This window comes from Lycium ferocissimum, chromosome 3 (genome assembly GCF_029784015.1).
Source record: "Lycium ferocissimum isolate CSIRO_LF1 chromosome 3, AGI_CSIRO_Lferr_CH_V1, whole genome shotgun sequence".
Lineage (NCBI taxonomy): Eukaryota > Viridiplantae > Streptophyta > Magnoliopsida > Solanales > Solanaceae > Lycium > Lycium ferocissimum.
Window position 1 is genome coordinate 9,302,096 of NC_081344.1, and position 144,179 is coordinate 9,446,274.

The following is a 144,179-nucleotide window of genomic DNA, read 5'->3' on the forward strand; positions in this document are numbered from 1 at the left end:
CTAAACTGCCAGGCAAATATTGCAGGTTGCTTATCACACTCCACCTAGATTCTCTATGGATGTGATTTCAAAGATTCGTGAAGGAGCGTCATTACTATTTCAGCGACTTGGCTTGCGTGATTTTGCTAGAATTGATGGTTGGGTTTTGCCACCTTCTACAAAAGCTTCCTCTTCTGCAGGAAACAAATTTGGAAGGACTGATTCTGGCACAGTAATATTCACTGATATCAACTTGGTGAGATAGCTGACTGACTCTTCATGTATTTTCTCATCAGTATTTTTGCTTGAACTGTATTGTACATTCTTCTCCCCAGATCAGTGGAATGGAGCAAACAAGTTTCTTATTTCAGCAAGCATCAAAGGTACTCCTGATACTGGTCCTTGGTTTATTGCAGAATAACACTAAGTCCATTCGGCAGGAATTGTGTGTGGTCAAAATCATAGCTCGAACAAAAAGATAGTAATGTTTAGTTATTAGGTGTCATCTGGAACAAATCTCTACGATGGAAGTTCTGATTTGTGAACAATTTCCTGTCCTTCCTCCCTGATCAGACATGCAAACACTTAAAAGTACCCTTAAAAAAAAGCGTGTGATGTAGCATTCCATGCATAAGAGAATTGGTGGATTTATACGGTCAATTTGAGTAACTCGATATTTACCAATATCGCAACTTCTAATGGAGATATTTTACATGTGTATTCTATAAATTAGCTAGTTCCACTCTTCAATCTGATGGATTTCTGCACCTTTCCATGTCAGGTTGGATTTTCACATACAAATATTCTCCGGACCATCATCCAACATGCTTGCTTGCGGTTTCCAGCTCTTCTTTCACATAATATTATATCAAGTCCGTCGAGAAGGAGATCAAAATCTTCATCAGTAACGGAAGCATTTGTTAAACAATGTAAGAAAGTGTACGTCATCTTTGGTGGTGACACCTCTGAACGCCAAGTATCTCTTATGAGCGGAACCAATGTTTGGCTGAATCTAAGAGCATCTGATGATGTAAGTTTTCATGTATACCAGGCTAATGAATTTTCTATTCTGAACGTAAATATTGTGACTCAGGCACTGATTCCTTTCTTGTTTTGATTTTGATTTTGGTAATCTATAAAAGACAATTATTGACTTTGGGAATGAAATGGATCTAAATAGTGTGGAATGGATGTAGACGATTCATACAGCCGACCCCAACTGGTTTTGGGATTAAGGCATATTTAATATATACTTTAATCCGGTAACCTTTTCTACTACCCCACCCTCCAAAACTTCCCTCTTTTGAAGGGAAATTTGTGGTTTCCCACTTTTCTCTTTTAGTGACTAAAGTCTCCAACCATTCTGGCAGATTTACAACTAGAGCAACCCTCACTTGTTGCCTCAGGGACTGATTCTTCAATTTGTCTAGTATTATTGATTGCTGAATGGCTCATTTTATGGAGGCAAATGACATTACCAGAAGCCTTGGAAATTATCGTATTTCAAGTGATGAGTTATGAGTTGATCATTTCCATTAGTCCTCATTCATGGCTTCCTTTAGTAAATTTAGGTCAGTCCTCTTGCTCCAGTGTTGAATGTTCCCATCTTGATTTAATTTGTAGACTTGGGGTAAACTAAATGCTAGAAATTTGCATTCAACATCATGCCCGAATGTGATTATGTCTTACAGCACTCAAAACCGTCTTTACATTGGATGGTTTGGTGTTCTGATGATCCCTGCCTTTTTCAAGCAGTGTTCAATCGATTATGTATTAAAATTATTCAATTTTGGTCTCTGAGGTTTTCGACAAAACAGATGTGTCTAAGGCACTTCGTTTCTTTTCATCGAAGTCATTTCTTGTTTTTGGGTCCACAGCTAGTGCGTTATGCAGGCATGGGAAAGTACATATTCTTAGTTATTAGTTCAGGTATATGTGTCAGCAGATAGTGACATAACAATCAGTTTAATTATAAAATTCTGTTAATGTTTCATCTGTCCGTGGTTCTTGTCTATGGCGGAACTTTAATCTGTTCCTTTCAGAGGTAATCCACATGTTAAGTTGGTTGCCATCATTTTATACATGGTAGTATATCAATGATCAGATGTGTCAAGTTAGAAGGAATTGATGGAGAAGATCTCTTGCCTTCAGTAACAGTTCTTACAAGAATACAACTTCCTAGGTTTCTTGTTCGTCAAATGTTGCTTTCTGTCATTTCTCTTGCATTTTAGATTTTGATCTTTCTTCAGACGGTCACAAATCAATATTATGATGCTGCAATTTTGCTGTCTGCAGCTTGAAGTGACACCATGCTTGCTTGCACCTGCAACGAGTTATTCTGATGTTTCAGACCTTGCTAAGCATGAAGTAGATGAGAAGTCTAAGACAGTATGGACATTGCCGTAAGTGTATTGCTACTGCAGTAGACTACAAGTAGACTGTGTATCTTATGGCCTACTTTACTCATCCGTTTTACTTTTCTGGTCGCAACTGCAAGCTAAACTTCTTTTAACTAGAAAATCCAACTTAGTTCGTGCTATGGCCATTTAATAGCCCTTCTGTCCTTCTGTACACATTTCAAAGCACTTCTATAATTCTTAAGTGTGTGTTTCTCAAAATAGAGCGCCGTAGCTCTATGCGATATTCGTCGCACACAAGGAAAGAACACCCTGGCATATGAGAAGTATACAATTAGAAAGAAGCTCTACAAAAGTATTGCTTTCTGCAGAAAAATCCACCCCTCTATATAAGTTGGGGTACTTTGAGTGTTCTGCAAATTCTATGAAAGCGCTTGATATTATGAATTTGAAAGAAGAAAATCCGTGTCCATCTAAACCTGTTCTATCCTGTCTTTCCAAATTGTCCTCATCACTGCATGAGGAATGATTCTTGGTTTTTCTTCTAGCTTGATGCCATTTCATCAGTTTCTTGGCATTACCCAGCTAAATCCTTCTTATGTTTGCATCACATACTAAAGTTCTGCAACTTGAAACAGGCCATCCACTTCTTCTGCTGCGTATTTACACATGAAACACTAGCTGTATGGAAATGATTCCTTATTCTTACATTTCTGCATAATAATTACTCTCCATGCTGCAACCAAACCAAAAAGAGTAAATTATGGTTCCAGTTTGGGATTTTATGGCACCCAGATAGCCCCACCTGAAGTTCCTTCCTCTTTTGAGAAATAAATCATAATGTTCTTGACGGAGAATTTCCATTATATTTATCTTCTTTAGATGCTTCTTCCCGCGTACACTGTTGAAGCTTGTCAGATTTAGTCCATGAGCTACAAACAAGGGGATAAGCATAATTAGACATGAAAGTATTGCTTCATCTGCAGATTAATGAGTCTTGCTGTAGCTTAAACTGGAGGAAATATTTGAGATAGTTTGGATGTGAAGTTGTCATCCTCCTAGTCGGTCATCCTCCTAGTCGTGAATATTATCTTCGTGCATGTCAAACCCCTTTTCTTGGTGTACAGTTATTCCCTTTTGCTGAGACATACAACGGAAGAAGTCCTTGATGCGTGTATAGAGGCAATTGAACCGAATCGGGCAGCTTTGACATCTCACTTGCGGAACCAGGTTATGGATGATCTCACGAGAGGTCTGAAAAAGGACAGTTGGTTCAATGGGTTTGATATATCCGACGAATTACCGAAGAAATTTTCCCTGGACCAGTGGGTCAAGCTAGCTAAGGAATCTCAGGCGACTGTTTTCATTGCAGGTCAGCAGATGTATACATGATTATACCTTTTCGGCAACTTTTAAAACCGCCTTAGTATGTGCTATTTCTTTTACATATTTATTTTTGCTTCAGTAATCTGCTACAAAGTAAGTAGATAAAATAAAGTGGCGTATAAATTCAGCTATATATTTATCCTCGTGAAAAAATAGTAGTTTATTTTCCATTCATTAACACTATCAACTTTCGTTAGTTGTTATCATTTAATTTCTGAAAGAACGATGACAATAGTGTTCCTATTGCCATTGACAGTGCATGGAGGCATTGGAGAAGATGGCACACTTCAATCTTTGCTAGAGGCTGAAGGGGTTCCCTATACAGGTCTGTATTGAATGATACATTTGAAAGAAAGGAGTGCAAGCTAACTAATAATCACTAAACTGTAGATGCTTTCTTTCCCTTCTTATAATGAAAGGTCCTGGCGTCATGGCTTCAAAAACATGTATGGACAAAGTTGCAACCTCTCTTGCTCTACAACATGTGAGTTGAATAATCAATGTTCACATTTTAACCGAGAAAGAATCCTTTCTTTCTTCACCCCTTGTATTATTCCCAGTGTGAATGGAATCAAACATCAGTCAATCTATTGTGATTAGAAGAGTTCAGTAATGTTGCATTTAGCTGCAAAACAAGCATGTCATTGGCCACAGTCAATATAAATTTAAGCACAGCACATCTTATGCATAGACACATCAATAATACTCTCCCTTTTATTACTCTGAACAAGTATTTCAATTACGTTTTTCTTGAGCTGAAGGTCTATCGGAAATAGATTCTCTACCCCACAAAGGTGGGGATAATGTCTGCATACATCCCACCCTCCCCAGCCCCCACTTGTGGGATCACACTGGGTATGTTGTTGTTGCACAAGTATTTCAATTTAGCTATTATTGAGCCGTGAGTCTTTCGGAAACAGCCGTCCTACCTTGGTAGGAGTAAGGTCTCACGACACTTACCTTCCCTGCGTACTTCACGTTGTGGGATTTCACTGGGTGGTTGTTGTTGTTGTTGTATTATTTCTAAAGATGAACATTGCTGTTCTTATAAAAGTTTGTTTTGGTTATGACGTAGTTAAAGCAATTGAACTTACATGAGAGCACTTCAGCCTCAACCATGTATTGATTAGTTTAGAAAGATTCAGAGACTGGTGCTTAGACAACGGCCAAAAACCTGGACTATGATGATTTTTGTTTAATTCATGGATCATTGACTTGAGTTGCTCCTCATTCTCAGTATGTCCTGTATTTTAGTGAAATAATGAGCTTCTATAATTGAGATATGCCCAACTGAACTATTGTAAAGTAGTAAATAAATGCCAGTTTACCACTATTAGATCCCAACTGCAACATACATAAAAAAGTTACCCGCACTTCATGGGGCAGTTGTAACCAAGACTTTTAAACCAAGGGCCTAGCCACTTTGGCTACGGTTCATGCTTAAGTTATTTCTAATTAATTTGAAACTTCTTTTTTATTGGCATCTGCAAGTTACCAATGTAGTCAACAAACTGATTTTGCATGAACACCTAAGAATGTGTATCCCTTGACAAGCATAGAAACTTTCTCTGACAGCTGACAGATTTTGGAGTCCTTACAATAAATAAAGATGTGAGGACGAAAGAGGATCTGCTGAAAATGTCCATATCTGATCTCTGGCATGATTTGAAGTCAAAACTTTACTCTGACACTTTATGTGTTAAACCAGCTAGAGATGGTTGCTCAACTGGTGTGGCCAGATTGTGGTAGGCTTTTGTTCTTCTTCAATTCTGTTCTACTTAGACAATATTGGATGCAAATCTAAGAAAATGCTTCTTATTAACTTGACACTCTGCATTATGCAGCTGCGAGGGGGACCTTGCCTTCTATGTAAATGCACTGCAGGACTGCCTACCTCGTATTCCTCCTAACAGCCTGTCAAAGGTATATGTAGACTTATCTGTTATTGCTGCTCATCTGCAAAGCTTTTCCTCCAAACTCATGGGCAGTATTTTATTTTATCCAAAGCATAGTAATCATAGTCCGTTTGTTGATCAGTGTGTTCAATTGGACCGTGCTTGCTTTCATTATTTTGTAGCTGTTAGCCCACATGCCATGTGCTTTTCCCTTTATTCTGCAACATTTGTTATATTAGTTCTTTCCCGATATATCATATCAGCAGCTGTAAGTATCATAAAAAGAGAACATGCTTAAGAGATTGGTATCGAGGTCGGTAAACAAAAAATGTAGTCAGTATAAGCCTGTAGTAGCAACATTAAACATACTTACATGGCTCCACAAAAAATTAATATCTTCACGTATTGTGTAAGGATGTAGACGGTTTGCCATTTCAGACATTTAGAATAACATCGGATACAAGCTGAACCACCTTTTAGAGGCACAAACATAAGATAAAGTTATCCAAGCAGTATGCTGCCGTGATTATAAATTCTACTCTTGCCAAGCCGAAGGAAGGCACGAAGTTTAACTCTATCCATCAAGACTATGAAGACAAGAAGATGGGTTTCGTGCCTAGCGGAGTATGTTACATGTTGGAAATAAACCATGTCATCCTGGTATTTGCAGGATCAAAATCACAAGGTTTTTGCTTATTAAAATGGATTGCAACTTTTGACCATAAGTATGAGATACTCAAAAAGTAGATTATAGACAACTTTGAGCAGTTACATGCTTGTTGCCCAATGTATGATGAGATTTTAGATTTGACACATATTCATGGCTCTAAATTTTCTACTGTCATCTAGGAGACTCAAAATAGCACAAAAGTTTCTTAATCAAGTTATCAAGAAATTAGTCCTCGCGGCTTTAGCTGCCAATTTTGTTACCATATTTGTGTCTTTTTGTTTTCCAGTTGTTTTGCGAACTTCTCCTACTACCGGTTATTCTACTCTCGTGACAGATCTTTATTGCTTGATTGGCTCTATTTTTTCCATCTTGATGTAATTTATTTCTCAGTCAATTACCAACCCGTAAACCTTTAGCTTTGAATACCGAATAGTGTGATTCTCAGGATCCCCTAAGACTAAATTGTATCATATGCTTTTCTTGGTATTTTATGCAGGCACATGGAATGATTGAGATGCCAAACCCTCCCCCGGAGCTCTTAATATTCGAACCTTTTGTTGAGACTGATGAGATAGTTGTTGCATCCAAATCCAGAAATGAGAATGCACACAATTTGCTCTGGAAAGGGGACAGTAGATGGGTAGAGGTCACCGTTGGTGTTATAGGAAAACGTGGATCTATGCGTTCATTGACCCCTAGTGTAACCGTGAAAGAATCTGGAGATATATTATCACTGGAGGAGAAATTCCAAGGTATCTCTTCATTGATAAGACATTTTGCAGTGTAGTACATTCTACCGCTTCTAGTGAGTTGGACTTTCTCATTACCCCGTTTATGCTTGTTGCGATATGTAACCACAGTTCTATGCTTGTATTAAAGATAAAAGAAAAGACAAGCAGGTAAATGGTTTTGTCCCTATCATCTAGTTATATCGTTTACATAGCCATAGGTTCATTGACTAGAGCTTATTGATTTTAGTTGAAACCATTAAATAATAAGCTTTTTGGGGGGATACCATGGATTCTTTCCTGTCAAATGATGACTAAGACATTACATGGTTCTGCCTGTATAAGTTTTAGGGCACACCTTGTACCTTATCAAATTGATGTGTCTGCAGGTGGAACCGGCATCAATCTGACTCCACCACCACCATCTATTATGAGGTTTGTCATGAAGATTCATCTTGTGGAAACTGTATATTGGGTATTATGACCAGATTTATGTAAATATACATTTCTACATATAAGTAGTTCTTTTCTACGTATAAGTAGTTCTTTACCAAGCCAGGAATTTTTCTTTACAAAGTGTGCTTTTCTGTGTCTCAAAATTACCTACACATTTCTCACAATTACTTTTATTTCTTTTCCTTCTCAATTAGTAGTGCGGCCTTGGAAAGGTGTAAAAAGCACATTGAACTTATTGCAAACACTCTACAATTAGAAGGATTTTCACGTATAGATGCATTTGTTCATGCTGACACTGGTGAGGTATGTTATTTCTGAGATTCTTTCAATTGATTGAACAGTGATGGAAGTGAATTTAATACTTTGTGATGTCATTAAGGAATCGTGTCTTTTCCAGCAAGTTGCAGTTTGTTATGTGCCTCTCAAGATAATTGTGACATACGTGTTATTTTAATTCTAAAAAACCATGGTGTGAAGAGTTTGCTATGTGGATAGAAGGCTGTAGTATACTACTCAACATTTCAAAGTAATCATCATGTTTGTAGGTCTCTTTTCTCTATACCTGTAGAAAGTTAGAAACAATTTGTTTTGCTCCCAATAATTTGATACAAGATTAATATTAGTGGTGAATACCCTGTCCAATTTGCTCGTTTGAGGTTGAATTGGGGCCAAGCTAACCATTTTAATTGTTGAGTTGATTCAGTTTTGAGTAGATATCAAAACTTAATAAAAGGATTTCTGCGAACTGCAACACTTAACATGCCCTATAATTGGTAGAATCTTTTTTTTTTTTTTTTTTTTTGCTGCAAATCAAACTAAAAGTGAAATTAGGAAAGGGGTATGCAGATACAATTTGTAGATGTACTATTAGATCTAACTGGAGGTGTTGTTGCTTTGCGGTTATAGGTGCTGATTATAGAAGTGAATACAGTTCCTGGAATGACTCCTTCCACTGTCTTGATACATCAGGTGATATATCTGCTGCTTCTTTAATGACCACATACTTTTGCAAATCTGAACCAATTTTACTCTATTTTTAACTATCAACGAACAGACCATATAGTATTTTGAAAGAAATGCAAGTTCGCTATGGAAGAGATGGTGAAACCCCTAAATCTGCTGAGAAATAAATATGTTAAAGCTTTAACAATTGTTATTATCGTGTTTGTTGTATTTAGGCACTTTCAGAGCAACCTCCTCTGTATCCACAACAGTTCTTCCGCACATTGCTTGATCTGGCATCAGAGAGATCCATGTGAATACTATTTTGTCACAAAAGTTCAGGTGTGCATGGCTTCATTTCCATCTTTCTATCTGTTTTGCATCGATCCACTTCTTTCCCATGCTCTGGAAGTATGTCAATTCAAGGCTGTTTGCAAAGTGTAGTGGAGGAGAATCTTTCCAGGATTTGGTTGTCTTCCAAGTTGTACATGTTGAACTACACCAGATGCAGATTGCCCCTCTTGTGCTTCTGATTATCTGATGGTTGTTTTCTGTTTCCACTGTGATCTTAACTTTTTCCGTGTAATATTTGTTTCATCTCAATGCATCTCCCCAGATAAATGGGACATAATATGTCAAATATGAAACTGAAAAGGGGATCATGTTTGATTCAGGAAGCTTTCTAGCACCTACGAATGATTTGTTTTAAGTTATGCCTTAAGGAAAAGTTTCACATTATGGGCATACTTTTAGTTATGTCTTTCAAAGCATACTTTTTAGTTAAGCATGATAACTAAAAGTTTACCTTGAAAAGTTAAAAAAAATAAAATATATATATATATATATATATATATAAAGTCCGCCTTCGGCAGACTTTTAGTTAAACACATCTAAAAGTCCGCCCTTCGCGACTTTTAGTTAAACACAACTAAAAGTACGGATGTAAGATAACAAAATTTAAACTTTGCCTTATAAGGCAAACTTTTAGTTATGTCTTAAGGAAAACTTATGCCTTATGGGGCATATTTGTAGTTATGTTTTATGGGGCACACTTTTAGTTAAGGCATTACTAAAAGTTTACCTTGAAAAGGTAAAAAAATATATGTATATATGCTTCAAGGGAAAGTCTGCCCCCTCTGCCGGAGGGGGCATAGCGAAATTTAAACTCTACTTTGCAAAAAAATTTTAAATTTTTGACTGAGCGGGGGTTCGAACCTGGAACCTATGGAATTTAGCCGAAGGACAAAATTTAAAGATTTCAAATACGGCGAAAATTTAAAAAATAATTTAAAAAGAAGGGCGAATTGCCCTTGTTTATTAGCACCTTTTTCGGTGCTTTCTTTTGTTTTTCTCGTTGGTCCATGTAGTACTCTGGTTTCACTTTCTCCACTATAAAAATATTCGATCCGTGTATTGCTAGCTGCAGCCGGCTGAGCTCATAAGACAGTCTTAAAATAACAGTTTTACAAAATATTGACCTCTCCACCATATGAAATACTATCTTACAACTTTTATGTTGAAAAAAGGGACAAGCAGCAACGTCATTGCTGACTTCAAACACAGATTAAATCGGAAAACAGTCACAGATTAACGTCTTTATCAAATTCCAATCTTGTTTTATTAGGGAAATTCTTATGCGAATTTGGACCAACGCAACATATCATCAAATGAATGCTAGACTCGTAAGTCGTAATATTTGAATTGTTCAAAGAGTCAAAGACAAACAAAAATCTCTCCTGGTCAAAAGACAGACACAAAATGTTGATTTAATTACTCGCCCCTCGTATCCAAGGAGAAAGAAACAGTCGCTCATTTGGACATAAGCAAATTAAAATAGCAGCCAATGAAATCGCAAAGCTTTGGTTCCAAGACTTGGTAACCTTGTCCCATGGATTGGACTAAAGTATACTTTTTGGTTTCTACTCGGTGTTGGACTAAATTCGAATTCACATCGAAAAGCCTCACATTAGAGATCAATAAAGCATTTACATCATACCTACGACCAACTCGAGACTCTAACAACAAAAGTTATATTTCCATCAAAATCTCCCTTTATTATTTTAAAGTAAATCACTAAATTCTACAACAGGGTATTGCTAAATGATCAAACTTTAGCGTCTAAGAATTAAGTGATACGACATAAAATGTTTATTTGTGTAACTTTTGGTCCGTAGTAAATTTGACATGATAAACATAATAAACTAATAAACAAAGTCAGTACTTATATACTGCTAAACTTTTAACTGATGTATGGTTTGAAAAAATTTACGAGTGTATATTTCAAATTCTTTTTTGTTTTGCTCCAAAGTTGCACTCCTATCAGGCACAATAAATGGCTCATTCATATTGTAAACATCGCCGATGACTTTTTTTTTTTTTTGTAAGTTGATTTACGAGTGCATATTTTAAATTCATATTGTAAGTTGAATTTGCTACCCGGTGACTCTTTTTTATTTTATTTTTTATTTTTTTGGGCTACTCAATTGAAAGACGATAATTATAATAAATGCATCTCTATTTTAGTGTTCAATTAAATAAATACCCTATAGCTGTCTTGGAGATCTCTAAACTACGTGACTTCATCTATATAGCTAGGTGGTTGGTATAAGATAATATGCTTTGTTTACACACCTAAATATATAAGAAAGTATTTAACATATAACCTACTAAATCTTTAACTATTTTAAAAACCGATCTACTTATCCCTCTTCAATCTGGTACCAGATTACTTTAGTTTCATGATATATATGCGCATACATAGGGAAAATTATTTATTTTGTGTATACGGTAAAAATCTTTCTCAAGAGTTGGGTGAGTTAGGTAGCGATACGTAGCAAGGATGGCCAGTCAGCGGTGACTCAACCATGATGACACCGGATACAAACCTGTGGCCGGATAAGAAGCAATTCAAGATGTGACCGTTATAGAAACGTTACAGAAGATTCCAAGATTCCTCCAGCCTTTATTGCCTTTTAACTATCTTTTATTGCAACATTAATATTGGTAATTAAGGGGGCATAATTTGTGGATCATGCACCCCGTAGCTCTATTATAAGTAGAGGTTCAGAAATCATACAGTAATATAACATATTTACTTTGTTCTTATATTCTTTGTTCTTTACGGATTCGAAGTGTTTTGCGCGATGTTATACCAACTAGTAGTCATCCTCACTTAAAACCTTGCAGTTTACTTCCTCTCCTGGTCAAAAGACAGATACAAAATGTTGATTTAATTACTCGCCCCTCGTATCCAAGGAGAAAGAAAGGTCAAAAGTCAAAACCTAATCTCGGAACAGTCGCTTATTTGGACATAAGCAAATTAAAATAGCAGCCAATGAAATCGCAAAGCTTTGGTTCCAAGACTTGGTAACCTTGTCCCATGGATTGGACTAAAGTATACTTTTTGGTTTCTACTCGTTGTTGGACTAAATTCGAATTCACATCGAAAAGTCTCACATTAGAGATCAACAAAGACGACATCATACCCATGACTCGAACTCGAGACCTCTAATTGAACAAAAGTTATATTTCCATCAAAATCTCCCTTTATTATTTTAAAGTAAATCACTAAATTCTACAACAGGGTATTGCTAAATGATCAAACTTTAGCGTCTAAGAATTAAGTGATACGACATAAAATGTTTATTTGTGCTCTTATTGTAAAATGCCTCCAAAAGTCGCTCTTTATGCTCCTGTTTAGTTTTCATTTTAAAAGCAGAAATTCATTGTATTCACCAAGTAATTATATTATCTTCCCAACAGTAATTATACATGCAGAAAAAAATTCACGTCCTACAATTTCTTCAAGCAAGTTGGAGGAGGAAAAAGGAAGAAACTACATCAACCTGATGAATGTGCTAAGCTCTTGTTAAGTTAGGAATCAAATTTTACCAAACACCCAAAAAAAAAAAAAAAAAAAAATTACATTACAAACCAACACAATTTCTTGAGGTAGTAACTCCACCATCCACAACAAGATTATGACCACTTACATATCTTGATTCATCACTTGCTAAATATAGAGCAGCCTCAGCAATATCTTTAGCCCTTAAAGTTGCCCCTTTTAAATCTCCCAAACCTCTTACAAACTCTTCAATTTTCTCCACTTCTTTTTCACTAGGCAATCCAAAATTCATTTCCCCTTCTTCATCCCCATCACAATGGTTCCATGCATTAACCAACATTGATGTAGCCACACCAAATGGCGATATACAATTAACCCGAATCCCATAACGCCCCAACTCGCACGCTACATTCTTTGTTAGCCCTACAATTGCGTGCTTGGAAGCCGTGTATGCGTGTGGCCCGAGGCCGCCCATGACCCCGGCCACACTAGACGTTGAAATGATGCACCCATGACCTTGTGGGATCATTACCCGAGCCGCGTGTTTCATTCCCAAAGCGGCTCCTCGTACATTAACAGACATGACACGATCGAATTCATCAGGGTCGAAATTAATTATGCTTTTTTTCTGGCTTGATTGACTCCCTAGGACTCCAGCATTGTTGAACAAGATGTCGAGGTGTCCGTATTTGGAAATTGTTGAGTCAATTAAGTTTTTGATATCTTCTTCCGATGTAACATCACAATGAACGTAAGTGACTGATGAGGGAGACAGCATATTTGCTAATGTGTTGCCAAGAATGTCTTCAACGTCTGCTATTACAACTTTGGCTCCGTGTCTTGCGAAGAGTCGCACGGTTGCCTCTCCAATCCCTCTAGCTCCACCTGTTACAATCGCGACCTTTCCTTCTAACCTGTACAAATTACATAAGAAAGGTCACTGTCAGAGGCGGCTCAATAGAATTAGTGATTTGAGACCAAATTTTATAAGAGGCTTAATACTTATTCTAAAATTCATATATTAACTAGGCAAAGAACTTAATTTCTGATCTATAGACTGATCAAACCAGACAAGAAGAACAATTGATTTTGGAACGAGTTTAAATTAGAGAGTTAAATAGTCAAATTAAGGAATAAAGATAATGCATATATATATACACATAGGAGGAAAATAACAAAATTGAGAGTTGAGGTAAATGTGCTAACTAATGAGGTGAACGCAATTTTCATTTGGATACAATATGACATATTTACTCTTCTCCTACAACTATGTAATATTTTGTTTATCATTTTATAGTTATGAAACTTTCCCAAAACTTATCATGTAGACATAGTATATGATTGCTCACTAATATGATGAATAACCTCGATTAAATCCGAACATAAATAATAATTTCGGGGTCTTAATTTTTGGGGGCGTAAGAGTAATGGTTTTATTTTCTACTCTTTATTAGATTTTTTTAGAAGAATAAGAGAAATGAATCTTTTTTAGAAGTCTTGAATAGAGTTTAATTTAGAATAGAAAAAAGAAATACTGACTTAGATGTGAAGGAAATTTGGCAGAGAAATATGTAATTGATGAACAATGTGCCAATATCATGGATAGTATAGTAGTATAATGGAGTAATTGATTTTCTAATGTTCGCATTTTTGAACGGCTGTTTAATTTGAACGTCTCTTTTTACTTTTTACACTTCACTTAATAAATTTGTCGGCAACTTCGCTGGTTCTTGATTGCAGAGAATGTACGTGGACTTATAATATCTAAAGCATGCTGGAAAAGGTATAAAATTGTTTACAGCTTTATTCTCCTTAGGAAAAAGTTTTTCTTTTCCTTTTCTTTTTTCTTTTCAACTCAAAGAACTATAACAATTTATATGGAAAACATGGGTTTTGCATAGCTTAGGACTTAGGAGGTGTTTGGACATGAATTGAGTGATATTTGAAAAAATACAGTATTCGAAGCTGAAGTACTGAAAATGACATTTGGAAGATGAAGTCATGTTTGGACACGTATTTCACTTAAAAAATTAAAGTTTTGTGAGTGAAATTTTTTTTTACTTGAAAAACTCTATGTTCAAAATTTAACCAAAAACCACCATTATGTGTAACCAAACATTATCTTGGAAATATTCTTTGAAAAAAAAAATCATGTCCAAACTAACCAAAAACTACTCCAATGTGTAATTCATATTTTTTGAGGACAATAGTTTGTTTTGGCATCCCCACCCTCTTATGCTTTATTTCAACTTTGCAAAAACTATTTGGGAAAATTAGTTCCAGTATGTTTAATGAACCTTAATAGTTTTGAAACAAAAAAGAAACTAAGAAAAGAAGAAAATATAAGGTTTTTATAGCTTGTCATGCAAATGCATGCATAGATATTGAAAGCAACACCCCCCCCCCCCCCCCAACACACCAAACAAAAAAAAACAAAAAAAAAAAAAAAAGAGATTTATATTACCTTCTAGTAAAGCTTGGAGAATTAATTTCCTTCCCAATTGAATGAACTCTTGAAAATGTTTTTTCAGGCATCACTTGAGCAGGCATTGTTATACAACTAGAAACTAAGAAGGACAAGGAAGAAAAAGAATGTACAAAGTGTAAGAGAAATAGAGAATAATAATAATAAGGTTGGTGGATTATGCTTTAGAGAAAATGGGAATTTATAGTGGATTTATTGTGGGTGTGGGTGTGTTGGGCGGGGAGGTGTGGGATTCTATACGTGAGGGCGACTTAATTTCTTGGCAATTTCCCTCAAAAACCTTAACCAATGTATATGTTTGTCCCTCACTACTAAAATTAACACAGCTGTACGCTTTTCACTTTCCACCTTGTCCATGTGGTCATATTTTTATTGGAGTATTTTTCTTTGGGAAAATTTCAAAAATATACATCCCAAGATACAATATTACGCCACATAACAAAATATACAATATTATATCGGGGAAAAATATTATATGTAATGTATTAACTTTATATAAAAGTGTGTATATATATATATATATATATATATATATATATATATATATTAGTAAAAGATGTTTATACACAAATATAAATTAAATCGGATAACAAACTCAAAACATAGGCGCGTAAATATTTTCTCCAAATAGACATAGAGCTTAATCTTTTCCTTCTTATTTGTAAAAACTACTTCCCTTCTTATTTGTAAAACTACGCACCAATTTCAAGGACACCATTTCATTTCACGTAGAAATTTATACTCCTATATAAACCTTTTTGAAAAGTTTAAGTTGATCTATTCAAGTTGCTATCTAGTCAAGTTAATATATAACATTATGTAACTTTTGGTCCGTAGTAAATTTGACATGATAAACATAATAAACTAATAAACAAAGTCAGTACTTATATACTGTAACTGATGTATGGTTTGAAAAAATTTACGAGTATATATTTCAAATTCTTTTTTGTTTTGCTCCAAAGTTGTACTCCTATCAGGCACAATAAAGGGCTCATTCATATTGTAAACATCGCCGATGACTCTTTTTTTTTTTTTTTTTTTTTTTTTGTAAGTTGATTTACGAGTGCATATTTTAAATTCATATTGTAAGTTGAATTTGCTACCCGGTGACTCTTTTTTATTTTTTTTTATTTGTTTGGGCTACTCAATTGAAAGACGATAATTATAATAAATGCATCTCTATTTTAGTGTTCAATTAAATAAATACCCTATAGCTGTCTTGGAGATCTCTAAACTACGTGACTTCATCTATATAGCTAGGTGGTTGGTATAAGATAATATGCTTTGTTTACACACCTAAATATATAAGAAAGTATTTAACATATAACCTACTAAATCTTTAACTATTTTAAAAACCGATCTACTTATCCCTCTTCAATCTGGTACCAGATTACTTTAGTCTCATGATGTATATGCGCATACATAGGGAAAATTATTTATTTTGTGTATACGTTAAAAACCGCTCTCAAGAGTTGGGTGAGTTAGGTAGCGATACGTAGCAAGGATGGCCAGTCAGCGGTGACTCAACCATGATGACACCGGATACAAACCTGTAGCCGGATAAGAAGCAATTCAAGATGTGACCGTTATAGAAACGTTACAAAAGACTCCAAGATTCCTCCAGCCTTTATTAGCTTTTATTAGGCTTTATTGCCTTTTAATTATCTTTTATTGCAACATTAATATTGGTAATTAAGGGGGCATAATTTGTGGATCATGCACCCCGTAGCTCTAATATAAGTAGAGGTTCAGAAATCATACAGTAATACAACATATTTACTTTGTTCTCTATATTCTTTTGTTCCGGATTCGAAGTGTTCTTAAAGGCAGAGTGTTCAACTAGAGTCATCCTCACTGAGAGATGCCTCCGGGTTCCAAAGGCCCGGGCTTATTATATTACATTTTCTTGCTTTTATATTTACTTGATTTCATTACTAATTGCTATTATTTTCAACTTATAACAAATCAACTCACGTATCCTTTAAACCACTAACAAATTCAACTGTACCTTTTTTGGGGTAAACAGTTTGGCGCCCATCGTGGGGCTAAGGATAATTGCGATATTGTTTTGTTGCTCTAATCACCTTACTAATCACCCGTAAATTCTTGAAATCAGGTAATTTGGAATTATGGAAAACATTGGAGATCAAACCAACACTGCTAACAAAGAGTTGTTGAACAATACAACTGCTCAAGTGGTTGATCCGGCTACAGGAGAAATTCGGGCAAGAAATGAATCTATGATTTCACCTCGAGCGTCTAAGCACATCGGCATGATTTGACCTCACATGATGATGATGACACTGAAGGCGAAATAAGGGTCGTCGGGTCAGATTTGACGAAAATCTTGGACTGGTTGCAAAAACAACAGAAGGCAATTGCGGATCTACAAAAGAAAAGTGGAACCGGTGCAGGCTTGGCTAATGGTAACACAGCAATCAGGATCGAGGATCAAGGATAAGGTAGCGGAAGTGGTTCCGGTAATAATGAAGCATCGCAAATCATGAAGTATCTTCAAACTTTATCCAGTTTGTTGGAAAAAAAATGAAAAGGAATTAACCAGCCGATTGGATCGCAACGAGAAAGAATTGAAGGCAATCTATACTCGGATAGACCAGATCCCGGGGGCTCTATCGGTGTTAAAGGGACCGAGCTCAAAATGATACGTCCAGATGTTGTTCCCACCAAGTGCAGCGTTGTAACACCCCGTACCATTAACTCGGACCTTGAGCATGATCCTAGACCAAAAGAAACCAAAAGAAAACATGAGCCTAGACTAAGCATCACCGCGAATCGCATGTGCTACATGCGAGTCGCAAGTGGTGTCGCATCCGCCGACAGAGAGGTGCCAAGGAAGATGTAAGTCGTGCACCACACGCGACACCATGTGCGATTCGCATGTTACACACACGCGAGTCGCATATGTCATCGCATCCGTGACAAAGAGAGGTACCAAAGAATGACGTGAAGGTATGCAAAGACTGCGACGGTTCGGTGCAACATGCGACTCGCATGTTGCACACATGCGACACCATGTGCGAATCGCACATGGTGCACGGGTATTTGTGTCCGAAAGTTTTCCTCGTTTTTGGACACCCTATAAATAGGTTTTCTAGGGTCCGGGACTCATTATTCAGCTAAATCATTGGTATTCCATGGAGCACATGCAAGTGTTGATTAAACATCTCCTAGGGATTTCTTACTTTTGGTATCTCCTCCACCCAACTTTTGGTAAACCCTAACTAAAACCGTTCAAGATTCAAGAATCAAGAATTGGGGGGAATACTTAAACTCGTGTCTCTAATTCAAGTGTTGAAGCAATTAAGGTATGTAGAACTTCCATCCACATGGGAATCTCTACGTTCTTCCCCATGCTCCGTTTCTTGATATTCATGAAGCACAAACCCTAGGGCATTAAACCCAACATATTGGTAGCCCATATTTATGTATTTATGTATATGGATTTTGTATCTATATTCGTTATTGTATTCCTAATCTTCCATTACGGTTATTAGGAACCCTAGCTTAATCCACGAATCATGAATTCTTCCTCATGCATTCTCATTATGTTCATAGGAAAGTTTATGATTTTATGTAGCAAGTTGCAAGCATGTTTTCAAGTCAAATTTTATATCTATATATTTATGAACTATTGTTTCTACTCACGAATCAAGAACATGTTTACAAGATTATGACAAGTTATCTCATGAAACCATATTGCAAGTTATTTCGTGAAATCATGATTACAAGTTATTACAAGCTCTTTCACGAAAATCATGGGCTTCTTAGCCAACTATATCATGTTCATGTTTTTGGGATTGCTTAGTTAACCGAGAAGGCTCAGATAGCCTGAAACTACGTTGCCACCGTAGGATAAGGGTTGTCACAAGCAGGCAACACCTTCATTATGCGCTTTGGATCCTTACATGCTTATTTTCACGTAAATCTCATATCCCCGGCAAGGTGTGAGTGTTCTCCCGGTAGGGCGCAAGTACCCGCATCATGTTGTCGGTTACACTATAGCATTTCCCCACGTTACAAGAAGTTTTATATTCATGTATTTTCATTGAACCATCGTTTTCGACTTTACTCACGTTTCATGCTCATGTCCAAGTTACATTCGCTTCCGTTCATGTTCTATACCTATGTATGCCATGCTCTTCATTTCAAAGCAAGTTTTACATACTAGTACTATTCACCATGTACTAACGTCCCTTTTGCCCGGGCCCGCACTTCACGGTGCGTATACCGACTTTCGTGAGCATACGCGCGCCGCGCAGGGATCACCTCGCATCAGCTTATTGGTGAGCCCCACTCCTCTCGGGTTCCATACGGAGTCTATATATATTTAGTATGCGTTTCTATGGTAGTCCGTGGCCATGTCCCGGTAGTGAGTATTCGTACATGTTTTAGAGGTTTCATAGATAGATGTTAGTTTACGCAGTCGTGGTACATCCATGTTACAGACTATTATGTTTTCTTAATGTTTCATGCTATGAGATAATTTCAAGACTTTATTCCGCAAATTATATTTTCATGATTTATTTAAATTGCGTCACATAGATATGTTGTTTGATGCCCATGTTGACAAGCAAGCCACGAGGTTCGCTCGGGACACACGCAAGCAAGGCCCGAGTGCCGTGTTACGCCTGTGCCATGGTTCGGGGCGTGACAAAGCTTGGTATCGTAGCCTAGGTTCAAGAGTCTTTAGGGAGTCTATGAAACCGTGTTCAAATGGGGTCACTTTTATGTGTGAGGCCCCATACATATAAACAACACCACCAAGGCATCCAGGATTGTCTCACTTCTTTCATATTTTAGATCGTGCGCTAGAGCATTACTTTTAGGATATCCTTCTAATTCGTGCGTGTACGTATTTTCGTAAAATGCCTTACAAGAGAACGTACAAGAAAAGGAACACACCACCACTGCCCAAAGGGCGAAGCGCGGGAAGAACTCGCGAAGAGACCGTTCCGACTCGACGCAGCCCCAACCGCTCTACGCGCTTACCCCTCCTACCGATACGGATGGAGATGTTAGGAATGCTATCAACATGCTCACACAACCGGGTAGCCTCAAAGCCCAACGTCAGAATCCGGTCAAGTTCGAGGCATAATGGAGAGTCTTCAGACTAAGGATTTCCTCGTAATGAATCCTGGAGTCTTCACGGGGACAAAGAAAGACGAAGACCCTCGGGACTACATAGATGCTCTTCGGAAGATCTTCGGTAATTATGGCGTCACGGCGAAACCGAAGACGCCTACTTTCGAGCTCATGGGCCGCAGAGCATTGCTAACACACAGTACGAATCTTGGGAATTATCCCGAGGTGAGGGTGCACCGATGCTACATGGGATGAGTTTGCAAGTGCATTCGGACCACTTCATGCCAAGAAGGTCGGGGAAGCTAAGGTTGAGCAATTTCGAAGCTCAAACGGAACGACCAAGGATCGGTTGGGGACTACTATTTGGAGTTTGTCGATCGTGCCAAGCATGCTTCAGACATGGTACCGTATACGAGGGCGAGAGTGAGAAGGTTTGTTGGAGGACTTGATTCTCATTTGTGTGATGGGGCCAACATTGTCGTACGTAATCTGGGGGAATGACCATCTCCAAGACGGTTGCTTTCGTACAGGCAACGAGACGAGGCTAAGCGAGTGAGGAAGCCTTGCAGAAAGAGAAAGACAAGGAGTTCAACAAGAGGGTCAAGTCTCATTTGGACGCTTCACGGGAATGAAATTCTTTAACAATGTCGCCAGGACCCGCTCCGTCCACGCCAGTGCTCCGCCTTTCCAAGTTCGGGAGAGATAACCGTCGCGGCGGGGTCAGCCGTCGGAGTCTCGGCCTCGGTGCCGGTGTGACTCCGCAGTAACTTCACCAATCCGATTTGTGCTAGTGGGGAGGAGCATCCGGGAAAGTGCCGTCAGATCAAATATTTGCTATGGGCGTGGTCGGCACCGGCCATATTCGCCGAGATTGCCCTTCGGCCGACAGTATTGGGGCACGAGGTAATCGGACCCTGGCCGATAAATTCGTCGGTTCCTCGTAATAATCAAACTCAGCAGACGTGCGCCGGTTAGATCCGCAAGAACGCGAGCGGTGGCCCAAACCGTTTGTATGCTTTGATCGGGCGTCGTGATACCGATGCTCGTACCGATGCGTCATCGTGTCATGCTCACCGTTTTCGCTCGATGTCTATGCTCTCATGGACCCCGGATCCACCCTATCCTATGTCACCCCTTATGTTGCTAGAAAATTTGGTATTGAACCCGAAAAGCTAAAAGAACCTTTTGAAGTGTCAACTCCACTGCGAGCCCGTCATAGCCCGACGTGTCTATAAGGGTTGTCCGCTAGAGTCTATCATCATGTGATTCCAGCCGACTTATGTGAGTTGGAAATGGTAGATTTTGATGTAATCATGGGCATGGATCGGTTATATTCATGTTATGCGTCGCTGATCGTAGAACTAAAATCAGTAAATTTCAAGTTTCCTAACGAGCGATCTTAGAGTGGAAGGGTAATTCAAGAAGCCCTAAGGGTAGGTTTATCTCTTACCTCAAGGCAAGAAAAATGGTGTCTCAAGGGTTATATCTATCATCTCGTTCGGTTAGGGATTCAAATTTTCTTCCCGTGCCCCAACTCTTCACTGGGCCTCGTTGTTAATGAGTTTCCGTGTCTTTCCCGAGGATCTTCCTAATCCCTCCCGATAGGAAATTGATTTCGCAATTGACCTACTCCCCGGTACGAAACCTATATCTATTCCACCTTATAGGATGGCTCCCACTAATTACGAGAGCTTAAGGCTCAACTCAAAGATCTTCTAGACAAGGTTTTATCGACCATTGTGTCTCTCCAATGGGTGCCCTCTCTTTTGCGCAAGAAAGATGGTTCTTTGCGTATGTGCATTGACTATCGCCACTCAATAAAGTCACAATCAAGAATAAATACCCTCTTCCACGAATAGATGACTTATTTGATCACCTTGTGGTGCCCAATGTTACTCCAAGATAGATCTCCGGTCGTTACCATCGCCTTAAGGTTAAGGAACGAGATATTCCTAAGACGGCTTTTAGAACCAGATATGGTCATTTCGAATTTCGTGTCATGTCCTTCGGGTTTGACCAATGCCAAAGATTTATGGACCTCATGAATAGAGTCTTCAAGCCATACCCTCGACCTCTTTGTCATTGTCTTCATAGATTGATATCCTCATTTACTCCCGTAGTGAGGGCCGAGCACGCGAACACCTTCGTATAGTCCTTCGATTCTCAAGGACCGCAAGTTGTATGCAAAATTCTCTAAGTGTGAATTTTGGCTCAAGTCAATAGCCTTCCTAGGTCGTGTGATTTACGGTGAGGGTGTTCGGGTTGACTCTCGAAGATCGAGGCCGTTAAGAATTGGCCTAGACCCACATCAGTTTCAGATATCCGCAGTTTCTTGGGTCTAGCAGGCTATTACCGACGTTTCGTCGAGGGGTTTTCATCTATTTCAGCACCATTGACCAAGTTGATGAAGAAGGAAGTTAAATTTCAGTGGTCAGATGCCTGTGAGCGCAGTTTCGAGGAATTGAAAACGAGATTAACCTCTGCGCCAGTTTTGACTCTACCAGAGGGAACCGAAGGGTTCGTAGTATATTATTGATGCTTCAGGAGTTGGTCTCGGATGTGTTTTAATGCAACATGGTAAGGTTGTAGCTTATGCATCTCGTCAACTCAAGGTTCACGAAAAGAATTATCCGACTCATGACCTAGAGTTGGCAGCTGTTGTTTTTGCACTTAAGATATGGCGTCATTATTTGTATGGAGTGCATGTTGATATTTTCACAGATCATAAAAGCCTCAGCAAAGATATCTTCAAGCAAAGGGAGCCGAATCTTAGGCAAAGGAGATGGCTCGAATTGCTTAAGGACTACGACGTGGATATTCTTTACCATCCGGGAAAGCAAATGTTGTAGCCGATGCTCTTAGGTCGGCGTTCCATGGGAAGTATAGCCCACGTGGACGTAGATAAGAGAGTTATGACAAAGGAAGTTCATCGTTTAGCCAATCTTGGAGTTCGACTTTTGGACTCCGAGGATGGTGGTGTGGTTGTTCAGAATAGAGCTCTTTCCTCTTTAGTTGTTGAAGTCAAGGGAGAAATCCTAATGATCCCTACTTGCTACAACGGGAAAGAAGCGGATTCACAAGCACAAGACGACGGCTTTTGAACAAGGGGGAGATGATGGTACCCCGAGGTACCGAGGTAGTGTGTGTTCCGATGTAGATGGGCTCGGTAGAGAGAATCATGTCGAAGCTCACAACCCGTGTATTCCATTCACCCGTGTTCTACTAAGATGTATCATGATCTTAAGGAGATTTATTGGTGGAATGATATGAAGAAGAATGTAGCAGACTTTGTAGCTAAGTGTCCGAATTGTCAGCAAGTGAAAGCTGAACACCAGAGGCCTGGTGGCTTGGCTCAGAATATCGATATTCCGGTCTGGAAATGGGAAATGATCAATATGGACTTCGTGTCAGGTTTACCTCGTTCAGCTAGGAGACACGACTCTATTTGGGTGATCGTTGACAGGCTTACTAAGTCAGCACACTTTTTGCCAGTCAAGACCACAGATTCAGCAGAAGATTATGCCAAGCTGTATGTTAAGGAGATTGTCAGATTGCATGGGACACCAGTGTCCATCATTTCGGATCGTGGTGCTCAGTTTACAGCGAATTTCTGGAAATCCTTTCAGAAAGGATTGGGTACCAAGGTGAACCTTAGCACAGCTTTTCATCCGCAAACAGATGGGCAGGCAGAGCGTACAATTCAGACTCTGGAGGACATGCTGAGGGCATGCGTCTTGGATTTCAAAGGTAATTGGGATGACCACCTGCCTCTCATCGAGTTTTCGTATAATAACAGCTATCATGCTAGTATTGGGATGGCACCGTTTGAAGCTCTGTATGGGCGAAGGTGTAGATCACCAATTGGTTGGTTCGAAGTTGGTGAAGTGCAGTTGCTAGGACCAGATTTGGTTTATCAGGCTATGGAGAAGGTCAAGTTAATTCAGGAGCGTTTGAAAACGGCTCAGAGTCGCCAGAAGTCTTACACAGATGTGAGGCGAAGGGACTTAGAATTTTCAGTTGATGATTGGGTGTTCCTAAAAGTCTCACCCATGAAGGGTGTTATGAGATTTGGCAAGAAAGGCAAACTCGGTCCCGATATATTGGACCTTACTGCACTCGCGAAGGGTTGGTCTAGTAGCTTATGAATTGGAGTTGCCACAAGATTTGATTGCCGTACATCCCGTATTCCATGTGTCCATGTTAAGGAATGTGTAGGGGACCCGTCGTTAGTTGTTCCCGTTGATACCATATCGCTAAAGATGGTTTGACTTACGAGGAGATTCCCGTAGCCATTTTGATCGTCGATTCGCAAGTTGAGAACCAAAGAAGTAGCCTCGCCGAAAGTCTTTGTGAGGAATCGGAGAAGGTTGAGGAAGACACATGGGAAGCCGAGGAGGGTATGAAATCCAAGTACCCATTCTTGTTTGATCAACGGGATAACCTTCAAGGTAACTTTCCATAGCCCATGTCATATCACGTCTCATGTTTCACGCTCATGTCATGTACCCGACGCTTATGTTTCATGTCTCATTCCTCAGTATTCACGTTTTCATGTAATCACATCATGTCATGTCTCATGTTTCATGTTATGTTTTCTTCACATCCGTGTATTCAAGCCATGCCCGCCCATGTCCCCGACCATGACCCATCATTCGAGGACGAATGATCCGGGGGGGAGATATTGTAACACCCCTCGTACCATTAACTCTGGACCTCGAGCATGATCCTAGACCAAAAGAAACCAAAAGAAAACATGAGCCTAGACTAAGGCAGACCGCGAATCGCATGTGCTACAAGCGAGTCGGTGTGGTGTCGCATCCGCCGTGTGCAGAGAGGTGCCAAGGAAGATGTAGCTTTGCGCACCACATGCGACACCATGCGCGATTCGCATGTTACACACGCGAGTCGCATATGTCATCGCATCCGTGACAGAGAGGTACCAAAGAATGACGTGAAGGTATGCAAAGACTCGCGACGGTTCTCGTGCAACATGCGACTCGCATGTGGCACACGCGACACCATGTGCGAATCGCACATGGTGCACGGGGTATTTGTGTCCGAAAGTAAACCTCGTTTTTGGACACCCTATAAATAGGTTTTCTAGGTCTCGGGACTCATTATTCAGCCAGTTTAAATCATTGGTATTCCTCGCGAGCACATTGCAAGTTGATTAAACATCTCCTAGGGATTTCTTACTTTTGGTATCTCCTCCACCCAACATTTTTGGTAAACCCTAACTAAAACCGTTCAAGATTCAAGAATCAAGAATTTGGGGGAATACTTGTAAACTCGTGTCTCTAATTCAAGTGTGTGTGCAATTAAGGTATGTAGAACTTCCATCCACATAATCTCTACGTTCTTCCCCATGCTCCGTTTCTTGATATTCATGAAGCACAAACCCTAGGGCATTAAACCCAACATATTGGTAGCCCATATATTTATGTATTTATGTATATGGATTTTGTATCTATATTCGTTATTGTATTCCTAATCTTCCATTACGGTTATTAGGAACCCTAGCTTAATCCACGAATCATGAATTCTTCCTCATGCATTCTCATTATGTTCATAGGAAAGTTTATGATTTTATGTAGCAAGTTGCAAGCATGTTTTCAAGTCAAATTTTATATCTATATATTTATGAACTATTGTTTCTACTCACGAATCAAGAACATGTTTACAAGATTATGACAAGTTATCTCATGAAACCATATTGCAAGTTATTTCGTGAAATCAGCGATTACAAGTTATTACAAGCTCTTTCACGAAAAATCATGGGCTTCTTAGCCAACTATATCATGTTCATGTTTTTGGGATTGCTTAGTTAACCGAGAAGGCTCGTATAGCCCGAAACTACGTTGCCACCGTAGGATAAGGGTTGTTGAAATTAGGCAACACCTTCATTAATGATGGATCCTTACATGCTTATTTTCACGTAAATCTCATATCCCCCGGCAAGGTGTGAGTGTTCTCCCGGTAGGGCGCAAGTACCGCATCATGTTGTCGGTTACACTATAGCATTTCCCCACGTTACAAGAAGTTTTATATTCATGTATTTTCATTGAATTACTGTTTTCAGACTTTACTCACGTTTCATGCTCATGTCCAAGTTACATTCAGTTTCCGTTCATGTTCTATACCTATGTATGCCATGCTCTTCATTTATGACAAGTTTTACATACTAGTACTATTCACCATGTACTAACGTCCCTTGCCCTGGGCCCGCACTTCATATTGGATACCGACTTTTGAGCATACGCCCGCGCAAAGAGATCACCCCGCTTTCCTTGGCGAGCCCCACTCCTCCCGGGTTCAACACGGAGTCTATATATATTTAGTATCTACTATGGTAGTCCAGGGCCATGTCCCGGTAGTGAGTATTCGTACATGTTTTAGAGGTTTCATAGATAGATGTTAGTTTGAAATATTGGTACATCCATGATTACTACTATGTTTTCTTAATGTTTCATGCTATGAGATAATTTCAAGACTTTATTCCGCAAATTATATTTTCATGATTTATTTAAATTGCGTCACATAGATATGTTGTTTGATGCCCATGTTGACAAGCAAGCCATGAGGTTCGCTCGGACACATGCAAGCAAGGCCCGAGTGCCGTGTTACGCCCAGGCCATGGTTCGGGGCGTGACAAGCGTCCAAATTGATCCCCAAGAGGTTTAAAAGGCCGGATCTACCCAAATATGATGGAACCACGGATCCCCAGGAGCATGTGACATCGTACACTTACGCTGTGAAAGGCAACGACATGCAACCAGATGAAATTGAATCTGTTCTACTTAAAAAGTTCTTTGAAATATTGTCCAAATAGTTACCCTGTGCACACCCGAAGGGTAGCGGTTGCGGGTTCCCATGTCATCAAAATATTGTCCAAATAGGCAATGACTTGGTATCATTTACTTCTTGAACATTCTATTAACTCTTTTAAAAACTTTACGGTGTTATGCTATTATCAAGGCACACGCCGGGAGAAAAAAAGGCCAAAGAAGAAATTCGATATCTTCAAAATAACTCTAGAAAACATAGCATTTAGTGATTTTCTAAGGTTTCAAACTCTTACTCTTAAGTGGGCCGTGTGAATTACCGCACTAAATTTTTTTTTCCATTTGCATGATCACTTTATAATATAATTATAAACTTGAACTAATAAACCGTATTAATTTAATTTACATCGGCGGCGACAACCAGCTACAAAGCATCGTTCGTACATATCTTGTCTACGAGCCTCTAGACAATATACATATAGCATCAAAATGGGCTAAGTGCTACCGTGCCCAAATATATACACAAAAGTAATACCAACAAGCAAAGTGGCTCGGAACAACCGGAGCACCTCGACGAACCGCCGGCGGAGCTTCTAAAGACCGGATCCGTCTATCTCGCTTACCTCGCGCGGCATAAAACGCAGCGTCCGCAAGAAGGGACGCGCACAAATAATGTACCGAGTACGTAAGACATGAAGCAAATATGCGTAGAGAACGTAGAACAAGGACAATAACATGAAAGAATAGCATATTATAGGGTAGAAAGATAACCGTACATGTAAATGCCTTCGGCGATACTATGCATCCTAGTGCTGCGGAACGTGCAGCCCGATCCATACATCTATTATATTGCTGCGGAACGTGCAGCCCGATCCATGCATCTATTATATTGCTGCGGAACGTGCAGCCCGATCCATATGCATTATGCTTTGCTTCCTTTGAAAATATCTCCTTTGATATATACATATATATATATATATATATATATATATAATAGAGCATACCATATCGCCGAGGCGTCGGCTCCGATCCATTTGACCATACATCCCGCGTCCGGGCATCCCGCGTCCGGGACGAAATCATGTATCATACTCCAACTGATCAGGTGGCTGTGCGCCTATAGCGCCTTCCCTTTATTCCCATCTTCCCCATATACATATACTTATACATACAATACATAGACAACATGGACTAGTATTATAAGGCGAGACTACCAATAAAACGTGGCATTAAAATAAAGCGTAGCATATGATCATAGGCTTCATATAATATTTCCTTTAGAATCTTTTAGAAAGTAGAGCCACAATAAGAAGTAAGATTGAATTCATGAACCAACTGGACACTTTCATACTCATATTGAGCTCTTAACTTGGAACTCTTAGTCGTGGACTCATTCTTATTACACTCGTCATCAACGTATCTTCTTCATAAATTTCACCGTTATTGGCATCATAGAAAGGTTCTCTTTAAAATAATTACAACACCTATCATTTGGTAAGCGGGACGATAAGGAAGAATCCGGGAATAGTGGACCCACCTCGGTCAAGTGAGGCGGCATATACAATTTACATATAATACACTCCGTGGCATTACTTGTGAGGGTTTTAGAGTAATCGGGTCCTATTCGTGCAAGTTCTAGGTGTTTAGACCATCCTTTCACTATTCATAAGCTTTTGGTTCAATTCTACTGAAGGAATCGTGGCCAATTTCCAACGTGGATTTCTAGAGTTAGGGAGATTCCCGCGGCGCGTAGCCAAGCCTATACGTCTAAGATATGCCAAGGAAAGGAGAGGGAAGTCTTACGTACCTTTTCCGCTTCTTTCACGCCTCCAAATCTCCGCTCCAAATTCGCCAAAATCTACAATTTGGTCACATTTACCAAGTGTCAATTTAGGCATCTAGAAGTTGAAATTCAAAGTAGCCATTTGTCTACCGAAATTTCGGCGCAGTACTTCCCCTGTAAATACACCCTCCCACCAAGTTCAACTTGGTCAATTTCAATCAACAACAACCCCGGGAATTCGACCCGGCCAAACTAGCAACACAATATCAACAACCATGCTACAATTTCAATGATCAACCCAAGGTACATACTAACAATTTAATCGATATACTACTTCCTTCAAGACTTTCCAACTCCAATAAAAACATTAACAACATTGTAATTCATATACCAACAACACCATACTAACAACATTATGTTGAATTTTACATAAACTTTTAAAACAAGTCTCCAACTACTACCATTTCACTAAAGTCATCCCACCTTCATTTCCAACATAGTATCCACAACAACAACAACCAAACACTAGATAAAATAACTAAAACATGATCCCTACGCACATATATATACATGCACGGCCAACTACTACTTTTGCATGACCACAACCAACACAACTTCACTTCTTAACTATTAAATCCTTACTTTACATTATAGAGCTTACCATAACAATAATTACAATGTTAAGTAAAATTAATTCACCACACTCTTCCATAATCCATGCCATTCGGCCAACACACCCCACATGTATATTTTTCATAAAATTCCATAGCTTCTACACTTAACAACAACAACCAACACACAACACAACACATACAACACATGCACACACACACGGTTTACCCTTGTAGTCACGGCACACACCATGGTTTTACTCCTCCAAGAATTTCATCCACTTTTTACACACTACACATGCAAAATCGTCCATAACATACAAGAAAGAATCAAACCTTACCTTTTCTTCAATTCTTCACTTAGCTAAGATTTGCAACTTTGCTAGAACATGGATTCTTCTTGCTCCAAAGACCACTCCACCTCGTTAGGGACCCTTGAATTGGTAGGAAATGATTTTTCTCTTTTTTTTTTTTGTAACTTTCTTGGAATTTTTCTACTTGGCCGAATGGCCTTTGAAATTTTCTCCTTCTTTTCTCCTTCTTCCTCTTCTTGAAATTTCTAGAGAATTTTGATGAATATAAGATGACTTTCCACATAAATACATACAAGTCTTCCACCAAATTTTTCCCATATTTATAAATAGGTCCTTCCACATAAAAATATGGCTACATGATCCCTTTCTTTCCTTTCTTGAAATTTCTAGAGAATTGACCAAATTAGATGACTTATTTGTCATCCTTGCCCCTTATTTCTTCACATGGCCAATATGGCCCCTTTGGAACTTTCATGAACTCTTCTGTAAAATTCCCGTTTTGCCCCTCGACTTTTCTTAATATTACCATTTTACCCCTAGCCTTCCACATTATTTCCACGACCCCTTTTGCGACTTTCTCTTTTTGCCCTTAACCTTTCACAATATTTCCATACTAATAATAGTCATAAATAATATTCAAAACCAACTTGTACGTTAAAATAATTTTGGAACCCAGTCTTGTCCTTAACTTCTCACCACTTTCTCGCAATATCCGAACGTATGAAATACGGGCTATAACATCCTCCCCCCCTTTGGAACATTCGTCCTCGAATGTCCGACTGACCTCATAGTGTATTATGATATTTCAGGGAGGTCTCCTTCATAGATACCTCACATGTCGCTTAACATCTCCCTTTTGGAGACTTAGGTTGCCCTTTTTCTGTCGTAGGTCAACTGAATTAGCTCCGAACACTGGCCCTGCATTAATAAGTCTCTTTGTGGGGGTTTGAATCACCATAGTCCATCTTGAATCTAGCATGTCCTCCCCCCCTTTATTAAGAGGGTCTATGCACGCCTATGCCCTTGAAATAACCATCGCTTTCCGCGATCTTCCATATATCGCGGTACTATTTCTGGAACCTTACAGCCACGAATGATAGGTTACAACCATATATATACTACTGTTTTACTTGCAACACCTCCAACCGTCAGTCATACTGACTTTAATTCCAAAGCTCTGTCATACTTTCTTCCCTTCTGCCAGTCTAGTCCGTCTCAGCCTACGCGGCCTCTATCAGGTTTCTAACCATCCCACGTATCCTAATTTCACTCGGTTGCTTTAACATCACATCTGTCTCTTACATTTACACTTCCAAAATTTTCAGCGTACTTCCCAGGGGGTCACCCATCCTGAGATTGCTCTCACCCTAGCACGCTTAACCTCGAAACTTTAGTGCATTTAGGCATTCTAACGTTAGTATTTTCGCCTCCATTTCCCGGGCTATCTTTATCACATAATCTGGGGCGTATTGGTGTCTTGACAATTTCCGGAATGCCCTCGTAACGCGTCTTTCTCTTGTAATTACTATTTTAGCCTTCACGACTACCTATAGCCATCTTTTTCCTATGTATACGGTACTCCTCATCCTGAATCTTCAAATTTCCCCCTATATTTAGTAATGCAAGGAGTGGGATATAATATAATAACATCTAGGGCAATTTAACACATTCATATAATAATAAAATGCCGATAATGTACCTGTGGCGGCGTCTGGGGAGGGTTCAGGATCCTGCCGTCCTGTCAACGCGTATATACGGTGGGGAGGACCGGGTAACTGGACGCCCCTCCCCTACCTCGGCCACGGCCCGCTGGGGCCTGGGAAGTCTGCTCAGGCGGGTGCACGGTCGATGACGAACCAATTGCCGAACCGGCAGGCTGGGCTCTTCCTCCCTCGTTCTTCACGGCAATCACGCATCCTATGGCCAACCCGCCCGCAAGTATAACATGCACCTGTGCCTGCGCGACACTCTCCAGAGTGTGGCCTACCACACCGAGAACACCGTGGTGGGGGTAGCATTGTACTGCTAGACTCAGCGCCATATTGGAACCCTGAAGCTCTATCAGCAAACCGAGGAGGTGCACTGGCCGCTGATTGGCCTGAATATCTAGATTGCTCCTGTGCCTGGCCCCCTCTGTATTCGCTCCTAGCCCCGAAAGATCTACCTCTTTTCCTGGAACCCCTATCTGGATAACGTTCCCCTCTCTGTAAGTGATACTGTTCCTCCAGGGTTTGGGCGTGGGCCTGGATACGGGTAATAGTCATCCCACCCTGGAGTGAAGCCGTCAAGCACTCCTTAACCAAATGTGGCCCCAACCCACTTACAAATCGGTGCACGTGATCTCCCATATCAGCTACCATGGCGGGGCATACCGGCTAGCGAGTTAAAGCGAAGGCCGTATTCCCCGACGCTCATATTTCCCTCGCTTAAGATTCAAGAACATATCCGCGCGAGCTCGTCGAACCTCCGGCGGTAAGAAATGTCGCGTAAATGCCTCCGTGAACTCCTGCCAAACCGGGGGAGGGGCATTTGCTCCCCTCGAAGCTACCCAGCTATTATACCACAGAACTGCCACATCCCGCAGCCTGTATGACGCCAATTCCACTGACTCCGTATCCGAAGCATGTATGATCCTCAGTGTCCTCCACATCTCATCTATGAAATTTTGCGGGTCTTCCTCTGGTTTCGATCCATAAAACTCCGGAGGTTTTAGGGCAATAAAATCACGGGCCCTAGCACTCACCGCCCTATCTCCCTGATCTGCATCTTGCCGCTGAGTCTGTGCGGCAACTAGCTGGGTCAGTAACTGGATGGCCTCTGCCATCTGCTGGCCCGGAGCTGCTGGCGGTGGAACTGGTGGTGCTGGGGCTGGAGCTGGCACTCCTCTCTGTTCTGCTGATACGGGGGGAGCATGGGAAGTCTGGGGAGGAGTCTCGTTATGAGACTCGCCTTCTTCTACTTCCACTGGCGGCTCCCGTTCAATTCTTTTTCCAGCCGCCGTCTTGCCCTTCTGGGCTGCTGTAGCTTTCCTCTTTACCGGCATTACTGAAACCATAGCACAGAATTAGAAAAGAATATGGGAACCTGGTAACATAGCTTTATCGCACGATCTAGGATACAAAGAAGGTCAGATTTCCTAAATGCCCTGCAGCCTCCCGTTTATAAGTGTGGCGCGCTACACACCCATAAACAGGACTCTACTGGACACGGCTCGTAGACAAACCCCTAGGACCGCCTGCTCTGATACCACTTCTGTCACGACCCAACTAGGGGCCGCGACGGGCACCCGACACTCGTACCGAGCACCCCTTGCCTCGTTTCAAACTCTTACTCTTAAGTGGGCCGTGTGAATTACCGCACTAAATTTTTTTTTTCCATTTGCATGATCACTTTATAATATAATTATAAACTTGAACTAATAAACTGTATTAATTTAATTTACATCGGCGGCGACAACCAGCTACAAAGCATCTGTTCGTACATATCTTGTCTACGAGCCCCTAGACAATATACATATAGCATCAAAATGGGCTAAGTGCTACTGTGCCCAAATATATACACAAAAGTAATACCAACAAGCAGTGGCTCCGGAACAACTGGAGCACCCTCGACGAACCGCTGGTGGAGCTTCTAAAGACCAGACCCGTCTATCTGCTTACCTGCGCGGCATAAAACGCAGCGTCCGCAAGAAGGGACGTCAGTACAAATAATGTACCGAGTACGTAAGACATGAAGCAAATATGCAGAGAACGTAGAACAAGGACAATAACATGAAAGAATAGCATATTATAGGGTAGAAAGATAACCTGTACATGTAAATGCCCTTCGGCAGATACTATGCATGCCTAGTGCTGCGGAACGTGCAGCCCGATCCATACATCTATTATATTGCTGCGGAACGTGCAGCCCGATCCATGCATCTATTATATTGCTGCGGAACGTGCAGCCCGATCCATATGCATTATGCTTTGCTTCCTTTGAAAATATCTCCTTTAATATATACATATATATATATACATATAATAGAGCATACCATATCGCCGAGGCGTCGGCTCCGATCCATTTGACCATACATCCCGCGTCCGGGACGAAATCATGTATCATACTCCAACTAATCAGGTCGCTGTGCGCCTATAGCGCCTTCCCTTTATTCCCATCTTCCCCATATACATATACTTATACATACAATACATAGACAACATGGACTAGTATTATAAGGCGAGACTACCAATAAAACGTGGCATTAAAATAAAGCGTAGCATATGATCATAGGCTTCATATAATATTTCCTTTAGAATCTTTTAGAAAGTAGAGCCACAATAAGAAGTAAGATTGAATTCATGAACCAACTGGACACTTTCATACTCATATTGAGCTCTTAACTTGGAACTCTTAGTCGTGGACTCATTCTTATTACACTCGTCATCAACGTATCTTCTTCATAAATTTCACCGTTATTGGCATCATAGAAAGGTTCTCTTTAAAATAATTACAACACCTATCATTTGGTAAGCGGGACGATAAGGAAGAATCCGGGAATAGTGGACCCACCTCGGTCAAGTGAGGCGGCATATACAATTTACATATAATACACTCCGTGGCATTACTTGTGAGGGTTTTAGAGTAATCGGGTCCTATTCGTGCAAGTTCTAGGTGTTTAGACCATCCTTTCACTATTCATAAGCTTTTGGTTCAATTCTACTGAAGGAATCGTGGCCAATTTCCAACGTGGATTTCTAGAGTTAGGGAGATCCCCGCGGCGCGTAGCCAAGCCTATACATCTAAGATATGCCAAAGAAAGGAGAGGGAAGTCTTACGTACCTTTTCCGCTTCTTTCACGCCTCCAAATCTCCGCTCCAAATTCGCCAAAATCTACAATTTGGTCACATTTACCAAGTGTCAATTTAGGCATCTAGAAGTTGAAATTCAAAGTAGCCATTTGTCTACCGAAATTTCGGCAGTACTTCCCCTGTAAATACACCCTCCCACCAAGTTCAACTTGGCCAATTTCAATCAACAACAACCCCGGGAATTCGACCCGGCCAAACTAGCAACACAATATCAACAACCATGCTACAATTTCAATGATCAACCCAAGGTACATACTAATAATTTAATCGATATACTACTTCCTTCAAGACTTTCCAACTCTAATAAAACATTAACAACATTGTAATTCATATACCAACAACACCATACTAACAACATTATGTTGAATTTTACATAAACTTTTAAAACAAGTCTCCAACTACTACCATTTCACTAAAGTCATCCCACCTTCATTTCCAACATAGTATCCACAACAACAACAACCAAACACTAGATAAAATAACTAAAACATGATCCCTACGCATATATATATACATGCACGGCCAACTACTACTTTTGCATGACCACAACCAACACAACTTCACTTCTTAACTATTAAATCCTTACTTTACATTATAGAGCTTACCATAACAATAATTACAATGTTAAGTAAAATTAATTCACCACACTCTTCCATAATCCATGCCATTCGGCCAACACACCCCACATGTATATTTTTCATAAAATTCCATAGCTTCTACACTTAACAACAACAACCAACACACAACACAACACATACAACACATACACACACACACACGGTTTGCCCTTGTAGTCACGGCCACACACACACATGGTTTTTCCTCACATGAATTTCATCCCTTTTTCATACACCACACATGCACAACATCCATAACATATAAGAAAGAGGATGAACCTTACCTTTTTTACTTGAATTCTTCACTTGGCTACAATTGAAAACTTGCCAAGAACATGTTGTTTTCCTTGCTCCAAAGGACCTTCCACTATGTTAAGAACTTCTAAGGAATTGATTTTTGAAAAATTTCTTTGAGAACTTTTTTTTTTTTTTTCTACTTGGCCGAATGGCCATGGTTCTTTCTCCTCCTTTCTCTTGTTCCTTGGCTCTTGAAATTTCTAGAGAATAATATGAGATAAGATGACTTAGTCATCTTTTTAAATTAATGAATTAAGCCCCCCCCCCCCCCCCCCACATGGGCTTGGCCCATGCCATGGCCGGTTGGGCTCTCTCTCTCCCCCTTTTAAAAAAAAAATTCCAAGCCCACTTATTATCTTTGTTTTGCAATTCATGAAAAAGAAAATTAATTCTTTCCAATTTCCAAATTTACCCTTCACCTTCCTCCATATTTCCACTTCAAGATTTTCATGAGCGACTTGTATGCCAAACAAAATAAAAATATGACCTCGCTTATTATCTTCCCGCAAGTACCTTGAATTATCCGAACGCACAAAATTGCGGGATATAACAGAACCATACCCGTCAAGACCACGGACTGACAGGAGACAGGAGCGTTTTTGAAGCGAGTCGCCAGAAAACAACTCAGATGAAGAACAATAATGTCTATGAACATTGGGGACTGTTACATCAAAGTAGAGGGAACCATAACAATAAGTACCGGAAGCATTTGAAGATGGCTTCGGAACGGAGTTAAAGGAAGGCACTATGCCCGAATCCTCATACTTCATGCTCAAGAAAAGATGCCAGAGATAGCCCGAACTGGCTACAAAATAAAGATTGGAACTGCCAGATTAGTCCCGAGGAAAAAAAATATAATTAAGATCCAGCTAGACCCAATAGATGTCAGCACGGCAGCAATTCTCTTGCAATGTATTTTTGTTCATATCCTGTAAACTGTCGTCTATGCAAAGTTGTAAACACTTGTGTACGTTCAAGGAATGGAATGAAGCAAAACTTGCACCTTCTAAACATTCTTGTATATGTCCGAATGAACAAAATTATTCTTAAAATTGCTTACAATTAGAAGCAAATAAGGATTACGAATCCGAACAATTATGCCCAGATGAACAGGCAGAGACGTCGTCTTCATAAGCACCATAAACATAGGAGGGCCCTCTCTTATAAAGCCATCCAACTAAAAGGCCGGATGCTTTGCTTCCCGGTCATGAAGTTAACCAGAGTAAGATATTCCTGGACATCACAATAGCCAGAAATTGAATTTTCCTAGTCATAAACATCCCCGGTCTATGAGGTTGTGAGGTTATAAAAATTTCGAGTACAACTAAAAACCCAAAGAGTTAGAACTCAAAGAAAAGTTTCGAGTACAACTAAAAACCCAAGATTAAAAAATCAAAGAAAAGTTTATGGTACAACTTAAAACCCTAGAGTCAAAATTTAAAGAACTAAAAGTTTTTGGGAAAACTAAAAACCCAAGAGTCAAAATTTTAAAACTAAATTTTTTTGGAAAAACTAAAAACCCAAGAGTCAAAATTCCACAATTAAAAGTTTTGAGTGAACACTAAAAACCTGAGATCAAGCTTTCTATAGTAGTGGTGCTTTTTCAGCACCAACCAGCTGTTGACGGTAGAGAAACTAATGGTGGAGTTGTCATCTAAATCCCTAAGTCCTGCACTTTTTTCCCCTTCGCCCAGTTTTTGTTCCAATTGGATTTTTCCGGTAAGGTTTTTAATGAGGCAGTCGTGAGGGTGATTACATGACTTTCCGGAAAGAAAGGAAAAATCTTCCACTTCTCGGTCACATCTTAGTGAGTAACCGGAAAGCGGGGGGCCTAACTGTATATGATAAAAACCGGTCTCAAGAGTTGGGCAAGTTAGGAAGAGACACATAACAAGGATGGCTAGTCAGCGGTGACTCAACCATGATGACACCAGATACAAACCTGTGGCCAGATAAGAAACAATTCAAGATGTGACCGTTATAGAAACGTTACAGAAGACTCCAAGATTCCTCTAGCCTTTATTAGCTTTTATTAGGCTTTATTACCTTTTAATTACCTTTTATTGCAACATTAATGTTGGTAATTAAGGGGGCATAATTGTGGATCATGCACCCCATAGCTCTAGTATAAGTGGAGGTTCTCATTTTATTATAAGACATTAGAAATCATATAGTAATACAACAAGCTTAATTTGTTCTCTATATTCTTTTGTTCCGGTTTCGAAGTGTTCTTAAAGGCAGAGTGTTCAACCGGAGTCGTCCTCGCTGAGAGATTCATCCGGGTTCCAAAGGCCCAGGTTATTTTATTATATTCTTGTTTTATATTTACTTGATCTCATTACTAGCTAGTAGCTATTATTTTTACTTACTTATAACAAATCAATTCACATATCTTTTAAACCACTAATAAATTTAACTGTACCTTCGAGCAAAACGGAAAGCTTCTCTTGGATCAGTTTTGCCCTTTTTTTCTTTCTTGATGTTAAAAAACAGATTAGTCTTTCTTCAAGTTCTCATATGTTTTGGTCTAGTGATCATTTGAGTCTCGAAGGAACCTTTTTTTTATTATTTTTTTTTTACCTAAGTATTCTTAATTATTCTTTGTCAGACTTTATACGTATCAGATGGAAGTTGGCTTTTAATTAGTTCAAGGTCCACATACCGTCAATTAGCTACGAACTACTATTATATATTTTGTACAGCAATTAATATTAGTCAAATTTGCAAGATCCATCCAGCTAGACCTATAAGAAAACCTAGAGGAAAGTGAATCCAGGAAGCTAGGAGTTGAATTAAATATTTGATTGGTTATGCGCTGTTGATCTGATCCTTACACAACTCTATACTGCTACTCCCTCAATCCCAATTTATATGATGCAATTTTATTGGACGCAAAATTTAAGAATTGAAGGAAGATATTTTAATTTTGTAATCCAAAACAAGATAAAGATGTTTGTGTGATTATAGATCATCTTTTAAGCATAAACGGTAAAGTTTAAAGTTAAATTATTGCTAAATAAGAAAGTGTATCATTCTTTTTGGACTGACTAAAAAGAAAAATGTGTCATTTAAATTGGAGTATAATATATGTGCATATATAAAGTAACATAACGAAACCATAAATTAAGTGTCAATGACGATTATCGTTTGCTGTGCCAGCAAAATGTACAAGCTGGATTCTGCATATCTCTATGAATTTCTAGGGATTTTGGTAAGATCCTGTCCTAATGAGAAACAATGTAAGGTATCTCACATCTCTGTTCATAGTAGGATATGGTCAAATCCTCCAATACGAATTAATTATCCAAGAAATATCCAATTAAAATTAAGAAAGCAAAATAATATTGCAGAATGGCTTGTCAGAAGTTCATGCTATCATGTGCCTTTGAAATTTCAACTAGGAACATGATGTCCATTTATTTCTTCTTAATTTAAAACTACAATTTGGCTTCTAATTAATTATAAGTCCTATCATCAACTTCTATTTTTGAGACGGATATAATATTTAAAAAGGACCGGGAGAGTACAACGATATATGAGTCAATAGTAATCCGAATAAAAGAAGTTCCTAAGTTGTGGGTTCCCAATGGAGGAATTACGAAAAATACAAGTATGATTAAACAGAGGGTTGGTAGGGTTAAGTACTTATTAATCCTTGTTGGGAGGGCCATTATTTAGCTTTACTTAAATTCCTTTGGTATATAAACAAGACATAAGATATTGTGTATATATATCCTGAATGTACTGATTAAAGGATCTCATGGAGATGGATACCAATATTTCTTCTCAGTTCAAAATTGATATACTACTAATCATTTCTTAGTGACATATGAAGTTGTATCAGTCAAAGCCATTAGCTGTATTACATTTTGTCGTTCACCTAATTGTCCGTTTACCTAGGTTATGATCGATTACATTTATTACTACTAGTCCCCCATTTGCATTATTCTAGCTGTAAATTCAAATTTCTTGAGATTTAACCTGTCTCCCAGATAAAAGTATCCATATGGATCCAATCTAGTAAATCTCGCTAGAACCCTGTATATGGAGTGAAAAAAGGTTCATTAAATAAATTTAAATTATAGATTTCGAGCCTAGTAAATGAAAGTTGACATTTTTCTTGGTTCTTTTTAATTATACATAGAGAGCTTGTCTATTTGTTGTTAGACAACGATTTTCCTTAGCTCACGGCTCATGTCACTTGCTGATCACTTACGATTTTCCTCGATTGGTTTGAAGTTTTTTTTTTTTTTTTTAATTTTTTTAAAATATAATAATGTTGAGAGTTCATGAAGGCTAAACAATATATTACACTCAGCCAGCAAAGCCCCCTAATACGAACGAGAATGAACGAACTCAGTGTAGCGCAATCGAGTCAAAAATAAGAAATTGGATCAGAGCAATAGTGAGATATTGAAGGGGAAGGGGAACGGAGGAGAGAATTATAAGGTGGAGAATTGAATCTTCAACAACAAAGTGAAAAAAATTATATAGTCAACTAACTAAGCTACTAAGATTCTTTGTCTCTAGAATTACTTATATATGCATCACACGACATTACTTATGGAGTAATTACTTATGTTTTCATTTGTGAGTAAATAAAGTGGCGCGTAACCACATACGTATACAATAAATAAAATTCGCCAATTCAATGGAGTTACTTCGTGAAAGTACGTATTCTTTGACTATTGTATAAAGTTATGGAGATGTACTGCATGATACATGTGATGTTATACAGTACAAAGTGTCGTGCTTGCTGGCCATCACTGTAGATTTTTCCGCCTCTTTATTTTGTTTAAAATTAATGTGGGAATATGTTAATTAGGAAATAGCAGAATCTTACCTTTTTCCTTTTTAGACAGAGAAGACCTCAACAACTAAGTGAAATTAATTCTTAATAAAAATCCGATCTTATAGCTTTTAGAATTAAGTCGGCAAAATATTTCGTTTCACTAATAATAATCTAGATGGTATTAGCGAAAATTTTGCATATCATGAGAAATTATTCCTTTTTGCTTTCTGAGATATGATTTCATATTTAACAGAAAAAGGAGAAAGAGGAGAAAAAAAGTTATTAGAAGGCTTTAGATTTTAAATTAGCATTATTTGTCAATGTATGGTTGTGTAGGGTGGACTTTGACTATATATTATATATAATGACTCTGATCACTATGACTGTAAAGTATATATATGCTCCTCTAAGTTCAGTAATAGAAGTTTATTATACTAAAAAAGGGAATTGAGGAATTCATTCTTTTTATTTTTTATTCACTTTCTTCTGCTTCTTCTTTTTTTAAAAAATATTTTTATATAGAATAGTTGATGGCTGTTTGTCAACTTTATCCTAATTAGTGTGATACATTTTCCTCTTTAGTTTGTCATAAAAAGAATGATATATTTTTATATAAAAATAATTTGACTTTAAACTTCTCATTTTATTAATTACCTTTAATAACATGATTTCTAGCCATATATGTATATGTATGACTTGTTTTAGACCACAAGTTTTAAAAGATTTTTTTTTTCTTGAACTTCGTGGCCAGTCAAAATGCATACATTACATAAATTGAAATAGGAAGAGTATTAAAATAGAAGAATTAAATTAAATTGACGGTTTATATTTCAAAGGCAATGAAATAAAGATATAAAGGGTCAATATCGACCGTACAATATTGAAGTGATTGATTTTTAAACCAGGTCGAGTGTATAAAGTAATAAAGATAAAGAGATAATACATGTATTGTGTATCAAGAATTATGAGTGCTATATAGCTTTTGCAGTATCGAGCATCTATGGATTGAATGTTTTAATCATCTTTTTATTTTTTAGTTTTATAGATATTCCCCTTTTGTCAAGGAGTATAATAGTAATATTGTCATTTATTTGGAAAGCCATTAGGTTTCTATATTCTTTCATTAGTCCTTGCGTGGTGATTGCCATTTCGATTTAATGATGCACCAGAGAATATATCAAAAGGAATAAGAAAAAAAGATTTCATTGGAACTGTGTGTTAAGCTAGCTGTTGAATTTTGAAAAACTAAAACTAATTAAACACAAAACATGCTTGAGATAATATTTCAGATGATCACTCAACTATGACTAGTTCACTCAAAAAGTCACTCAATTTTATTTTCTAACCAGAAAATCACTCAACTATTGGTGTTTCACCTACAAAGTCAAATTAAATTTTCTAGCACTTGATTCTCATTTTCAATTTACTCAAAACAATGCTAAAATGGATCCTACATCTAAGGGCCCGTTATGCACACAAATGGGCTAATACCCATCAAGAAATTTCATTGGACTTGGGCTCATTACATGAAGAATGTAAGGACTTTTACATGACTAGCCACATGGGAAATTATCCGTCTCTGCTGCTTTATAAAATTCGTCTTAGAAAAATTACATATGATAGTTTGGTACGTTGTATGCCTTTGGAACAACAATTCATATAATTAGAGTCTGTAGAAAAATTATTTGAGTCTCGGAATAATACTATTCAAACAAATTGTGACAGAAGAAGTATAATAGAATAAAGAAAAATAGTAGTCGTAAAAAATAATAGAGGCGCAATTGAGGGCAGTGAGGTTGTAACTGAATGGTCAAACTGTTTTATCCAAAAGAAGAAAAAATTAATAAGAAGAAAAAAGGAAAAAAAGAAGAAAAGAAAAGGACTACATTGATGATTATATTCTCCTCTGCTTGTTTCTTTATTTCCCACAAATCTTGAATGTTATCTCATGAGACTAACATTCTTGATTTGTCATCCTCCTCCTTATTGTCTTGTCTTCTATCTTTGACTCTGTCACATATTCATATATAAAAAAAAAAAAAATTAATCTAATTTCCATTGCCAATATTCAAAGAAGCCTCCATCTTCAAATTTAACAAGTGATTCATTGTCCCTTTGGTTGAATCTTATAATTGGATATATGGAATGGCTTTAATTTCACGAGGTAAGATTTATTTTTGAGGAGATTAAATCGCAGGCGCGCATAATATTAGAGATATGGGTGCATGTTGTACCTGTCAAAGGGTGCGCCATTATGATCTTCAAGGAAATCATCGTCACCATAATATTGTACACAATATTAATGGGGACGATAAAAGTAATATTCATGGCGAAGATGATCATGGTGTTGTAGGAAAGGGAGATTTTGGTGCTAATATTAGGTTACATGGATATTCTAAGTTTGTATCTATGTATAGTCAACAAGGTAAAAAGGGGATCAATCAAGATGCCATGACCGTTTGGGAGGTATTATTCATTCCTTTTTCATTGTTCTTTGTAAATTTTTTATGGCATATTGTGATTCTATTTGTTGGTAATCGGTTACGTTGTAAATTTACCTTAAGCAAATTTCACATTGAAATGAAAGGATAAAAGTACTAATAGGTCATGTAAGGGCGATTGAATTCATTGAGTAGACAATACCTTGACAGTTGGGCCTGACACCTTTACATAATTGATTTAGATTAATGTTTCACATTCTTTTCCATTTTTTGGATTGAAATATCAACCATAGCACATTGTAATATTTGATTTGCATTTCCATTCATACTTTGTGACGTTCAATAACCATGAAAATACAATTTTTTTTGTTTACATTTGTCCTCGTGATGTTCAAATCATCCTTTCTGATTGATAGTGAATTGTTGCCTGGAAATGGATCATGAATAGGACTAATACTTTTTATGTCATACATAATATAATGTGTGCAGAATTTTGGTGGTGATAAAGGTGCGTTTTTTTGTGGCGTCTTCGATGGGCACGGTCCATCGGGTCACAAGGTGGCGCGCTACGTGCGCGACTTGTTACCGTCGAAAATTTCATCATCGTTGAAAGAGTGTAATGAAATTAGAAGCAGTGAAAATGATGAAGAATCTCATCAAAACTCAATGTTTGATGCATGGAAAGCTGCATATCTCAAGTCCTATAAAGAAATGGATGCACAGCTTGAAAGGGAACCTTCAATTGAGAGTTATTCCAGTGGTACAACAGCTGTTACTTTATTTAAGCAGGTAATTATATTGGGAGGAAAACAAGTACTCCTTTCATTTAAAGGGTTATCTCACGGTCATTTCAATTTTTACTTTATTTCATCATAGTCAGTAAAATATTTTTTGGAATAAAAAATTCCCAACTTTATCTAAATATCGTAAAAAATCGTTAAAAAAATTTGCTGTAATTCTAAAAGGCCACTTAATTTTGCCTAAGTATCATAGAAAGACACTTAAACAATTTTTTTTTTAATTAAAAAAGACTCAACTATGACGAAATACCATAGAAACATGTCTCATATGTTTCCTCAGAATGATTTTACTGTGATATATAAGCAAAGTTAGTGACTTTTTTGTTACAAAAAATAATTTAATGACTTTCGTGATACTTAAGTAAAATTGAGTGATTTTTTCGTTACGATAAATAGTTCGGTGACATTGGTAGAATAAGGTGAATGTTAAGTGACCACCCATGAAATGGACCCTTCATTTAGATACATAGCATTATTTGATTGGATATTGAATTTAAGAAAGAAAGAAAGAAAAATTTTGGCACATACTAAAAGTACATTTTGAACTTACAGTTGAAAACGTTACATATCATTTCTATAGCTATAGGAACATATATTACTAAGGGTAATATAAGAAATTTAGAATTAAAGAATTTATAAATATAAGATCGGTCATCTTTTAACAGATTAAAAAGGACAGACAAACATAAATAAATAAAAAATAGAAGAGAGGGAGTAAAGCATGTGACTCATAACAACTTTCTTGTTTAGATAAATGATTGAGTTGTGATTTTCTGTTTTTTCTAATTGTGGAATTTTCAGGGAGAACATCTGTTCGTTGGAAATTTAGGGGATTCTCGAGCTATTATTTGCACTAGGGATGAGAAAAATCAGCTTATATCCCAACAACTCACAGTGGACTTGAAGCCTCACCTTCCAAGTAGGTGCTCTCAAGACAATGTTTTTACCTTTTCAATAATTTAGTATTCGGAACTCATTAGTCCGAGTGTCCGACCAATTCAAATTCGTGCCCACAGGCCCATTCAATGATAAGAACCTTTCATACCAATAATTTCACCACTGATTAAGTGTGGAGGAATTTTATTTATTTCATCATACCTTTTGATGATCTCTCAAGAAAATATTTATTGAACTCAATTACAAACAATAAACTTCATATTTAACATATTTAATGTATTATTTTGTTTCATCAGGTGAGTATGAACGAATTAAAAGTTGTCAAGGAAGAGTAATGGCAATGGAGCAAGAACCAAATGTATACAGAGTGTGGATGCCAGATGAAGATTGCCCTGGTTTGGCCATGGCTAGGGCTTTTGGAGATTTTTGCTTGAAAGACTATGGCCTCATCTCTGTCCCTGAGGTGTATTATAGAAAGCTTACTGAAAGTGACGAATTTGTTGTTTTGGCAACTGATGGGGTAAGCTAACTTAATTCTACATTCTTGCATGTATGGCGTTTTATGCGCATCTTATACTGATAGTGTAAAAAATTCTTAAACCCTTAGATTAAGTAGACTTAAGACAATAGGTAACTTTATATGTCAAGTATGATATGATAACTTCAAAAATAAAATAATACTTAATATGTTATAACCAATTAAGGTTAATATTTCTTATTGTCAGTATGTATAACTTAAACTCTTTTTGTTTTTAGGTGTGGGATGTTTTAAGCAACGATGAAGTGATTCGGATAGTCGCTACAACAAGAAAGCGATCAATGGCAGCAAGAACACTAGTAGAATGTGCAGTTCGGGCCTGGAAATACAAATACCCGCGTGCAAAGATAGATGATTGTGGCGTAGTATGCTTGTTCTTCAAACGCCAAAAACCTCTATTAACCAAATCAATGTCCGAGGTTACTCAATTGAGTTTCAACTATGCAGAGCTAGCAAATGATCAAAATTACCCTGATAACACCAAAACAGATGATGGCCTCGATACATTGCTTAATTATCAAGTCAAAGAAGGAGAAGATCAAGAAATTGCTCCGGGAGTCCAGGATGGTTCGGATAATAATAATAAGAAGAAGAATTCATCGACAGAGAATCTACATTATCGGAGCCAAAGAAGAAGATCCGCGATGAAATTTGTGTATCCTGAAGATCAGCAAATATTGTGAGACTTTAGGTTACTGGAAATTGAAATCAAGTGCAATTTGTATACATATAAGTAGCCTGAAAAGAAGAGGTCCAGAGGCAAAAGAGAATGGTGCAGGGTAAATTGATGACAAAATCAGGGTGGATATTTGGACACTTAAAACAAGTTTCAAAATGTCCATGACATAAATGTTGGTGTACATAACTTAAAAACTCTTAATGAAACTGCAAAATTGGAAATAGTGGCTTCTTGAGTCATTTGTATCATACGACGAGACAACCTCTAAACGTCATACGTATTATAGAGTGTTAAAATTTCATGAAGCTAATGTCTCGATAAGCATAAGACATTCGTCCTATGCACGTTCTTTAATAACTCAGCTTTTATATCCGCCCCTGTACACCTCGGAAAAACACTACATGCTAGCTTAAAGTCCTGGATTGCCATCGTAGTTATATGCCCGTAAGTCTTTTTTTCCCTTTGTAACATTCTTTGAAGTGTTTGCCACTATTTACATAGTAATATGTTGTTTCTATTAGTAAGAATGTAATAACTTAGAATATTGCTATGTACATATATCATAAAATTCAGTTTGTTAAATCTAAAGTTTTGTAATGCTTTTAATCAATTCTATAGAAGTTAAATGTATTTTCTGTATATTTTCATGTTTTTACCGATTTTAAAATTCTACAACCTTCTTTTTAATATTAAAAATGAGAAATTCGTAAGACTTATGCACCAGATCAACACACCACTCGGTTATAGGTAAAACACGTTGCTTGTTAATTATTAGTAACTTTTAAAGAAATGGCCTAAAAGGCGATCCAGTTTTGCATTAAAGGTACGAAGTTCAACTGATGTTGGTACTATTAAACATCAGTGTCATGCAGGGGCAAAGCTTGACGGCTGGATGCGAAGTTTATACAAGAATCTTGGTATTCCCCCATCACAATTTATGTGATGTGTTTGATCGGACTCGAAGTTTAAGAAATTTATAAAAACTTTTGATAAACAGATCAAATAAATGCAAAGTACCAAGAATATTCTTTAAATGAGTGATGGTAAAAGTTCCATGTTTTTTTTTTCCATTTAAACGAGCGGTGATGGTCTCAACTAATTGTATCACCAAAGTAAATGGATAAAATTGTGTTATTGTCTCTAAGGTGTGTTTAGTATGGAGGAAAATATTTGTCAATTTTCCATTCTCGGTTGGTCAAAATTTTTAGAAAACATTTTCTTTAGGATAATAGGTTCCATGCAAATGAGTAAATTTTTTATGCCTAGTGGAAGTAAGGAAAACATGTTCACATTCTAGAGCCCGTTTGGATTGGCTTATAAGTTGATTATAAGCTGTTTTTAGCTTTTTTGAGCATTTGACTGGCTAGTTTAAAGTCATTTTGTGCTTAAAATAAGCCCAAAAAAATAATTGGGCTCGTTTGGCTTAGCTTAAAAAAAAACAGCTTATAAGCTAGAAACAACTTATAAGCCAATAAAAATAAGTTGGGCTACCCCAACTTATTTTTTTTTTGGCTTATAAGCTGCTTTTTTTAAGCCCATCCAACACAGGCTCCTACATTGATTATGTCCTCCCCACCCACCAACACACCTGATTTTCACCCTATTTGGTACTCCCTCCGGTTAAAAAAGAGTGTCCATCTAGCCTTTATTTTTTGATTAAAAAAGAGTGTCCACTTACCAAATCGAGAAAGAATTAATCTTATTTTTCTAGATTTATCCTTATTAAGTGTTCAATGACCAAATTTCAATACCTATTTAATTAGGAGTAATTTAGTCAAATTACATATTTTTTTAATAGTTTTTGAAGGGATATGCAATTGACTAAGTGAACACTTGTTTTGAACCGAAGGACCTACGTAACCACCATCCCCATCACCCCACACCCCTACCCCCACTATGTCTAGATTATATATATTTTTTTTCCACAACATTTTTCATACAAACCGTTCTCCTTGGTATGAACAGATCCTAAGAGTAAAATGGGGAAAAATTATTTTCCTGAAAAATAGTTTTTCCAAGAGACCATTTTTCATAAAAGAACATTTTCTTTGATACCGAACGTACCCTAAAAGTAAAATTAAAAAGAAGTTATCATTCTTCGTGAAACAATCCAAAAACTACAAATTTTAATATTACTCTCTCAGCTACCTGGCGAACGTGTCGGAGTCAGAGCATGATGGTCAAAACATTCAAAATTTGCTCTAAAATCAGACATTGAGTCCTTAATTATTATTTTTTTAAATTAAACTTAACATGTTTAAAAAATGTAATTTAGCAAGTACAATTTTTGTATGTTAAAGAGTTTTATAAAATATTTTGAACAAATACTAGAAGGAGTATAGAAGTTACCATAAACTTTAGCGCTTTTTTCTTTTTGTTCCTCTACCAAACTTATAAAGCTGGCTTTGTGGGTGCCTCACTGACAGTTCATTCCATTGCTGCCAGGTTCTATTGCTTTCTTTTCTTTTACATTTACATGTCTCCATCTCTTTACATTAACCGTACTTTTACTCACATTTTGTATGATCATCGAGTGGGTTGGGTTTCTAAGTCCTTCATTTTTTTCGGTGAAATTGTTTGCTGGGAACGAACAGGAAAAATATCTGTTATTGTGAAGAGTTTTTCATATTGTGTGTGGTGTTAAGTTGCTGAAATTTCTGTTTGTGTTATACCTTTGATTTTTTAAAAATGATCATGTATGTATCTAATTACAAAGATACATACAAGCACTTTGTAATTAGGTTCTGATGTTTTTGCTTGAGGCCTTTCTCTCCTGTGCACTCTTCCTAGAAGGTGGTACTGGGAGTTGGGTGCTCTTTAGTTTGTATTTGTTTTGTTTGTTACGGCAAGTTTTTCACAGTTTATCCAAAAAAAATAATAATAATAATAATAATGGTGGTGTAGAGGCTTACTTGTATGCACCTCAACTATTATTTCTAGTACCTGTCACCTCTCATTAGCATAGAGGTATTGGTAACTCGGATCACTAAGCTTAGGCAAATAGAAAAAATCACCTACTCGCTTCGTCCCATTTTTTGTGTGGTGTTACTATTTGGGGAGTTAAACATTTTTTTCTTTGATTATAATTTTCTTTTTTTTAATATATTGAATGATTTTGTAGTACTTCTGGTGTAGTTTTCAGGTATGTTAAATTTTATTTTAAAATATTTGAAGAATCCATACCTAAATAAGTGTTTTGGCCCTCTATGCTGAACCCCTTTCACATAAATTGGCATAGAGGGAGTAATATTTTTTGACCTGTCCCATAGTCCACTTTCCACTTCACAGGTACCAAGGAAATCTTCCTAACAAAGGCTTAGTACGATGACAAAATCACCTAGTGTTTTTGTCTATGTTGGTATTTAAACGCTGGTCTCCCGTAATTTTTGTCCTAGCTCATTGACTGGGTGGTAAATGTGGAAACACACGGGTGAGATATAGGTTGTAATCATTCTCTATCCCAATGGAATTTACCTTCCACTTATGAACACCAAAATAAGCTAAATGACTAGACAAGTGAAGAAATATGTTTATATTTTTGTTACTGATTTTGTTTTTTCTTTTTTCAAATGGTTTGCTATTTCTTGTTGTACTATTTCGAAATTTATGTGACATTTTGTATAACTATTTTATTACAAATTTTAAGCAATTTAAATTCCTCTGTCATCTGCCGCTTTTTGTTTTTAAATACAAAAGTATAACACAATATTTCCTGTAAAAACATTCTGTGCAGCATGCAAAATGCAATTAGATAATTGGCATCAAGCAATTTTCTATGTTTGCTAGGATTCATTTGAGTTCAATGGACTTGGGAAAACTGAGTTATTTGTCATCTAAGCACCAAAGTATATTAACCAAAACCGGCCTTTTTTTGCTCTTTACTTTCAAATGAGAGGGATAATTGTGCCTTGAGTATTTTGACTTGAGTCTTAGAAAGCCATTCACTTTGCTCACAAATAGTAATATGTTTGTTCATATCCAGTCTTTTGGCTGTTAATGTGTTGTACTTTGTTGGTTAGCTTGGTTGTAATAGAATTTCATTTTTCACTTATAGTCATGATGATTAAGTTATTTAATTTTTCCAGGATGGGGGCAGGGAGAAGAACACAAACCTTTGTACTTGATTCTGCATCATCATTCCAGACAAAACACAGCGGAGGATTTAGATATTTGACGAAAAAACAACTCGGTGGTGTCATATTTGGTTGCAAGGATAATACCATGAAGGAGTGTATACTTAAACAACTATTTGGTTAGTTATTTGGGCACTAATGTCTTTCCCTTCGGGAAATATTTTTTTTAGGACAAGTTGGGAATAAAGGCATACATATGGAGTGTTAGATGTCCTTTTGGCCATCGCATGCAAGCTGGATTTTGTTATATTGACTTTTTCACTTCCTTTTTTTTTTTTTTGCGCTTTTGTTGAATTGCTTATTTCTTCAAGCTCTTGGCTTTTCCTTTTTTAAGGTTTGCCTGCTCCACATTCTTCATATGTGAAGAACATAGATCCAGGTCTGCCACTGTTTTTGTTCAACTACAGCAATAGGGAGCTTCATGGCATCTTTGAAGCAGCAAGCTCTGGAGAAATGCATATCAATCCGTATGCTTGGACGTCAGACGGTTCTGGAAGAACACTATTTCCTGCACAGGTTTGATGTCATGCTTTCTTCATGGGGTTTATTTGCTTTTTATGCGCACAGAAGTATAGCTATTACAATGAGAACCGGTTTTCCTGTCTTTAAATGAAGGTTCAGATTCGTGTCCGCATGCAATGCCGACCACTACCAGAAAGTCTGTTTAAACCTATAATTCTGGATAACTATTACAAAGAGAACCATTTCTTGTTTGAGCTAGATCATGTTCAAGCTGGTAAATTGATCTCCAAGCTTTCATCTCTCGCATTTGTTCCAACCAGCTGCATGCCACAGAATGCAGCAAAATGGAAAACTATAATACAAGGTTTACCAGCAACTGGCAATAGAGAAGAAAATGGCTGTGCCGAGCCAGAAGACTTGAAAGAAAAGTTCACCAACTCACTTGATTTGAATGGCGATTTTGGTGAGGGAGACATTTTTCTTTTTTCTAGTGTCGGTAACCAGCAGCTGGAGGCGCCATTAGATAATCAAGCAGAATTAGATGATAAGGATCTTATATACACGGAATTTAGAGAATTGGCCACTCGACACGATGAATGCTCAGGGGCCTCTATAAATGGGCATGAAGAGGAAAGCACTATTGCACTGATGACTGCCACTATTAATGATGTAAAGATTGGGGAAGAAACTTTACAGGAAGCACAGATACCGAGAGAGGAAAAGAATGAAGAAAGCTCATCTAACTTTGCTGTCTATCCTGCTATTATAGCTCAGGTTCTTTATCTTCTTGTAGTGTTTTCGGACTTTTTCGCCTTTGCTGGAATTTTCGTTCACTTCAACTAGATATTTTGATTACAGCTGCTTCAAGGAATAGAAAAACTGAAAGCTTCTAGGGAAGAGCAAACTCATAAGATGTGCAGCTTGGAGCAGAAGCTGGTATGTAATCTCCTAGCTATAGTGCTATATCTATTTTGTGTTCCTTCTTTGCTGGTCTTTATTGGTGATTGGTGACGCAGAAGACATGCACTATGTTAAACATCTTGGAACAATGGGTGAATACGGAGAAAGCATAGTTTTTCCTCTTCTTTTTTCCCCTTTGGTGTTTTTGGGGTGGGCTGGCATTAGGGTGGAGGTTGCATAAACGGAAGACACATTTTGATACAACACAGGAATCCGTAGGCAATCCAAGGACTTATGTTACCACTTTTGACTGTCAAAAGTCATCAGTCTGTCATCTTTCAAACAAAATAAAAGAGTTTTAAAAGGATCTTGTCGTATGTTTCCTCTTTCGAAGTATATGAAACAATCAGAATAAGCAATAACTTCCAATGGTCTTCAGGATTCAATGTGATGTATCTAAGAAACGCTAACTTGATGTTACTTACTTCATTTAGAAAAAAGGAAAAGCTAACCTGATTTCTGTAAGAGGTCGTTAGAAGATTATTATCATTTATCAGGAAAAAAAATCACTAGTAACTAGTATGAGAATGGTAGTTGATGACCCTTAGCTGAAGACTGATGCATTTGCAATACTTAGGAAAAAGGGTAACTGTGAAACAAGGAAGAGAATTCACTTGCTTTGTTTCAAATGAAATAATGTTAATTGACGAAACAGTGAGGAAGTCAAGCAAAAGCTAGAACTATAAAAAGTCTTTCTAGAGAATAAGGTGTAGTTTGGTTGGTGAACAAGTTATACCAGGATTATAATACAGGGATTAAATAATGACGGGATTACAGATAAACCTTTATTGGTAGATGTTTGGTTCTTAGGACAAAAATTGGGATATGTGGGGTATAATATTAAATGTGTTTGGTTTTACACTAGATAAGTTGGGATAAACTTATATTTTCAATTTTAACCTTGGACTTTTTAAAGGACTTTGGGTGAAGAGTCTTGAAAAGGGTATCTTTGTCATTTTCGTGTTTTATCCTGGGATGATTATCCACACTGACAATGGTATAAAAAAGTACCAGAATTGTGGTATAGCTAATCGAAAATTCAATCAAACCCGGGATAAAATAATCCCAAATTTTATTATTATTAAGAATAAGTAGAAGTTAGAATGTATGTACTTCAAGTTTATCCCCGTAAGAAAAACGAGGTCAGGTAAACTTAGATGGGATTGTTTTGCTTAAATGCAAACAATTTAGATATAGACTCAGTCTTCTAGGAGAATGGTATGATAAATAAAGATATAGCACATAAAACTAAAATAGGATCGTGGAACTAGTGGAAGGATAGAGTGGCGGATTGATTATCGTCCGAACAGTGAACCAACTGGCGCTTGGGGATTTCTCGGTTATCAAAAGAGAAAATGGAGTGTTATGATAAGAAGATGCCAAACACAGTGAAAAATAAGTTCCGTAGAATGGCTCTAAGACCAGAAATGTTATATGGAGTGGATACTGGGGCTTTAAGGCCCAGTATATCAGTAAAAAAGCTAGTGGAATAGTCATGCAAGCGAGTCTGAACACCATTGGTCATAAAAAAGGAAATATCAACTAGATGTTCTTAAAATGGCAAATGCCAGGATGGCTGTTATTTGCATGGTTACTGTATCTACGCGTTCTAACAATGAAATTCTGCATTCGTGTCCTCTTCGTACATGAGCACTTACCAGTTACCACTTGTTTAGATAAGGTGCAGTTTAGAAATGCACTCCTGAATCCTGACTATTATCTGCCTTACATTTCAGGCCGATGCAGAAGAAGAGATTAAGCAGTTAAAATATAGATATATGATGCCTGAGTCCTCAAATCCATCATTTCAATTGGCTGATGAAACAGTATTTGAGTCAGTTGATCAAGTACAGCTGGATCCTGAGTCAATCTTCCTTGTCGGAGGATATGATGGGGTATCGTGGTTATCTACCTTGGAGTCATACTCACTTTCAAATGATGTGCAAAAGTCTCTTAAGCCAATGAGTTCAGTTCGATCATATGCCTCAGTTGCAAAACTGTGTGGAGAGCTTTATGTATTTGGTGGTGGAACTGGAAGCTTGTGGTACGACACAGGTACATCTTATAGTTTTTAGCCCCTGGAACTCATTGCTCCTTTGTTTGCCACTCTCGCTAGTGTCTTAAGCTGCTAATGCTGATGCTATGCTGCTTTTGTAAAGTTGAATCATACAGTCCAGCAGATAACGAGTGGACCCGACGTCCTTCCTTGAATAAGAAAAAGGGGACTTTAGCTGGTGCTACTTTGAAGGACAAAATTTTTGCAATTGGTGGTGGAAATGGGGTTGACTGCTTTTCAGAGGTCGAGATGTATGATCCTGAAGTAGGGCGTTGGATTACAACAAGGTCCATGTGGCAGAAGGTTAATTTCAATGCTCCTTGTATTTGCATGTACCAGTAATTATTTGTTTCAGCAACAACATACTACAATATGAAAAGTTTGAAACTTGTGTGCTTAGATGGCCGAATTCTAAGTAATTGCGGTGAGAAAGCTTATTTCAGGTCAAAGTCAAATTTCCAACTAACATGCTGATGCGTATTGCTCGAGAATTTATTTTCACTTTTAAAAATTGTGGCAAGTCAATATGGGATCATCTTGTATATGAGCTTCATTTTCTTATTGAAATCATTGTGTGTTACCTCTTTGGTCAAGCCATGTTAGCCTCTTATTATAGTTAATAGTGAGGAAACCTACGGTGGAAAGGAAGCATAGGTAAAATATTGCAAACTGAAGTTACATAGATTGATTAGCAATGATTTTACTCCAATAGCCAAGTGAATTCTTGTCAGTGCTTGGTAGCTCAGACAGTATGTTGTTTCCTTTGCCTTGTCCTTGTCTAAACATCAGAACCTTCATTTATCTTGCTTTTGCATTATTGTTCTTAAGTAGTACCTCATATATGTTTCCATTACTTGCTTTTACTGTTATTTCTGTCTTACAGAAACACGACTTTATCTTCCATGCGTGTGTATTTGCAGCGATTTTCTCTTGCTGCAGCAGAACTCAATGGTGCATTATATGCTGTTGGTGGATACGATGGAAGCAATTACCTGGCGTAAGTTGTGAATTTCCTTTTTATTGGTGCCTTCTTTGAACTGTATGTTTGACTGATACTGGACATTGTCCCTCATGTCTCCAATCACTTCTATAATTGTTAATATATTCCCCAAATGGGAGACTTGCTTGATTTTCCAATCTGTTGCTCTCATAATGCTGACTATTCGAATTTTAGCCAAAGAAATTCTGCAAAAACCCATGTGTAAGGGCATTTTTTTTTGGTATCTGTTCTCTTATCTCGTCTCTAATTTAATTTTACCGTAGGACCGCTGAAAGATTTGATCCTAGAGAGCATTCGTGGACAAAAATTAAGAGTATGAGTACAAGCAGAGGATGCCATGCATTGGCTGCATTGGATGGGAAATTGTACGTTGTTATCATTTTCGTGCTTTTTGAATACGTATCCAATATTGTAATTGCCTCCAAAAGGAGCGGGAGGTGCATCCTCCTGAAGTCACCCTCTTTTTTCCGGTTTGAGGGGCAGGGACCTGGTGATATGCATTATTTGTGGTCTCTCCCGTTTGGGATGAATATCCTCTTGTTATTTACTTTTAGCTTCACAACTGCTATGCAGATACGCACTTGGTGGGTATGATGGGTCTACAATGGTTCCTAGCACTGAGATATATGATCCCCGTCTTGCAACATGGATGGTTGGGGAGCCAATGAAGCACTCGAGAGGGTATTCAGCGGCTGTTGTTCTACAGGAGTCCATTTATGTGATTGGAGGGGTTCAATCTGGTGAGGAAGTTACAGACGTGGTACGAATCATTATTTGACCCTGAACTATGGAAAGGTTCAAATTTCCTTTTTTTTTAAAAAAAAAAAAATTAATCCCTAATTGCGCATCACGTGGCATCACCGGGTGCTAAACTTCCGCCATTTGAAAATAAGAGCAAATTTAGCCTATTTTAGTAAGGGCGAGGACTTATTTGACCCCAACTATTATCGGAGAGCAAATCTGTTCCATGTCGCATAGTTCGGGGGCAAATTTAACCCTTTGCCCTTATTTTAATTGTTTTTCATGATGCTTAGTTTCCATTACGTACACATGTTGCTCCTGCTAGCTAACTCTCCAACCACTATTTCAGATTGAATGTTATAAGGAGGGTCAAGGTTGGCAGACACCCAACTTGAAGGGAATAGGGAAAAGGTGTTTCTGCTCAGCTATAGTTTTATCGGAAGACTGCTTTCGGAGTACAGAAGCTGCATCTTCTTAGGCATCCTTTGTTGGATGAGTAAGTTTATATTTGCGATTTGCAATTGTGAGTAGTGTTACTTATGTTTTTTGAAGCCTAAAATCACGTTCTGGACATTGGCATCTTCTGGATTAGTACCAAAAATGGCAAACCCTGTAGAACAATGATAGTACAGTTAAGTAATGGTGTTGCTGAGCCATCTTTTGTAATGGTGTTGCTAAGCCATCTTTTGGCATATAAACTTCACTCTTTGAGAAACCTTTGTAAATCTCTACAACATTATGCTCTTGCCAAGGAAAACCATTTAGTGATATTCAATAACTTGTCTTTTCTTACACATTTTTTGCTAAAATCATCACAAAGAAACCTCAAGATTATTTGGAAAAATTAAAACCAAAAATCTAAAAGCAAGGGAAAGTGTGGATTGCTATTAATTGATAACAGTATATCACGCTTTGCAAACAAAAGGAGAATGAGCATGACAGTTATATTGTTTTGAGAAAATCAGAGTTTGGAGAATTTGGTAGCCATTGTGGTATCATAGACCTTGAGAAAGAATCGCGTTCTGGGAATGGAGAATTGGTTCTGGCAAATGGTGCCTAGAGTAGCAATAAGTCTCCTCTTGACATCCGAGTTGATGCCACCCATGGATACAATCTCAGCATATGCAGCTGGTTCCATGTTCCCTCCAAATGATATGTCCACTGATCCTTTCAGTACAACCATCACGAACTGCGAAAGCACATAGATAAAATTTAAAACAAAAAATATATTACTCTAAGTTTCTTGTTTTCTTTTTGATTTTGTTGGTTAAAAGTCTTAATGTCCGGGAACGCCTTGAAAGGATTAAGAAGATAGACTGTCAATTTGATGTTGCTTCAGAATATAACTCTTGATGAAATTAAGAAAGAAAACGAATATAACTCTTAAGTTTCTTATTTTCTTTTCGATTTTGTTTGTTGAGAGTTAAATATTTGGGAACACCTTGAAAGCATAAAGAAAATAGAATGAAAAATTTGATGTTGCTTCAGAATATTTAAGTACAAATAATTGATTCGGAATAGTAAATCAAATGAATTGTGGTAGAATCTCTGTGTACAATATCCCGGAGAGTTTAGCTTTTCTCATTTCTTGCATTATGTGTGTGTGTGTATGCATTGTACTGGGAGAATTCTTTTCTAAGGCTTTATGTCAGTCAGTGGAAGGTTAGCATGCATGTGGTAGTCAAGGAAACAAAATCAATAGATTCTTGGACGGAATATGATACACTTGATATCAATCCTCTATCTTATTTGTGTAAGGCAAAAAGTAGCCTAAGTCCAAGAAGTAGACCTAGAGGTTGCAATAAAAAAGAACCCTTGCGATCGTGGAAAGTCCTTTACTTTGTTTAATAATACTATGTCTAAAGTATGGTGCACATTCCTTAATCATATCAGGCACTTGATTAACATATCGTTACATATCCGTTGACTGACGAGGATCATACAGTTGGAGATAATAAGAGAGGACCAAAATATTATTTTTCTGTTTAATTAATATTAATAAAATTACACACCATTTATAGTTGCTGGGATCCCAGACAACCCACACCCTCTGTGGGCATTTATTGTAGTAAATAGGTCAAAGTTTGGATCCAAAATTTGCACAGTATTTTCTAACTAGAAATTAACTCTAGACTTTAGATGCTTCACCAAACTCAGGTATGTTTTGGATAAGAAAAGTGTGAACCATTTTCAACAACGCTCTCCTATCATCTTTACAACTTGATATTAAAAAAATCAGTTGTCGATAAAGACCAAAATTTAATATTTCTATAAGGAACATAAACATATATGTTGAAGATCATTAAAATTTCAACCAATATTAGATTTTGCACCCATAACTTCAAAAATACATATGTTACTTTAGCTTACGCAAAAATCTCAGTAATTGAATCCATCAAGTTAAAATTTTGAATTCTTTTATCAGTCGACAGACAACTCCTTAGCAACCATAATAATAATAATCATATGAATAAGAGAAAATATATATGGAGATATACGTACGTTCTCAGGTTTTCCGATGATAGAAGCAACAGCTTTGGTGGCTTCAGAGAAGAAAGCAGAAGTGTCCACTCCATCCAAATTCACGTTTGTTGAAATATTAAAGCAAGGCATGATTTAGTTTTTTCTGTATGAAGATGTAGTAGTAGAGAAGAGAGTGTTTCCTTTCCAAACAGGCTGTGAAGCTTTTCTATTTATAGATAGTAATTTCGAGAATCCGAAATTACAATAATCGTCTGTTGCAACTTTGCTAATTTTCTCATCACTCTTTGTACTCTGTGTGGTACCTATCATGGGCCAGGGGCTTCTCCTTTTTCTTTGTTTTTGGTTTTTGCAACTTGAAAATATTTCTATTTGACAGCCAAATAGGAATTTGAAGATAAATTTTTAAAATATGATCCAAAATCTAGGGGCAAAAGCTAGCAAGTGCCTTACTTTTTTTTTTTTTTTGGTCCCAAAAAAAGTATCTCTTTCTATATTTTATAAGTTGACAATTCAAACACCTTACATGACGAGTTTATGACCACAGGATTCAAAGGACAATTCAGTACATTATACACATCTTTAATATAAAATTATAAATTTAATCTTTTTAATTTTTTTTTTAAACACTATGCCTAGTCAAATGAAACACTTAAATTGAGGCAGAGGAAGCACTTTTCATGGTGAAGTATACCATTTAAATGAATCCGCGACTTAAGTAATACAAAAAAAGAAAAGTTGAACCAAAGTAGTACAGAAAAAAAAAAGCACATAAATAGGATTCACGCACGAATTTCGTGCGTGAAAGAAAACTAAAAATAACGATTTGGCTTTCACGCACTAAATTAGTGCGTGAATGAGCAAATAATAGATCACCCCCTTTTCAGCCAATGACATTTGTTGTCATTAGCTGCCTACTTGTCTTCTCCTCTTCTTCTTAAGTTCTCATTTGCACTCGCATCGCGTGAGTCCGAATCAAAATACCCCCAAAAAAATCACTTTGAACTAAAATATCCCAATAAAAAAAAGTTACAAAATTACCTTTAGCGCAGTAAAATATTGCGTTGTAGAAACAATACCAAAAAGCAAAAAAAATTGGCCAAACTTTATTTTTTACAACGCTTAGTGTTTTTTTCCATACTTTGACCAACAATTAGTCGTGTGTCAAGACTCCGAAACGTCAATATTTTATATAGAACCTGATATTTTTTTCTGCGAACAATAATGTAGGCCCAATACATCAAGGATACGTAGACGTTCGGATAGTCATTTTAGGAGTTGAAACAGTACCAAAAAGCAAAAAAAAAAATTGGAGCCGTTAACTGCTTTAGCGCAGTATTTTACTGCGTTATAGAAGCAAAAAAATTTTCTCCGTAAGTTATGACCATCTAAAGTTTGACGACTTTACAACTAGTTTTTCTCCCTATATTTTTTAGAATTATATTTATATTCAAAATAAAGTTATGTCTTGATTAAAAAATAACACGCTTAAATCAAAATCTTAAAAAATAATACACCCTAAAGTTTTCAAATAAAACTTACTTCGTACCTTTTTAACCCTAAAATGACTATCCGAACGTCTACGTATCCTTGATGTATTGGGCCTACATTATTGTTCGCGAGAAAAAAATATCGGTTCTATATAAAATATTGACGTTTGAGTCTTGACACACGACTAATCGTTAGTCAAAGTATGGAAAAAACACTAAGTGTTATAAAAAATAAAGTTTGGCCAATTTTTTTTTGCTTTTTGTCTACATTTTAAAACGCAATATTTTCTTGCTTAAAGGTAGTTTTGTAACTTTTTTTTTTATTGGGATATTTTGGTTAGTGATTTTTTTGGGGTATTTTGATTCCGGACTCCATGCGATGCAGTGCAATGAGAACTTAAGAAGAAGAGGAGAAGACAAGTGGGCAGCTAATGACAATAAATGTCATTGGCTGAAAAGGGGGTGACTTTTGGTTTGCTCATTCACGCACTAATTTAGTGCGTGAAAGGCCAAATTGTTATTTTTTGCAGTTTGGTCCTTTCACGCACGAAATTCGTGCGTGAATCCTATTTATGTGCTTTTTTTTTTTTTTTTTTTCTGTACTACTTTGGTTCAACTTTTCTTTTTTTGTACTATTTAAGTCGCGGATTCCATTTAAATGGGGTCAGAGTCAGGTACATGTGCGAATTCTAAATTACGAATCCGGGTCCACTTGTTACATTTCCTATTCATTTAGACGAATGAAACGTGTTTCCTTAAAATTCAGCGTTTTATATTGACGGGAAAAGGGGCAATTATATACCTTAATTTTCCGATTTAAAAAGAATATATTCCTCATTAAAAAAATTGCTCATATTACATATTTTTCCTTTTAATTAGGTAAATAGACCTATATTAACAAAAAAGGCAAATATGCACCACTTGTTAACGACGAGAATATATATGAGCCACTTTTTGAAATAAATATATTTCATTATATTTTTCTATTCAACGTTAAATAGTTTAATTATAGTGTAAATTGAGCATAGTTTATGCTCTATTTTTAGTTTAAGAGTTCAAATTATTAGTGTTGTTCAATTTAGTAAGAATTTTTTAATTTTATTGCTGATTTACTTTGTCGGGTCTAAAATTTCTGTTTCATATCAGCACACTCGAATTTTAGTTTTAATTTAGACTAATAATTCTTGTAACTCAATTGCATTTGAATTCAAATCTCAACTCAAGCGGTTGATTAATATATTTTTCTTTATAGATAAGTTTATTGCTGTATGAAGTTAATTTTGTAACAGAATAGGTTAAAGTTAAATTATCATTTTCGCTAACCTTTTTTTCTCTCTCTTCATTTTCGCTAACTTAAAATTTAATAACACCTTTACTGTAGTTTGTTTAATCACTATGATAGAGTTCTTTTAATCGTATTTTAGTTTAGTTACTCTCAAGTTTTATATTTCATTACATTCTTTAGACAGCGATTGATTATAGTAATATTTTTCGTTACCCTAATATCTAATAACACCTTTCATTATAGCTGGTTCAATCGCTATCCTAGAGCCAATTTAAAATTAATTTTCTTTTAGATTGTATCTTCTTAATCGTGTTTTATATATCAGTAAATGGAAACACCCTAGTGGCATTGCCTAGTATGCCAAACAAATAAAACACGACACAAATAAAAAAGAGTCAAATCGTGCACTCGGATTTGGCTAAATTATCTATATCTATATCTATATCTATATTATTATAAAAGCATGAATATAAATGTTGGTTGATCAAAATATCCTTCAAATATTGAACGACTTTTATATGTCCTTTAAGTTTAGTCTGACTCTACCATATTTCTATTGGTTATTCTGGTAAATAGAAAAAATATCACAATTGAAAATAGAGTTTAAAACAAACACTACTTCTGAATTTAGGTTCCAAATCTATTTAATTAGAAAGTCTTTGCTATTACGTTCAAATAAGAAAATATCAAACCAGTGTCCTTATTTTCTGTGTAGTGTCTCTGTGATTGAAAAGTTATTTGTGCGTGTAAATATTTAATTCTAACATAAAAAGTGATTAGGTAATTATTAGGTCATATTTTAATAGGCTTAGGTATTTTAGATTACCTCATATGTTTGGTATTAAGTTTATGACCACTAGAATACTTGGGACAAAAGTATATACTGTAACACATTAGCAACTACTTTCAAGATTGATATGTGCAAGTTAAAGAAGTTATTTTTCTGTTGCCCGATTGCATACTTATTACGCCCCTATTTCTTATTACTTAGTAGACAAAAATTCACACACCACTGATATCAACTGAGTGCTTGGAGTATTATATCACAAATGGAAGTCATCTTCCATCAATATTTGGAAATTAGAAAGTAAAAGGTAGAAACTTCAAAGCAAAAGTGATAACGTCTAAATTTACTCCTCAAAGAGAAAGTGTACACGGCCGTATGCAATATAATTTACCCAACTACGAGTCGGGGTCGAATTCCGGACAGGAAATAATATACTAGGCTATCAAAAAAGTAAAGGATTTATCACCAACTAAGCTAAGCCAAACACTTTTTCGATATTTGATTTTTGATTTAGAAACTAGTAACTTGAAAGCGGGTAAAATGATCAATGGCCACAAGCATGGATACGAGGGATTTTACTCTCAAGTAACGATTCAATGTATTTCACGACTTTAAAATTAAGAGCGAGTTTATGTTAATAGAAAATGATATCATTGAAAATCTTCCAACCAAATCAATGAATTTCATTCTAAGTTTTTTCAAGCCTTAAGAGTGTGATATTAGGCACAATCAATTTAACCTCAAGTAACTATCCTATTCCTAGCTCAAGTTATTAGATAGGGTTTAAAGCTCCAAATCCTTGTTAGTTAATCTTTCCCAACCTCAATTTTTGTCTTCCGAGATCAAATCGAAGAAAATGGGCGAGTCCTAGAGTTAGCTAATTCCTTAAGAAACATTAAAATGTAAGATTAATTAAAGAAAAAAAGACTCACTTTATTAGAAATAAAAATCGTACATACATAAGCAAGACTAGAGACTCAATCCAAACTTTAAAAGCTACGGGATCTGAGTTTGGAAGACTTAGCAAGTGAATGCATCATACACAAGTTATTTACAGCATAAGAAGTCTTTAAAATCATGACGATTGGAAAAACAAACCAACAAATTAAAGAGAAAACCATTTATAGTAGAGCATAAAGAATTTTCTCTGTCTTCCAAAACAGCTATATGCTGACAACTCTTTTTTTTATTTTCAAGTTGAAACTGATCAAATGATGTATGAGTCATCCATAAGAATAAATTCGTGTCCACTTATAACCTTGCTAAATACTTAGGGGGCATTCAGTATGGAGAAAATATTTTTCAATTTTCTTATGCTCGGTTGGTCAAAATTTTTGAAAAATATTTTCTCTAGGAAAATATGTTCATTAAAAATGAGGAAAATGACTTCCCTATTTATTTTAGAGGACCGTGATGTATTTTCGATACAAATAATAAGGATTCAAGTGAGATTTACTTTTGTATTAACTTGATCAAAGTTGGATGCCTTTCTTGTAACAAAAAATACAAAACTGATTTTTGTGTGATAAACTTCAAGTTGGATGATTTTTTTCTGTAATAAACATTAAGTTGGAAGACTTCTATATAACAAATTATAGAAAAATGACATTTGTGTGATAAAGTCAAAGTTGAATAACGACTATCGATTAAGATACTTTTGTGGTAATCAATACGGATATGCTTAAATAAAAAGGAGGATGAGAAAACATAAAAATAAAATTGTAAAGTTTATTGATTATCTTTTGCAAATCGGTAGATTTAAAATTTTATATTGAAAGAAAAATAGTTAATATTGTTTCTTCATACAAGCATTTCATCATGAAAACTACCGTGAAAACACAAAAATTTACGATGGGAGGCATTGAATTTTTAAAATATATTATATCTTACTTTTGTGATCAACTTAAATTTGTTTAAAATAAATAACTAAATATTCTTAAAACTGAAATATATTCTTATTATATAAATTTTATTTAACAACGGTTTTCAACACTTTTATATTGGTAAATAACAGTAAAGAAATATATGTTCACTTAATCCCTAATATTGAATATCTTAGTCGTAACATGTTTCCAATAATGTGGGGAAAACGAAGAAGAAAAATATATACCAAGAACGTCATTTTCAAAAGAAATATTACATGTATATAATCTTATACTATAATAACATTTTTGTAACTCGTAAAATATATGTATGTAATAATAAATAATTACTTATGATGACTGAGATTGATAGGAAATAACGTGCGAGGCACGTTTATAGAGACTAGTTATATTAAAAGCATGAAAGGCCTTAGAAATGTTGATTGAACTTTCTGCCCTTCACTAAAAGACTTTACAATAGACAAAATTATCATTTAATATTTGTCTAATATTTAAAACTTTAAAACCTACTAAATTTTGTGTATTAAATATTTCCATGTTTAAATTATGTAACATATCAAAACTGAAGAAAAAATAGAAATTTTCGTGCAAAAATAACTCACATTAAATTTAGGAGTCTTTATTTATAGTAGGAAATTTTCGTTGAGAAAGATGCCATATTTGATTGAGGAGTCTTTAGTTAAAATATTAGTACCTTATATAGTTGTACGTGTATTAATATAACTAATTGCAACTTACCATACTCTTCATTGAATTCTCTTTATATACGTAGTCTTCTGCTTTCCTGAGACTCAATTTTCATTGGGTCCGTCTCTTTAATTTCTATTTGTGTCTTTTTTCACTTATTTTTTTTCTTAATCATTATACAATATTTATTTTTTGTAGTGATTATGGATGCATCTATGGTCATATATATTGGATTTGTCCAGTTTCGTTATTGCATAATCTTTTTTATACTAGCTAATAGGATAGATGAAATTGTTAAGTTACTCTTATTCAAAGAGATCGATATGATAATTATTTTGGTATTAAGTGTGACAGGTTTGCTGCTTTTTAGATTAGCTAATCAATACAAATTCTCTTGAATCCCCATCAAGCCATCAAGGTATGTGACTTTAACCTACTTCCAAAATCTATTTTGTATTTTCACAGTCTAATTTTTCTGTAAAGAGACGTATTCGTCCAACTTCATTATTGTAGTATCTTTTTTCATACTAATAGGTGAGATGAACTTGTTAAGTTTCAGTTATTCAAAGAGACCGAGATTTCATATCACTCAGGGGCTACCATTATGGTAATATTATAAAATAAAAAAAAATTAAAAAAAAACCTAGATTGTTACGCCTAATTATTGTAATTTTATAATATAGAAAACGGTCTTACTTATTCTTAGAATATTTTATCATTTTGTTCTTTTTTTTTTTTTTTTTTTTTTTTTTGGCAAAAATATCATGTTTTATAGTTCAAACGGAAAAGGGTCAAATATGTCATTCAACTATCGGAAATGGCTCGTTTATGCCACTCGTCAATAGTTTGGCTCATTTATGCCATCGAAATATAGGAAATGACTCATTTATGCCATCGAACTATACGAAATGGCTCATTACGCCACTCATCAATAGTTTGACTCATTTATACCATCGTCCATTTTCAAAATGACTCATCCATGCCATTTTTCATTAACGCCGGTTTTATAATACCAAATATGACAGGTAGCCTCCAATTAGAGGTCTACGTCGTTTAATTAAACTAGCCCAATTTTAAATACCAAATTAATAAAAAATCCGACCCATACACGTTACCCACCCACAATCATCTAGTTGGAGGCCACGTGTCATATATGATATTGTAAAACCGACGTTAATGAAAAATGGCATGGATGAGTCATTTTGATAATGGACGAGGGTATAAATGAGTCAAACTATTGATGAGTGGCATAAATGAGGCATTTCCTATAGTTCGATGGCATAAATGAGTCATTTCCTATAGTTTGATGGCATAAATGAGCCAAACTATTGACGAGTGGCATAAATGAGCCATTTCTGATAGTTGAATGACATATTTAAGCCTTTTCTGTAGTTCAAATAACGAAAGAACTTATGTAATGTATTTAATATTTTCTTCTTCTCCTTCTAGGTAGCTGAAGGAATCAACCGGCATAAAGAATATCAATCCTTAGCGCTTGAACTTTTAATCGGCGTGAATACTGTAGTAGGTAAAATTCATTTCAATTCAGCATGTTCAAGAAGTGCAAACCTAAAAGTAGTAAGTAGTTGTAAAATTTCCTTTTTTTCATGCAAAGGTATGTGCCCCTTTTCTCTAAAGTTTCAACTTTCTTGTAATTCAGTCGACGTAAGTTTCTTAATTATAATCAAGTTGCTAGGAATTAGGTATTCGAATTTATTGAGGATTTTTAGTTTATGATTTTTGTTATACTTTACTGTGGTTGTTAATGGATTTGTATGTAAAAAGATATACTTACATATTATATAAAGGGATTTTGGTCCCTCTTTATACTATAAAAGAGTTAATACATCATCAACTACAAAGAAAAAGAAAGTTAGGAAAGTTTATATGGATCAACGTGCTGGGTTTTTACATAAGGTGCTAGGTGCTAAGCTTATACAGAATTATCTTTTTCTCTTTTGTTAAAGTTTATCATACATAATATTCATATGGATATAGTAGTTGTTAATTTTAGATATAAAACTTTTGAAAATTTGACATGGATACCACTATCCACCATTAATCGATCGACAAAAATAATTTAAAATTATTGATTTACTATTATTAGGTGTGGAACTAATTTCCAGCCAAGTTTGACGGGTGAGGTTTAGGTATTCTGTCTAAATTTAACAATTAATTATAGACTATTTTTGTAGCATCAGATAGACTAAATTTCTTTCTTCATTTTTTTTTTTTTTTGGTTTTTGTCGCTAAAAATTTGAATTATTACTTCGAATTAATAACGAACAAACTTTCTTTTTAATTCGATATTCTACTGACTGAATCATGACAACACTCAGATAGTGTGAAGTCCAAGTTGAGATCTAATATATAAATTATATATAATTTTCATACGTGACAGAACATTTATTATGGAGTTCAAGTCAAATTCTAAAACAACAATTACTGAGACCTATTATACATTTATATATCGTTTTAAAACACGCATGAAACATTTTCTTATAGATCCTTTCTTCTTGACAAATACTAAAAAAACAATTTGACCAATTTGATTTCAAACTATTTAACCTTTTCACAATCGTGGTTTGGATGAAGAGTTGAGGGACTTACCTAATTGAATGTCGATTAGGTCTTTTGAGCTAACTAACTTAGCAAAATAATTCAATTCAATTCAATTCTTTTCCAGATTCATCATATAAATAATATTTATTCAAGTTGACAAAAAAATTAAGATGCTGAAATTTATTTTGGTAAGAAGAGCATTGGTGGGGAAAGAAATATCAAAATAGAGTAAAATCAGTTATAGTATAGTATTTAACATTTTCACTTATTAAATTTTCTCTTGGAACTATATAGGGCTAGCCTTCATTCCCAAATTTTTAAAAGACCAAAAGACTTAATTTCTCCATTTGTATTATTTGATGAAGAATCATTGAAGAATTGTGACAAAGTATTTTCGTAATTTGTTTTATGTATTAGGTACCATAACTAGTAATAAACATTTTCATAAAATATTCTTACATAAGTCCTCGGAAATCACAATCTAAGAATTTTTGTGGGGCATAATCTCATTTTTTATTGAGCTAACTAAATGGAAACGTAATTCATCATTATTACAGTAACTTACACAATTTATTATTTTTTTATTTTATAGCTCAAACACATTTATATTTTAACCAAAAAAAATATTTATATGTTTTTTCTTAAAAGTTGTACTCATTGATGTGATTGACACGATACAACACGTGCAATGCGCGTACACTAAATTAGTATATAACATAATTATTTGTGCTCGGTTCGACTCAAAATAGTATAAAGATAGGTCTAGCTCAGCTTGAGATCAACTCGACTCAAAACAATAAAGAGACATGTTTCACTCAGGTCGAGCTTGGCTGAATGCTTAGGTCTAATTACGACTATATGACATGACAACAAGGCTAAATTATAACATAATTAGTTGTGCTCGGCTCGAGCTCAACTCGAATCAAAGCAATAAAAAAACATGTTTTACTCAGCTCGAGCTCGGCTCAATGCTTAGGTCTAACTATAACTATGTGACATGACAACAACACTAAACTATACTCCCTCCAGATAAAAAAGAATGTCCATTTAGCCTTTTTTTTTTAGGTCAAAAAGAGTGTCCACTTATCAAATCAATAAAGAATTAACCTTATTTTTTCAGATTTGCCCTATTAAGTGTTATGTGATCAAATCTCAATACCTATTTAATTAGGGGCACTTTAATCAAATCCTATTTTTGTCTAGGAGTTAGTATTTTCTTAAGGGGAGCAATTTGCACGATTGCCCTTATTCGGGGATGGTCTTTAATTTTTGTCTCTCAAATTGGTGGTCTTTAATTTTTGCTCTTCGCTAAAAACCCCTTGGTTCGGTTGACCCCCCCCCCCAGTTAAAAATAATATAAAAAATTCGCAAGGTAGATTTTGGATTCGCAAGGCAGAGTTTCAAACTTTACCTTAAGGCAGATTTTGACTGCAAAACCTAAACTCTACCTTAAGGCAGAGTTTTGCCTTCAGGCATAAGGCCAAACTCTACCTTAAGGTAAGAGGTTTGCATTAAGGCAAATTTTTTAATTTTTTTTTTTAGAATTTTGCAAAATTCTACCTTAAGGCTAACTTTTGCACGAATAGGCCTAATTTTGCTACGAAACTCTGTTTTTTTTTTTTTTTAACTGAGACGGGTTTGAACTCCAAACCTCATGGTATTAGGCGAAGGGCAAAAATTAAAGACCAGCAATTTGAGGTTCAAAAATTAAAGACCAATGCCTTTGAAGGGCAATCCGCACAAAAAAGTGTCTTAAGAGGTGTTCAAATTGCTAAGTGAACACTTTTTTTGATCTGAAATAACAATGTAACATAATTAGTTGTGCTCGGCTCGATTCAAAATAGTACAAAGATGGGTCAAGCTCGACTCAAAACAATAAAAAGACATATTTTACTCGACTCAAAACAATAATAAGACATATTTTACTCGTCTCGAGCTCGGATCAATACCTATGCCTAACTAGAACTATATGACATGACAACAATTCAAGAAGTTCAATCAATAATTTAAGTTTGATGGGGAAGTCATTTTCCGGTTAAAGGGAGGTGGCCCTAGAGACCCCTATTATGGTAACGGTGCTGTCAAGATGTTGATTTTGTTCGACGACTTTGCTTTGTTGGTACACATTAATGGGTGTAAATTTACCCAACTACATCATTTATTGTTGTAATGGTGGGGGTCCAATTCAAAATTTTGATGACTTATTTTTCTCTTTTGTGGATTATTATATTTCTGTTATGAGATAACAATATATGAAAGTAATAACAATGAAAAGAAATCTATGCAATTTTACTTGGAAAACCTTAAAGTGAAAAAGAAAATCTCGGTCAGTCACCAACTCTTATTATTTCTCGATGGAAGATGATTACAAAATACAACGAAAAAGCCAAATTTATATCAACTACCAACAACTCCTGCAATCGCCGCAGTCAGGCCCACAAACTTAACAATTTCTATAACTTAATAAGTTATGAAACGGAATCATTATTTTGCATTTTGTCTCCCCACTTTGTTGGGGAATTTGATGATATAAAAAAAATGAGGATTTAGTTCTTTAAAAAGGTAGTCAAAAGCTCCAGAAATTCTTTTTATTCTTAGCAGTTTGGTAATTCTAGTCACCAATCAAACACTAACAAATATTTTTCGAAAAATATTTTCTACTCTCACCAACCAAGTACAGGAAAATAAGCAAGAAAATCTTTTATTATTTAAAAAAAATATTTTCTTTTCCTACCAAACGCTTTTAGTAATCCAATATCTTTTTTACTAGAAAAATAATGATTATAATACGGGGAGAAGATACCAATGGTGGATTCGTAAATGATGACTTTGGTGAAGTGTAGCATTAGTTCTCTTCAGTGGCTGCTCCAATTTTAAATATTAAATAACAAAAGAAAAGAAAAGGCATCAAAGTAATGGAAGAAGATAACTGTTTAAATTACTGCTATGTATCTCAAGTGAAATTATTGTTAGTTAAAATATGGTGGAATAAATAAATAAACAAACAAATAAAGGATGGTCCTTTTCTTGAGCTAATTGTGAAAAAATTGGAGGATTCAGCCTTTAGGTGACCAACAATAATGTTGTACCACTTGTGTTATGGTGCTTTCGTGGTCTCCGTTTCTCTCATTAAAGTCTATTTATTTTTGGTTTCCATTATGTATGAATATTTATCACGTTTTTCGTAAGACTTAATTTGCCTGTCTTCTCATTGTCTTGGTCCTATACTCCTATTTATACCCTTTTGCTTTATTGTTGATCACTCATTGGCTTGTATACCCTTCTATAAAATAAGACGTAAGATTTTTTTTTATTTTTTTTTTTTGTGAGAATATAAGGTTAGCAACATTGGAAAAAGCAAATTATTGGATGAAAGTGAAATCGTACAAGATTACGTAAAATAAAAAATGATTATAACCAGACGGAGGTGCAAGTAGCGCAAATTGATGATAAAATGAGATATTTGCGCTGAATGATTTGGACACATCCTATCTACACTTTTTATTGGAACTTATAGGTGCAATATTATACTCCCTGCGTCCCATAATAAGCGTCGTCTTAGCCAAAAACATGCATATTACAAAATCAATAATGCAATGTGAAGTTTACCAAATTACCCCTATACAATAAAAACAAATCACTTTAACTAACCTCTTGATTAGAGCATGCACAAGAAGTAAACCTTTTGACATTGGGAATCCAACAATACCAAGTTACTATATGCCTTTTCCAATCATCATTTAGATGTTACTTTATTGTTTAAAGATAGAATTGGAAAAAACTAGCCAATTTATGTCTTGATTTCCTAAGATGACACTTATTATGGGATAAAAAAATTTGGCTAAGATGACACTTATTATGAGACGGAGGCAGTAGAAAGGTTAAAGTTTTGGTTGTTAAATATTTTTTTAATTACATTAGGGTAGAGGATGTATACGCTATTGATGGGGTGTGAACTCTTCACCTTCAACTGTGGAAGATACAGAGCTTACAGAGTTAGCCTTCAACCTCAAGGTTAAGTTTTAAGAACACATTGGAAAGATAAAAATAATTAAATTTTCTATGTATAATCATATGATATTCGATATCCACTAACTAGATTAATCTAGATGGATGTCGGGTAGGGTTTATTTAAGGGGAAGGCTGTCTAAATAGAGATTTCTTTATGTTTAGAGTTCGAACTCAAAAGCTCTTACTAAAAGTGAAGGGATCGATCCTTGATAGCGGGAAGGCAAAAGTAAGCCTTTAGAGAGATCTAACTCATTGGAAAAATCTATCTAGGTTCAGTGTTTCAAAGTGGAATCTCAATCTTGCAATTTTTTCTCATTCGAACTTTCTCAATCATATAGCACATCATTTGCATCTGTTATTTCCCATTTGACCTTGTGTAACAGGCCGGTTTGAATATTTCAGAAGAAGATGCATAATGGAGGTAGAACAACAAGATATTTTGTATTTTGAAACCCTACCACCTATTTGTTTTAGAAATTATGTACTAGACCTTGAAGGGACAAATTAAATGTCACTAGATATATCTTTTGTAGGAAGAAGAAAATGATTATTTCACATGTTTGAATGCAAATAGGTTGGGTGGCTTCTGCTTTTAATATGGTTATTTATCATGTGTCAATTAATTGCATGTAGGCTCCATTTTGGTTAGGCTGAAGTGACTATAACATTTTTAAACTTTGCATGAATTGTAACTTTAGTCCCCAAACTATTGATGCACTTCAAGACCCCCTAAACTTGGCTAACTGGATTTTAATTCACCACCGCGCTGCCATGCCACAGCAAGTGGAATGCACTCGCTGTCCACTTGGCATTTTCGTCCTATGTGTCCTCCATGTAGATAAATTATTTTTTTTTAAAATGGTAAAACTGATTTTTTTTTTTTAATAAAAAATCTGAAACAATGGATTTTTTTTTAAATCTGGAATTTTTTTTTTTTTAAATCTGGAAAAGTAGATTTTTAATTAAAATATCTTTAAAAAACGGAAACTTGATATCTTTTTAAAAAGTGTCCTAAAAAATTCAGATTTTCATGATTCTTTTAGGACACTTCTTTAAAAAAGAACTAGAAAACAGTTGATTAAAACTAGAGTTTTATACAAATATGGAAAAACTAATTATTTTTAAAAAAAAAATGTGGAAAACCCTTTTTTTTAAAAAAAAAAATCCCGGTAAATTAGATTGTTTTTTAAATCTAGAAAAAAATTGCCAGTTTTCCACTTCATTCTTAAAAAAAATCAGTGTTCCAGATTTTAAAAAAGTCCAGGCTTTTAATTAAAAATTCAATTTTTCAGATTTTTATTTAGAAAAAATGGCTTATTCATTTTTCCAGATTTTTAAAAAGTCCAGGTTTTTTAATTTAAAAAAAAAATAATCAATTTTTCAATTTTTTTAAAGGGGTTTTGCACATTTTTTTAAGAAAAATTCAATTTTCCAGATTTTTTAATAAAAAATCTAGTCCAAAATTATTTTTTTTAAATGGGTTTTCCACATTTTAAAAAAAAAAAAAAGTTTTTTTTTTTTTTAAAAAAGTATACTTTTTAACGGAGGAAGGGGCTGATTTAGATGTTGGAATAGGATAAAAAATTAAAAAAAAAAAAAAAAAAAAAACTGATGTGGAGCCTCCAACGCACCTGAAAGTGTTTGTGCACACTTGCTGTGCCATGTGGCAACGCGGGGGTGAATTAAAATTCAGTTAGCCAAGCTTAGGAGTGTCTTGAAGTGCATCAATAGTTTGGGAACTAAAGTTGCAATTCGTGTCAAGTTTAAGGGTGTTTTAGTCACTTCAGCCTTTTGGTTATAGAATATCGGCTCAAAAACTGAGATTGTATTATTTTCTTAATTGTGGTGCCCAAGTAGCAACGTACCGGATAACTCTGTAAAAAACTGAGATGGTATCTTGGACTAGAACTGCAATTGAAATCTCTGTTCCTCCTATTACATGCATCGTGTAGCTACTGATTTGGGTTCTGAAATTGATTATTTTAGCCCGCTTGTTTGTGCAGATTTTGGAGCCTACAGATGTTGTATCTGCCGAAGACATAAGTATATAGAAATGTGCTCTCTAAAAACATTCGCTTTCTCTAACATCTTAAGCTTCCACACCAAAATAAAAACAAATGGTCACACAATTCAACGGTCTCAACACCGAAAAAGGAAATACCAATCTTGAAGAATAAGAAGGAAGAGCAAGAAGGACAATGGACTTACCCATAAAGAGAGTACATGAAGAATTGTGACTTTTACATTAGCATACAATTGTATGTGTCAAATAAGCTGTTCAACTTTACAAGGATCACTTGGTCGAACTCTCTCTATTTGAATTATTTTACAAAGCAGAGAAAAATGGAAGAAGTTTTTCCCAAGTTAGAATTTAGCTAGATTTTTCTAGTGGTCATTGAGATCGTGTAGCTTGATCATGGATCCTTAAAAGAGATGGTTGTCCTTAAAACCTCCACAATAGTAATCTCGAATTGAAATCGTCAGCTCCTCAGTTGAGACCAGAGAGACCGATGAAATCAACTTGCCTGTAGAATGGTCTTCCAGAAATCAGGAGTCCATATATCCTGACCAGCTTAACGATATGAATATGTGTATAAGATATGATCAGCAATTCACACCATCACTAGCATAAGCCTAATAGAGTTTGCCAAGATCTGCAAATCCCGACCATTGTAGAGAGTAGAGACTCAAGTACTTGCTCATTTTAAGTCAGACACTATCCTGTTCAATATCCGACTGAAGAAACTTCCATGGTCCCTCTCTTGTTTGTAACCTAGTATTCACAAGTAGTCAAAAAGTCTCACTGAAAGGTAAAAAATTAGGAAAGAAAAGACTATAACGTGAAAATAACGATTTAGACCATATTCCATTTGATGGTGACTTAAACTTCTTGGCCAGTAACCAGGCCATATGAGAGTTTTTAAAAGCTGAAGCTAATTATATCAAAGAGATAAATGATAATCATTGGAGAGACTATAACCTGCATTACTAAAGTAGATTTTGTTCACCTTGGCACAAATGGAATATTATGACTCAAACACGCAAGGACAAAAATCAAATAACCGAGCAAAAGCCTTTGCTTTTTCTCTGCAAATATACAGAAATTTGAGGCTTTGATTCAACCTACAACTTTCAAATGAAGACTAATACAGTCAAAATGGTAAAGAAAGGATGCTTATAATTCATTACAATATCAAGCAACCGACTAAGACTATGCCACTTCATTAACTAAATAACCAAAGAAATGAGAACTAAGACAGCGTTTATGATGAAATGCAACTTGGTTCAATTCGTAAAATTAGCACTCCCTGAGGTTGGCAAAAAAGATAGACACAAAGATTTACCTCAAAAGTCCAGCGACAACTCGCAAGGCCACGAAGAGAAAAAGTCCAGCCCAGACACCAGGAAGACCGAATAATGGCGCAGCCACAAGTAAGAAGATTGAGGAGATTATTCCATTCACAAACTGTTTGTCAAAGATATGAAGCTGAATCAGAAGGAGAGAACATAATCTGACGATATTTTAAATGTTAGTCACAGTTTAGGATCTCACATGAAAGCCACCATCTTTATTTTTCCAAAAGTTGGTTCTTACACTGAATTCTATTAGATACACTGACTAAATTGAAATTATGTTCTAGGGTTTGCTTCATTCATTGTAGCAAAGACCCCTAGCAGATGTTGCCGTGTGGTTATGCTTCAAATAACGAGAGAGTCAAATATACCTACTCTGCAACCAGCATTGGGACAACAATTCGTTACTATGTGTAATCAGCTTCCAGGACAACTTATTGCTTGATCCTTTTTTTACTCTTCTCTAGACTATTCACTCCAGACGTCCTCTTACACGGTTTTGTTACTCAAAAAACAAAAGCCTAACCAGAAATACAGATATCATGTAAAGATTTCATTTTGTTCAACATTCTGATCACCTCATTGAACCATATAGACTCTGCAAACTTTTTTTCCCTTTCAATTTTCCACTAATAGAAATTCAATCAAAGCAAAAATTAACTATATATTTATATATTTAGTAAGTGCCCCAGTGTAAAAGTTTACACTCTTGCACTCTCAATTTGATTCTACTCTAGCTCTATTTAAAGTAGCAGGTCAGAATACTATTCTCTGGGGTGAAAAAACAGAGATATGCAATAATGCTTACCATAGAATATGCAGCAAATTCGAAGTCTGAAACACCATAATAGAGCCCATCAAGAACGAAGGCAATGGCATTTATTGGCTGAGATCCAGCAACAAACTGTCCAATAGATCATATTAATAAGAAAAGATTAAGTAGTTTTCATTCAAGTATCAAGTTAATCCAGATAATAAAACCTGACAACTCTATACAAGGTTAGAAATGACAGCCGTGTAATTACTTCTAATGACCAAAACTAATTAATGATATAGATATTATCTAGCTGGGACAAAAGTAGGAATTGTAGTCTAATGTAATTATATGTCAACTATGGGGAACATGCTAGTGTTTGGGGTTCAAAATCCAAGGGAAGAATGAATTTCATACCAGAGTACCAGATCTGGCAATTTCCAGAACTTCAGAATCCGTGCTGAATAAGCCGGAGAGCGCTCCAAAACCAATGAACAAGCTAAAACCCAAGGCAACTCCTGTCAATGCACCAATCTGACAAGATTCACATAAAGATTAAAAGATGTAACAGGTCAGTGTTTCTGTTATTACTGTTTTCTCTTAAAAGCTGAGTCAGTAATCACGGTTGAAAGTCGATAAAGAGTACAGGGAGTAAGAATGCAAGTTACCTGTAGAACTTTATAAACCACTTCGCGTGCTTGGCCATAATTACCTTGAGAAACTCCACTGGCAAGGAGAGCCTAAAGATCAACATAATAAGAATGCAATCAAGAAAACGAAAGACTAAACTCATATTTCATGACTAAAGATCGAAAGCAATAACTCAATGGAAAATTATCCAAATATGACACTAAATATGATCTCGTTGTGAACTTCATTGGTAACTGACAACCAAAAAGAAATAAAAGTTAAAAGAAGAGATTCAAGAGTTATATGATAGTTCCATTTATTACAGGGAAGCATATTGAGGTCCTAGTTACTAATAAAACTGAATTCACAAGTATTTGGCTTTCATTGAGACGTAAAAACAGAGCTGCTGAGAAACCTTTCTGAAAATTATTCAGTAACGCCAGAAATGACAGCAGAGAAAACAAATAGGTTAGTAAGAGTATACTCACCTGCCCAGCAAGTGCCAAGGCATCAGTTAGCAAGGATACAGCTAGCCAAACTTCAACACAGATCTGGTGACCAGCCATAGGCACGGGGCCCTCTCGTGCTGCCAGTGCTGTTGATAGCGTAGTGGTAATTAGAAGTGCTAAAGTCCTCCCTATTAGAAGGGCCCCTGGAAAAGACAAGAACTAGGTTAACCTAAGATCGGTTTGATCTTTTTTATTTTGAATAAGCTAGAGAATTTCGATATATTCTGATAAAAGTCCACAAGAGAAAATCTTAATTATCTTTTGACAGGCATCAGACATGCAAAATATTCTGCAGTCACTCAAAGACCAAATGCTAGTTTATATCTTTGGTAATGACAAGCCTTTTACTCTGCATTTTTCTTGAAACAGATCTAAAGAATCTGTAAAAGTTGTTAGTTTCATTAAAGGGCAAGAAATTGCATTTATGAAGTATCAGTTCAAAAATGTGATTGATTAAATCATTATAGTTCACTATGATTAAAAAATGAGTTCATGATCACAAAAAGGTTCATATATGATTTTGGTAGAGACATTGGAAAAAATTTCACTTGAATTCATGCTACCCACCCTCCCCCCCCCCCCCCCAACCCCCCACCCTTTTTATTTATTTATTTATTTTTATTTTTTTCAATTTGAGCATCTAAGATAGTGGAATACATGTCAAGCAGCACAGTGACATATATATACTACAGCAGGGATAATTTTGTGTGTTAGGTTTCCTTTTGCAACATAAGGTGCTCTATCCAAACACTGATTTTCCAAGCCTAAAAAGAATATGCCCACCAAATGCAAAATTAAAATGGTCTTGAACTTAACCAAAAGTTTGTATATCATATTAGAGAGAGCTTTAGTTTTTCTAACTTAAATATGTAGAATCGTCATTCCTCCAGTTCTCTATATTCAAATTTAAATGAAATATTCAAATCTTCATATCATTTTTCATTTAAAGTATACATCTTCGACTGTCCATAGTTTTATATGCAGATTTACCAATTTCAAGTTTCACAAGCAGCTGCAATAGGACATTCAGTTGAACAAATTTGAATTTCGTGTCAAACAGATTATCCACACAAATTGGGAGTCTTTTTATGAAAATTCTCTTAGTTAACTACAAAATGTATCCTAATTCGAGTGTTGTTTCAAGAGTCCCCAAGAAAGTACCAGATTTAAGATACTGAGAAAATCTTCCCACGTCAATGTCTGGACCAATAAAAAGAACTTTCCCGTTTAACTTCCACAGAAGGATAGAAGCAGTCAAGTATCTGGTAAAAATGTGGATTAAGCAAAAAATAAGATAAAGAAAATGGACAGGAAGTTATATCATGTACAGAAACTACGGTTTTGGTTTACCGCCACCAACATACTCAGAAATCACAGCAGCAATTGCAGCACCACTAATACCAAAACCAAAGGGGAATATCAAAATTGGAGACAATAATGCATTTAGCAAGTTACCAGCTCCTGACAATCCAGAACTGTTCTTTGTCAGATATGGAAATAGAAGTATCAAGGAAATATAATACTCAAATATTTGAGACATAACAACAAAAGGTCCTATTTATCAGACCATACTGGGGGGCTTTGGGAGAGAGGGGGTGACATCATCAAGCAAAGACATTAATTGGATACTTCTTCTGTCCCAATTTAAAATGCAAGGTGCATCACATAAAATGGGACGGGGAAGTAATATAAAGCCATTTTCTAGGCATATCTCAGAAGGTAGTAGCATTTCCAATAGTTGTTTCTCTATAGTTAAATGAGCTAAACAAGTCTTCAATAGAAGCTGATCTTATCCCAACTTCACCAAGATGTATAAAATTTAATGAAATCAAACGTCTACAGTAGTGCCTGCTCACCTATATTTTCGGAACTGCACCTATGAAGGAAAACTTACTGTATAATATACAGCATTTAGCTCAACTAAAAGGGGGTACATGTAAACAAAACATTTCCATCTCAACTTTTCCAATGAATTCGGAATTTTTTATCCAAACAGCAACTTTACAGCTAGAAGCAGTTATCTGCGAACAATCTATAAATAATATTTACGAAACAGGATTATCAGGCACAAGACGTAAGGACGGATTTCACTTGGATTTTCTTTATATAGATCAGAGAAGTATTTGGGTATCTTTGATACTTGCCAACAGCATATAAAGGAGTTTTTGTGTCCTTAAATCCACGAAATGTTCCTTGAGCAGCAAGTGCTATAACGATCGGCGGAGCTCCAAAGGCCCGCATTGTAAGGAATTGCTCAGCTGGTACACGCATTGGTGAATCCTGTGACACATCAACAATCCCAAATAGACTTACACTGAATATCTTCGGCAAAAAACAATACACAACAGAATAGGGGGAAGTCCAAACTTCATATTCCAATTCTAAGTTGAATATTTTTGCCCTCATTTTAAGTAGATTATACGGTGGTCAATGTTATATAAGATTTGATTGTTAATATGTCATTCTCCATGTTATGCTGCCCAAACAAAAGTGCCTCAATAGCTTACAACTTGGAAATAGGAAGAGAAAATTTAGCGCTCGTGCTAGAAGATAATTTCGTTTTCCAAATAAAGACATACAACAGATATACCCATGGTATTCATCAGGAAACCGGAGCCGACAGAAAGTCCAACAGCTTCCGCAATGCCAAGGCCAAGGGCTAGTAGTAACGAAGTTGATACTGAAGGAAGTAGTATCTTGCTTTGTGAATCAGGTGAACTATCTAGTTTAAGAACAAAAACATAACTCATATCAGGTGAATGCAGAATGTTTGATAAACTAACCATAGTTGCTTTGACAAACAATCACCTTTAGCAATTAATGCCTGCTCTTCAGCAACGAATGAAGTTGTGACATTGAGCAAAGGAACATTGAACAATTTCGAGATGAGGTTGAAAACTGATACACAAATACCTACTGCTGCTAATTCAACTGAACCTACAAAACATATGCATAGATAAGTAAGACAAATATGGACCAGAATGTTGTACTACATCAATAACATTTCAAAATGTTATTCCCCTCTACTCTATTTCTGCCATCTCATTCTCAGGACCTATTTTCTTAAAGTGGGACCAAATCTTCTAACTGAACTTTAGTTGGGGTCCATTTATACACTATTTGAGCTTGTTTTACATTTACGAAATTGTGAATGATTGGGTAAAGCACATTCGTTCAAAGAGCTGGTGAGGACTTAGTTCCCATCCGGAAAACGTAGTAAGCTGGGAGAAAGACATTCATATTGTTGGGTGTGCGACAAAGTCCCACATTGGTAGCTAAAAAAATTGGGAAGCTACATATAAGGTGTAGGATCTCTTAATGGTGTGAGGCCTTTGAGGAAAACAGTGTGGTTTGTTCCAAAGTGGACAATATCACACCATGTAAAGAGTATCTTTGGGCTGATTTAGCCCAACACATACATTCCCCACCCACGGGATTATAACTTTCATCTTAATCCTATTAACTATATTGCATATAAAATCAAACAAGTTATCGCTTTCAGCAGCGAGGTTTCAATCACACCAGCTAGTCATACTATTATACTATGATCCCTTAGCAGAGGCAAGGATTGGAATTCAATATCGGTTCACTGGAGAAAAACAAACCATAACAAAGAGGTGATACTAATTATACCTAAATGTCCAACAAATGCAGTATCAACAAGTGAAGTAATGGGATCAGAAGCAAGAGCTAACGCCGCGGGCAACGCAATGGACACAATATCCCATCCAATTCCATCAAATTTCACCACTTCCCTGGAATAACCCAACACACAAATCAGTTAAGAGAAAAACACAAACACAAAAAAAAAAATACTCCATCCATTTCAATTTGTTTGTATGGTTTTAACTTGGCACGGAGTTAAAAGTAAAGAAGGCTTTTGAATCTTGTGATCTTAAATTAAAGATATGTACTCCCTCCGTCCCAATTTATGTGACACTATTTGATTTGGTACAGTATTTAAGAAAGAAAGGAAGACTTCTGAAATTTGTGATTCACAAAGTCTTACACGTTTGTGTAACCGTAAATCTGCCATTATTTTTTAGACACACTAAAAAGGAAAGTATGTCATATAAATTGGGACAAAGGGAGTAGAACCTACCAAGTATCCTAATAGCCTGTTTGGCCAATATTCTAAAATCAGCTAAAAAGTAATTTGTATTTAGCCAATTAATTTAAAAAACGTTTTAGAGCGGCAATTAGTGTTTGGCCAAACTTTTAAAAAGCGCCTCTAAGTATATTTTTTTTAAAAAATGCTTTCGGGGAAAAGCTACTTTTTTAATTTCTAAAAAACTGCTTCTGCTACTCCCAAAAATACTTATTTTCTTTCAAAAATTTAGCCACACACCTTATTTTTTTAAAATAAGCACTTTTGGCCAAACAGGCTATTAGACATGTTATGTGAAAATTTGAAATTAAAGAGTTGCAAAAAAAGAAAAGATTTTTTTTTTTTTTAAACGAACTAAAAAGGAAAGTAACGCAAACAAATTGACACAGATGGATTAATAAATAAATAAAAAGCAAGTGTGTCGAAGATGATACAGCAAGGAAGTGACTGAATCCAACAATGATGATGAGGAGGAAGATGGAAGATCCGGGTCGGGTCCCGGGTCATGGTCCGGACTCTTGACCCGACTTTCCTCGGAATCAGAATTTGAATCATGAATAGAATTTTGGGATAGAGTTGTAGGATTTTTGTCTCTTGAAGATTTAATGAGTGAAGTACGGAGTCGAGCTGAGCAATTACTAGTATTTTTCCTAAGTTGAAGAGTAGTACAGTAGCAGAAATAACTGTAATTATGATTCTTCTGCTGAAATGAATGTGTAATTAACGGATTCATATATTGGTTGTGAAGAGCAAACGCCATAGTTTCTAATTGTGGAAGAAAAAAAAAATGTAAAGGAGGTGTTTGAATAGAATCTGAGTTTTTAGATTCTATTTTGGGGAAGAAAGGTGAATATTAGTTTTGTTTTTGGTTATCAACTGAAATTAACGGCTGGAATGAGAGTTGTTTAGTAAAATATCTCACCAAATATTTTGTAAAGTAGAGTGCAACGACACGAGGGCGCCAAAATTTGTGGCTCATACACCCTTTTAACTCTTTTTCCCAACAATCTTTTTAGACCGACTACAACTGTACAACATTATATCATTTGTCCCGCGATGTTATTTGGTTTGTTATAACGATTGTACACAAATAACAGTATTTCATATTTAAAATTTATTGGATCATTCTAAACAAAAATTACCCAAAAAAATTATTTTTTCAATTCTTTTATATTTTAAAAGATCAATAGATTATTTAACTGGCTAAAAGAATGTAAGATGGTATGTGCGGAAAAATGACATAATTTCACTTGTTCCAAGTTCAGGATTTAATTTCTCCCGTTACAAGTTCAAGAGTCTTTAACATTTTAGATTTCTCATTGGAACTTATAAAATCATTAAACTTATATTTTAATAAAATATATTTTTTTGTATTGCTTTTTGGTTATTATAAAATAATAAATACAAAGATATTTTAGTAAGTCTGTTATAGAAAAGTAATTCCGCAAAAAGTATATCGTTATAATGATATTATTATTATAGGTAACAATTGCTATAGAGCTGTAAAATATATTATAAAATTCGATTATGAAGAAAACTTGTTTGTAATAGTGAATATTATCGCAAAAAGTGATTGTTATAACTTATAAAGAAGGTCGACAGTAAAGGTAAAGTAACAATTTGATGTTAAATTGCTTCCAATTGTAAAAGGGTGTTCTTTTTTAAATAGACTATTAAAACAGAATGCTATATAAAATGAAACGTAGGGATTATTAGACGAAAATATTGAGACTTTGACACTTGTATTAGACCACTTATTCCGTTGGAAAGAATACATCTTTGTTTAGTGCTCTGAATTTCAAAGAAGTTTCTGCATCTCTACAAAGTCATTTTTCATTCTTCTATTTTTCAAATGCACCCTTATATTTCTAGTTTGAAAATCTCGTATACCTCTTCAATCCGTTTACGCTACTAAAAAACTACTTCAGTGGATAATTATGGTGCTAGTTCCAAACTTTAGGGACCAATTAGACGACTAGGGCGTTCGTTTGACAACAAGGTGAAGAAGATTCTGGCCAAATGTTACATAATTGCACAATATTTACAAACAAAAACCAATACAAATAGGAAGATATGGAAATTACCAAATATTGCACATATTCTCATTGAAAATAAAAGAAAGTGAGAAGCCATTCGTTTTCCATTTGTTACATTCCACCAAATTTAAACTTGCATAGGAGTCGTAGTCCCCCAATAATATTTCACAAAACTCATGTATGAATCTATGTACGTGGTTCGTGGTATACACTCATTTAAATAGAAATTCTCTTGCGCATGACGTCCCAGCCCAATTTGAGCAAACCTCAGCTAATTCAAGGGGTATATACTAATACCTCCCATCAGCACTGGCATCCAAAATCACCAAACTATCAGAGCGAACTCAAAAGAAAGAAGCATCTCTCTTTTAAACCTTGAGGTTCAAGATTCTGCTTCAATACTCACAGACGAAATACGCCATGCTCATTTGAGATATACATTATGTTCCACTTGTGAACTTTTCTTTTCTCTTTTCTCCAAATAGTGGAAAAATTACCTACAAAGTGTACCTGTTTTTTCACAAAAATTGAAATAGCAACTCATTCCATACATCAGGCACGCCAGGCAAGCACCAATGGATGCAATCCGAGTAACTTGCAGGGTCTGCTAATCTCTCAGGAGTCAGCGCCTCCCAAAACTTACGGTAGATGGAAGGGTGGCCGTCTTTCCTGTATTCTGAGAGCTGAGTAATGTTGAGAACGTTAACCTTTGAGCCCAACCTAGCGAGCGTCCTCTCCACCATCTGCATTGTGGGCAAGTCGGAATCTACGCCCCAGTATGTTCCATTTATGGGCAGCTTCTCGTTGTAGCAGTTTCCTTCACTTCCTGGTTCCCATTCTCCTTTCCTGTACGTTGAAAGAAGAAAACAAGAAAAGATACGATTTTTACAGTAGGGAAGAGATATGAAGAATCTTAACCAAGAAAAGAATCTTTCATGTTGGATTTCCAGCAATTGGCTGTATTAAAACATAAAATTAAATGATTTGGCCCTTTGACCCCAATGAGTACTAGAAATGTATAATTAGAATGGTCACTTGCCCCGCACGCAAGGGTGTGGCCTAGTGGTCGATGAAGTGGGAGGAGAACCATGAGGTCTCGGGTTCAAATCCAGCGGAAACAAAACACTACGTGATTACTTCCCATCTGTCTAAATGGACAGAGTTACCTGGTAACTGTTGTTGGTGGGAGATAGAGAGAATCCCCTGAAATTAGTCGAGGTGCGTGTAAGCTGGCCCAGACACCACGGTTATCAAAAAAAAAAAAAAAAAGCTCACTTGCCCTTGCTCCTCACAGTTTCATATCTTGTAATCAGAAATGCACATATATAGGCAAATGAATTGAGAGCTTTAGGTTCTGTGCAAACTTTTGATCTGTTCAGTTAACCAACAAAGTTTGATCTGGATTGACAATCTAACTAAAAAGTTTACATCAGCTAGTTAACATTAGATGCAAAAATCTACTTACACAAAACATGCTGCTTTCGATCTCCTAATTAGTTCATATATAATAACCAAAATTGATTCTAAACTTCGGAATACAGTCAAATCCATGCACTGTGCCTCAGAGTCAACAAAGCACACTAGTAACAAACAAAAACTATGTCAAGTTTGACAACTAATTAACACTTTTGTAGTTGAGTACTTAGGGGTTGTTCGATATGGAGGAAAATGTTTTCCAAAGACAATGTTTTTCTGGAAAATGTGTTCTTGGAAAATAAGTGAATTTCTACTCATTTTCTCATGTTCGTTTGGGTAGTGAAAAATAAGTGAATTTCTTACTTATTTTCTCATGTTCGTTTGGTTCGTAGAAAATATTTTCAGAAAAATACCCACCCAAGCCCTGCCAACTCCACCCCAACCGCACCTTCCCATACCACTCCTGGCACCCCCCACCCCCCAAAAAAAATTTTTTTTTTTTTTGAAGTTTTTAAATTTTTTCTGGGGAGTGGGGGGGTGCAAAAAATCAAAAAAAAAAAAAAAAAAATTCAAAACTTTTTTTTCAAAACAATTTTTTTTTTTGGGGGGTGGGGTGGGGGTGAGTGTTGGGTCGTGGGGTGGAGGGTGTGTGGGGTGGGGGTGGTGGGTGGAGGTGCGTGGGATGGGGTTGGGGTGGTGGGAGTGGTTTGGGTTTGGTGGTTGGGGGTGGGTTGCGAGACAAGGTGGGAGTGGCATCGGTGGAGGACAAGATGCGGGAAGCGAGGCTGAGATGGTTTGGGCATGTGAAGAGAGAGACACGATGCTCCGGTGCGGAGGTGTGAGAGGTTGGTATGGATGGTTTCGAGAAGAGGTAAGGGAGGTCGAAGAAGTATCGGGGGGGAGAGGTGATTAGACGATTTGACACGGTTTCACCACCGAGGATATGACCTTAGATAGGAGGTTGTGGAGGACTCGATTAGGATAGAAGGCTAGGTGGCTTACCCTTTCACCATAGTAGTTGCGGTTTTGCTATTTGTTTATTGCCTTTTGGTTTATGCATTTGATTTGCCGCTTATATTTGTTTGGCCGTTGTACTTTGATTATTCTATTTATCTATAGTAGTTAATGCTCCTTTCTTTCCTGATCTGTTCTACCATGACTTTCTCGCTTTTGTATTCGTGTTATCATATTGTTTTCGATATGCTTGGCCCTATCCGACCTTTTGTCTTGTTTTCCTCTTGTCTTCCTCTCTATTCTCTCTCGAGCCGAGGGTCTTTCGGAAACAAACGCCTTACCTTTCAAGGTGGGGGTTAGGTCTGCGTACACTCTACCCTCCCCAGACCCCACATGGTGGGATTATACTGGGCTTGTTGTTGTTGTTGTTGTTGTTGGTTGGGGGTGGGTTGCGTGGTGGTAGGGTAGTTGGTGAAATGTACTTGTGGACTTGTTTTCCCTACTTTTATTAGGGAAGTCATTTTCCCCATTTTAGAAGAACTTATTTTCCTAAACAAAATATTTTCCAAAATTTGTGACTAAACGAACATAAGAAAATTGAAAAACATTTTCCGGAAAATGTTATTCCTCCAAACCAAACACACCCTTAAAGTAAGCTTTTTAGCAATAAAAGAAGAGCTCCTCACTTACGTGAAATGTGTAGGGGACATAGTGACAAAAAAGACCTTCTTCGCAGGATCAACATTGGAATCCACCCAATTTGCCCAGGCTTCCATAGCTAACTCCATGCCTCCCACTCCATCTATTTCCTCGCAAACTCCATTTTCTTCAGTACTCCATCTAAATAAGCAATGGAACTGATAAGAATGCAAGTTTTCTTCAAGAAATATCCATTTATTCTAAACCAGAAATGTGAATACTTTTAATCGTTCTTTGTAAGCTCAAAGTTAATAATATGAAAATATATGAAATAGGTCAATCCAACAAGCAAGACTCCTCTTTTTCAGCTTTTCATCTTTTAAATTTTCATTCATTAGTTTCCTGAGATGTCAAATATTAAGGCATATTTGCTGAAGTCATGACCTAATTAGAGTTCATACTTACGATAACTTAACAGGGCCCTGTCTCCACCAAAGATATGAATTGAAGACCAATATATCGGCATGCATCCATTCTGATGAATGCCTAAGAAGTGAATCTGGACGCAGTATTCGCTCAGACAGTCTATGATCAACTGGATCATCAGAATTTGATTCGACAAGTAGTGGGGCCCAAAGAAATTCTATGGTGGCGTTGTATTCCTGTCATCAACATAGAAACACTTGAATTTAGTAACAGATGTTAAATTATCTTGACAAAACCATCACCATCTGCATCTACCAAAATACTGCTAAATTTACTTTTACACTGTATAGCCGCCCACCAAAATAATAGCCAACAAATGTATATTTTTTGTACATTAATATATAGTAATATACATATTTTATATTAATAGTATATAATTTTTTGTATATTTGACTACTGAATGTATTTCTTTTTGTCCAACCAGCCAAATGTGTAACTTTCCCTTAAATTTAAGTCAAACTTGAGATCATATAAAGTTTGAGATCACTTAGTTGAATGATACATTTCATATACTGAATTATAAGTTCACTTGACCTCTGCTCTAAATATTGAAAGGTGGGCCTGTGGTGTCATGAACTTCTTATCAGTTGGAATAACAGATTGCATTAGACACACCATCGATATCCACTGTCCTCTATTCAATGAGTCTCCCACAAACATTAGTCTCTTCCCCCTTAATTTTTCCCACATTTCGGTCACATTCCACCTGTGTATCAACGTTAACAAGTCAATAAACATGAACAAGCAAGAGACAACAATTTCTAGAACATAATACAAGAATTCAGGGTGAGATTTACTAATCTGAGATTTTATCATTTGGATAGTATTAAGATAGTACTCACGCATATTCTTTCATCTATCGTTACAATTGGTTCATGAGTGTTATTATACTTAGATTTTGGTTTCTGTGAACCATATAGATGCTCTTTTGTCTAAATTTTAATATTTCTCCCTCCAGTCCAAAATAATTGATGTGTTTAAGTTTGGGCACATGGATTAAGGAATTCACTTACTCCTAGAAACCAAGAGGAATTTTGACTAAAATACCCTTGGTTATGATTTTCTTTTCTTTCTAGGTTGACATAATTATCATTAAATTTGTACAATGAATGTGTCAAGGGCAAATTTGGGAAAAAGTTACCTTCTTAGTTTTGTGAAACATCAATTATTTAGGACCAACTTTTAGAGGCTAAAACATCATAGTACTCCCTCCGTATCAATTTTTCTATCTTTCTTTTCCATTTTAGTCTATTTCAAATAGAATGTCACTTTCTATATTTAGTAACTTTTTACACCCAACATCTCTAAAGGGCATTTTGGCACACTTCACACATCTCTAATTTAAAACCACAAGATTCAAAAGTGTTCTTTATTTTTTTAAACTTCATGCCGAGTCAAACTAAGAGAAACAAATGGAAACGGATGGAGCAGTAAACTTGGTTCTGCATAAACAGGTACAATTACAAATGACATATTACACAAAAGCAGAAAGAAAAATCAAAATTTACCTCTTCAAATTGCAGTTATGAGGTTGCCATCTCCAGTATTGGTACTCCAGATCTTGCCTACCATGCTTATGGCACGCCAATTGATCAGACATATAAGGACAACTAGACTCTTTATACAGTGGATGTGAACTATTATCAAACACCCATTCCCCAGAAAAATAATCACACGTTTCCGGCATTTCTCTCCGGCCACCGCCCTCCGGTTTAAAGCTATCCCATTCAGCTCTCTTTCCACTATACTTCACAGTAGAATGACAAGCACTAGATTTATCCAAAGGCACTACAAACACCAGAAAAATCACCTCAGCTGGACTCAAATAAACAAACATCAAAGCTTTTTTTAGGGCTTTTTTCATTTTTGGCCCTGTTGGCCGAAATTAATTACCGGCCCTAGCCAAAGTGCACAAAAACGTGTACACTGAATATGTATGTTATATGCATTTTTTTGTATACTACATGTATAGTTTGTGTATATAATGTGTATATTAGATGTATATTTATACTTAATACTATACAAAGCATATACATTTCCTGGCTATTACTCCCTCCATCCATTTTTACTTGTCCATGTTTGACTTGACACACCCTTAAGGTGCAATAAATAAAATGGCAATTTTACTATATCTTCCCTAATTATTATAAATCATCTAAATAATTGAAATCAACCAAACATACTTTAAAAGCTGTGCGGCCAATAACAATTCTTTGAAGTTTCTAACTCAATATTAATAATAGGTATGAAGTAAAATTGAACATCTATTTTTAGTATACTGTACAAGTCAAAATGGACGGTAAAGCCTGTAATTTTACTGGTTACTCCCTCTGTCTCAAATTATTTGTCGCTATTTCGTTTTACACGTCCCTTAAGAAATATTAATTAGGAGGAATATTTGACTAACTTCACCCTTATTTATGTCTAAGTTATAATCTCTCCATTAAATATTTACTCTATTTATGTATACAAAATTCTACTAAGGGTAAATGGGGAAAAAATAATTAATTGTGCGTTGAACTCCTAAAACACACTACTTTTAGTAACCACGACAAATAATTTGAGACGCAGGGAGTATTATTTTTTGAGGGATCTAAAAATGTAATTACCTTTTTTATTGCAAGATATTTGAAATAATAACTCAAAAGGCTCCTTGTTTCTGAACTCCAATTTCAAGAAAATGCAGAAAAGACCCCATTTTCAAAAATCCACAAACAAGCCCGTGAAACAAAAAAAAATGTCAAAAAAAACAAAAACAAAAAAAAAAAAATCTGACCTGGGGGTTTTCTTGGAAGGGTGAAATTTACAGTATGGCTAGATTGGAACAAAGGGTCATCTTCTTCTTTAGATGAATCACCAACATGGGTCGTGTGTTTTGAATGAATTTCATGAATGTTAATTTCGTTATAAAGAATAGAGAAAACTATGAACACAAAGAAGACCAGTGCTATGAGAGGATATTGTGTTCTTTTCTTCGGCCATTTCTGCATTATGTGTGAGAGAGAAAAAGGTTATTTTAGAGAGAGAAAGAGAGAAGACTGAGAGAATGTTGATTGACTATAGTCTAATTATGCAATTTGGACAGCTGACCATGACACCCTTTTTAAATCTGGAACAACTTCAATGAATATAAGCTTATTAGGATTAAAATATGATTTTCATGATTCTGTTTGCTTATTTGGCAAAAACTAAGTAATTAGGATTAGAACGGATTGTTGCATTTGCCCCTCAATTGTTCATAAACTCTTATTTTAGTCATTGTGATGTACACTCCCTCCGATCAATTTTACTTGTCGTCCTTATTTAAAATGGATGATTCAAAATAATTGTCATTTTTTAGAATCAAGATATAATTAACCATTAGTTTAATTGGGAGAAAGATTAATATGGTGAAAAAAAAGGAGTATTAATTGGGATCAAAGAATAAATAAGAATAATTTAATCAAATTACCCTTCTAGTTAATATTTTTTTAAGGAGCATACAAAAAAAAATATGACAAGTAAAACGGACTGAAGAGAGCACTCACCGTGTCCTAATTTATGCGACACACTTTCCTTTTTAGTTTATCTCAAAAAGAATGTTATCTTTCTATAATTAGAAATAACTTAACTTTAAAACTTTTTTTTTTTTAATGAAATGAGTTATAGTCATACAAATGTTTAAGGTTTATTTTAGGACACAAATTTAAAAAAAAAAAAAAAAATCTGAAGTTTTGTGCCTAGTAAAATGGTGCCATATAAATTGAGAAGAAGGAAGTATACGGCTCAGCAGTGTACTTTTAATTAATTGCAATATACACTTTAGTTTCAATACAATTTGTGAATTTTACAAATTTAATAAATTATTTAATTACTCTTGTATTATGTTGAATATTGTTACTCTATATTCAAAGGATAATTACTTCTAGAAATGATCTAAATCTGAGATATTTCTTATATAAAGCGATCAAAATCACACGTTTGAATTAATTAATGATTCAAATATACTTAATTTGTATTATTTATAAGAATAAAAATCAGAATTCATCAATAACTGGAGGGGCCAAAGTGTTATTATCCCTATATTAAAATACAGTTAAATTCTGGTTTTATTAAAAATGGAGAGGATCCACCTTATTGATTCCCTTGATAACGTGCTAACTACGAAGTTTTTTGCGAATTACATACTGTTATAATTTATAACGTGGTTCCCATTACAATTAGTAATTTTTTTGCTTTACGATTTCTCCATATTCTTTTCACTATTTTGGCAAATTATGAACTCTTTGCTTAACATTTTTATAAGGCCTTTAATCATGTCCCCTTTTTTTTTTCCTATTTTCTTTGTACTTTATCAACATTTTTGTTAATTACGGTCGACATATGAGATTAGGTTGAAATTTCTTGTGAGCATAAATTAGAAGTATAACTAAAATAATTCATTATTTTGAAAAAAAAAAAAAAAAAACAATCATACCATAAATCGTTAAAGAAAAGGATGAGTACAAACTAGCAGACTAATGGAGTAGCATATGTTGGGATTTTGTTGGCTTATTCTGAGTTTGATGATTGGAGTGGAATTTGTTAGCAATAAATGAGTTTTTGTACCTATGTATAAAGACATGTATCAATAGGTGCAAGTTATCATATCAGAATGTTTACCTTGTATCAAAGTTCGGTTTTCATTTCCATCTGCATGTTAAATGGATCGAAAAATGTACCCTAATAGAAAAAATGTAATTCCTCTTGTTCATGCCATAAAAGTCTACTGATATTTGCTCATATGTGAGCAGATCATTGCGTTATTAAAGACCCCTTATTAGGAAAATATTTGACACGAGGAATAATCCGAATTGAAACTCACAATATAACTTCTATATTTGGTCATTAAAATTGTTAGGGGTTCGTTTGGTAGCTGATTTAGACACCACTTATTCATGTATTATTCATCTACACAACTTATACAATGTTTGGTAGCTAATTAGGAGATAAATTCTTCATGTATAAAATTAATACGACGTTTGATTTGCAATTTGAAACCGGCATAACTAATACATGTATAAGTTATGAGAGAATCTATATATTATTTTATCTTTGGGTAGAATATGGAATAGCTAATACCTGTATAAGTAATACATGAATAAAAAGTTAGAAATGACAACATTACCCTTTATCACTCACTCCCTACTTGAATTACTCCCCTTCTCTCAAGAATGTGTGTATTATTTCTAAAGGAGGACTAAGGAACTGAGATAAAAAGGGCTCGACAACTGTTAAATAAAACATGCCTACTTGGATCGACAAGTAAAAGTTGCCTCTTGCATATAGGTTTACATTTGTTTTTGCTGGAGTTGCATTTTTAGCTGCAGTAGTGCTTCCAAATTCAAACATTGGTTTCCTCTCTAAATTGTTGCCTATATAAAATGCAAACAGAAAAACAAAAAAAAATACTAAGCTTATAAAGGACAAGGGTATAATTGTAAATAAATAGTTTAATTTTAAATAATATATAATGTTATTAATTTTTAATATAACAAGCCAATATCCAAAAAAATAATTTATGCATAACTAAACCCTGCATAACTAATCCATGTATTACTAATACCTGCATAATTCTAACCAGCTACCAAACTACCCCTTACTGTTTTACAAAATGAGTGACTGTTTCTTCGCACGAATAAGTCTTTTCTAACCACACTTCGCAAAATTAAATCCTTTTGAAACTTGTACATTTTTTGAAGATGGGTTGGTAATGAAAAAATTAGTACGATTAGAACCCAGACATTTGTTATGGACTATTCTTGCCAATGTCACTAAGCTAGCAGTTAATTGAGCCTTTTTCTAGACGTTTATTTTCATGCTTAAAAGCTATGCAAAATTAAACTCAGCCGGACTCTAAAAGAAGTATACATGTATGTCCGACTCTGAATAAACTTGAATATTGAGACTTTTCTTAATTCTATTTTTTCAGGCTTGAATATTTTAAGAATTACATATATCCAAAATAAGTAAGTAACCAAGGACCTCACGAGTCCCTTTGATACTCCATAATTTATTACTTACAGAAGTATAGTTGAGAGTTGAGACATTCGAAAAATAAGAAAATATCGTATAAGTTATTGTCGAATTAGGCCTTAGGCCTGACTCACAACCTAAAGGCTAACTCAAAAGGAGGAAGATTCTCCAAGCCTTGTGCCGAAGGTTCTCGTCCGTCACTGATGTGATATATTCTCTTCAGTTATTATAAATAACGGAAATGGAGGATCTTCTGAGTTCTGAGAATATCTTTCATGAGGTTGGGACATATAACATATTGGGGTTTGGTGCGATTTATGTGGATTCCTCAACCAAGCAGCCCAAGTTTTGATAGACCGAATAGTCCTAGGCCAGAGACCCAAATGATTGTGGACAAAAGTGGAGAAACAGTGTTATTTACACTAGGTAGCCACTTTTGTGGAAAGTCGTCAACCTTTTCAAAAGAACTGGGAAACCACCGTAAAGGAATTGTTGTTTGATTTTGCAATAGAGTTTGAGAATTCTATATAATCAAAAATGCTAATTAAGATTCAGTGAGTGAAAGAAATCAGAATTTCTGCTAACTAATTGGCGCGCGCGCGCACATGTATATATATATATATATATCAACTTGCTAACCCTAATTTAGCGGATATATTTACAAAAGATCATTTTCATCCTTTGTAATTGAAAATGATACGCTGTCATGAAATTTTTCAAATTTCACAAGTCTCTTAAAATTTTATGATACTGGCTATTTTTCAAAGACAACTTAAAAATAACCAGTAGAGGCTATTTCACTGCTAAATTTGTTGAGGAACATCATCTAGCAAAAAAAAATCTAGCTAATTTTAGACTTGGATAACAAATTTATCTAGCTAAAATTTGGTTAACCGCATATTACTTGTGAAAATTCCGCCTGTGTGAGCTTGCTCACATTGTAGATCCCAAACCCAATAAAAGAGGAGAGTTGTGTCGGTTGACAGGCAGGCAACTAGTATAAAACCTATCAATTCATGATGAATCCTCATAATACTGAGGTTAGATGAAAAAATTGAGATTCATATAACAAAATTCTAACTTGTTTAAAACTAGGCATAGTTATTACTGTTATTGTATTACCTATGAAAGTTAGTGGAGTTTATTTGTCAAGTATGTGTTTGCAGCTTAAATTTGCATGAGAGTCAACTGTGATGGTCTAATTCAAGTTAAGTCGACCAGTCACTATAAGTATGATGTAATACATGAACAGGTTAAATGTGTAAATATATTTATGATAGAATCTATCAAGTGACCTCATCAACAATTTAGTAACCAACGAGTTCTAATATTGGGAAATTAAAGGACCTTAATTGCTTGTATAAACACTCCCTTTTTCACGATTTTCATTTCAAGCATGAAAAATCAAAGGCTAGTAATTTACTAAGCTATAGTCCATGAAATTGACATTAGTAGTTTTTTCTGTCCTTGATAGTTTGTAATTTACTTTAGCTAGGAATTCAATTTTAATAAGTTGCAGAAAATTTGTTAGGTACAGTAGTTTGTTCCAGTAATTTGACCCTACAAGGCAGACAGTGTGAAAAAGAAATTAAATGCTACTATTACACTAGGTGGTCCATCTTGATCATCCTTCGAGCTCAGACCAGAAAATAGAAAAGGTGAAGCTAAATAATCCAGCTGCATTTGCCCACTAATAGAGGGGGAAAATTAGTCTATGAAAATATGATACACACAATTCGCACAATTTGGGCGAGTATTTAATTGAGTCTTATCTTGACCAGCTCAAGTTCAATCCGTCTAAATATTCGGCTCATATGGACTATGTATATAGCCCATTTGGACTAAGCATGTAGCTCAAATTGACTCACTGGAAATTTTGTTAAAACATTTAATTTTTTATTTATTTGATAGGTTATATAGCTATAAAAAAGAAAAAAGGTTTTATTAATTTTGTTTAGTAATTAGCTAAATTATAACAAAACAAATAAAGATTTAAAACTTGAAATGAGTTGGACAAATTGGATTATGATTCATTACTTAACCTTTCTTGAACCACCCATATCAGCTCAAGTAATTCTTAGGCAGGGTTAGATAATGACTCATTTATCTATGGTGTTCATTTTGATCCGTCTAAATTCGACCCATATTGCCTCTTTGTCACCCCTACCTGATAATTATCACATGACAAAATACACAAAAATCAACAAGACAAAAATTTGAAGACGAAAGGGCATTGGCCCTTTCTTATTCCTTTTCTTATTTATTGTCAATAAGTGAAAGCTCTCATCTTCATGCAATATGATCTCCAAGCTAAAGAACAAATATATATCTGTTTCCTTCCTTAAAAATGACACTAGTAAACAGCAACAGTGGCTTTCTTTCAAGAATGGGCACAAACCCAGCTTCTCGAGTGAAAATACGAGAAGGCAGTTAATTAGTATAGGGGTGAAATGGTAATATGAGGGGTTGCCTTCGGGCTATACATATATTCTGTTTCAATTTATGTGATACTTTTCTTTTAGTCTGTTCCAAAAGAATGATACATTTTTATATTTATAAATACTCCTTTGACCTTTAATGAAATGATTTACAACCACACAAATATTTATGATTTGTTTAGACCACAAGTTTTAAAAGTCTTCTTTTATTTTTTAAGTTTCGTGCCTAGTTAAATTATATCACATAAATTGTAACGGGAAGGAGTTATTTAGAATCCCAATTAACTTGTTACTAGTACGTTTCAAGTTGTTATGAAAAAGACCAAACACAAAAATTTGACAGACGACTCTTCCAGTGTTGATGTGTTATTCGAGCAGTACTGAACTACTGATTTGCACCGATATCATTGAAATATTTCATGTGCTTGGTTGTTTGACCCAACCAAAAGGAAGTATTATGAGCTTTGTGAGAGTGGGTGAATTAGTTTTGTAATCTTTCACAAATATATATATATATATATATATATATATATAACATCGAAAAACAGTTATAAATTTTTTTAAAAAAATTCAAATTATAAAAGTTTGCCCATTTTCGGGTGGTGGTGGCAGCTGGTGCAAGGAAAAAAAATGACTATTGATAATGTGGAAAAAATATTTTATTCTGACTCGATAATAATACATTAAAGGAAGAGTTTCTGTTATAAGTTACTATACCATGCGTTCATTACATAAAATATACTAGTACCACTTATCATTTAATTAGTCTTACTTATAATTAAGTGATATATGATTTAAACTGAATTTGCTATAGTATTTAATTATAATAGATAGCATAATTTTTGTGTATAGGCCAGTTTTATGGCTCATTTACAAATATATTTTTATATAAAAATAACATACACAAGTGATAAATAAAATACAAAGAATCTTTAAAATAATTCCATTCAAATTACTCCATATAGTAGATCATAGGAGATAACAATTTATGTTTTTTGACTAACAAGGATTGTGCTGGGATATATAGAGTCCTCCACTCTTAACTAGAGGTTTCAGGTTCGAGCCCTGAGTATGAAAAAATCATGTCAGGGAGCGCTTCCCCGTTAAATAAGGCTTACCCGGCGTGAATTTGAATAAGTAGGGGCTTCAATGAGTGTAACAGATACCGGATGGGAAAAAAAATTATACTAGTTTTTTCTTGGGAAAAGGGCCTGATTTACCCCTCTACTATTGGAAATAGTCCACATTTACCCCTCGTTATACTTTCGGCACAAATTTGCCCCTATCATTAAAAGTAGCAATATTTGCCCCTCGTTTGGATGGCAGTCCACCATGGCAATTAAACTTCCACGTGGCCTGACATTTGGATGAGGTGGCATGCCACGTGACATGCCACCTCACCACCCTCTCCCCTCTCCATTTCTTTCTTCTACCTTCAACCACCATTGAAGCCACACAATTTCTGCAAATCAGATTCAAAATAATTAGTCATGAAACGAACAATATTAGTTCAATGAGTTTAGAAAAAAACAAAGCTTGTCAAATCTTCTGTTTCCCTTGTTGCTTTCACTTACGAAATTGGAATTCTAGAAGTGGTAAGCAATTGGAGAGATAGTTATATACATAACATACATAGTTTTCTTTTGTTTTTCTTTTCACAGTAAATGTGAATTAAACCAAGAAAATACATACATACATGCATGCAGACTATCATAATTATCTACAATACATGTCAACAAATAAATAGTTGCTCTCAAAGAAACAGTAAAATCTACACATATTTTAACCTTTCCTCATTAATTATATATGCTATTTCAAATTTCTCCATATATATTTATTGTAGCTTAAACTGAGATGAAATTGTTTTGCAAGGATTTCTTCCAACGGTCTAATAATCATTTTGGGTTGGAGTTAGATAAATAGACGGTATCCGGGTAAAGTGATAGTAGTAGCGGTTATGGTGATTCCAGTGAGATGGGTTAGTGAAAAAGAAGATATAATTATTGGAGGAGATGGTGGTGGGGTGTGGCTTCAATGGTGGTTGGAGGTAGAAGAAAGAAATGGAGAGGGGAGAGGGTGGTGAGGTGGCATGCCACCTCATTGAAATGTCAGGCCACGTAGAAGTTTAATTGCCACGGTGGACTGCCATCCGAACTGAGAGCAAATATTGCTACTTAGGTAACGGTAGGGGTAAATTTATGCCGAAAGTATAACAGAGGGTAAATGTAACCTATTTTTAACAGTAGAGGGGGCAAATCAGGCCCTTTTCCCTTTTCTCTTTGAATATATAGGTTGAAATAGGAACCTAATAATAGGTAGCCAAGAAGCACGAGGATCATTAAAGTCGCTATTAGTATAGTACCCACTTGCAACTTGCAACTTGCAACTTTGCAACTTGTAGCCACAAACCGCTTTAAATATTCAAAGGCAAAAAGCCAACAAGAGAGCTGAGGACTGAGGTGACAAACAGCAAAGCCTCTTGCAACTTGCATATATATCACTATCCCCACTTTTACCTTTTCAATTTAATGACTAAACTATTCGTAATTGATTCAATTTAATATTTGCAACTTGTGATTTGTTTATTGATAAGATATGCATCAGCTAATTGGTCTCTTTTTATAAAAAAAAATTAAAGTCGCCTTCCAACTTGCAGAGTATCTGTTTGATTCTGATCATGTTCTGTTCTTTCGTTTTTTTTTTTTTAATTGTTTGTATATATAAAAATGTGAACACTTTTCAAAAGAAAAGAAATAAACTTTTACATAATATAAGGTGAACATGTCCCCACTCCCTAAGGCAACTTGCATCCTACCTCCAACCCCCATTATTCTTCTAATGGGAATTAATTTCTTTATTGCACATTTATTTCTCTTTTTTTATCCTTGATGGAAATGTATGTCTCTTTTCTTGCAAAAATACTTTTAAACAATAAATAATTCTAAGAAGAACTGATATGATATACTGATGCACCGAATGAGCCTATTGCAATGGTAAAAAAAACTCTTTATTTTTCATAAAAACATAGTGTTTACTGGTCAATTCCAGATCTGTCTTTGAAAAATAATCATTGTCATATAACTTCAAATTTCACGAATGAAACTCCATGACATACTATTTGTGAATTTTACCGTTGCTTTTCTGGTTATTACAATCCTAGTACATCGCACATGAAATTTCAAACCCAAATTTGGAGAGGAAAAAATATAAATAATGTCAGATTCCAATGTGCAAGTTGATGGTTTCTGCAGCACTACTCTTAGGAGTTTACGAACTAACGTGCGCGCTATTTGCTGAAACTCCCTAATCGATAATAAATTAATGAATCATTGTTAAGAAACGTATTTATATCAAAATACAAAGGGTACATCGTACTTAATTTCGTCTTAGTACGGGAACCTGTGATTAATTTAATTTAATTGCCTTTCTGCATTGATTATATAATATGATCAATTAGCTTAGCTACAGCGTTAACCATTCGCTGTATTCAAGAGTCGGCCACTTCAAGTGGACTAATGCATTTCACCTTATTAACCAAAATAACAAAAAAAAATGCATTTCACCTTCCTTCCTTATTAACCCAAAAAAAAATGCATTTCACCTTCTAGACCCATTTTTTTAATTCTTTCGTTTCTCTGATCCAATGAACTCACTAAATTCCTTCCTACTGCTTCAACGTTTATTAAGTCCTACTCATTCCTAAGTAAAATTCAGCTAATTGTAAGCTGGACGGCAATTTATTGAATGACATAATACTTGTTCGGATGAAAACGTTTGTTATTATGCCAATAGCTATAGCAGAAGCAATGCTGTAATTTTATTTCTTATCATACCCATCAAGCAAGTGTTATATTCTATCATAACTTCGACCCGTGCCATCCCAACCCCTTTTATCATCCGATAAACGACTAGAAGTTGTAATTCAGCTAATAAACACTCGAAAGAAGATCTACATGCTTAAAATAAATTAACTAACACGAAGACCACAAAGTAATTACTAAACACAAGCCATTGAGAAAATTTAGAGTATATACATACGTCAGATTATTGTCCTCTCAATCCTTTTTTTTTTTTTTTTTTTGGACAAATTCAGAAACAAGTTAAAACACATCAGTGCAGTGAAACCAACCAAAAAAAATAGAGAAAAAGAGAATGAAATTAATTCCGCAATACAAGATTAATTGATCAAGAACTTATCTTCAACAAGTGATCATGACAAGGAGATAAACACATATGATATCATCATCACAAGCATCATCGATCAGTTGTCTTAATTAATTCCTCAACACAAGAGATTTCTGTCAATATATTCAAATTCACGAAGATTTTCGTCTGCTCAAATTCTGTGCGATCTGAGACAACGATTGTAGGTTGCATTTCACAATAGTATCAACAAAAACACACGTTTCTTCTCTAGTGTTACCAGGTGGAACATCAACAACGTATGATTCCACGACAGTAGTTGTCCCCAACCCTGAATCCTGTTCCTGATGTAGCGTTGTAACTGATCGATAATTCGCTAACCTGTGGTCCCCACCAATAACACTGAAGCTAATGACGTGGCGCTCGTCATCCAGGATCTCGAGCCGTTCCGTGCTGCTTGCAGCAGGGAGGCCCGAGATCACTCGGACCTCGCGAAGAGTTCCCACGTCACCGTCCCCTACGATGACGTGACAACTCTTCACGAAGTGTTTGTAGGCCTGTGGATTGTCGAAACGACGAACCACAGACCATACTGTGGAAACCGGGGCTGTGATCCGCTGGATCACAGCTGAGCAACACTGGTTGGGACCCACAGGATGCGTATGGTACCGTGCAACAGAATCAGGTACTTCCGTTGAACACGGTATCGGCATGCGTCTCTGGTGGTGTTGTTGTTGCTGATGTGACTGAGACTGATGTTTGTATGCAAATTCCGGAGAAGTGTTTGAAGTACTAATTCTTTGGAGTAATACAGATGAATCTGGAGAACTTGGAGGCATTTTTTTCTCTTCTGTTTTATGGCTTTGTGTTATCTCTCAGTTATCATTTACTTGTGTATATATATATACTGTATTGGAAAATAGAGCTAGTTAAAGAGAGAGAGTTGGTTGGAGTTGTAAAAGGAAGAAAATAGAGATGGGGGTTCACGTGAGGTTGACAAAATAGTGGGACTAGTGGGGTGTAAATGGAAAAAAAATGGATCAAGTTGGGTGCATTAAAAAGAGGGCTAAAAGGGGTACAGGATAAGATATTGCACCCCTTTAATCTGTTCTCTTCCCCATATTCAGTCTCTAATACCTGCGTGTAGGGTTGTCAAATTAGCTGGGACCATAACCTAATTAAATTTTGATTTTTATAAACCAATTAATTGCCAAACATAATTAATTTAAAAAAAATTCCTTTTAATCATAGCCATATGTAACTTATCAAATAAATTAACAAGTATTTTATGGGACAATTTGAATTACATATTTCACCAAACAAAGTCTTAGATGGGTTGTGTCCAAATTGATCGGTCATGAATATGTCCAAGCCCAATTGTTCAAACTTGTGCATGTTGATTGGATCATAATGTCACGTTTTAATTTTGTCATCCCTAAATGTGGAGGTATTCAAAGAAAATCGAAAAATCATATATATCAGATGGAAAATCGAAAGAAACATACTACTTGATAAAAGGCAATTTTTCTTTTGGATTGCATTGGTTCAGTATAAAATTTCTACAAGAAAATCGCAATATTTTATTTAGTTTGGTTTTACAAATAATGACCGGAAAATATCATACCAAACGATCGCGAACATGTACATAATTTTGTATGTACCCTCTAGCTTCACCAATGGTTCAAGTACTCACAATCTCCGAAAATTTCTTTCTTTGCATTAATGAACAAAAATATGGTTCTTTTCCTCTCATTCATTTTCTTCTTTATATGTTCTTTTCACTAACGACTTCATTAATCTTATTTTTGTTCTTTATTCCGGTCAAGCATCGAAAAATTTGTGTTTTGGCACATAATTCTCTTTTTGATTTTAGTGTTAAAAAACATTATTCATTGTATCTTAATTTATACGATACATTTTATTTTTAGTTTGTCCCCGAAAGTAAGGGCGGAGCTACAGTATTATAACTTACGGATTCAGCGGAATTCAATAGCTTTAATTCAACTTATATATTTATCTTAAAAAAATTATTGAGTATATACAAATTATTAATTTAAAATACATGAACTTAAAAGAACTAAAATCATAAAGCTATAAATTTCAAATCCTATCATGTCTGCCCGGGAAGAATGATACCGCAAGGACAAGGACCAATGAGAGTTGGGGTGGAGTAGTAATCAGCAGCGTATGTAGCATAGCAAGTGGGGGTTCAATTGAACCCCTAACTTTCATCGCGGAGTATAAATTTATGTGTAAAAATTAATAAAATTGTAATAAATAGTAGATATGAACCCCTAACTTCAACATAATGAGTTTAATATTAAAAATCTTAAGATTTAACCTCTAGAATTTAAATTTTGAATCCGTCTCAGATAGTAATCCTGCATCCTTAATTATAAGTTTTGAGTTCGAGTTCCTCGAAATACAAAGTCGCTTTTGTTAGGTGACGCTTACCTCTAAATACAACTACCGGACAGCGGGTGGGAAAAAACACCAAGGACAAGGACAAATCAAATCGTCATTACCCACAAAACGCGGACGCTTCTCTTTTACCGCATAGATTTGGGGAGCCAATCACTTCTCTTCTTTTGTAGTTCAATTGTATATTTCTTCATTGATTTCACTCAAGCCAATTCCACTAGACTGCCCCACCAAACACTCTCTTATTTTCCCTCTCTCTCTCTTAGGTAGACCACTTTCTGTTTTTTTATCGTGAAAACTACCATTTGCATTACCTTATGGTATCTATCCACTCATATATATGATATCCCTGTCCTCACATATGCAATGGGGTGCCACTCTGATCTCTAAGCTCAACTAGTCAATATTATATAGGACTCTTGTGTTGTTGATGAGATTTCTATCTCTAGTAGATATTATTGTTAGATCTTGTACTTATCATATATATATACACACACACATATACATGACATATATATTGAGGTGAATGTTTGAATGATCACTCAATTTATAGTAAAAGATCATCAAAGCCACTAAAATTTAATTTGTCTTTCAAAAGTAACTCAACTATGCCTAGTCAGTTTTTTCAACTGTGCCTAGTCAGTTTTCATGGTTGTCATCCAACTTTGCTGAATCAGCTTCCATGGTCATTTATTGACTCGACTAATTCACTGAAAACTTTCATGGTCATTTATTGAATAATTGGTCACATTTCTTAATCATCTAATATATACATGGATCAATATTTACTCAACAATAACCTTATAATATGTTCACCCTAATTCAAACATATTACTATTGTTATTTTATTCTGATATTATGTTAGCCGGTCCCAGAGCTTGCTTGGAGTTGGAGGTGGGGAATTCAATTGAATGTCTATCGCTAAAAAATTCTATTGTGTAAATAAGATAAATATATTATATATAAAACGGAAAAGGGTCAAATATACCCCTGTACTATCAGAAAAAGGCTAAATATCCTATCGTTATCTTTGGGTCAAATATATCTTAAGTTATACTTTGGGTTCAAATATACCCCTCTGTTATACTTTGGATCCAAATATACCCCTCCGCCGTTAAAATTGTTGATGGTGGACATGAAATATGACATGACACTGACAACTTGGTGAGGTGGACACCTCATGGCATGCCACCTCACCACCCCAACCCATTACCCCTCTCTTCCCTTTCTTCTTCCACCACTACCATCTCCTCCCCTTCACAAACTTTGCCACCATTAGCACCATCACACCACAATTAGAAAGTAATATTGTAGCATAATATCATGTCAAACTGAAAGATTCATAAGTAATGGGCAGAGAATTGGTCCAACTGATGAAAGATTATGGAAATACAATGCGGGCAAAATTATGTGGGTTGAATGAATTAGAATATCTCATTGTTGTGGGCATTGAAATCGTGTGTAAAGTTGGTTCATTTATTCACACAATTGCTTAAGAGGGAAAATTCATCTAGTTCAGTCCTTCATTGACTGCAACGATTTAAATCTTGCTATAAAGACTTTATTGATAATACTGGGCTGGGCCTATTTGTTTTAGGTTTCAGCTCATCTCGTTGCAGTATTTATGTTTGAAATCATACACATGCATTGTTACACCGTTGCATTGTTAAAAAGTTTCTTTTCTCCATTTTGAATACTTTGCTTTTGATGATTAGATTAGGTAAGTTTGAACGACCCTCAATGTGATAAATCATGAGAAGCTATTTTAGGGGTACTGGTGCTGTAGTGCTTTAAAAGCGAATTAGAAAGTATATTGTAGCATAATATCATGTCAAACTGAAATATGATGAAAGTGGAAATGGTGGTGTGGCAGTGCTAATGGTAGCAAAGGTTGTGGAGGGGAGGAGATGGTAGTGGTGGAAGAAGAAAGGGAAGAGAGGGGTAATGGGTTGGGGTGGTGAGGTGGCATGCCATGTGGTGTCCACCTCACCGAGTTATCGATCTGCCATGTCATATCTCATGTCCACCATGAACATTTTTAACGGAGGAGGGGTATATTTGGACCCAAAGTATAACAGAGGGATATATTTGAGCACAAAGTATAATGAGAGGGGTATATTTGGACTCAAAGTATAACGAGGGATACATTTAACCCTTTTCTGATAGTACAGGGGTATATTTGACCCTTTTCCGTATATAAAATGTTGAAACCCCTACTAAAATAGCAAAAGAGATTCAAAATTTGCGTTAGGTCACATATTCAAATTTCAAGAACGACATTTGATCCCTTTACAAAAAATTCTAGCTCTACCATATATCGGGAACTGGATGAATACTGTTTTAGTGATATCACGAAATCCCCCTAAAAAGGGAAAATAGCCCTTTCTGTTTCTTATGTGCTAGCTTAACATTTTGCTGCAACATCCATAAGGAAAATAACTTAGAACAGGAAATATAGGGAGGGATTCTTTTGTGGGAACTAAGACAGAAAAGTAAGGAAATTACAACTATTTGTAGAAAATTTCCAGAAAGAACTACTAACCGATAAGGAAAAAATGACCAGGACAAAAAAATATAAATTTCGATTGGGTTTTTGGTTCAGAGGTGTCAAGAACTATTGACTTATAAGATATGTTTAAAAGCAATTTGCGTGCTTGCATTTCGTTTTTTATTGTGTTTAGATCAGTTTTTATTGACTTAAAAAATTATGCTCATGTTTGAATTTGTTTTTTCAAAAAAAAAAAACTTCTTGATTTAGACATGATAAAAAAAACCATAGATGTAAGCTTTTAGGAGCTTCCTTTGAACAGGGCAAAGCTTACTTTGTATATTATTTATATACATCGTTAGTGTAAGAATTTTTTTATACTATCAAGTTATTTAAAGGATATCTATGTGCAAGCCTTCTTAAAGTATGAAAATCGTAATTTTAAAAATTAGATATGTTACTTACTGTAACAGATAAAATTAGGACTAATAACATAAAAATTTCTTTTCTTTGAAACGACTATTTAACTTAAGCTCAAGTAAGATATGCCAAGAAAAGGTGACAACTGGGGAAATGACATGCTAATAGTGTCTACCAAATTGAGCTCTTGGGGATCAATTTTGGCCACCCCTCAAGGCCTCAACAAATTCGAATAGTTTTAAATTAGCAATAGGCATTTTTCTCAGCAAAAAACAATGATAATTAGCCATTGACTCCATTATTTTCCTAAAACATGAAATAATATATGTTTCCAAAAAGTTGGTGACATCCTATCTAGGCGCATTAAGATTATGAGTTCATTACTTACTCATATAAAATGAACAAAAATATAGGCATGTTGATTGACATTTAGCTGGTGAATACCTCAAGTGGAGAACAAACTAAATTAAATTCAAAATGGTCGTTTTATATAGCTGGAGGATCAAGTTCTTTCCAATTTCACATGGTTCCTTCCTAGAAGTCTTCTATGCATACATTATAATTTTATTGGAATATTATAGTGGTAGTTTTCTAACTATACTACTGTTTACTTTTCATATATACGTAGAGCCAATATAACGGTAAGCGGTGGGAAGCTACAAAAGAATAGAATTGAATTAAGATAATTTTGAGAATACAATAATGAAATAATTACTACATAACATGGTAATTACAATCAATATAGTGATTATAATGACGTGTTTGCTTATCATAATATAATTACACTATAATTCTTAGTCTTATGTCTGGTTCCACACTTACACAAGTATAATTATATATCCTGATATTCTTTTATTTTAATTTAAAAGCTAAGTGTAAAATTATATAAACTTTTTTCAACTGAACATATAAATAAGTATTTAATGTGTGATAAATATATGTATATACTCCCTTCATTCCAAAATAAATGAACTTCTAGCACTTTTTTTTTTGTCAAAAATAAATAAATTTTACAAAGTCCAAAGATGTATTAATTAATATTTTTCAAAAAGCACCTTTCTCTCTAATGGTTATTTCAACTCCCAATATTGACTATCTCTATTTTTAAGAAAAGTTTGAGAAAAGTAAAAGAGTAATATTGACAAATTACCCTTTGATTAATGTCATTAATTAACTTTCTTGAGGAGTGTGTCACACTCCAAAACTTCATTTTTTCTTTGGAATGGAGGGAGTAAAAAATAACAAAAATAAAGAATGTGAAATGTCATATGGCAATTATGCAATGTAATTACCACCAATTCTTTGCTCCCCAAATTACACCGTATTTTATGTGACTAAATAATTACTTGGTCAGACAAACATGTCTAATTATTTAATTATACCTTATTACACCTAGATTAAATTACAAGGCAGCGCCTTGTAAATAGGTGCTAAATAAATAGTCACATCAATTTGAAAAAAAATGGCATATACTTTATTCTTTGACGTTTCAAAAAGAAAAATCAATATATTTTCTTCGGACTAAAAAAAAAATTTTGTTCAAATATAATGAAATTAATAGTACTACTAGCATCTTTGAAAACTGTTGGAACCTGAAAATTTCCACCTTCAAATAGAGAGGCAGGGTTATTTCTTTTTCTTAATAGGCCATCCTGATGATTTTTCACGCATGAACTTACATGCTTATGATAGTGATACATATTGCACATGATTTTATGGAGCACTGTTTGGATCGATGGTGCTGGATAACAACAGTCACGTGTGATTTCTCTTTTAGTCCGCCGACAATTTAATTTCTTATGTTTGAACTTCTTTAGTTAAAATTCTAGTTTCGTCACTCCTTCTAATCGTAGACCACTACAACTATGTGAAAGTTTACTTTGACCATTCTCCACAAAAAATTGGAATTGATACAATGTACAAATGAAGGGAATGAACTGGAGGATTGTATTCCACAAATGATTCTTGTGAACCTATTTCACCCATTTATACTATTTGCCAATTTGCTAACTGCATGCATTAAATTCGCACCTATGTCAGGTGATTAAGTGGTTATACTCCTTATCAATGTGGTACCTTATACTAAAACTAGCAAGTTGTAGTTAACTCTTTTCTTTTGTTTTTTTAAATTTGTCAAATATGGAATATAATTTTCCCATTTTGAATATAATTAAGTCATATCTTTATTCGATTTCCATGCAAGTTGGAAACCAATCTATAACATGTGTTACCTTGTACCTCCACTAGCCAATTTATTCTAGATGGATTATCCTGTCCGCTTCCTTATTCAAGGAATTGTGATCACACAATTCAAGCTAATAAATGAATGATATGTGCTTTTTATACAAAAATTTAATCCCGCAATTATGGCTAATTAAGTGATATATATTCGTATTACTTTAATTAATTTGTGTTGTTAGAAGTTAAATTGCTCTATTTAATGCAACCATCCAAAACTTGATGTATTTAGGTATATTTCAACTTTATGTTATTTTAAATATCAAGAGATTAGAAGGAAGTTTCCGGATATGTGAGAGGAATGAGATCACATAGTTATTTTTCAGATATCTTATGTGTAAAATTGAAGATCTCTTATAAAAAGTTATAAAATTAAAAACATTTTGTAAGTGGCCTTCAAACCCCCTTCTCTCATCATGTGAATCCATTAGCTTCTGCTCATACCTTATAATAACAACAACAACAACAACCTAATTATTATTACAGAGTTGCTAAACTACCACACCAATTTGACCCAAATTTGGCCACATCTATGAAAAGATCATCATAACCTTTACATGTACAGTTTCGAATTAAGATGAACTTTAGGAGGGAAGGATAGAAATGACATTAACTAAGTATAAAATATTAAATTTATCTTAGATACCCATGTAAATTTACTGTCTTTACCCTCATTCGGGTCATTATGACCAACATAGTGTGACAGATTGACCTTTCCGTTATTATTATATATCAACTTTAGATTGTTGTAGGAACCTATAAACTTCAAAAATGGGGTCCGTCCCGAGACTACTAGTAGGCACAAATGACACTTGCCTCCAACATCGGTGCATGTATAAAGAAGAGGAGGCACTTTTTAGGAGTGGGTGGCCTGTTGTGTGCCTTAATTAATTAAACTTCGCCGTAACTATCAACTTCTCGGCGATATGAATATACAAGAGGACCACCACCAGTCTTGATTTCCTCTCTACAAATAAAAAATAAGGAATTAATTGCTCCTTCTACAGTTTTCTTTGGTCTATGATTATGAGAGATGATAAATGGACAAGTGGGGTTTATAAAGAGCCCGCATTTCTATTCGATTTCAATTCAATGAGATGGAAGCACATTTCCTATTACATCTTTTATTTCTTTTGTTTGCTAGCTTATGTAAATGACAACAACAACATAACCAGTGTAGTTTCACAAGTGGAGTTTGGGGAGGATAGGATGTATGCAGACCTTATCTCAATCTTTATGGGGTAGAGAAATTGTTTTCATAGATCCTCGGCTTCAAAAGAAAAGAAAAGAATTTGAAGCATGATATCAAAAGAATTACGACAACAAAAAAGTATAAAGACAAAAAGCAAATGGTGCAACAAACAATAATACAAATCAAAGAAATTAAACTACGCGATTACTAACTAAAGCTACTAATAAGGAGAACACTCGGTTACCTACTCACCACCACCACCAACAACAACATACCCAGTATAATTTTACTAAGTGGGATGCAGGGAGAGAAGATATACGTACCTTACTCATCAGGCAAAAGCCGTTTTCGAAAAACCCTCGGCTCGAAAGGAAAGAAAATTAAAGAAAAGAAAGGATACATTTTATATGAGATTACAAGATTCGTAATATAAAACATAAAAAATAAATTGTATGACCATTTTATTTTATTCAAATTGTAATGGATTTATTTTAACTATTGCCCGGAAAAAAAATGCAAGGAAAATTTAAACTTACACCTAATATTTATATCAAACCAATAAATGCAAGACATTTGTCTTTTATACATTCAGTTATAACTTAACCATGATCAAATGATGTGTATTTTCATTTTGATCTCCATGTAATTGTTAAGGTTAAATTGCTTAGTTTAGTTTGATATGTTTTGTGTAAATACAGAGTAGAGATAAGTAGCAGATTCTAACAACAACTAAGCATAACTATTAAATTAGAAAAATCTAAATATATATAACCCCTCAAACTATTCTTTAACAGTAGACAACCCCTCAAACTCAACGTGAAATATCAGTCAAACACTTTAACTTTGTTACCGACTAGTTTAGCACCTCAAGTTGATAGATGTGTTATTAGTACGAAAAAAAAAAAAAAGAATGCGCCTTTCCAAATTAAATATCAAGGGCTCGTTTGATACAAGGGATAAGAATAAATAATTTTAAAATTATATTTGAGATGAATTTATCCTACATTTGATTGAAATAAAATAGTGGTATCACTAATCCCAAAATAACTAATTTTAAGATAAGTTATCCTGGAATAACTTGTTTCCAGCCAAACGACCCCCAAGGTAAATAGAAGACTTTTTTTACCATGTCAGTTGGTTTGAAAAAAAAAAAAGAAAAAAAGTTCACGATCAAATTGACATTGACATAAAGATATACAATTAGTCACGATGAAGCGGTTGAACACTTGTGTTACCGATACTTCCTTCAATGTTACTGGTAAATATTTGACTTGATACATCACTTAATAAAATGATTAGTTTATTGTATCACTCTTTAAATATTATGAATTAAATATTTTGAGAAATGCATTAGGAAATTATTAATGTTAAGAACTAAATGATAAATTCTATCTTGAATTGCCAAGTTGATTAAGTAAAAGTGACAACTATTTTTAATCAGGGGCGTATCTAGTATAATAAGTGGGGGTTCAAATTGAACCCCTAACTTTTGATACAGAGTATAAATTTATATGTAAAAAATTATTAAAATTATAATAAATAGTAGATATAAACCCATAATTTTAAGAATAATGAGTTCAATACTAAAAATCTTAAAATTGAACCCCTAGAAATTAAATCCTGAATCCGCTTATGTTTTTAACTTTTTAGTATAGTTAACGAGTCAAAACGAAGGGAAAGGGGTCAAAATTAACCCTCTACTTTGGGAAAAGGGTTAAAAATATCTTCAGTTACGAATTTGGGTCAAAAGTACCCCTCCCGTCATTAAAGTTTTTAAATATACCCCTGTCTTAATGGAAATCCCAAATTTTTTTAAAATAACCCGATTTCATTTTTTAAACCAGCTCCATTTAAACCCGACCCAACTAAATAAAAAAAATCCATACGATCATAGAGCCAGCGATTTGATTTTTTTTTTTTCCGATTGGCTTGACATGAATCAAGAAACGGAAACCACAATTTAAATATCTTGAATTATTCATTAATTTGATACACAAAGTTGTAATTATGGCTTATTTTCTAGTATGAATTTAGCGATCTAAGTATATTATAGACAGGTTTAGAAAATGAAATAGGGTTATTTCGAGAAATTTAGAAATTTTTATAAATTTTTATTAAGACAGGGGTATATTTGAAAACTTTAATGACGGGAGTAATATTTTTAACTCAAATTCGTAAAGGAAGATAATTTTTAGCCACTTTACAAAGTAGAGGGGGCATTTTTGACCCTTTACCCTAAAATGAATGGAAGGAGTACTCGTCACGTTGAGGTATTGAGTTGGTCAACTCGTAAAATTAAGGTGTCAAAATGATAATTTATGGCAAGGGTGTGTATTTGGCCAATAGGAAATGAAGAAAAATATTGGTGTTGCTTAGTAGAGAAGAAATTCTCCCTAAGAACAATCAACAACGAAGAAGACTTGTTTATTCTCTCAACATACAGCTTTTCTAGTTGGCTTTTTGTATAAATTGAGAGAGTTATAAATGGATCAGATATTGAACAAGGTTGGTTCCTACTGGATTGGTCAGAAAGCCAACAAGGAGATCAATTCTGTCGGTGATGACATTAATGTACGCCTTTTTTCTCTCTTTCTTTCCTTTACATTCATTTACAATCCTTAGTTGCAGTTCTCTACTTTATGTTTTTTTTTTTTTAATACGTTTTGCTGACTCACTAATTGCGGGTTTCAATTAATTGATTTACCATTAATGTTAAACTTTTTATGGTTAATGCTGATGATCGTTCACCCTCTTATTACTCACCCCGTCTATTTTTATTTGTCCTGTATTGACTTGGCAGACGCTTAAGAAGCCATAAATAAAATGACAATTTTACTATATTACTCCTAATTATTACTAATTCATCTAGTGATTGAAATCAATCAAACATACTTTAAAAATTGTGAAGCCACTGACAGTTCCTTGAGGTTTCCAGTCTTATCCAGTAATTAATAATAAGGATAAAATAGGAATAAAACGGTAATTATCTATTGATTTTCCAAACTGGACAAGTAAAAATGGACGGAGGGAGTAATATTTTGTGGAATTACTAGATTGCGGGTTCCAATTGATTGATTCTAGGGTGCTTTTTGAGTTTTTATACCTAATTTTCATATATTTTCTATGTAAAGGGTTTCAATTGATTGATTCTAGGGTGCTTTTTGAGTTTTTATACCTAATTTTCATATATTTTCTATGTAACTATACCCAATCTGCGTCCGGTTTAACGCGTGCTGGAGCACCACTAAATTGGCTATAAGTCCGCCCCTGCTCATAGTTGCATCACGAGGAAAATACCTTCTGGGCATGTCATATTCAGCAGTTCTTGCAATGGCCTTTGAATTTTTCCTACAAATCCAATGTTAAGCAGGGATGAGATAGCTCCTGTCTGTTTCAGAATTTGGCAAAACAATAACTAAGAAAGAAGAAAGCTCACGACTCATACGGATCAGCATCCTTAGAGGAGCATCATTAGATGATTACCAAGACCATGAATCAATGGTGGTCCTTAAGAGTAAACAAAGAATTTGATATGAAAGATTATGTTGGTATAACGTTTGAGAATGCAAATGCTTAAAGTTATATAGTATCTAAATTACTCAAACCAGCCAGCTAAGCAGTTTGACCTGCTTTTCCTTTTTTGTTTTTGTTTGATGACATGGGAACCGCAGCCTCTACCCTTCGGGCGTGCACAAGGTAAATCCAGTTCCTGTGCAATTGCTTGCAAATCATACAGAAGAAATAACCCGCACTAAGCAAGGCCCGTGCGACAACCTCGACCCAGAAGACAAATCTCCTGTTGTTGTAGGCAGGGGGTTTCGAACCTGAGACCTAATCCTTCATTATGAAAGCCCCATGCTCAACCAACTGATCCATCCTTGCGGGTGTTCTGCTTTTCCTTTTCAAGAACAAGATCTCTGAGTAAATGACTCTCCCTGTAAGTGGGAACGAAATAGCGTGGAATAGATTGGTAACGGAGTGTACTAAGATCTTAGTTTACTGATTTTCTCATAATTCGACAGAAAACCAGTTTGACAAACTTTTATTAAGTCGTGCTACTCCCATGTGTTAGTATTTTGGCTATCAAGTTTTGGGGGAATAGTCTCTTCTTCCACATGCCATCATTTTTGAACTTTCATTTTCCTCAAATGATAGTATCTTTGCTGCAGTAATAATTGTTAATGCAGACACAGAATTATTGTAGTGCTTGGAGATAATTTGTTGAACTGTGTTTTCTTTTTCGTGGTTGCAATTTTGGATTTCTAAGCACAAAAATTTCTTTTGTGAAGCTGAAAAATGTGCTGTGTCTTATCCTCCTTTATTAATAAAAAAGTAAGTGCAGAATCAACGTCCTAATATGCCAAAAATCCCTAAGGGTGAAGCTTTACTTTTGAATGGGAACTTCTCATTTCCTGAAAATCTAGGTATAGTGCTAGACTGCTAGGTTATGGTTTTCTTCTCTTTTTTATTGTAGATAATGATGCAAACTTTGAAACAGGAAAAAGTAATTAAAAACTGTCACTTTCAAGTTCCTGCCACGGAAACTATTACTTTCTCTGTCTCAATTTATGTGGCACCATTTGATTTGGCACGGAGTTTAAAAAAGGAAGGAGAAAATTTGTGATCCAAAACAAATTTTAGATATTTGTGTGGCCGTAAATTATCTCATAAAGTTAAATTGTTTCTAAATATAGAAAAGTGACATTCTTTTTGAGAATGACTAAACAAGGAAGTGTGCCACATAAATTGGGCCATGAGTAACTGAAATTGATGTGATCAATTGAAAAAAAGTTTCCATCTTATTAAAATCTGATGTGTCAATCTGGTATGGCGTGTGAGTTGAAACCATTTACGGAATCCCTACCATAACGCAAAATAAAATGTCTACTAATTTGCAATTTGCTCAGAGAAAGAACACTTCTCGGCATGGAATTTTCTCTCTTTCTCGTCTTCTTTTTACATTTGGCTCACACTTTTTCCCCTGTTTAAAATCAGTCCCTGCAAAGCAGTATCGAGGGAGGAAGCAAATGGCTGGTGAACAAGCTTAAAGGTTAGTCTTCCTCATTACTCTTTTGACTCCTCTTTTGTCTTCTCTAATTTTAGGTCCAATTCTGAACCTGTCTGAACCAGTAGCCTGCTAGCAATCCTTGCCCTAGTAAACACATGTAAGAGCCCGTTTGGATTGGCTTATAAAATTTCGTTTTCACTTTTTTTGAGTATTTTCAGGAACAAAATATTTTGTCTTAAAATAAACTCAAAAAAATAATTGCGCCCGTTTGACTTACCTTATCTAAAGCAGCTTATAAGTTGAAAACAGCTTATAAGCCAAAAAAAAAAGTTAGGCTACCCCAATTTTTTTTTTTTAGCTTATAAGCTGCAAACAGCTTATAAGCTGCTTAAAATAAGCCCATCCGAACAGGCTCTAAATAAAATGCTTACATTTTCCCCCGTGTGGTGAGTCTCGATATGTATAGGATAGTGGTTTCTGAATATTCAGTCTGTAAACTTGCTTGTGATAAGCCATGTTGAATGTCAAAAGAAAACATCAGCTTCCAGCTTTTTTAAAAAAAAAAAAAAAAAAAATTCCGCAGAAAAATCAATCCTTTCTTGAAAGAAAAGAGGCTAAGCTGAATTTAAATAATATATCCAAATGTTTGCTTTCTCGAAAGGTATACTTTGAAATTTTTATAGTTGTTTTCCTGTAAAATCGGGTTTAACCGAAAAATCAGTTAGAGATTTATTTTCATAGGGTTTGAAGACAAGTGGGTCGTATCCTATCCCGAGAGCTCTATCTGTGAGCCCGGTTCGGAGTAATGGCAAGCATAAATATGATGAACAAGGAATCAGAATAATAGAAAATAATTTCAAGAGTTCATCCAGACAAACTTCCATGATTCTTCTTATTAATAGTCCAGTGATGATATTACAATATGGCGGGGAAAATCCCAGATCTTGCCTCTGCTCTTTCTTCCTAAGCCTTTTGTTTATATAGACTCGAACTAGGCTATCCTACCCTACAAGTCATGATGATAAGACTGTGCGGATGTCACTATGCCCACGCGCATGATGACGCATGATGACGTTCTGACTGGAGTGGGTGGATGTGACGTGAGGTGACAGAAATGGGGGACAACTGTAGTATGTCCCCGAGTCGTTGTGGTCTCCGGATATGCTAACTCTCCCGGTGGCATCTTTTACCTAATACAATAGCGAATTCTTCATTTACTCTTTAGTACACCATTGAATCATTTTGTTGCGGGTGCTATAAATTTGAAGTCATAAGCTTTCTTCTTTCATTCTTTGTTATTCTTTTGCCAAAATAGCCGGTATCTCTCATCCCTGCTTTGCATTGGATTTGTAGGAAAAATGCAAAAGCCATTGCCAGAACTGCTGAAGGAGTATGACATTCCAGTAGGCATTTTCCCTCGTGATGCCACTAACTACGAGTTTAATGAAGAAACCAAGAAGCTCACTGTCTATATTCCTTCAGTATGTGAGGTTGGTTACAGGGATTCGTCTGTATTGCGCTTCTCTACCTCTGTTACTGGGTACTTGGAGAAAGGAAAGCTGGCTGACATAGAGGGAATGAAAACGAAGGTTATGATTTGGGTAAAAGTTACTGCTATTTCATCTGAAAAATCGAAGCTTTATATCACGGCTGGGTTGAAGAAATCCCGTAGTAGGGAGGCTTATGAGGTCTTGAGAGATGGATTCACTGTAGATAAATTCTAGTGTGATCAACTCGTTATGAACATTAAAACCGTAATATATTCTGATGCCTTTAAAGGGCATTCTAGCTCTTACTTGGTTCTTTGTTTGAGTTGTAGTTATGACTGCTATGTGATACAGTTGTGTTAATATTTGTAACTTTGATTTTAATTGTAACGTTCATTGCACTTATGAAATATAAACACGTGAATCTTTTATAACTAGATCTGTTAAATGTTTGAGATATTTGAACCTATTTCAGCACTTACATAAATAAATTTCTTCGACATGTGATGAAGTGATATGTTAAACCGTAATATATTCTGATGCCTTTAAAGGGCATTCTAGCTCTTACTTGGTTCTTTGTTTGAGTTGTAGTTATGACTGCTATGTGATACAGTTGTGTTAATATTTGTAACTTTGATTTTAATTGTAATGTTCATTGCACTTATGAAATATAAACACGTGAATCTTTTATAACTAGATCTGTTAAATATTTGAGATATTTGAACCTATTTCAGCACTTACATAAATAAATTTCTTCGACATGTGATGAAGTGATATGTTAGGAGATCTATGAACCTGAAGCACTTCAGTGCTTAGAGGCATGGACTTTTTGAAGATGGGGTTGATTCTCTCATGGGTTACTGACTAATTTTCTGATTAGAAAATATAATTCACAATTGGACACAAGGGCACAGATATGAGTCACACAACATAGACATGATTGTCAGCATGGCAAAAGATAGATGACGATGACAACATACCCAGTATATTTTTACACGTGGGGTCTGGGAGGGTAGAATATAAGCAGACTTTACTCCTATCTCGTAGAGACAGAGAGACTATTTTCCCTTGACTCAAGTAACTCAGAGCAAGGCAGTTTGAAACAGGCGATACAGAAAGTAAACAGGGCATAGCAAATAAGACAGCAGCAAAAGAGGGACATTGAAAAACAAGTGCACCAGCCGGGAATCGAACCCGGGTCTGTACCGTGGCAGGGTACTATTCTACCACTAGACCACTGGTGCTGTTGTCTACTCCTATGGAGGTGTCATGTATTACCTAATCCCTGCAATTTATGCGAGACACACTTAGTAGTATGTTCATGAGAAATAACACTTTTCATGTTTAAATAATTAACTTTAAACTTCTTATTTGACTTTTAAAACATGATTTTATAGCCATAGAAAAGACACAGATGTGTTAAAGATTACAAATTTCAAGAATCTTTTTTTTTCCCCTTAAACTCTATGCCTAGTCGTACTCCTTCACAAAAGATGAAATCGAAGAATAATAAGATAACAATCATCGTGTACTTTAAGCTTTAGACAATTACAATTCTTATTAGCCTTAAAAGGAAGAGGGTTGTTATAAAGTTTTCGTATTAGGGGAAAGCAGTTGAAAAATAAAAGAATATATTTGCAGAAGATCTCGTCAAACGGGCATCTAAAAATCTATATCTATATCTATATATATAAAAAAGGAGAGGTACAAGCAATGTGGTTAAGCCAAGTGGCAAGCTAATAACAAGCCACTTAGCAATTTTAAGACAAAGTTAATGAGAATTAGGACAAAGTTTTTAAATTAATTTTATCAAATTCCAAAATGTAAATTAATTTATGAGAAATAAAATTTAAACTTTTTAATTATAACAAGCAATATTTATCTGCATTTATCAAGCTAAAGTTTATCCTAATTAATCCGTTAAGAAAAGAGTTACGTATTACCAAATTCCAATTTAGTTTATAATAAAACTGAAAGATAAGAATGTGCTAAATTCATACTTAGCAATATCATAATTGTAGGACCATCCAAATTAAAAGATATCTTTTAAATAAGAGTTATCTACTAATCAAATACCACATTAAATTTAAAGTTAACCTGAAAGATAAAAATGTGGTGAAGTTTATTCCTACCATTATGTAATTATTTAGAATAAACTCAAAGATGTCTTTTATCCGATAAAGTATTTGCTTTTCTCAGATTATTTAAGTCATTAATTGTCATGAAATTCAAAATCAAAAGTTGGCTTCAATTAAATATTAATTTAAATCATTTCAGCAATTAGATGAGACTAAATTATTGTAAGTCAACTATATAGTTCCAATATTAAAAAAAGGTTTTTTATTTATTTTGAGAAATCATCAATCTCTATATGTTTTTTTAAAAAAAAATTAAATTCTTTGGTTGTATTGAATGAGTCATCAATAATATTTTGAATATGAATTAAAATAAAGATAAATCGTGTGATTAAGGATAAAGCTTTTGAGGTGTATATTCTACATAATTTATATTCATAGTATAAGATAAGGATAAGTATGATATAAGAATCCTATCTTTTCATTATACATTATTTTTGAAATTTGAATTAAAATAGAATTTGAGTTGAAATGAATTACCAATTTTTTCTTAACCTCTTATATATATATATATATATATATATATATATATATATATATATATATATATTCCTTCAGTGATATATAAAATCAATGTGAAGCAACTCGCTTATTATGCAGCAATAAGATTGTCGACTTTTAACTTTGATATCTTTGGTGAATTTCGGGCATACAATGTTGAAATTTTTATGAATGTGCAGTACGTTGTCTTGAACATATTAGTGACGAGTGTAATCTTTGATCAATCTTGATGTATCAACCGTGAGGTGAGAAAGTATAATAAGGAAGTAAAGCTCATTTATTTTTTAAATTACAATTTCTTTTGACTAGAAACTATGTTTAGTTGTCTTTTTCTTTGAAATGTAACATCGGTATAATATATATATATATATATATATACACATATACATATATATACATATACATGTGTGTGTGTGTGTGAACATATATATACATATACACGTGTGTGTGTGTGTGTGTAGGTGATTTTATACATATTTCTCAAAGAATAATGAACACATAACTGATGTGAGAGACAGTAATTTCAATATTCAAGATATAATTTATAGAATTTTTGCACCACCGGTCACGCTGGTAAGTGGTTGCCATGTTAGCTTTTGATTAGTACTTTGATCAGGAGCCAGCGCCAGCCTAAATCCTTGATTTTTTTTTTATTTTTTTTTATTTGCCTTTGATAGGGGTTCCAGCATTCAAGAGTCAAGAGAAGGGGAAAGAATGTATTAAAGATGATTAGAATTAAGTGTGGTTCTTAGATACCCTAAATACTATCATAGGATATGAAGAGGTGGTTTAAATAAAGCGATGAATTCAAAAACATGACCAGAAAAATGAGAAAAATGCCTGATGCATGCTTCATTTGCGGCATAAATATCTTTCTTAATCTTTTCTTTAACAACTTTCTAGAGAGACATAAGTTTTCAAGGTTCTAAGTTTTCTTTGGTCCGATTGAAGGTTCTCAGTTGATATGTTTGAGAAGATAAAAGTTCAAAGGAGAATAGAAGTTTCCTGCACATGTAAATATATGAATTTATAATTTTTTCAATTTTTTTTAAAAAAGAATGAATCAATAGTTTTTTTTTTTTTCCTCTAGATATTTGATGCATATTTATTGAGTTCTATCTTTGATGCATTTATACTTAAGTAAGAAAATCCACGTTAGAAAACTGTGTAAACCTTTAGGGGAAGATATTCTTAGAAGGATGTTTGGAGATTTTAAAAACATTGTTATGTTTGAGGTTAACTTTTCGGTTTATGAAAAATTTATTAGCAAAATATCTTAATTTATTCAGATAATTTACTAGATGAGATTAGCATTTGAGTTTTCTTTACTTTTTATCGGAGTCAGAAAAGAAATTTAAAGTGCAGCATCACACAATTAAGATTTCTACGAGAACGGTATTGTCAAAGAAACCTTTGCTTAATACTCAAGGATTTAGTGCAATCTTTCTTTGGAGGCAGAAGCAACATGGACGGAAGCAGCACTTAGGTTTATTGATTTTTTGTATTAATGTATATAAGGGTAAAAACTTATTAGTCCATTATATGTGATTATATATATACTTCTGCTATTTAACCATAAATAACTAATTCCTTTTATTTAATTAAATTACTTAATAATTGTAATTTAAAATAGTTTGATGTAAGCACCCTATATAATGCAGATAAGTTTTTACCCTTGGGTTATAGGTGGTAAAACACTAAATATGAAAAATAAATAATATCATAGTGAGAATATGTATAAATGAATAGAAAGAATGTAGATGTGGCATGTTATAGAAGAATAGACTTATTAAAATTTGAGATAAGAAAGCTTTTTGAATTATAATGAGAAAAGACATAATATTATGAATAAGATCTTTTAGTAGATGAAACCAAAAAAGAAATTTGGACGTAAAGAATTCCAGGCAACATACAAAACTTTAACTACAAATAAAAAATAATTAGTCTACATAAAGAAACTAATTATTTTTGTTATTATCCTACTCAACTATGGTTTGAATTTGAGTTTAAGCAGATCTTTTATTATGAATTAAAGATAAATTTTTTTAAAAATTATTATCATATTTATTTGCAATTTGAGTTTGAATTTAATGATAATGTTTTTAAATCTAAATTGAAATTAAAAAAAAAAGGCATAATTATGTCAAGTGAAAATGTTACAAGATAAGAAACTCATTATTTTTTATTTATAGTAGAAGTTTAATTCTACGGTAAAGAAGAAACATATATTTAGTTGCCATATAAATTTTCTACTCTTACCTGGAGACCAAGAAGAAAAGAAAAAAATTCTACAAATTATGCACATTTCAGAACTCATGCATATATGATTTTTTTCACTATTTTGCTCTTTGTAACGAATGCATATTGGACCTCGCTTGGAAGTAATCTACATTTTCATGCGAAATATATTTGATTTGTCATATAATATGTGATTTTTGTCCATATTTCTAATCTTGTGTGAATGCAATTTCCCCGTCTCCCAAACCATACAATAGAATATTTTAGAGACTAGAAAGTGTATAAACTCTTTTTAATACGTGTACAAAATAACAATTAGATAAGCCAAGGATATAATAAAGAAGTTTGCTTGGTTCTTAGAGCACTTGGATATGGCAAAAATGTTCATGTAGGCATTTGGTAAAGTTCACAAAGACTAAACAATTTAAAGCCTACATATGTATAAACTAGAGTTTTCAATTTATTGTATTAAGAACAAAATCGCACCTTTGATAAATGTGAACAATAAATGAAATTTGTAAACTTTTCTTACTACTTTCTTTTATTGTCCTAATGAAGTGAATTTCCTTTCTTTTCTTTTTTTTTCTTATTGTATGTTGCACTTTGCAGAAGAGTAAAAATTAGGGAATAGTCCAGAGGTGAAATGGAGAAACAAGATCATTTGATGTCCTGCTGTTAGATGCAATTCTGCAATTTATTGAAAATCTAGTTTTGGTTGAAGTAAAATCTAGCATTCTACTTTCAAGGAAGATACAAGGATATTCTTTTCATTGTTTGGTATTAAAGCACTATCCCAAATCAACATTTTAGTGTTCTTCTTCTTCATAATAATAATAATAATATATACACACACACTTAACTTTTGTAATAAAACAAAGCAATAAAAAAAATATATATAAGAGAGACAAAATAACGTATGGGAAAAGGTTTAAAAAAGAGAGAGGATAAGGACAGATAATAAAGGGTCTTATCTATTTAAAATACTTTTTTAAATTCAAATGTATAGGTTAGAAACATAAGAATTAGAAAGATAAGAATATATTAATTCTATCTTTTCAAATATATATTGTGCTTTAAAAAATTATTTCTAACAAATAGATATGATATTTGAATTTAAATAAAATTTAAGTTGCCATGAAGTTCCAACTTATATATATACCCTTTTAGCACATAAATCAATGTTAGGCTTTCTCCTCTTTCGATTTCTATCTAACCAATTTTTTTTTTTAATCTTATGATGGAAGCATTTACTATTACCCGCACATCGCGTCCTCTCTAAAAATTTATGATAACAAACTCTTCATAGTTTTTTTTCCAATAGAAAGCTTACTGTTTTCTTGCTTTATTCTTTTTTTTTTTTTTTTTTTTTTTGTGTTGGGTACTTTTTAGTGAAGAAAAGATTTCTAATAGTGTATTGTCATCAGGTTGAACTTGATAAGCTTATATTCTGGGGATGCTATTACAGTGGAGTGGATAAGGATAAAACAGAACTGGGATAGATATGACAGATTGACGGAAAACTTTTATTTGTGAGACTTATATGATCAGTTTTTGGTCATTTTCTTATAATGAATATTCATGGTAAGCAATTTAATATGTTATGAAAATTACACCAACTGAGAAGCTAAGCAATTTAATCTATGTTATCACTGAAAGAATAGTAGTGGACAAGAATGCTAAGACAAATAATAAATTTAAAAATTCATATTAACAATGTAATAATACTAAGTAATGAATAATGTAAAAAACGAAATACGAAATAGAAAAATAAATAAAAAGAAGATGATATGAGTTGTCTATACTTTGAAATGAATATATTAAATAAAATACTTAAAGATATTAATGATGAATTTAAAAAGTGAAAGAATTTTGAGCAACAAAAAGAAGTTTAAACATAAAGAAGTTTAATATATATATCATCTATTTTAAAGAGATAAAGTGATTGATATATTATTTATACTAATTATAAATAGTTGACAAAAATCAAAATAAGGAGATAAATATAACATCGCATACAATAAGGGAGGAGGTTAATGCTATAAAGGCAAATTTGTAGAGTGTGGTCTTTGTTTTATATTAATATTAATTAGAGCCTAGAATAAGAAAAAGCTTCCACTTTTAAAAAAAGAATATCACTTAAACTCTTGGAGTTCCAAAGCCTTTTTTAAACTCTTTTTTTTTTCTTTAACTTAAAAGCCTATTGTTTATCACTTTACTAAATTTAATTTATTTTTCATGTGTAGAAGTATTAGAAATTAACTTATAAAAAAGAAATAAATAACTTAAGCAAAAAAGACAGTTTGAATATTTAAGAAATTATATTTGATGTAATATTATAAATAAGATATAAATATCAATATGTTACAATTTTTATTAGTATTAGCATATTTATTATTTCACAAATTAATTGATTTTAAATATGTCCAAAAGTGAGCTATAGAATTTTTATTGTATCAAATAAATAAGTTAATATTTTTTATGATAAATTTCCTTTGATACCGGCTGCGCATCGCGCGGATACGAATACTAGTATTATAAAAAATAGGATAGTTTTAGGACAAAAATATTAATTGGGAAGTTACAAAGTAGTAGAGTTAATAACTGCAAAACTAGAAACGCAAGGATAATTAGTTACTGTTTGGATTTTTTTTTTTACAGTATGTTTTAAAAATTTAAATTGACACCCAGTTACTTTAGGGAAATCAAAACTAATCCTAACTCACTATGAACCCCGCATCCAACTCCCACTTCTCCATTTCCCCCTTAATCTGCACCATGCTCACACAAATAAATATAAGTCATCACCTGCATAAAAATGATAAAAATATCTATATCTATATCTATCTATCTATATATAAGAGAGGAGAGGCAAAACATTCTTGACATACAAGCGTCGTCACCATATAAATTTCAATTTTCAAATAAAAAATTAATTAAAAAAACAGTTGGAACTTCTAAATTAGAAAAGGCACGATCTTTCTACGTTCTCTGAAAACCGCTCCAAATCAATTCCTCTTGCCGTTCAATTTCTACTCTAGGCACACTAGGAATAGAGTAAATCAATCAAACATTCAATACACAAATTCAGTTTCTAACGCCATAAAAAATAGAGAAGAAATCTATTGTCCACAAAGCAGAAGCATTGAATCCAACAATCGTTTCAAACAGAGGAAAAGACACATTTGGGGTTGAATTTTAACAACAAATGCCGAAAGTTGGTGTCTGTCTCTGTAATTTAAATAGAGTTTCGTGGTCGCCGACATTTGTATTCATTACCCATTTCTCCGTTAGTCTGGTTTTAATTACTTTTCAACGCATTTGGAGTTGTGTTGATTATTCTGTGTTCTTCGTCCGTCAACGAAAATACTAATGCCACACAGATTCCTCTTACTCCAATCAATCACGATCTTTGTAAAATTATGTGATTTGTGATAATTTTTGCTTAAGGTTATGCAATTAATTCAATTGATAGAACTATATTAAGAAAGGTGATGACTTCTTTCTTTTCTTTTTGCATCAGTTTCCCGTTTCTTATGAATTTATATGGTGGTTGTGAGGAGGTGAAGAAGGAGAGGCAAGAAAAGGGGTTGACAATAATAATGGCTTAAAGGCAGTGGAGTTTTATGGTTATTTTGATGAAGAAGATGAATAAGTGGGTCAATCCTGATCTTCATTGTGGTATATATGCTTGAGAAAAAGAGGACCCAAAAGGGTGAATTGCTCTTCTACAAAAACGTTAATGAAGAATGACCCAAATTCTCACCCACAGGTAAACGTATTTTTTTCTCCTTTCTTTGAATAATTTATGTATTATGGTTTCTGAGTTTGTGGTCGGATCTGACTGTATGTCTGTATCCCATAATTTGGGGGCTGTTTGATTTTCACATTGCAGTTTTAGGTATGGATTATGCTTTTTAGTGAGTACGACACATTGTAAACCTTTTGTTTGTGTGCGTTCTGCTCTGTCTGTAAGAAAAATGTCATCTTAGTTTACAACAAAGATAAACCAAATCCGATTCTTATAATGCCTTATTATACAGATTTGGTAGATAATTATACTATTTCTACATCGATTGCAAATGAAGCCTTATCATTGGAGGTGGCCGCTTCATTTTTATTTTTCTTAATAATATTCTCCAGTGATATGTACACATAGGCTACTTGAAGTTGAGATAAGATGGAAAATGTTATGATTCTCTGCAAATTAAGTCAGTTTATTGAACCTTTTAACAAAGCTATTGTCCATATTCCCATATCTGATAGAGTATATCTGCTACCTTCACTTGTGCTTGGATTTCATGCGTTGGAAGATTAATCTAAATGCTTTTATGATGTAAGAAAACTACCTAAACGTTGGAAATATTGCGGCAGGGATATTCCTGAAGAGGATGTTCATGAACCAATATCTTTTGTAAGTAGGTGCGTCTGCAGACTTGCTGTTTAGTCGTCTTTGTAAAGACCAAATTTAAACGATTAAGGCTTAGAGTCATGGAAATCTCTGGGATTCATAACTTTGTAATATCTGTCGTCTCTCATTCGTATGAATAGAGATGTATATTTTGTTATTAACCAAGTTCAGATTTGTAAAGAACACAACAAAAACTTGCCCAATGTTCATGTGATTTATAGTTCACTCCACTATTGTATTCAGGAACCCTCTTAGACCTTAGTATATTTTTATAATTTTAACTCGTGATTGCAATGTGTGGGTTCATTGTAGGAACTGCAATGTTGGATTTCAAGCTCTCTCTCTCCAAGACAAAAGATCTTTGCAAAGAATCATGTTGTTGGGATCTTCTTTGTCATATAATTTATGAAAGCATCTTTATGCTGCAATGAATTCTTCCAAGGCAAGTAGAGTTATCCATTATTAGTTTCATTATAAATGTGTTCATAAATTTACCTGCTCTAATTACATCTAGGCCACAGATTCTCATGCTTCTGTTGACAGATATTTCGGATACATCGACATTCTTCATATGCTTCCATACCTTCGTGTTGATTCCATTAGCTTTTTGAACATGTACTAAGATTTAATGGAAAATTATCTACGAGAATGACAATGAAATTTAACTTACTTCGAGCCATCTACTTAAATATTTAATCTCCATTTATGAGGTTCACGTCAGATTTATTGGAGAAGCGGGAAAAGAAAATGGCATATCAAATAGATAAGCTTGGTTTATGTTTCAGATGAATGTGTTGTTAGCTTGGTTTACGGGTGTCTTATCCGCTTTTCAACTTCCCCTACTTTCTGCATTAGCTAAAGTACTGTTTGCTACTCGATGCAGTTTTGATTCTTGATAATATGACATAGGATAAATGTTGAGTACTTAAACATCGTGACTGGATGTGTTTTAAAAGATTAATTTCAGTATTGATAAGCTCTGTTTGTGGATACTGAAATGAATGTTTGCTCAACTTTATAATTGTGATAAAAGAATTCATGCTTTAATTTCACTTCACCTACAACCATTTTTCATCTCATTCATTGGTTTTTAAAGTTTTTTTCCAGACAAATTTGTTTAAGCTATTGAGCTATATGAGGAGCAACAGCCTCCTAGAACCTTACAGAAATTAGATAAAATGGTTATAGAAGATATATATGAATGCCTCTTTGGATGATTCATATTTCTTAAGACTCAAAGTAGAGAATTTGAAACAGACTGAAGTATTTAATTTAGGATCTAGGGTGGAACTGCTTTTTGAAAAGAAAAATCGACATTTAAATTCATATTGAACTTTCAATGAGTGAAATCTCATACTTCTTTTTCTTTTTTTGGATAGGGAATAACTACAATGGCAATATACTCTTAAATGAATCCTTTTTTGTCAATGATAGGCTTAACGTTACATCTGAAAACATATCCAGGATTGTAATGGATATCATATCGATAATGCTGTGAACAATTGTCGTGATTATTATCAATCGTTTAGCATCTTCGTGCAAGATTATCTTCAAAAGTTAAGTAATGTGGCCGACCTCACAACCAGAGCATGGTTAATAGAGGTTTGTTTTTAGGTCAAAAAGACCTTTTTCACTCTATTTGACTCTTAGCAGATAGTTGCAAAGAGAAGAGATTCAGAAATGAGAACTTGAAGACGAAACAGAAATGAATTTGCCTTTTGGAGTATCTTTTTACTGCAGGAAGAGAGAGATGCGATTTTAGCTAAGACAAAAGTTTCACAGGCTCGAGTAGAGCTTCTAAAGCGGGCAAATGTGCTCAATGATGCATTTCCAATCTGGTATGATATGATGAGTTTGGAACGATTTTAAAACTGTGCAGGTACTTTTTGTTGAACATTCTTAGGGAGAAAGTTACAAAAAAGGCATAGCACAGGCCATCAACAAAGCATGCGAGTATAGACGGAGATACTCGGGACAATTTATAGGAAGAGATTAACTTCATAGTAATGCTCTTCTACTTCTTCTGCAACATATGCCTTTTTGGCATGAGAAGTTACGGTGATTATAAACAATAGATGATGGCTTAAAGTTTGTAATATTTTGGCATGAGAAGTGCAAATTTCTCCAAATGCTGGTGATTAATTATTTTTCTTTCCTCGTTGCGGCTCTGTATGTGTGTAGTTTGATCATACTTAATACTTTTCTTATTGTTTAGATTCATGAGTATGTTGTGGTTTTTCCAAAGAAACCCATGTATAATGACTGTTTTTTGGCGGTTACAACATTTTTGGAACTTTTTAAATAATTAACGAGCAATTCATAATGATTTGCACTGAAAAAATTTCTGTCCTAAATTGTACATAGCATGTCCACTTATATTTTTTGGTAGTCGACGTATACATTCGTATTATATTACTTTTCCATTTAGTTTCTTTATCTATCTTATTTTAAAGACAATGTCATTTTTTTTTCCACTGAGAATGTTGACCATACGTAAAGAATGCAAAATCACAATTTATTTAATGTTCTTAAATAAAAATTATGCGTATACTAGTATTATTAAAAGGAGAGGAAGAAGCACCACATTAAGTCAAGTGGCATAACTATAAACAGCCAATTGGCATTATTAAGACAAAACAAACTATTTTTCTAACTAAAAAAAACTTTTCAATTTAAAATTATAACTTCTGGAAAAAAAAATGTACATAACCGTGCATATTGTCAAACAAATACAACAAGTATCCCACTAAAATCTTTTTTCAATTAATTAATTGTTACTCTATCCATGATTTAACCTCTTTCAGCCACGTTACGGGAACAGCCTCAAATACCAAAAAAAAAAAAAACATACTCCCTCTGTTTCAATTTATTTGAATCTATTTCTTTTTTAATTCATATCAAAATAAATAATCTCTTTTCTAATTTAAAAACAAATCTACTTTATAAATGATTTACAGTCACATAAATTTTCAAAACTTATTTTGAGTCACAAGTTTCAAAAAATTTCTCTCTTTCTTAAATATCGTGCCTAATCAAATGGGTTTATATAAATTAAAACGGAGGGAGTACTATGTTTTACTTTGGCAAAGCAACTTACAGAAACTGAAAGATGGTGTGTGAGAGAGTTCTAATTTGTCTCTGTTTTACTTCTCAATTTAAAACAGCAGTTTTCATAAGAGAAGGACATATTTTCCAGATATAGCGAGAAACAAAACAGCCACAAACATTAGATTTACATCGCAACTTTACTGATCGTATCAGGAACATTTAGGTTTGGGATTTCTTTCGTGACATTTAGTTCGCAATTAGTTCTGTTTCTTTTTCTAATTTGTTGATAAGTGACTAAATTGGTTGCATCCCATTTTAATAGGCTGCAGAAGGATCAAGCATTGCAGCGGCTTCAAGAATTATTGGTGTTTCTATCATTACTCATCCTCCTGTCTAAAACATAAATTTACTCCTAAGAAATTGAGTTTGTGAACCCAAAGGACTATAACAAACCAGGTACTCATACATGCTTCTATCTCCTAATGTATCAATTTGTACTAGAAAATACTTGAGTGAAAGTATAATCCCTTTCTAAATTTCTCGAATTTTTGATATGTAATTGCTGAGATGACTGATGGCGGAGTCAACAGAAGCGTGGAGTGCACAGGTCAGATTAAAAAAAATTATATTGAAATTAGATTTTCGAGTTCAATGTTTAGAAGGAAGTATTTCGTAGTTTTAGATAGTGGGGGCACTTATAAATCTATTTATGAAGGAACTATATATACATGACACCACATAGTTATAGGTGTGGTTAATTAAATGAGTGCTTAGCTGGTCAAATTGCATCTTGCTTTTCATAATGGACATATAAAAGTGCCTTTGTAGCAGTTCCTGTTGCATTAGCCATTAGGTGATGGAAGAGAGAAGGTTGTGTGGTTCTAAATATGATGTTAGTCATCATGCAATATGGCAGATAAATTGATGTTTTAGTCTTCTTGGTCTTTTGTTTTTAGCAGGTCTTGACTATTAAATTGTTTATGCATCAACTTTACATAATAGGAAGTTGCACCTACTAAAGAAAAGTAGTGAAAGGTGATGTAGAATAAGAAAGGAGATCTCTAGATCCGAAATGTCAAACCCAACAATTTGTGCAGTGGAACAATAACCATCTGAGGCCTAGATATATAGGATTTGCCCAAGTGAAACCTTGATAGAACACTTGGTCGTTAAGGCGTGTAGGGTAGCCAGAGGATAGGTGCCAATTCTTATCACTAAAAGCATGGAAGAAGTAACTTGAGCTATGTACTGCAGCCAACTGAATAGTAGCTAAGAGAGGAGGACATATTTGAATGCCACCCTAGAATGCCCTAGGTATAACCTCCTAATGTGAGGTTGCACTTCTAAATTGGTATTGCAAATTGACTTGGTAATTTTGTACTCTGCCCCTATCACGTTTCCGCTGTAATATCTTTACCTTTTTGTTGTCTAATGAACTTGATGTTAACAAACAAGTCATGGTGGGTCAGCAGAGAACTTAGCTAGGATTGAGATAGAATGCAATTTCAGAATCATATAATTTTTTTTTTTTGTATTTCATTACGGAGTTCCGCTTTATTTGTGAGAACAATGTTATTTATGTTTTCCTACACTTTCCTGTTAAGATAAAATGCTTATTTGGATCACTAAACTAGCCACTGCTATAATGCGATTAGTGAGGTTTTGTTCTTTATTTAATTCTTACCTATATTCTGTTCTTTATAATCTTCGTTCTAATGTGGTTCATATTATACGAAGAAGGATTATAGCATGCCCAAAATATATAATTTTTTGTTGGCTACAAATTTTGGAACTTATTAGTTCTTATCTTCCATTACAATTCTCTTTATGTAAGGATGTAAATTTTGATAACGTTGTACTATTTCAAATTGAATATAATAATGTGTCAGTGAGCACCTCATTTAAATGCAATATATAAGACTCACCTGGAGGGAATACTGGAGCGCAGACAGTAAGCAACAAAAGAGTTGAACCAGTACTAAACATTCTGTACGCTTACTGTAAAAGTTCTCAAAAAGGATTCACTGTTGATTGATATCCAGATACACAAAAGAAGTTTAATGAAGTTTTTATTCTTTTCATTACTATTTTGGTTTTTACCCGTCCTCTCAATTTTAGGATTAAGAGATTTTGGATGAAGATTAAGAAGCATAGATGATCTATGATCACCAAGGACTTAGGGTGTTTTTATGTTCATTCTTCTTCTTCAACTTTTTCTTAGGTTTTCTTTATCACACTCTATCTTTTTTCCTTTCTTATGCCTTTTTTTGCATTTACTACTAAATTCAAGAAGACAACAAATTATAATTTTATGTTTGTTGTCTCTGATTTTTGGATATTTTTCGTACTGTTTGCAGTAGCCCAACTGGATTTATTATGTATTGTTCCCTGCCTCTCCATGGCCTTACTTGACATTACGAGGAGGCTACCATAGGCCCATTGACAATGTAGACTGAAAATGAGGTTAAATCTGTGGTTGCAACTATCCTAAATCCAATCGTCCCTCAATCATGCATGGTATGCAGGCAAGTGTTTCCTCAAATCATCCTACCTACTTCTGTCTGTTTAAGTATATAAGTGCACTCTACTCTCAGTGGGGATAGGGGGAGAAGTTGGGATGTGTGGGAGAGGAGCATTTTGAATAAGGAAAGAACATGCTTGATTTAATAGTTCAACTGAGATTTTATTAAATTAAAAAAACCTAATTTCATTCGTTATAAAAATGTTATAGTTAAATAATTTTTTATTTTGGCACGTGCCTCGATATTCAATTTCTGTGAAAGACATATTCATATATGAAATGTGATGGTTGTAGTTACTTCAGTAACATTACTTATTGATAATAGATATTTAAGTCTTTTTTTTTTTTTGGTAAATTGTTTTCAGAATACATTACATGGGTAGGAGAGTAATTCTTCTGTAAGTTGTGGGATGTTTTTGACATTTGAATTAAAAGAAATACTTTGAATTTTATATATACTCTTAAATTGTTGATCCTTTGTTAGGTAAAGTGTTGTTAGCTTTTCCATATGTTCTTTGTAATACAGTGAATGGAGGCTGTTACATAACAAGTATAATTGGTTTATCTCACTGTACTAGAGATCACATTTGAAGATGGGATAAAATGGGTGTTTTCCAAGTTGATGGAAGATAGGCCTTGGGTTGGTGAGGATTCATATAGTTAGACCCAACTTGTGGCATAACTGTTGTTGTTTCTTGAAGTACTAACCTCCAAGGTGACCTCAGCTTTACTTGCTAGCTATGCCTTTCTAAACTATAAATGTGATTTCATAAATGTCTTTCTCTCTATATCAATTGGTGGTTGGGTGGTTGAGTTGGTATGTTACTGGTGAAGGTATATATAGTTTCCAAGCTGAACTCACCTGGAAGAATAGAGCAAATAAATGTAATTTTGTTTACTTTTTGGTTGCTTTTGGCTCTTTCTCAGGCTTGGAGTTCTAAAAACTGAAATCAAATCAAGGAAGCTGGTAATTTGTCATGGAAATTAGGTTCGTGTAGTTTATGATTCTTATCCAAAGAAGATTGCGGTTTTTAGAAGAACGCCTCAAAGGAAGGTCCACTGTATCCAAGCCATTCCCCTAATGCTGATAATGTACTTATTTTTGTTCTACATGGTAGTTGTGAAAGATTTCCAAGTTATCGGGCCTACGGTGAGACATGTTTTAGGATTCAAGTGCAGAAGTTGATGGTGTGTGAAAATCAATGGTCTTTCATGCATAATCATTGAATTAGCACTACTTAGAACATACAATCTGCGGTTGTTATTACACGTCTAAACTTACTTAATCTAAAATGGACAATGTCAATCTCACGGAGTTATTGATATGCTGGCAAATGAGAAGAGAATAATGTGGAAAACTACATTCTTGCAGTTGGTGAACAATATGTAAAAAAAGAAATCTTAGATGTTTTTAAGAAGCAGAACCGTTGCTGGGCGGAATGTATATTGTGGTTTAAATCTAATAGAGTTCATTAATACAACATAGAATTACTAATATGTAGTTGTTCTTTTATGTGATATTGCAGGTGGTTATTAAGCACAGTATTCAAAAATGTACTAGCTGAGCAGTGCTGGTGTCTATTTTTGTCAGTCCAGTTTACGGACCTTCTTTTTGGTGCTATTTATCAATGAATTTTTTACTCTTACCTTATTAGAAAGTGCTGGTAATTGCAGTGAAAAATGATAAGCATGCAGGGCAGAACTAAACAAAACATGTATTTAACACTTCTCTTTTCTACTGACCCATATTGTAATATTTGTACTTTCAGAGTTTTCATGTATTTAGAAAAAAAAAACATATAAGATAATTTTTGTGTGCTGCTGGTAACGTTTTGGATAGCCAGCTCCGTAATGAAACAGAAGTCAGCGATTTCATTGATTGCATTGGGAAACTAAATTACAGTTGAAATTTTGTTAAATTGATATAATTTAGTCTTAAACAAGCAATAACATATGTTTAAAGATTTAGTGCATGCTTTCTTTGGAGGTAGATGCCAAAAGGATTAAAGTAGCACTTTACACTCTATGTATATGGGGGTAAGGACTTATCAGCACCAAGTGTTTATACAAAATTATTAAATACGTTATATGTGATAATACATGCACTTCTGTTACTTGGTCGTTACTATAAATGCATACTTTTACTTATTAAATCACTTAATCATGGTAAATTAAGTTATATTTTAATCTTATTACAGTTAACACAATATCTTACGGCATTTTAGGGTGGAGGAATGATTTTTTCTTCCTTAGTAGCCTTATTGTCAACGACCGTAAATCCAACGGTTTAAATTTTACAATTTATCAATTAATAAAATATAAGTTGGTCAAGCAAGTAAGACAATAATTTTATTATAATTCTTTTCTCTAACATTTTCCGCGCATTGCGCGGGTACGTATACTAGTTATTTAATAATATATACTTAAGATACGGTTAAACATCTTCTTAGAAATGATAACTATTAGGTCATAATCCTAAGATACGGTTAACGTATTCTCGGAAAAAATCTGCAACTTTTTTCTCCTAATATTTAGATTAAACTTTCAAAATCAAAGCGGTAAAAATTAATGAACCAAATAAAACTAAATAAGTCCCTTACCCCATAACCCCACTAACTCACACACACATACACGATTTATATCGAAAAGCATTTAGATGAAGTCATTTATAAATTCAAAATGTAACCATAGCAAACCACTAACTCACGGTTATATGTAGGGATCTAGTAGCTCAGTTGGTTGGCTTACACCTAACTCTCGTTTTGTTCTTGAGATTAGATCCCACATTGTAATCCCCTTCTCCATTTCCCCTATCCCCTATGTAATAAAAAACAATTTAAAAAAAAAAAAAAAAACTCAAGGTTATATATCTTCTTCTTTTCGCTTTTACAAACCAATTTTGATAGTATTGTTAAGTTACTTATTTTTGGATCCAGTACTTAATTTGATTGCGGAATACAATCAAATTCTGAAAAAGATGTTCTACTTGCTATTATTATTTGGTTGCCATTTGTTACTTATGTTGATTTCATGTCCTTTTGACGATTTCAATAAATGTTTTATTTTGCAGGAATAATATCAACACGTATAGTGATGAGGATGATCAAAAGAGATATACATCTTTATTTTAATGAGTTCTTGAAAGAAGACAGGCGGAGATTGGTAAAAGTTTTAATTTAATCATTTACTATTAATTGGTATGCTTTTTGAATTTAAATGAAATTTGAGTTAGAATTTTAACTTCGTAACCTATTATATATATACCTTCAGTTACAAATGATTCAACATTACAAAAAATCCGGAATCACTTTCCCCGGCAACCGTCTGGGGTCGATTCATGATTTGTCATTGCCAAGAATTATGTCTTTGAAAATGTAATTAAGTGTGTTAAGATCTCAAATTATCATGATTATGAAGAAGAAAAAAGAAAAAATCATTAAAACAAAATATTATTCACCTATTAACCGACATGCATGCATAATGACCTGCTTACAAAATGTCCTGCTTACAAAATGTCTTACTTTTGCTAATCTTCTCATTTATGTTTTCTTTGACACTTCCAGGTAGGGAAAAACTCCCTTAGCTTGAAAGGATGGCACCTCTTACCCATACAGTTGCTTATCACGGGTTTTTCATAAATCATTATATTCAGTTACGTTGCATCTATAAGTAGTTTTTCTTGAAGAGTATATTTAATTATTTTCTAGCTTGCTGTATTGAAGCACAAACTAATTTAAAATGTCTTAGGTATTAAGCCAAATGTCCAAAAAAGACTATTCTATAAGCGCCCAAAATGAATGAAGCAAGAAATATAATTTCAAATTTCAAATTTCAAATTTCAAGTTGCTCCGTTTCTCTTTCTTTGAACTGTAATTTTGCTTGCAGTAAAGTTTCAGCATTTGACCCATACGAAAATATGGCAATTGAGTTAAAAACAAGGATTAATTAACATCTTTGATCATCATTTTCTCATTAGGGTAATTTTACAGACAATTGTTAGTTGCTACTAAGAAAATAATAACAGATGTAGACTATTATTTGAAACCAGGTGTGTGGATACGAATACTAATAATTCTGATCATTGGCCTACAAAATTGTAACACCTCGTACCTTTTAACTAAGCCTTATTCATGATTCAGGGACTTAGAGACCAAGACGGGGAGTGTTCGGATTGAAAATTTGTCTCAGATTGGTAAATTGACGTCTTACGTCATTTTACGGGCCGTACTTTGAGGACATACCTCACAAGGGAAGATCAATTGAGGTTTCTGGAATTTGACATTCCAGGTACGGTCAAGTTATACGGACCATACAATTTTGTACGGGTCATACTTGTCACCGTACATTATAGTACGGGACATACTTCCCGTACCTCACTAGGTATAAATCATGGTTACTGAAATTTGACATTCCAGATACGGCCACATAGTACGGGCCGTACATGGTGCCCGTACATTTTCCGACGCAGTGAAAAATATAAATATGCAAGTTCAGTTCAATATTCTATTGTTGATATTCCCAAGCCCTAGCACAAAGGTTTTCTTCTCCCACCATTGAAATACACCAAGGTAAGCCTATTCCAAGCCTTTCAAGTGAATTCTAACATATATCCATGAATTCTAAATAGAAATTCATTGTTCCAAACCTAGGGTTTTCAAGAAAACCCATCTCAAGGATTCAAGATTAAAGCTTTTGGATTTCTTCTTCAAGTTCAGACCTTTTCTACAAGTTTTGGAGCGATTAAGGTATGTAGGGTTTCTATCCACGTGTGAGAACATCATTGTTCTTCCCCACTCTACGTTCATCCATAAAAATATGAGGTTCCGCAAATCAAAGGTTTCTACTCAAATTCATGATGACCCTAAGTTACATGTATCATGACATACCATGTTCGTATTAATAATTCGATATTGTATTCTTGATATTCCATTTTGGTTATTGGGAATCCGTCCGTAATTCATGAACACCCATGTTTTGCATTCGTTCTTAAATGCAAGATATGCACTAGGATGCTTATTTTCATGAAAATCTACATGCTTTCCATGTTTTCATACAAGTTATACTATATACTTATATTCATGCTATATTATACTCACGAATCATGTTTACAAGCCATGTTTACGAATCATGTCTACAAGTCATACTTACAAGTTATGTTATACAAACCATGGGCTCAGATGCCACCTATATCCATGTTCATGTTTTTGGGAGTAGCATAGGTTTACCGAGAAGGCTCAGACAGCCTGAAACTACATATGCCAACGTAGGGTAAGGGTCAATCTGCCCAGATTAGGACGACACCTTCAGACAATTGAATTGGATCCTTTCATGTCATACTTATGTCTCATACCCTGGCAAGGTATGAAGTGCTCTGCTGGTCGGGCTATGTACTAGACTCCACGTACCCACATGGTGATTCCATGTCGTCAATTATACTACGGCTCTCCCACAAGATACATATATGCATATGTACTTAAAATGTTTTTACTCATGTTATAACCTTATTCATGTCAGGTGATGCTCATGTTCATGTTCAGCTTACAGTTTCAGTTTCAGTGCTATTATTTCATGTGCCATGTTTATTTCATTCAACTGCTTTACATACCAGTACAATTCAAATGTACTGACGTCCCCTTTTATTTCCAGGGGGCCTGCATTTCACATTGCAGGTATTGATTTACAGGACAGCGGATCTGCTCATTAGGGTATTGCTCGTATCAGCCATCGGTGAGCCCGATCTCATTCGGGGCGTTATCTTTATTTATTTCATGTCATGTTATGCAAGAAGTATGCCGGGGGCCTTGTCCCGGTAAACAGTTTAGGAGTCTGACTCATGTTAGAGGTTTCATAGACTAGTCAGTCATGTCATGTCAGATGCTCAGTTGAGTTAGCCTTGTTGGCTACACTACTATATTTCCGCATTCATGATATAATAGTATTTTCAGACTTATGATTATTGAAATCCATGTTTTCACAAGTCATGCATGTTTAACTTATATTCCACATCAATTCATGTCCCATGTTGACTCAGCAAGCCATGTGGTTCACTTGGTCACATGCAGCAAGGCATCGAGTGTCGCGTTATGTCCAGGCCATATTCGGGGAGTGACAAAAAAAAATAAAAAATCAGGTGTTTCCTGATAGCAAATGAATCTTTTTGAGTTGTAGTTGATGTTTGGGTTAGGCCTCAGTTGTAATTTTTTATTCTTATATGTTCTGCAAAGTTTAAGACTTTAATGTTTGAAGAAATGATGAGTAATGAAGCAACAACAGCTAAATATACCATAGGAAATGGTAGTTTATTATAAGATTGATCCAAAAAATAAAAATATAAATCTGCAATATGTCACACATGTTTCATAAACATCTCTTTCTATTTTAACTCTTCCTTTTTTTTTTTTTTTAAACGATCCGCACATCGCACGAGTACATATAGTAGTTTGATGTTTATTGAGAGGAAGTGTCGCTTAGAGATGCATTTTTGCGCGACATTTTTAAATGGGAAAGCAAAATGAGAATCCCTTTTAAGCTACCATTGATATTCAACAATGAAAAAAATGAAAAGAAAAGAGAAATGAATAGTTGATGCACTACTTTGTTAGAAATTCTCTCTATAATTAGATTTGAAAATAATCATTACTTTTAGAGCCAAACACTGTTATTTATATAGAAAAACTAGTACTCCTATAACAATAATTACTACTACACGCTTCAGTCTCAAATAAGTTGGGTTCGGCTATATGAATCCTCACTTGTTCACAGAAAAATTGATAATTCTTACGAATCGAATCTCCATAGCAATTTTTATATTGAAAATAGTTGAGCACCATAACTTATAAATTATGAGCCCCCCGCTGAATATATAGAAAGGTTTATTTCATTATATGCTGGTCTCTTCACAATCTGAAACCCAAAAAATCTACTGGAATTAGATTATTCAGTATTGTAGTAATTCCTTGGTCAAAATCACAAGCATCATGCTTTCAGAACATCTAAACCAAAGTTAAATATTGAAACCACCAATAGCAGACCAAGGCCCCGAGCAATATGCTAGTAACGCCTAAAATATAGCACAAAGCATAGATGAAAGCAAAACCAAACAAAAGTAGTACACAAGGCTAACAAAATCATAAAAAAATACTCTAGATTCATGTTAGAGTCAAGAACAACCTCACAGTTATCAAGTTAGCAAGAAGAAATTAAATTCAATTGCTCTTTGCATTGAAGTAGCAAATGTATCCTTCCTTCTATAGCACAGATAACACAATTATCCTTCCACAATTATATCTTGCGATTCTCCGCAGAGGCGGATCTAGAGCAGGTTCAACTGAACTCATTACTTTCAACTCGAACCATGTAATACAAATAGATAAGACATTAAACTATATGCATACAATAAGTTTCAACAATTTGTTGAGTATCAAATCTTTGGATATATATGACTTAATCTTGGAAAATTATGGCATCCGGAGCGTTCCATCAAACTCCGCAATATCGCGATGCAATGGCTTAGTTGACAAGGGCATGGAAGGATAAGGTGATGGAACAATTTGGTCTGTTGGACTCTTTCCCAACTTGAAAAAACAAGAATAATTCAAATGCTTCATACACAGGAAGAAAATCAAAGTGACAAAAAAAAGGGTAAAAAGAAGGACAAGTACCAGCAACATAATTTCACCACTGAGAGCAAAACTCTCATCCTTAGTAGATAGCAATATTGGATCATCTTTTTGCAAAAAATCACTGGGAGCCATGGAGGATACTGTTTTAAAATAAGACATAAAGAAGAAACTTCTGCGAAGTGCTAGTACAAAATTATGGTATGGTATAGAATCTATTTTATTCATGCTTATAAGGATACAAAATATTAGCGGAGTTATTAAGAAGGTGATAGTTTCTTGGCATGTTGTGAAGTGTGATGGCTAGCCACTTTGAATTTGTCCATTCTCATGAGAAATATCTCATCTGGACTGGAGGTGACTTTGGATTTCGAAAAGAATAACATGGTACGTATGGTTCATATATATCAAAACGTGAAAATAATTCCAACAAGTAGTGAACAAGAAAACCAAAGAGAGGTTAATGTCACCACCTATGGACTTGGACCATGATAAAGCACGCCAAGTCTAACAGAGACAGATACAGAATATACTTCAATTTGGGGTTCAAGTTTCAAGATTAATAGCTCTGAATACATCATACTTCAACAATAATCAGTTCATATTTTACTTGGATTCTGTGTTAAAAAAATACTGGATTTAGTTAATACGATGCAGGTTGAATCTCGAGCCGCGTCTTGAGTCGTAGTCTTTACAGCTAGATAACAACATTGAGGTATATCAGACAAAGGCGCACACAATGGTAGGGAAATTGAAAGTAACAAGTGGACCAGCATCTATTTGCTTGATTTTGAGATTCATGCACCAGAACCAGATGACTATAAAGAGACAAATCTTGGATAGAGACGTGTATACAATGTTTACATTATTTTATTTAATCATCCTGTATCCAAAATTACTAATCAGACTAACTTGGATTCGCGCCAGGTCAACCTACAAAGGAGGTACAAAACACCCCATATCCAAAAGTTCTCCATTTCCAGAACTACAATATGAGACTTTATTGTTAAGGGTGGAGAGGTAAGTACCATTCCTTCAGTTAAAAAAGAATAAAAAAGGAACCTCAAAAGGGACAAAAAAATAATACTCCAATTAACAAGAAAAAGTGGTCAAAGAAGTCGTCTTGCTAGAGAAAATGAGAGATGCAAACATCTTAGTTCCATATTTGATGAGCTCGACTTATAAAGTGAATTATTGTACCATACTATCTCAATTAAGATTAAGAGCCTGTTTAGCTTTTTTTTTTTGCGGGGTTGGGGTTTTGCCGGGGGGCGGGGGGGTTTGAAAACAAGTGCTTAAAAGTACTTTTTTATCTTATCCAAACACTAGAAAAGTGCTTAAAAACACCTAACACAAGCCAATCCAAACAGTCTCTAAATAAGCTCAATATAGAAAAAACAATACTTCTTTACTTCAATTAAGAAATTCAATTAGTTAAACATCACCATAATCTGTCAGTGGTACACAAAGCATAATTATGAGTATTGTTTAAAACTACACAAAAGAATCAGCTTCCATGAATAGGACCCAAGCAAACTGGGATGAGTTGGGTCAAATCCATTCATTGACTCGGCAATTTTACATGCCCCAATTTGGTCCAACTCGTCAATTTTGCATCCCTAGATTGTCATCCCTTGATCAGGAATGACCTTGAGGGTGATGAAGCGATATCATTTCGCAAAATGTCGTTCGCGTTGTTTGAAAAACTGCTTTCAACAATGGGAGGTTTGCCTGAGATGAGGTGAAGAATAAAAGAAATATGCACTAAACTTTAATTTAATCTTATAACACACAGAAGTACTTAATCAACACCATTTCATTAAACCTCTATGTTTGCCTGGTCAGTTATGAGCTTACAGTCACCAAAAAAATTAACTGTAACGACAGAGTGAAGATGACAAAATAATAGTGGTCTGTAGTGCCTAATAACTGGCATATTTAATCATAAAGTTGAAGCATTTTCTACGACTATTCTATTCAAATTGTTCCCATTCCTCAGTCACTACAGTAGAAGGCGGTCTAAGAGGTGCAGCATTCAGGTTTCCAACCCGAGACTCAGGTCTAGGGGGTGGAGCGTTCAGGCTTCCAACCCCAGACGGAGGTCTAGGAGGTGGGGCCTCCAGGCTTCCAACCCCAGATGCAGGTCTAGGTGGTGGGGGGCCATTCAGGCTTCCAACCCCAGACGAAGGTCTAGGAGGTGGGGCCTCCAGGCTTCCAACCCCAGATGCAGGTCTAGGTGGTGGGATGGCGTTCAGGCTTCCAACCCCAGACGCAGGTCTGGGTGGTGGGGGGGCGTTCAGGCTTCCGACTCCCGACTCAAATGTCTCCCATTGAGTAGTCACTGACACGGCATTACTGTTGTTGCTAAAGGGATTGGAATTTCTTGCCTTAACTGCATCCATTGTCTCTACCAAGCTTTGGACACGGCGCACCTGAACAAGGGAGTAAAACTTGATCATCAATATGTGCAATCATGCAAAACCCCAATAGGCATAAGCAGCAGTTTTTATCTCGAAGCAAGTATTGAATGCAACAGTTAACAATGCTCCATTTTTCTAATCATATTCGCAACAGATCTTCATCTCAAATATGAAGAAGGTTCTAAACACAAAAAAAGATCAATGTGGAAAAATTACGAAGACAGCAAGGATTTACCATTTACAGTTAGTCAACCCATAATAGTCGATAGTAATGCATTAGCTGTGCGATTTCAAATTGCTTAGCCCAAGGAAACATTTTAGTTAGGCGCTAAAAAATAAATATTCAAAGCCAAGTCTCACAGGAAGTTCGCAATCTATGCAGACCAGGAGGCAACTGAGACCGAATGGCTAAACTTCAAGGAATAAGATAGATTGTGATCTGACTTATCCAGCGAAGTGACAGTCCAAGTCAGAAACTGAGGAACTTAAGTAGAGAGGCTACGCCAAGCATCGACAGATATGGGGGAGTTTCCGACCAAATATTTCCTCTGTTCACGGATAACCAAGCTAATACATAAAGATACCTTTAACCAGCCTATACTACCAAAATTTAAAGAGAACCTCATTTGATAACAAACCTACCATCTATATATATACTCTGATTTCTCAATACTTAAGCAGTAATGATGTTTGCCACTTTTGCATATGAGCCTAAATTGTAAATTTAATTCCACCCCTTCCATGATCAGAATATCAAATTAGGTTTAGCTGATTTAGCACTGTCAAGTAGGAGCAGCGAGTGGCTTAATTATTTGCAGTTTGGCTCAAATAACTTAAATGGGGTTCTAAAATCGGTTATCTGTGCACTTTCCCCATAGGAAAAGGGGAACGGAGAAAGGGCCGCAAATCATACCACAACAGTAAAAAAATGTTTCCTTTACATAAGATGGAACATACGCATTCTCTGCCTTCTTTGCCTTCAACTGGAAAATATTAACTAGATCTTCGACTGCATTTTCCTAGCCTCCCCCCACCTTCGAGCTTCCCTGATGGTTGGCCCCACATTTACTATGAGCAAATTCATATTATATTCTAACTAGGTCACTTGGGGCCAACACAAATTTGTTGAGTTGTTACTATTCCCAATTGTGTATGGTAGTTTTATATACCATTTGCAAACAACATTGTGTTGATTGACGAATCTAGCAAGGGTATCAACAAAAAACTTGAACTATATAGAAACAGAGTAAGAGTTTTAAGATAATAGGTGGAAATAAGACGGAATACAGGCACTATAAGTTTAGCAAAGAGCATAAGAGTAGACTTGATGTAAATCAAACAGGATTGAGGCATAATCGTAGATACTTTAGATATCTAAGCTCAATGATAACAGAGAAAGGTATGATAAATCAAGATTTAACATACACACAGACACACACACATACCTATATCACCGAGTACTTGCTATTTCCCACCAACATAGGTCCGGAGTAACTTTGCCCACCAAGGCTTAGGCAAATCTGAAGAATTCACCTCGTATTTTTTTCATCTTCGTTGGGATTTGAACCTAAGATCTCATGGTTCTCTTCCACTTCATTGAGCAGAAAGCCACATCCTTGGGTCTAGTGTTAGTCCAATATTTGTTTGGAGACTTGTTAATTTCGCTTGGGGACTTGTATGTCAATTGAAAATGAAGTGAATTTCTAGGGTTGGAGATTCTAATTTCTTGAATATTGGAATGAAACAGTCTAAAAGGAGTGCAATGAATAATATTGATTCATATAGTCAAAACACCTAGCTTGCGTCAGTTGTAGTTCTTTCCTTGCATTTACAAGTGGAAGCATCTTATTTCCACCAAAAATTTCCTATAGACATAGCTAGGAATGTTCACTTGTTCGCTTTTTACCTAAAAGAAATCAAACCCACCATATCCGTTTGCTAAAAATACAAACAAAACCAAAGATCTAGAGTGAAAGATATATTTCGCAAGAGTTGCACACATGAATGAACCCATTATCGACATGAACACATTTGTGCAAGAAATTTCACGGTGAAAAGAAATGGAAAAATTATAATTGAGCTATATATTATGATATGTTATGCCCTTAAAGACAAACTCATTGGTGAAGATGAACACACCTTAGCACCTTGACGCCTACACCAAAGCGCCAATAAAACGAGACGAAGCGCACAACTTTAGCTTTAAGTAAGAAAAGCTATTTGTAGATGGTAAAACCATAAGGATTAATATCATGGAGAACAATCTTTCCCTAATCAGTCCGCTCATTAACTGCTGTAGAATGCAATCACTACGACATATCATGGCTGCTTGTAACACCATTAACCATTTTTTAATGAAGAAGCAATGTTGCTGAACTAAATTGATATAATATGCGCACGTAAGGTTGCAGGCCAGACAGAAGGCTCTCATCATCCATTCACCATTTCTTTAACCAAAGCTCATAACATCTCTTTTTTTCTTTTTCTTTTTTTTTTAATTTTATTTTTTATTTTTTATAACTGTGGTTTCCAGGCCAACTCACATGCACCTCGACTAATTTCAACCGGTACTTGCTACCTCCCACCAACATAGGTAACGGTAACTCTGCCCACCAAAGAACGTGATACCTCATAGTTCTCAACCTTTTTCATTAACCATTAGCAACACCTTTGAGTAACATCTCTCTCTCTCTTTTTATAAATAAAGCTTGTTTTGCCTCTTGATTACCAATAAGAATAAAATTCTGAAAGAATTAATTTGAAAGGCAAGTTTCATCATCCACTCACCTTCTTTTTGAGCCAAAGCTTGTTATATATCCTCTTCGAATAAATAAAGCTTGTTTCACCTCTTGATCACCAATAAGAATAAAATGCCAAAAGAATTAATTTAAAAGGCAAGCTATATGGGATTGAATGCCGGGCCTCAAGTCCAACATATCTACAAGAGGTGTGTCTGTAGATATGGATGCTAAGGTATACATGCAGTCATACAATATTGGATGATAAAAATAACCACATTTTGGCAAAATGATGGAGTCATTTGAGATGGTTTCATCATATCCTTCATCAACCTTTAGATATATTTGTTAGTAGGTGTGAAACCATGGTGAGTAAAGGTGTTAAAAAGGAGACAAGATAGACTTAAATCACATGAAAGCACAACATTCAGTACTAGTGAAAATTTGCTAAAGAAGGAAATGCATCATAGTGCAAGAAAGAACAGCAAGAGAAAAACTATGCATACAGCCTCGGATCTCCAAACTATGAATTAGACATTTTATCTATCCTATGTGGTTCTCTACACATCATTAGCAAAGCTATTCAGTTCTTTTTACACAAATGTTAAGTCACCAGAAGTGCAACCAAGTGCTACCTAGGTGAAGGATATCAAATACACTTCAAAGTCTAGTTAGTGGCATATCGCAACAGTAGAAAGTAAGCTAGGATAGAATTAATAATTTTTATTTTGACAGGTAAGGGTAATCTTAATTGTCTAGGTCTAGGAAACAAACCTCCATCTTTCTTTGTAATTTCCCTTCTCCTTCAGCCTCAATGCCGTCCAGTTTCAGCAGCTGCCTCATCAGCATCTCTTCCAAACAGATAATATACTTGACTTCAACATTGGAACCATCAAACACGACTGCTTGTACAGCAGAGACCTGTTGTAATGAAGACCAAAGTAAGACTTCAAATTAAGAGATGATGATGTCATTAGCCAACAACAAAAGGAAATCAACCTGCTCTGACAGCTTATCCACTTCTTTTCTCACTTCAGCAACAGCTTCAGCTCCTCTTGATATTTCAGTGGTTACCCTAACCTCTTCAGGAATTTTCTCCTCAACCGTTTCTTCCTCTATAACTAACACTTTGGAATTGTCTTTCACACCAGCCAAGTGCAGATATTCGTGATCTTCTTTTTCTTTTCCACGGAATAGAAGTTTTTGCATCTTAGGCTCCACACCAAGTATTGAAGAAAGGATACTTTTTACTTCACCTGCATACAAATTTGTTTGGCAATATATTCCTAGAACACCTCAAGCATAGGACGAGAATATCCTGGCCAACTTATTGAATTGCAACAGTAATTTAACATCAGCAAATATTAGTAAATCCAACAATAAACTATTACTTTCACTAAATTGTCAATAAAAACTACTCCCTCCATCCCAAAAAGATTGTCTCAGTTTGACTTGACACGGAGTTTAAGAAATAAATGAAGACTTATGAAATGTGTAGTCCAAAACAAGCCTCAGATAATTGTGTGGCTGTAAATCATCTCATAAAGTGAAATTGTTTCTAAATATAGAAATGTGCCAATCTTTTTGGGACAAACTAATAAGGTAAGCGTTGTGGATGTGTTTGTGGGAAAGACTATGCCCGAAGGGAAGCCAATTAAATTAAGTATTTAATTATATTTTGTAGTAGCTTTCTGTTTAGCTATTTTTATTATTCTAGAATAGGATTTATGTTTCCTAGTTTCATAAGGATTAGACTTTCTATTGCTGTAATAAGACTCTCTATTTAAAGGGGGATTTGGGGAACAAAACAACAAGTGTATTTTAACCAAAAATAAGAGATCGGAGTTCTCTCTTCCATTGAACTCTAAGGTTTCAGTTTCCATTTAACGAGCTGAATTTATATTCAAAATAGGTCGATCTAGGAATTCGAACAAAGGCAAGGGAAAGTCGAAGTTAATTGATTTAGATTTTCCTATTCATCGTCCTGTGACTCGATCCTTCTCTAAAAGTCCTAACAATTTGGTATCAGAGCCTAACACGATGGGCGATGAAATCAGTTCCAGGTTCCAGGAAGAACAGGCTATTACAGAAGCACTAATGGACTCCAAACTTGCAGCGATGGAACAACGCCTGAGCGAGAGAATTGCCCAAGACATCCAAGAAAACTTTTCTGCCTTGGGAATTGGCTCCACGAAACCAGCGACCAACGGAACTGAGTCGAGCAGTGTCCCGGTGACTGGCAGATCAACAATTCCTGCTACTAGAGGCAATACACTACCTATTCATCCCGCAGATCAGAATCACCCAACAAGTGGTAATTCTCATTCGACAGTACCAAGGTATGCAAAGATGGATTTTCCTACTTACGATGGCACCAACGACCCATTCATTTGGGCACAGCGATGTGAACAATTTTTTGAAAATCAACATACAGCGGAAGCGGAAAAGGTTAGAGTGGCTGGGTTTCATATGTTGGGAGAAGCACAATTATGGTATTATCAGCTTAACCGAGCGAAGGAGCCAATGAGTTGGGAAGAATTTCAGAAGAGTGTTTCCAATGATCTGGACCTCCTGAAAGTAGCAACCCGGTGGGCGAATTGGTCACGCTTCGGCAAACTGGTACAATTGACTGTTACCATTTTCAAAACAAAAAAAAAAAAAAAAAAAAAAAAAAAAAAAAAACTGGTACAATTGAACTTTATCAACGCCAATTTCAAGAAAAGTTGGCTAGGGCTGATGAGCTTATTCCAGAACACTTACAAGTGGGAATATTTATGGCGGGGTTGGATGATTCAATCAGAATGGATGTGCAGTTACTCAAACCACCTGACTTATCAGCGGCCATGAATGTAGACAGGGCTTATGAACGAAAAACAACTGCAGACAGTCAGTAATATTCGCAATGGGGCATGGCAGCAGTCTCGAACAGATTTTGGCAGCACACTAAACGCGGCAAGGTCTGCTACTAGTTTAGTCGGCTCATCTACCTCGGCTAATACCCAGATCAGCAACTAAACCCCTTCGGTCAAGCGATTAACTCGTGCAGAAATGGCAGAGAGAAGAGCTAAGGGATTATGCTATAATTGTGACGAACAATATTCAGCCACTCACCAGTGCAAACAACTTTTCTGGCTGGAATTGGATGATTCAGTTGCCGATACTATTCCAGAAGTTTTGGATGACTGCCCGGAAATTTCCTTACATGAAATTACAGGTCAAAGGCATGCAGAAACTATGCAATTGCCTGCTATCATTAACGGTTGAAGCTACTTCGGAGGATGTAGACTCTTTTCAACAGGCTTATCCATCCTTCGAGCTTGAGGACAAGCTCTTTCAGCATGAGGGGGGTAATGTTGTGGATGTGTTTGTGGGTAAGACTATGCCCGAAGGGAAGCCAATTAAATTAAGCATTTAATTATATTTTTAGTAGCTTTCTGTTTAGCTATTTTTATTATTCTAGAATAGGATTTATGTTTCCTAGCTTTAAGGATTAGGTTTAGCTATCGTTATTATTCTAGAATAGGATATATGTTTCCTAGCTTTCAGGATTAGGTTTAGCTATCGTTATTATTCTAGAATAGGATTTATGTTTCCTAGTTTCATAAGGATTAGACTTTCTATTGCTGTAATAAGACTCCCTATTTAAAGGGGGGTTTGGGGAATAAAACAACAAAAATAAGAGATTGGAGTTCTCTCTTTCATTGAACTCTAAGGTTTCAGCTTCCCTTTAACGAGCTGAATTTATATCCAAAATAGGTCGATCTAAGAATTCGAACAAAGGCAAGGGAAAGTCTAAGTTGATTGATTTAGATTTTCCTGTTCATCGTCCTGTGACTCGATCCTTCTTTAAAAGTTTTACCAGAAAGTAAGACAATCTTTTTGAGACGGAAGGAGCATTACCTTCATTAAGTTGATTTGAGTTAATAAAAGCTTACACATACTGAAACACCACATAGATCACAGATAACAATGTCATAAACATTGCTTTGGAGCACTATAAGCGGTCTCGTTTATTGTTATAAAAAAGAAAAGGGTAAGAGCTTAAGCAGGCA

At 35.0% G+C, this 144,179-nt stretch overlaps 10 protein-coding genes and 1 non-coding gene across 17 annotated transcripts in view; 4 read left to right on the plus strand and 7 right to left on the minus strand.

The window, feature by feature from the left end:
- LOC132049613 (uncharacterized) overlaps positions 1-9,090 on the plus strand; it is a 15,585-nt gene extending 6,495 nt beyond the window's left edge. The window contains exons 11-24 of one of the 4 annotated variants that reach the window (XM_059440481.1): positions 26-235; positions 315-362; positions 761-1,009; positions 2,275-2,381; positions 3,464-3,708; positions 3,979-4,047; positions 4,142-4,206; positions 5,298-5,467; positions 5,567-5,645; positions 6,784-7,039; positions 7,405-7,450; positions 7,666-7,774; positions 8,378-8,440; positions 8,650-9,090. In XM_059440481.1, coding sequence (XP_059296464.1) covers positions 26-235; positions 315-362; positions 761-1,009; positions 2,275-2,381; positions 3,464-3,708; positions 3,979-4,047; positions 4,142-4,206; positions 5,298-5,467; positions 5,567-5,645; positions 6,784-7,039; positions 7,405-7,450; positions 7,666-7,774; positions 8,378-8,440; positions 8,650-8,730 — 1,797 coding nt within the window. In that variant the 3' untranslated portion in view covers positions 8,731-9,090. Of the gene's footprint in view, positions 1-25; positions 236-314; positions 363-760; positions 1,010-2,274; positions 2,382-3,463; positions 3,709-3,978; positions 4,048-4,141; positions 4,207-5,297; positions 5,468-5,566; positions 5,646-6,783; positions 7,118-7,147; positions 7,300-7,404; positions 7,451-7,665; positions 7,775-8,377; positions 8,441-8,649 lie in introns of those variants that run through there. The other 3 variants (XM_059440482.1, XR_009413129.1, XM_059440483.1) reach the window with 3 other exon arrangements.
- Positions 9,091-12,091: 3,001 nt separating this feature from the next.
- Positions 12,092-14,918, minus strand: LOC132049614 (short-chain dehydrogenase reductase 2a). The gene is made up of 2 exons (XM_059440484.1): positions 14,722-14,918; positions 12,092-13,171 (listed from the first exon to the last, which is right to left on the minus strand). The coding sequence occupies exons 1-2, from the start codon at positions 14,805-14,807 to the stop codon at positions 12,340-12,342; spliced, it is 918 nt and encodes a 305-aa protein (XP_059296467.1). The 5' UTR covers positions 14,808-14,918; the 3' UTR covers positions 12,092-12,339.
- Positions 14,919-41,539: 26,621 nt separating this feature from the next.
- Positions 41,540-45,871, plus strand: LOC132050919 (probable protein phosphatase 2C 65). Its single transcript, XM_059442253.1, has 5 exons — positions 41,540-42,357; positions 42,822-43,121; positions 43,934-44,051; positions 44,326-44,549; positions 44,786-45,871. Exons 1-5 carry the CDS (start codon positions 42,109-42,111, stop codon positions 45,248-45,250), a joined length of 1,356 nt encoding a protein of 451 aa, XP_059298236.1. The 5' UTR covers positions 41,540-42,108; the 3' UTR covers positions 45,251-45,871.
- A 1,600-nt stretch (positions 45,872-47,471) lies between these two features.
- Positions 47,472-55,390, plus strand: LOC132049615 (uncharacterized). 4 transcript variants are annotated; one of them, XM_059440487.1, is made up of 11 exons: positions 47,472-47,691; positions 49,332-49,498; positions 49,714-49,895; positions 50,001-50,615; positions 50,700-50,777; positions 52,538-52,856; positions 52,961-53,160; positions 53,778-53,854; positions 54,121-54,222; positions 54,431-54,617; positions 54,948-55,390. In XM_059440487.1, exons 2-11 carry the CDS (start codon positions 49,333-49,335, stop codon positions 55,074-55,076), a joined length of 2,055 nt encoding a protein of 684 aa, XP_059296470.1. In that variant the 5' UTR covers positions 47,472-47,691; position 49,332; the 3' UTR covers positions 55,077-55,390. The 4 variants fall into 4 exon arrangements, with proteins under 4 accessions (XP_059296470.1, XP_059296471.1, XP_059296468.1 ...); XM_059440488.1 differs by having other exon boundaries at positions 47,477-47,691; positions 49,995-50,615; positions 54,431-54,597; positions 54,948-55,085; XM_059440485.1 differs by having other exon boundaries at positions 47,495-47,691; positions 49,995-50,615.
- Positions 55,343-57,307, minus strand: LOC132049616 (uncharacterized). Its single transcript, XM_059440489.1, has 2 exons — positions 57,101-57,307; positions 55,343-55,787 (listed from the first exon to the last, which is right to left on the minus strand). The coding sequence occupies exons 1-2, from the start codon at positions 57,209-57,211 to the stop codon at positions 55,560-55,562; spliced, it is 339 nt and encodes a 112-aa protein (XP_059296472.1). The 5' UTR covers positions 57,212-57,307; the 3' UTR covers positions 55,343-55,559.
- A 14,701-nt stretch (positions 57,308-72,008) lies between these two features.
- On the minus strand, positions 72,009-79,957 carry LOC132049618 (protein DETOXIFICATION 44, chloroplastic). Its single transcript, XM_059440490.1, has 13 exons — positions 79,574-79,957; positions 78,665-78,786; positions 77,840-77,968; positions 77,611-77,753; positions 77,176-77,311; positions 76,396-76,492; positions 76,193-76,293; positions 75,011-75,174; positions 74,561-74,632; positions 74,310-74,426; positions 73,947-74,042; positions 73,129-73,250; positions 72,009-72,557 (listed from the first exon to the last, which is right to left on the minus strand). Exons 1-13 carry the CDS (start codon positions 79,897-79,899, stop codon positions 72,494-72,496), a joined length of 1,689 nt encoding a protein of 562 aa, XP_059296473.1. The 5' UTR covers positions 79,900-79,957; the 3' UTR covers positions 72,009-72,493.
- A 1,580-nt stretch (positions 79,958-81,537) lies between these two features.
- On the minus strand, positions 81,538-87,730 carry LOC132049619 (protein trichome birefringence-like 35). Its single transcript, XM_059440491.1, has 6 exons — positions 87,447-87,730; positions 86,179-86,458; positions 85,205-85,376; positions 84,650-84,846; positions 84,236-84,385; positions 81,538-82,021 (listed from the first exon to the last, which is right to left on the minus strand). The coding sequence occupies exons 1-6, from the start codon at positions 87,658-87,660 to the stop codon at positions 81,694-81,696; spliced, it is 1,341 nt and encodes a 446-aa protein (XP_059296474.1). The 5' UTR covers positions 87,661-87,730; the 3' UTR covers positions 81,538-81,693.
- A 9,383-nt stretch (positions 87,731-97,113) lies between these two features.
- Positions 97,114-98,224, minus strand: LOC132049620 (abscisic acid receptor PYL4). Its single transcript, XM_059440492.1, has one exon. The coding sequence runs from the start codon at positions 98,082-98,084 to the stop codon at positions 97,419-97,421; it is 666 nt and encodes a 221-aa protein (XP_059296475.1). The 5' UTR covers positions 98,085-98,224; the 3' UTR covers positions 97,114-97,418.
- A 10,106-nt stretch (positions 98,225-108,330) lies between these two features.
- Positions 108,331-112,936, plus strand: LOC132049621 (uncharacterized protein At5g01610-like). Its single transcript, XM_059440494.1, has 3 exons — positions 108,331-108,575; positions 111,000-111,054; positions 112,366-112,936. The coding sequence occupies exons 1-3, from the start codon at positions 108,489-108,491 to the stop codon at positions 112,734-112,736; spliced, it is 513 nt and encodes a 170-aa protein (XP_059296477.1). The 5' UTR covers positions 108,331-108,488; the 3' UTR covers positions 112,737-112,936.
- A 736-nt stretch (positions 112,937-113,672) lies between these two features.
- On the minus strand, positions 113,673-113,743 carry TRNAG-GCC (transfer RNA glycine (anticodon GCC)). The gene has a single exon. It is a non-coding gene; the product is annotated as a tRNA-Gly (tRNA).
- A 23,024-nt stretch (positions 113,744-136,767) lies between these two features.
- Positions 136,768-144,179, minus strand: part of LOC132049622 (BAG family molecular chaperone regulator 4-like) — an 8,756-nt gene continuing 1,344 nt past the window's right edge. The window contains exons 2-4 of the mRNA XM_059440495.1: positions 141,127-141,383; positions 140,902-141,048; positions 136,768-137,401 (exon numbers count right to left, since the gene is read on the minus strand). Coding sequence (XP_059296478.1) covers positions 136,943-137,401; positions 140,902-141,048; positions 141,127-141,383 — 863 coding nt within the window. The 3' untranslated portion in view covers positions 136,768-136,942. The remainder of the gene's footprint in view (positions 137,402-140,901; positions 141,049-141,126; positions 141,384-144,179) is intronic.

Excerpts from the sequence above, each read along its gene's own strand:
- LOC132049614 (XM_059440484.1), bottom strand. The coding sequence starts at position 14,807 with ATGCCTGCTCAAGTGATGCCTGAAAAAACATTTTCAAGAGTTCATTCA. Across the intron at positions 13,172-14,721 it reads TCTCCAAGCTTTACTAGAAG|GTTAGAAGGAAAGGTCGCGA; the intron begins GTAATATAAATC and ends TAATTTGTACAG.
- LOC132050919 (XM_059442253.1), top strand. The coding sequence starts at position 42,109 with ATGGGTGCATGTTGTACCTGTCAAAGGGTGCGCCATTATGATCTTCAA. Across the intron at positions 42,358-42,821 it reads ATGCCATGACCGTTTGGGAG|AATTTTGGTGGTGATAAAGG; the intron begins GTATTATTCATT and ends TAATGTGTGCAG. Across the intron at positions 44,550-44,785 it reads TTGTTTTGGCAACTGATGGG|GTGTGGGATGTTTTAAGCAA; the intron begins GTAAGCTAACTT and ends TTTTGTTTTTAG.
- LOC132049615 (XM_059440485.1), top strand. The coding sequence starts at position 49,333 with ATGGGGGCAGGGAGAAGAACACAAACCTTTGTACTTGATTCTGCATCA. Across the intron at positions 50,778-52,537 it reads GCAGCTTGGAGCAGAAGCTG|GCCGATGCAGAAGAAGAGAT; the intron begins GTATGTAATCTC and ends CTTACATTTCAG. Across the intron at positions 54,618-54,947 it reads GTGAGGAAGTTACAGACGTG|ATTGAATGTTATAAGGAGGG; the intron begins GTACGAATCATT and ends CCACTATTTCAG.
- LOC132049616 (XM_059440489.1), bottom strand. The coding sequence starts at position 57,211 with ATGCCTTGCTTTAATATTTCAACAAACGTGAATTTGGATGGAGTGGAC. Across the intron at positions 55,788-57,100 it reads TCATCGGAAAACCTGAGAAC|TTCGTGATGGTTGTACTGAA; the intron begins GTACGTATATCT and ends GTGCTTTCGCAG.
- LOC132049618 (XM_059440490.1), bottom strand. The coding sequence starts at position 79,899 with ATGGCGTTTGCTCTTCACAACCAATATATGAATCCGTTAATTACACAT. Across the intron at positions 77,969-78,664 it reads TGCATTTGTTGGACATTTAG|GTTCAGTTGAATTAGCAGCA; the intron begins GTATAATTAGTA and ends TATGTTTTGTAG. Across the intron at positions 73,251-73,946 it reads AATTTGCTGCATATTCTATG|TTTGTGAATGGAATAATCTC; the intron begins GTAAGCATTATT and ends TTTGACAAACAG.
- LOC132049619 (XM_059440491.1), bottom strand. The coding sequence starts at position 87,660 with ATGCAGAAATGGCCGAAGAAAAGAACACAATATCCTCTCATAGCACTG. Across the intron at positions 84,847-85,204 it reads TTTCAATATTTAGAGCAGAG|GAATACAACGCCACCATAGA; the intron begins GTCAAGTGAACT and ends TGTTGATGACAG. Across the intron at positions 84,386-84,649 it reads CAGGGCCCTGTTAAGTTATC|ATGGAGTACTGAAGAAAATG; the intron begins GTAAGTATGAAC and ends TTGCTTATTTAG.
- LOC132049620 (XM_059440492.1), bottom strand. The coding sequence starts at position 98,084 with ATGCCTCCAAGTTCTCCAGATTCATCTGTATTACTCCAAAGAATTAGT.
- LOC132049621 (XM_059440494.1), top strand. The coding sequence starts at position 108,489 with ATGGATCAGATATTGAACAAGGTTGGTTCCTACTGGATTGGTCAGAAA. Across the intron at positions 108,576-110,999 it reads CTGTCGGTGATGACATTAAT|TCCCTGCAAAGCAGTATCGA; the intron begins GTACGCCTTTTT and ends GTTTAAAATCAG. Across the intron at positions 111,055-112,365 it reads GCTGGTGAACAAGCTTAAAG|GAAAAATGCAAAAGCCATTG; the intron begins GTTAGTCTTCCT and ends TTGGATTTGTAG.